This window comes from Balaenoptera borealis, assembly GCF_965194805.1.
Source record: "Balaenoptera borealis genome assembly, chromosome: 20".
NCBI classification, from domain to species: Eukaryota; Metazoa; Chordata; class Mammalia; order Artiodactyla; family Balaenopteridae; genus Balaenoptera; species Balaenoptera borealis.
In genome coordinates this window covers 53,088,550-53,193,486 of record NC_138879.1, presented here as the reverse complement: position 1 = coordinate 53,193,486, position 104,937 = coordinate 53,088,550, and the positions used below count along the sequence as shown (strand labels likewise).

Sequence of the window (104,937 nt, the reverse complement as noted above, 5' to 3'; positions counted from 1 at the left end):
ATTACACTCAGAAACAGTCCTACCCCAGGCCAGCTCATCCCGGTACAAACACCAGCATGAATCTCCTTTGTGGTGAGCTCCCAGACCCATGGCATTGCTAGGACATTTCAGTGGCCAGAATTCATTTCAGTGGCTGCAATGTTCCCTCCCTTTCACATCTATGAAATATGCATCCTTCCTTCATGTGGGCCTGTCGTTGCTGGTGTTCCTCAAACTCTAATGTGTGTACTCCTGGCCTGGGCATCTCATTAAAATGCGGACGCCACACTTCGGACAGGCTCCCAGGTGGTGCCCATGCTGCCAGCTCAAGGATAACACACTGAGTAAAGAATGAGTCTGTAAAAGATCTGGGTTGCTAGGTCCACTCTCCTCCCAGGATGCCCTTTGACCTTGAGGCTTTGGGCACATGGGAGAATGACGGGCAGACCCACTTGCCAGTGTATGTCCTGCTTGCTTGGTTCTGCCCCGGTGGGACATTCCACTGCCTTCTGTATACCAACTAAACAGAAGTAGGAAGAAAAAAATGGCTGCTTAAAACAAAGCAAGAAGTGACTGCAGGAACTTCCTTGGTGGTCCTGTGTCTAAGACTCCATGCTCCCAATGCAGGGGGCCTGGGTTTGATCCCTGGTCAGGGACCTAGATCCCGCATGCCACAACTAAAGATTCCATGTGCCACAATGAAGATCCCACATGCTGCAACTAAGACCCAGCGCAGCCAAATAAGTAAATAAATAAATTTTTTTTTTTTAAATGACTGCAAAATAAAGAATTTCTGCTCTTGGGAAAATGCAGTTAGAAGAATGAAAATATAAGCCACAGACTGGGAGAAAATATTTTCAAATCACAGATATGATAAAGGACTAATATCTAGAATACTTAAAGAACTCTTAAAACACAATAATAAGAAAATAAACCCACCCAGTTTTTAAAAGGCCAAGATATTTGAACAGACACTTCACCAAAGAAGATATGTGAATGGCCAATAAGCACATGAAAAGATACTCAGCATCATTAGTCATTAGGGAAACACAAATTAAAACCACAGTGAGATAGCACCACACACCTAATAGACCGGCACGCAAAACAAAAACAACAAAACTGACAATACCAAGTACTGGCCAAGACACAGAGCAGGATACCAACCAGAACTCTCATACATTGCTGGTGGGAATGTAAAATGGTGCAGACATTTTGGAAAACAAACGGTCAGTTTCTAATTTTTCTTTTTTTAATTAATTTATTATTTATTTATTTATTTTTGGCTACGTTGGGTCTTTGTTGCTGCATGCAGGTTTTCTGTAGTTGCGGTGAGCGGGGGCTACTCTTCGTTGTGGTGCGCGGGCTTCTTATTGCAGTGGCTTCTCTTGTTGCGGAGCACAGGCTCTAGGCGTGAGGGCTTCAGTAGTTGTGGCACACGGGCTCAGTAGTTGTGGCTCTCGGGCTCTAGAGCGCAGGCTCAGTAGTTGTGGCGCACGGGCTTAGTTGCTCCGCGGCATGTGGGATCTTCCCCCACCAGGGATCGAACCAGGGCTAAGGTTACAGACCTAATAAGTGGTAGAGCCAGCATTTGAATCTGGACAGTCTCACTCGAGAGTTTTGGGTATATTCAAAGCATCCTGGAAAAAAAATCAGCAATATTAGCTTCATGGAAAATCAGTCTCTGGTCCTGCTCCTGAATCCAAGGACTCTTTGCCTTTGCAGGCCAGAATCTGACCCCTGCATTACAAGCCCTCCCTCCTACGTTTCTTCTCTCTCCCTCTCTCTCTAACCCACTTTGTCTCCCTCTTTCTCCATTCCATCCTCCTTTTGATTTGGGCACTTAGCTGAGATTCAGGAAATGTTTATTGGTTTTAATTGACATTTCCCCAACACCTGTCAGCACTTCTCTCTGATTCTCACCTCTTCTCAGCCTACTTTGTTTCTTCTCACCCCAAATATGAATAGAAAACAAATTTTCAGAAATGAATCTGTTTCCTTCCCAAGAGAAGATGCTTCTGAGCTCTCTGGACCAGGGCTCAGGGTAGTTCTGTGGCCTGGGCAATAAACTGAAGGACACACACAGGCTGCCTCTATGCATTCTTGGTTTAGAGTCGGTTAAACTCAAGGTTGCCTCCCTTTGTGAATCTGGAAAAGCATCAAGGCAAGGCTGAGTTCCCAGTGACAGAGGTGCGTGCAGGGACCGATGGAAAATGCCAACCCGGCCTCCGAAGCTCGGGAGCTGAGCGCCTAGGTGACCAGTAGGGTCCGAAGTTGATAATCTGCTAAACGCCTGCCCTGGGAAGGCGGGGCGACAGCAAGAGTTCGGCGGGTCAGCGCGGGGAGGGGGCGGCGGCGTGCGGTTGACTGCAGACGAAGAGCTTGCGCCTCAACTTCGTGAGGATTCCTTCCGTGGGGGGGAGACGGAGCCTGGCCAGATGTTCTGCTACGGCCGGGTGCGGCCTGGAGGCGGGGCCAATCCCGGGGGCGGGGCCATGGAGGGTCTTGGCCACGCCCCGGGGTGAGGGGAGTCCGGGTTGGGTCCCAGTGAATCCTCGAGGAGTTCTGCCCCTCTGCTTCCCTTGTTCTGGCGTGGGGCGCTCTCGGGCCGCTGGAGGGTGGAGAGCGGGTAGTTTGGGGAGGACGTAATGGGGAGCCAGGACGGGGCGGCCTCCGGTAGTTTGCTGGAGACGCTGTCGGAGGAGAGGTACTCCTGCACCGGAATGCTATGCCTGCCTGGGCCACTGGCCAACACGGAGAACAGGAACCAGCAGATACCAGTGTAGCTGACGAGATGCGAGCCCTGCGTGTAAGGGGGGAGACAGAAAAGCTTTCAGGGATGGACAGAGAGCCAGGCTGAAGGGCTGTGGAATGGATCGCAGGAAGTGGGCTGGAGGGGTCGGTGGGGCTAAGAGGAGAGGAGAGAACGCTAATGAGCGGGCTGTGGGGAGAAGCGGGCTCCTCTCAAACACCTGTTGCTTGAGGTCATGATTGCAACCAGCCTCACCTGCAATAATGGCCACAAGGATGTTGACCCAGAGCCCATAGAAGGGCCAGTGCAAAGGGAGGTCGGAGCCCTATCCTATCAGCATTATCGTCGACTCCCCAAATATGGAGGCCACAAATATGAGGAGCAGGGCTGTGAGTGAAGAGAGCACATACTGATTAAGAGAAAGCCTCGCAACAAGAGACCAGCTTCCCCAGTCTGTCTCTCCAGTCACCTCCGCCAGGTCTAAGACACACGTGAGCCTTTCCTAAGCCTGTGAAAATGTTTGTTTCTTCCACCTCCCCAGAATGATAGAATATGAAGGAATGGGGCAATGGCAGCTCCAGGGTGCCCCAAGCCAGTCAGTGTACCTCTCTACCACCTGGGATGTTAGTAACACCACCATGCCTGGAATGCCAGACAGGGCAGCATTGAGAGACACTTCTCCTCCCATGGGTCCTCATGCTGGGTCCTCATGCCACACCTACAAGGAAATTGCAGAAGGCAGCCAGAGGGGCAAGAAAGGGGAGGAGCCACACAGGATGGAGAGGATGATGGACATCAGGAGGAGGCTGTACACAGAGAAGTTGATGCCTGGCAGAGGGTGTTCAGGAAAGGGAGGGAGAGAACTTAGGGGAACTAATACTAAGTGACTTACTGCCACCTGTACCCCCTCCCTTTTTTTTTTTTTTTTTTGGCCACGCTGCAAGGCATGCTGGATCTTAGTTCCCCAACCAGGGATCAAACCCACGCTCCCGGCAGTGGAAGCGTGGACTCTCAACCTCTGGACCGCCAGGGACGTCCCATACCTTCCCCCGCCCCCACCATCCATTATTCCATTTTCTCTTTCTTACCAGGGCCCCATTCCTTCTCCCATCCACTTTCTCCATGCTGCTGGTGGTCCTTGTTCCCTCACACCTGCCTCTTTCATGCCTCTCTACCCTCTCCGACAGGCCTGCAGAATGCAGACCCCTCCAGGACCACACACACACACTCAGGTCACCCCAAAATGGAAAGGGGCCTCTGAGATAACAGAAACATGACAGTCCCCTTCCCTCCCTGTCTTTCCGTCTCTTTGGAACATGCGGTTGTATTTTGTCTTTACTTCCCCCAAACAATTCTTCACTGGTCTCCATCTCCCCATCATCCCAATATTAGAACCTCTGACTTGGAGCCTGGAGGCTTCCTTTAGTGGCAGGACTCGGGGAGGGAGTGAGGAGTTGAGACGGAACATATATGGGGCACATGTGCAGCTTTGTGTCTGCCTCTGGATGTGTGTCTGTCTGTCTCTGACTATGTCAGAGGAAGAGGGGAGTTTGTGTGGAGGAACTCCCGCACCAGGAAAGGAAGGAGCCCGTAGGCCAGCTCCCTCCCCATGACCGCTGCCTTCTCTTTCTGGACTTCAATCCCCTTGCGACCACCCCTAGAGTGCTCTCTGCCCAGATCTTCCCAGATGCTCCCTTCTTGTCATTTGGGTCTCAGCTCAATGTTACCTCCTCCAGGGTCTTCCCCAAAGCCACATACACACACACACACACACACACACACACACACACACACACACGGCACTCTGTATCATAGCCTTTGCTATATTTTCTTCATAGCATTCACTGCTACCTGATCTTTTCTTACTAACTTGTTCACTTAGTAACTTCCCCCCACCTGCTCCCCCAGAATGTAGGCTCCTTGAGGTCAAGGCCTTTGTCTGTTTCATCTCTGTGTCCCCAGATCCTAGAAGAGTGCCTGGCACATGGAAGGCACTCAATAAATAGGTGTAGAATTGAAATGAATTAGACACAGAGATGCTTGGCTGGTCAGTAAAGGATCTTTATTGCTGACTGATTGCCCTTTGTGTCCTTCTTGCTGCATCTTCATCCCCTGCCAGAGCCCCATCCATATCTGGCTCTGCCTGTCCTCTTCCCCAACCTGCAGCAGCTCTCTGCTTCAGCATCTGCAACCCTCCTCTCATCACACCGCCATAGATCCCTCAGGAGCTATGAGTGCGCCAACACACCTTGCACCTGGTCTCCAAGCCCCAGTTCCCAGCAGAGCTGACCCCTGCTCTCAAAGGATCCCTTTTCAACCAGCCCCTCCCCCCTAATAAAGTCACATTTGGAAACCACTGCTCCTTTAAGCACATGCTCCCTGGAGAGCCTCAATGCAGCTCCACCATTTATTGAGTGTTTCTCATATGTCAGGCACTGTGCTAGGTCAATCTCCAAAGTCATAGACATGCCAAATGCCAGTGCCTTTCTCCCTCTCAGTCTCCCAGAGTCCTTGCACCTCCAGTGGTCGGTGTGGCGGTTTCTGTCCTGGGCAAGTTGCCACGCATGAGCTGAAGGGAAGGTGTGATGGCTCAGCTCAGGGATGACCTTGTGCCAGGCCCGGGACCCCAGTTGCCAGCAGCTGTCTGCTCCGCTCTGTCTCCATTCCTCACCTCCCTCTGGCATTGTGCGGGGGCAGTTTCTCATCTGGAAGCAGATGCTCTGGGTGGGATTAGGCAGTAATGCTGGTTCTCTGTTCTCTCCCCACTGCTTGGCCCAGTGTTTCTGTGAAAGGACCAGGATGAAGGCAAGAAAGCCCTAGAGGCTCAGCTGGCCCGAGATCCACAGTTCCTGTTTCTTCACTCAACCCTGGGACCCAGAGCCAGTCTGAAGCCCGAGGCTGAGGCTGAATGGCTGGTTATCATTCAGGTTGGAGGATCTGCAGGCAGGGATTATGGAGGCCAAGCTTTGGGCAAGGAGAAGGGCCTGCAGGCTTCAGGAGGCCTCGGACCCCAGTTACTGGCCATCTTCAGCCCCTTGGACTCCTCTGCCAGGCTGCTTGGCTGCTCCACAATATCATCCCCCAACTGTCGTGGGACCCTGGCCTCCAAGAGCCCCAGAACCCAGGCCTCTCATCCCCAGCTCTGGCCTCTGCCTGCCAACCACACCCAGCACATTCTCCACTGGAGCTCAGACCTAGTGTCTTTCTTGAGGAGACTAATAGGAAAAATGGGGAGTGAGGGGAGAAATAGAGGATTCAATCATCTGGGAAGGGGGCACCACCACACACACATCATGTTCAGCAGAATCACCTTCCTTGATACATACACAGACATAGGCACACACACACAGATTCTCTGAGACACACACTCCGGATTCTTCTAGAAGAGAGGAAGTGGCTTAAGAGGACACAGGAGGCACCCCAGGAATGGAATCTAATACTTCCCAGACTCAAACGGCAAGACGGTCGTTGCTATAGCACCAAGCAGGGTTCCTACTGGTCTCTTGGACCCAGATCACCATCTTCTTTGGCTGGATGTGTCCCTGCTGCTGGCTGTTTTATCCTAGGACTTTATCTCCAGTGCAGCCCTCTTTTAGCTGCACTGCCCTAGCTTCGCTTTCTTGGCTGTGAGCATAGCAGGGATACTCACTGGCCAGAGGCTCAGCCAGCTCAGCACCCACTGGCCACTCTGCACTGAGCCTCTGTCTCCACTGGCAATCCACTCAAGCCATCTTCATTCTCCCTCATGCGTGGGCTCAGACGGCCCTGTTTTCATTGGCTGCCCAGTCTTGAAGCTCGGTCCCTATTGGTTGCCACTGAGGTAGCGTTTCCACTGACAGCAAATCCAATGGATGGATGGGCTTTGTCTCCTCTGTGCCAGGCTGCCCGCTGTCCCAACTTGTGCCGCCCCCCCGCCCCCCCGGCCTGCATTAGGGTTGGGGGGCACTGGGGGAGCCTGAAGAGGGCCCAACAGCCTCCAGGAGCCTCTGGTGCTGACGAAGGTGCTTCCTCCTTTCGTGTTCCCCCGTGACTTCACACACCAACTGCGCAGGGAAGGCCCCAGGAAGCCCCTTCAGCCAGCCTGGGGAAAGAGAGACAAGGGCCTAAGTGGGACCGGGGCAGGGGGCAGGTCAGGACGGAGAGGAGGCCCAGTGGGGTCTAATGCCTGAAGGTCATGGCGGGTGCGGGGATTAGTGGAGAAGCCTTGGAGAATTGGTAAAAAGGCCATTAGAGGTGGAGGAAACATCATCATCAAAGAGGGTCGGGGTCCTTCTGCTCAGTGTTATGTGGCAGCCTGGACGGGAGGGGAGTTCGGGGGAGAAGGGATACAGGTATATGTATGGCAGAGTTGCTTTGCTGTGCACCTGAAACTATCACAACATTGTTAATCGGCTATACCCCAATATAAAATAAAAAGTTAAAGAAAAAAAAGAAAAGAGGATCGGGCTCCCTCCTCTGTCAAGCCCTACGATGACTGCTCATCTCACTCAGAGTGAGAGCCAGACTCCTTACAGGAACCTACGAGGACCCACGTGATCTGGTCCCCGTTTCCCCTATGATGTCATCTGCTTCTCCCCGTTTTCCTCACTCCCTCTAGCCACACTGGCTTCCTTACTGCTCCTCAAACACACCAGCCTGACTCCTGCCTCCCTCTGGGACACTCTTCCCCCAGACACCACGTGCCTAAATTCCTCACCTCCACCAAGTCACTGCTCGCATGGTGCCTCCTCAACAAGGTCCCCCTCGACCTCCCTACTTAAACATGTAAGCCTACCCAACCCCGGGACTCCTGACCCCCTTGACTCTGCTTCACTTTCATTTTCCCACAGCACTTACCACCTTCAGACAGTATAATTTACTTATTTATCTTTTTTTTTTTAACATCTTTATTGGAGTATAATTGCTTTACCATGTGGTGTTAGTTTCTGCTGTACAACAAAGTGAATCAGCTCTATGTATACATATATCCCCATATCCCCTCCCTCTTGTGTCTCCCTCCCACCCTCCCTATCCCACCCCTCTAGGTGGTCACAAAGCACAGAGCTGATCTTCCTACTAGCTATCTATTTTACATTTGGTAGTGTACATATGTCCATGCCACTCTCTCACTTCGTCCCAGCTTACCCTTCCCCCTCCCCGTGTCCTCAAGTCCATTCTCTGTCTGCGTCTTTATTCCTGTCCTGCCCCTAGGTTTGTCAGAACCATTTTTTTTTTTTTTTTAGATTCCATATATATGCGTTAGCATACGGTATTTGTTTTTCTCTTTCTGACTTACTTCACTCTGTAATGACAGACTCTAGGTCCATCCACCTCACTACAAATAACTCAATTTCGTTTCTTTTTATGGCTGAGTAATATTCCATTGTATATATGTTACTTATTTATCTCGTTTATTCTTTATTGTTTCTCCTCCACTAGAACGTATAGTCTAGCAGGGCAGGCATATCTACGTGTTTGGTTTACTGGTGCCGAGAACAGCGAGTGGCACCTCATAGGTGCTTAATAAATACTTATTGAATGAATAAGTAAAAGAATCTCTCACCTTCGGGGCTCTTGTGTAGGTGCTTGTGGGGAGCCCTGGACTCCAGATTCCGTCCCTCAGTCTTGGAAGGTGTGGAAGTCTCTGAACAGAGTTCCTGGGAACAGTCTGGTCGGGGCGGGTGACATTACAGTGGGATCCAGACTCTTTTTAGCTTCTCTCCATATTCCCCTGAAGACTCACTTTTCCTTCCCTCCTCCCCTCTAGGGAACACTCACCACAGTCCTCATAGATGGTGCCCGGGGAGCAGGGAAGGGGGCCTGGGGTAGGGAAGGCTCCCAGCCAGCGCTGCATGTCTGATCTGGTGGGAATATAGGGAAGGGTCACAGTTGGCCCGGGAGATCCTCCTGGGGGTTAGTTAGGCAGGGGCTTCGGAGGAGAGAGATTAGGGAGGAGGGTGGTGGACTCGGAGAGGTCAAGTGAGGGTCCCCAGGGTGTTTTCTGAAGGAGACACAACTCACAGGGATGAAGCTTGGAGTAGCCGGTGGGTGGGACGGCCCTGGTGGTTGCTGAGAAGGGAGAGGCGGAACGTAGGTGGTCCAGATGGGTCCGGGACCTGCTGGGCCTGGACCAGGGAGCGATGGGCATAGTCCAGAACCTGTAGCCGCTGCCCACTGCCCAGGGAAGAGGAAGTTCAGAGGGAGAGCAGAGGTCCAGCGGGAATCCTGCCTGGGCTCCCTCCCTCCCTGAGACCCACCTCTTGGGCTGAGTGATGAGCAGCAGGTCACTGAAGAGCAGCAGGCAGAGGGGGGTGAAGCGGGGGCGGGAGGCGAAGAGCACACCCCCCCTCCTGCATCCTAACTCAGTCAGCTCCCCCTGCAACTCCAGGCGCCTGGACCAGGAGACCAGGGGCAGGGCCTGTGAGGAAGCAGGGGGGAGGTTCTGACTTCCCTGCAGCACCAGCACCGCGGGGGAAGGGAAGCAGGGAGCCTGGGCAGGATCTAACCTTGACTTTGTGGAAGCGCAGCCTCTGCGTGAGCCGGATCAGCTCCTCTGTCTGCTTCATGCGCCCCACCTCGGCACTGCACCGCTCAATGATCTGGGTAAGGGGAGCCAAGTCACCCACTCCTACTCCCTTCCACCCCTTCCATCCCTCCCTACCGCCTCCTCACCTCCTCCAGCCCCAGCATCCCCCTCCAACCTTGCTGACAGCACCCAGAGCCTTCTGGGCATTCTCCTGGCGGCTGGACCCCTCCTCTGTCTGGCGCAGGATATTCTGGGGACGAGGAAGAAGGGTAATTGGGCCCCTGCTCTGTGGCTCTGGGATTCAGAGGGGCTGCAGCTCAGAGGACCCTGCCTGGCTTGGCATTTGGGGGTTCACAGGGCTGGGGGACCAGCCTCACCACTCGCTGTCTGCATAACCCTGAGCAAGTCAGGTTACCTCTCTGAGTCTCAGTTACCCCATCTGTAAAATGGGGATAACTCCCACCTTCCATACCATTAGCATTGTTGTGAGGATTCTGCAAGCAAATATACGTAAAGTACTTAGCATAGTCTTTGGGACATAGTAAATGCTGAAAAGAGGGTTGCTATTATTTTAATAATTATTAACCACAGCTATTAGTACAAACAATATAGCGTGGGGTTAAGAGTGCCTGGATTTAAAGTTTGCCTCCATCAATTATTATCTGTGTGACCTGTGGCAAGTTATTTAACCTCTTTGAGCCTCAGTTTCCTCATCTATAAAGTGGGGTCAATAATAGTTCCTACCCTCACATAGTCGTTGGTAAGGTTAAACAAGCGTATTGCACTTAGAACCATGTCTAGAACAGACACCCAAGAGTTGTTTAGCTATTATGATTAATATCATCATTATTATGTTGTTGTTGTTGTCTACACTGGGGATATATAAAGCTGAATAAGACAAGGGCACTGATGATCTAGCTGGGGACTCTTCACATTGAGATCCCCACATCAGGCAACCTAGTTTAGGGAGAAGTTTCTACTCTGTAACAGAAGAGTGTTTCTCACCCCTTTTTTCAGTATCAACCCACTAAGGAATCTTTTTAGACATTTTTTCCCTAATTGTTGCCCCCACCCCCATCAAATTTTAATACCACAAATATACTGTATATCTATTTATACACCCTGGCCCTTTGGAGTACCACAAACCATTGGAATATTGAAGATTTTTTTGCCCCCCAAAGAACGAGTTTTTGCCTCCTTGAGGGTGATACCACCCCACTGGGAAGGCATACGGTCAAAGACAGGACTGAGAGGACCTAAAAAACCACTCACCACATTCCCCCTGAGACCTGGAGAGAGAAAGGGACTTGCCCAAGGTCGCTCAGCCAGTTAGTGGCAGAGGTAAATCTAGAATTCAGGTGTCTAGCCAGAGGCTCTTTTCCTGCACCCAGACGGCTCCTTGAAACGTTTGGGTAGCTCCAGGTAGGGTTTGGTGGGTCCTGGATGGAGAGGCCCCGATTAGGAGTCCTGACTTAGGGGATTCTTGTGTTTGTGGTGGGGTGGGAAATGGTGATGGCGGGGCAGGCGGCCCCTGCGGAGAGTTCTCCAACGGGGTTGGTGGGGCCGAAAAGGCTGCTACCTGCAGCAGCATGCGGAGCCGCGTGATGCGCTGAAAGGGCAGCAGCAGGAAGGACGGCAGCGGGAGCCGCTGGCACTTGGGGAGGCTCTGCAGCCGCCGCAGCTCCGCGGAGAAGCGCACGTTCGTGTCCCTGTAGAAGCAGGCGCAGGCTGGCGTCTGCCTCGAAGCCCCGATCTCCCCGCCACCTGCCCCGGCCTGGACCCCGACCCTGCTCCCCATCTCCCGCCAGCACTGGTGACGTGGCCCCGCCCCTGGGACGCTCACATCAGGCGGCTGTACGTCTCCTCCTGATACTGCTGGTTCCGCACGTAATCCACGTACACGGAGAAAGGCCCCACGGCGTGGGCGTGCACCACGTCGCACAGGTCGCTGATGTGGGGGGAAGAGCGCACACGGGACAGTAACTTCCCTAGAAACCTGGGGGAGTGGGCGACAAGCAATGGAGCGGGGCAGAGAGCCAGGTGTCCCGGCTTCTCGAGGGACGAGCTGGGCACTAAGTGGGCCCTGCAGGGGAGGCCCGGGGACAGGAGAGGGCTGAGGAGTGCCTCCTCCCGAGGCCCGCTTTGCGGAGGGGTGGCGGCCCCACTGACCGCTCACTGACTCCCTGGACGCGCTGCACGTTGGAGAAGAGGGTGTGGTGATCCCGGGGGGTGAGCGTGTCCCGGAGCGCCTGGCTCAGCACAAAGGTGTCGGTCAGCAGCCGCAGGGAGCGCAGGTACGAGGCCTCGGATGTCACCACCTCGAACAGGCTCTGAGGAGGAAGAGCAGGGCGGGAGTGGAAAGCCCAGCTCCCACGCAGCCCAGGCGCCGGGTCCCAGGCTCCTACCCCCCCGCCCCGCGCCGCCCCGCCCCCCCGGACCCCAGGTGCGTCCACCTCCTGCATGCGCCTCTCCTGGGGGCTGAGGGTGTCCAGGAGGCCGCTGGCTCGCACAGCCGGAAGCTCCTGCCACAGCGTGTTGCGAGGCCCGGGGGGCCGGGCGAAGGGGGGAGCTTCCCCAGGATTTGCTGAAGAGGGTCCCCCATCCTCACTGACCCCCCACAGCTCCTCTGACAGCACGGCTGCGCGATAGGTCTGGTACAGGGGCTCTGGAGAGCAGATGTCGCACATCAGCGAAGTCCAGTGCCCCGGAACCCTCGCCCACTGCTGGATGGTCTCAGCAGGGACCCCCCGGGGCCGGAGGCCCTCACCGTCCTGCAGGGGCAGCTCCCAGTTCGGTTCCTTCAGCTCCTCCAGCTCCTCGTCCTCCCTGTGGAAAGAGAGAGGGATGGGGTTCCATCAGAACCACCGCCGGTGCACACCTCCAGGGGGTGCTCCTCACGTGACAGTGTAAGGGGGTGCACGACCTGCATGCAGGTTGTGTGCAGGGACTGTGAACAAACCCCGGGTCGTTTTATGTGCCTGTTGTATGTGACTCCCTGTACTAAGTGCGCCCCAGCCATTCCTGCAGTCTCAGCTACTGTGCACCGGAGACTTCCAAGCCTCCAACTCCAGGGCTCTCATGGAATGACCATTGTCTGGAATGTCCTGTGGGTGCCTCGGTACAACTCAACCTGGGCAAACCCAGCTCTTATACCTCCCCGCCCTGTTCCGGTCATCAGCACCACCATGCACCCTTTCACCCAAAGTAAAAGCCGGGAGAATAAACTCCAGTAAATGTTTGTTGAATAAATGGATGGCCTCAGATTAACTCTGATAATGGTGGTGAAACGATTAACAGGCCCAGATAACACAGGAGAGATGTTCCTGGTTGATACATGGATTCACAGACAATAATTTCGATAGAAGCTCAAAGTGGGGGAACTAAAATGGTTTATTATGGCCCTGGCTCATCACCAATATCCGACCCCAACAACTGTATGAAGTACTTGGTATGTTTACCCCCATTTCACAGGTGAGGAGGCTGAGACCCAGAAAGGTTAAGTGACTTGTATAAGGTCACACAGCTGATAAGGGACAGAGCTGGGCTTAGAAACCGGCACCGCTTGTCCCTAGAGGCCTAGGCCTTCTTCACTCCACACTTGTGGGGGTGGGATTCAGGTGGACCCGTAGGTTAGTCTGCTCTCAGGTAGGAATAAGGGTGGGAGTGTTCGGTACCTGCCCTCCATGGTGGCTGGAGGATTGTTCTGAGGGGCGCCATCGGGACTGTCCCCTAGAGAGAGAATCCAGAGAGAAGAGAGCAAGCCTCCAGGATCCCCAGCCCAGGACTCCTGACTCCCGCCCAGCAGAGACTGTTACTATAAAAACTACAACTCCAGTCAGTCCCAGAGCAGCAGCTGGCAGAGGAACAAGAAGCCCAGGGCCTGCTGGGGGTTGTAGTGAGTTGGTGTTCAGAATGCTTCACCTCCACCCCGTGGAGCCCAGAGGCCCCTTCCCAGCCCAGAGGTCCACTCCCCAGGGGCCCTGTACCTGTTTGGATTCCATCTTCAGAGGGCAGATCGAGATCTGGCTGTGGGGCGTCCCCAGAGCTGGTGACGTCCTGTCTGACCCGAGTTGGTTTGGGGGGCTTGAGGGGTGGCAGGAGTTTGCGCTCGGCAGTGGAGCGGTAGGACGTGAGGACGACTGGGGGCTGGCTTGGAGGGCTGGGGCGGGAGCGGGAGGTCCGCAGTGGGGAGGCCCGGCAGAGGGCCCTGGGGCCATCCTCATAGCCCCCCAGTGGCACCCATCGGAGCTCCAGGCCAGGCCGGGCCACGTGGCAGACACAAGGGCAGCAGGGAGGGCAGGCCAGCGCAGCATCTGTGGGAGACAGGGGCATCCTTAGGACACCCACTCTCCCCAGGCCTCCTCCCTCCCCTTAACCTGCCCAGCCTCAGGAACATGGAGGTCAGCCCTAGGCATCTATCACCTCTACCCTGACTCTCTTCAAACCCCCAGAAATCTGAAAACCAGATTTTCCAAACATGGAATCCAGTTTTTAAAAAGTAACCCCTTAGGGCTTCCCTGGTGGCGCAGTGGTTGAGAATCTGCCTGCCAATGCAGGGGACGCGGGTTCGAGCCCTGGTCTGGGAAAATCCCACATGCCACGGAGCAACTGGGCCCGTGAGCCACAATTACTGAGCCTGCGCGTCTGGAGCCTGTGCTCCGTAACAAGAGAGGCCGCGATAGTGAGAGGCCCGCGCACCGCGATGAAGAGTGGTCCCCACTTGCCACAACTAGAGAAAGCCCTCGCACAGAAACGAAGACCCAACACAGTCATAAATAAATAAATAAATAAATAAATAAAAGAACGTGAATTTCTTTAAAAAAAAAAAAAAAAAGTAACCCCTTAAAGTACCCAATCTTAAAGGCCTGAAAACAAAGAAGAGGAGCTGGATTGAGCCAGCCCGGGCTTACCTGGAGTGCCGTTCTCCTGGGACCCACTCCCAGCGAGGATGCCCTGGGCGGTCTCTCTCTCCCCATTCACATCCAGTCCCCCTGGAGGACCCGGCTCCAGGGCATCTGGAGCCTGGACCCTGCCTTCAGCCCCCCACTCGAACCTGCCAGCCAGTCTCCGCACGGTGCCTGTGGCCGAGGCAGAGCCATCCTGGCCAGGGGCCCGGGTCGAGTGGAGCGGGGGCAGAGCTGTTCGGGGTGACCCGGAGGGTTTGGGTGGGGGCACTGGAGACCGGAGAGCAGGTTCTGGGGAGATGGAGCGCCGGGACACTGGGCTGGGGGTGCCGGAAGGCGAGTCTGGGGAAGTCTGGGAGTCGAGGCTGGCTTTAGAAGCTGATGGGGGCAGAAGGGCTGGGGGCTTGAGGGACGGGGCTGGGGGCTCCCAGAAGATGGGGGTGCACATCAGGCTTGGCGCCTCGTTGGCAGTGAGGGGAGGCTCTTGTGGAGAGGAGCCGTTGTGGTGGGCCCCCGGGGACTGGGCAGCCCGGGGGCGAGAAGGGGGGCGCGGCCGGATGATCCGAGGGGGCTTCTGGGTAGGGGGTGTTGCTGCAGGAAGAGACTGAGCTGACATCTTCCTCTGAGCTCTTCCGAGGAGTGGGGTACACTGCTGGAGTCATCCCCTGAGAAAGAGGGGCAGAAAGAGAGACCCTTAGTGCCCACGAGTAGACCGAGGCCGTGAGCAGAAATGTTTGCAAGTAAATGAGCCAAGATTTCAGAGTCAGGAGGGAAGGCGGGTACACTTCCTCTCTTCCCATTTCCACTGTCTTCTCCCTCTACCTCTCACCGCTCCTTATTCCATTCCCTGAGGACTCTGAACCTTCCCTGGCACCCCCAGCCTCCATTGCGCTCTGTCTTTCAGCCTCTGCTGCCCCAATCAGGCCAGAGGAGACAGTGAGGCCAGAGTTGGGGCACCTGGGTAGAGACCCAGGCTGGGGGAGGGGTACAAGAGAACTGGATCAGTAATGGAAATGGGGTGTGCTGGTAGAGCCGCTATGTGTCTACCTGATTTATTGTGTTTTGTGTCTGTAGTGTGTGCTGTGGAGGTTTGTGTGTGTGGTTTAAGCGTGAGTGGACATGGTGTGTTTCTAGTGCTACATGAACGGGGTGTCGGATGCTGTGTTTCAGAGTGTATCTGTCATATGCGAGTGTGCAGTGGGAGAGTGGAGTACACAGTGTGTGTGGTGTGCTGTGTGAGATGGGGCTGCAAGGGTGTGTGTGTTCCGTGCTGTCGTGTGGGGCGTATGTGCGGTGTGCGTCTGCCTGCGCGCCCGCCTGTGCCTGGGCCGTGAGGGATGCATCACTATTTCCCTGCTCCAACGGGCCCTCCGCCCCCATTTCCCAGTTCCTCTCTCCGGACTCTCCCTTTCCGGATTATTTTTAGTCTCCTTTTCCTGCCATGAAGATTCCTGGAGCCTCTGACCCCAAGAGCCCAGGAGGCCCCGGCATGGTCTCTCCTGCCCCATCCTCATCCCTGTCTGTCTCCCAGCCCCCCACCTGGTCCCGGAGAGAGGCCCCGGTGGAAGCCTGGGTCCTGCCAGGATGCCTCGAGGGTGGTCAGGAGGCCAGAATAAAGGTGAGGACCAATGGGGCCAAGACACTGGGACCTGGGCTCACTTCCTCCCGCCGGGAAGGCGCTGTAATCCTGAGAAGGCAGCAAGGTCCGGGCTGGGAGACCTGGTGCCCCCAAACTCCCCTGTGGAGTCAGCAGGAGAGTCAGATCCCTCCAGGCCCCAGATTGGTTTTGGAGAAATGATGCAGGGTGGGGGCTGGGAGCTGTAGACTGGGAGTCTTGCAGCTCAATGGCCTCTGTGTTCTGGCAGGAAGCTCCTTAGGTGACCCCGGGCAGTAGCCTCGCCAGCTGGCCAGCTCCTCCCCAGCCTTGCCCCCCTCGGAGATCCCTGCCCCCCTCAAGTACCTGTCCTAATTTCCTCCCCCCGCCCCCCACTCAGGCCTCTCGCAGGGATCCAGGTACTCGGCCCAAGCACTCACCCTCGAGGCCTCTCCACTCTCGGTCACCTCCCGGGGCCGAGTGAGTAGGGGCAGGAAACAGGAATCGGATCCTCCTCCCAACCGGACACCCCCCCCCCAAACCACACCACATTCCACATGCGCACACTGGGGCTCTGGAAGATGTGAGGGACCCCGAATGCCGGGTTTCGGAGGATAACAGAGTCTGGGGAAAGGATGTAACTCTGCCGTGGAGAGTGGGCTGTTTGTGCACGTTGTATGTGCACCTTCTGTCCTGGGTCCGCATTGCTGTGTGGACAGCGGCCGGCGGTGGACAGGGGTGGGGGTGAGGGCAGGGTGGCAATGGCACCGGCTGGGCTGGCGGGAGAGCGTGGGCTCCAGACACCTCTGGATCGCTGAGGGATGCGACGTGCGTCCCTCGACGGCGTGTCTGACTATCTCTTCCACACCTCGCATGACAGCCTGTCCCTTTCGCATCCAACCTGCCCCCTGGGGGTGAGTCAGCCCATTATTTCACACCAAGGGACCCCACCGCCCATCCCGGTTTCCCCCTCCCTAAATTTACCTTTATCTTTTTGGAAGCGGTTTCTATTTTCAGCCCGTCCTGCCTGCCCCTTGGAGCAAGGAACGCGGGGCCAGGTCTCTGATGGTTTGTTCCTGTGTTTCTGGGGCGGGAACTGAGGGCCCAGATTGAGATCTCCGCAGAGGAAGCCAGTTCCTCAGCCCCACCCGCCCATTGTGTCAGGAGAGTGTGTGTGTGTAGTGGACCAAGGGGTCGGTGTGATATCTCGGTGCACCCCAGGTGGATATGCCCGTTGCTGGGCCCCCTGCCTGCTCCCCATTCTCAGTCCCTGTCTCTCAGGGTCCTAGCCCCTGACTCTCCCTGTCCCCCTGGGAGGCTGTGATGTTGATTGGCTGGGAGTCAGTACCCCTGGGGGCGGGGGCAGTGGGCAGGGGTCCCTCTCACCTCTAATTTGCTCTGTGATTGAAGAGCTGAGTTCCCAGGGCTCAGAGTGTGTCATAAAAACAACTGAGGGGGCGGAATGAGCCACACCCCAGCCTGGGAAGTAGGGTAATGAGAGGAAGATGCAAGGGCAGTTAGGAACTCAGGAGGCCTTTGCCCACGCCCAGGTGCCTGCTTTTGCCAGACTTTCTCACATACACACACACACACACACACTCCAAACAAGACGCTAAGACAAAAAGCCAGAAAACTGGGATAAAACATATGTTTTAACTCATTTTTCCTCAGAGTAAAAGACAAAGTCCAGAGTAAAAGACAAGGTCCAACAATGAATCTAAACCTCTCCTCTTAGGCACATTCCTGCTCCAGGGCCTTTGCACTGGCTGTGTCTTCTGCCTGGTGACCCCCTTCCCAAGACTTCCGCATGAAAGAGTCCCTCACCTCATTTCTCAAATATCACCTTCTCAGTGAGGCTGCCCTACCACTCTTTAAAATTGCGTCACACCAAATTCCTGACCTGCCTTTTTTCCCATAGCAATCATGCCTTATAACATAGCATATAGTGTATTACTATTAAATTGACATAGTATGTTTATAGCTACATACACATTAGAAAGTAAGCTTCCTGTCAATAAATAAATGATGACATTTTAAAAAGAAGAAAGTAAGCTTCCTGGAGGCGTGATCTTTATCTGTTTTGTTCACTGATATACCCTAAATTCTGGAACAAGTTCAGGCACATAATAAGAGGTGCTTAATATTTTGATGAATTGAACAAATTGAGTTGAATCTTCCCCACAGCCCACTCACTACTCCCCTGGCTCTCCTTTCCTACAGACCATTTCCATAATTCTGTTGATCCCACCAGTTTCCCATCTCTCTCTCTCTCTCTCTCTCACACACACGCACACACACACACACACACACACACACACACCCCAGGACCAGACATCCAATCTCCCAGCCCTCACCTCTAGATCCTTTTCGGCTTCCAGGGAGAGTAAATCTCTACAAGAGTGCCTCAGAGACCCTATCAAGAAAGCTAGATACATGTGTGTAGCCAAACAAATCCTGTTTTTTGTTTTTACTAAAATAGGAATGTCTGTATTAGTTTTACTACTTACAAAAATAACATTTAAAAAGATAACTGGGACTTCCCTGGCGGTCCAGTGGTTAGGACTCCACGCTTTCACTGCCTAGGGCACGGGTTCCATCCCTGGTTGGGGAAGGAAGATCCTGCAAGCTACACAGCACGGCCAAAAAGAAAAATAAATAAACAAAAAGATAACTAACCCCAAAGTGCTGGCTGTTGGCTGCAGACATGTTGGCACTTGGTACTACATGAACCACCCCAGCTCTGCACGGGGGTATGGGCACAAAAAGAGGAATTAGGTGGGCTGGGCCGCCCGTGCACCTTTACCTGTCCTTCCTGGCTCGTCTGAGCTTATTTCCTTGTCCTCTCTCTGTCCTTGTCAGAGACCCACCTGAAGGCTTTTCACCTGCCTGCCTGGTGGGGAGAGACTTCCCCTACTCCCAAAGGCAGGATAGCATGTTTTGGGGAACTAAAGTTCACTGGAGCTACACTGAGAATGTTCTAACACTCCTGACAAAGAGGTTCCATTGGGCTCCCTGCTCAAAGCAACCACAAAGATGAAAAGCATGACATTTCAGATCTATACAAATCACCGTCTATTTATGCCCCATCTCATTCCAAAAAGAAACTGAGCTCTGAAAATTGTATCATGTGATATGTGCCAGATTGTTTTTGCACAAACACCTTTTATTTATTGTACAAATACTTTTGCAAAGGTACTGAAGATTTTTATTTTATTTATTTATTGTTATAAATTTATTTATTTATTTATGGCTGCGTTGGGTCTTCGTTGCTGCGCACAGGCTTTCTCTAGTTGCAGCGAGCGGGGGCTGCTCTTCATTGCGGTGCGCGGGCTTCTCAGTGTGGTGGCTTCTCTTGTTACGGAGCATGGGCTCTAGATGCGCAGGTTTCAGTAGTTGCGGCACTCGGGCTCAGTAGTTGTGGTGCACGGGCTTAGTTTCTCCATGGCATGTGGGATCTTCCCGGACCAGAGCTCGAACCACCCGTATCCCCTGCATTGGCAGGTGGCTTCTTAACCACTGCACCACCAGGGAAGTCCCAGAAGATTTTTAATATAATGATACGTTCTTCCACCACCCCGACAAAGCAAAAGTTTGCCCTTTTTCTACCTTCCAAACGTGCCATCATAGTTTCAATTCTGTTTTCCGCTTCATAACTATTTGCCATGTTACTACACACATGGACTTTGTAATTATAATTTTTCCTGGAGTGTAATATTGCATCAACTAGATTTTGTCACCCTGGTAACAGCAGTAAAAGTCTTCTGGGAAACTCTCATCCACCACCCCACTCCATGTGGTTCCGGTGGGACGGTCAGTCACAGCAACCTCCTCCTGGCCACCAGACCCAGATTCAGCCAATCACAGGATCCCATTCCTCTGGCCACAGAGACTGGCCCAGCAATGAGCAAATCACCCATGCCAGGATGTCCTGCCCTGGGTCTCTGGGAAAAGGCATCTTTCTCTTTCTTCCAAGGTCACAAAGCAGGAATAATATAAGTCTGGAACAATCTGTGTCTCGGCCTCCCTTTCCCCACAATGGAGGAAACTAGTCAATAGTGAGAGAAAATGAGCCCCACACCAGAGGGAAGCAGAACCAAGAGATGGAGGGGGCCTGACATCATTTAAGCCCCTTGGACTGCTCAGTTTCCAGAGCCACTGAACTCCCTTTTGTGCTTAAGCTAGTTTGAGCTGAGCTTCTGTCACTTACTGTTGAAAGAATCTTAAACGCTATAATTTATTCTCGAGTGCAGGGCATTTGGGCAGCTTCCAGTTTTTGGCATTACAATTAATGCTGTAGTAAACATCTTTGTGAAAAACAAAACAAAATACTTTCAATTTAAAAATGATTAAGGGGAGTTCCCTGGTGGCCTAGTGGTTAGGATTCCGGGCTTACACTGCCATGGCCTGGGTTCAATCCCTGGTTGGGGAACTGAGATCCTGCAAGCTGTGAGGTGCAGCCAAAAGATAAATAAACATTTTAAAAAATAAAAATGATTAACAAAGTAGCCCCAGAAGCTTCAATGTGGTTGGTCTTGATTTTGCCCAAAGATTCTTTGCTGGAAGGTTGGAGGAGTCCTTAGGTCTTTCTATCTCACCCCTTTACCTCCACATCAGGTGGCTTCGACCCTCCTTCAGTCCTCCTTACATCACTCACCTGGTTGTTAGGAAAATCAGGTAAAGTTTGGCCAGGCCACGAGGCGAGGCATGGGTGACCATGTGGGGAGACCATGGAAGTGGAGAAACAGTGAAGAGGAGAGTAGGCCCATCTGGAGAACTGTGAGAGGGAAGCTTAGCTGATATGAAAAGAGGGGTATGAGGCTGGAGGAACATGTAGAGGCCACCCCACGGGCAACCGGACAGGGCAGAACAGGCACTGAGGTTTCTGAGCAGGTGGAGGAGTGGATGGCAAGAGTTGTAACCAGTTCCCCACCCATTCCCCCTCTTCGGGTACCAGCACCGAGTTTTCTTTTGGGGACCCGCCCTTCCATCATTCTAGGTCCACATGGCCCATTCTTGGGGGAATGTACGGCCCCGAAGCAGCCAGTCAGCACATTTCCTCTTCCCTAGCTACTGAGATTGGTTCAGGGGTGAGCGTGTGACACAAGCAGGGACAAAGCTTAATTCATGCAAAAAAATCCCTTCCAATGGGAGAGGCGCTCATGATGAAGGAAGTGCTGAGTCCCACTGGCCTCTGATGGGGCCAGGACCTTGAACTCCAATAGAATCCTTCATGGAGTACAAAACACCTAGGCCCTCTTTTCTGTCTAGAAAGCTATTAGGGGTAGGTAGCCTGCCTGTGGTGTGCGATAAATCAGGAAGGGGGCAGTGAGGAAACGCTGGCCCGCTCTGGGAATCCGTGCAGGTTCTAGTCTATGCAAGGACGGAGGATTCTGTCCAACTGCCACCAGGTGGCGTGTGAGCACTTCAGGTGTGGGGCCTGGCAGCCAATACGAAGCCATGGGTGTCTAGGCCACCCCAGGTGGAGGTGCCGAAGAGGCACAGCTCCGTGCCTTCCAGGCCTCTGCATCGTTCACTCTCCCCTCTCTGTGGTTTCACCCCTTCTCTCAGACCTGGGGCCATCTTTGTGCTTCCCCTCCACTCCTCTCACACGTGTCTCAGGACATTCATACCCAGGGGGAAAAAAAAAAATGATAATAGCCTATGATAATCAACACAGCATGGTATTGGTGAAAAAACAGACACATAGATCAATGGCAATGGGCCAACACAAATATAGTCAACTGATATTTTTTCAATTTTTAAAAAATTGAGGTATAGTTGATTTACCGTATTATATTAGTTTTGGGTGTACAACATAGTGATTCAGAATTTTTATAGATTATATTCCATTTATAGCTATGATAAAATATTGGCTCTATTCCCTGAGTCAACTGATTTTTGACAAAGGAGCAAAAGCAATTCAATGGAGAAAGGATAGTATTTTCAACAAAACTTCCTGGAACAACTGATATCCATATGTAAAAAAAGACACAGACCTTACATCATTCACACTCAAAAAAGATCATGGACCTAAATGTAAAATACAAAACTATGAAATTTCTAAAAGAAAGTATAGGAGATAATCTAGGTGACTTTGGGTTTGGCAATAAGTTTTTAGATACAACACCAAAAACATGATCCATGAAAGAAAAAAACTGATGTTAGACTTTATTATAATTAAAAACTTCTGCTCTGTAAAAGACACTATTAAGAGAATGAAAAGACAAGTCATAGACTGGGAGTAAATATTTGCATAACACTTATCTGATAAAGGACTGTTATCCAAAATACACAAATAACTCAAACTCAACAATAAACAACCCAGTTAAAAAAACAAAAACAAAAACAAAAAAAAAACAGGGAAAAGGGCTTCCCTGGTGGCGCAGTGGTTAAGAATCCGCCTGCCAACGCAGGGGACCGGGGTTCGACCCCTGGCCCGGGAAGATCCCACATGCCCTGGAGCAACTAGGCCTGTGAGCCACAACTACTGAGCCTGTGCTCTAGAGCCCACGAGCCATAACTACTGAGCCCGCGTGCCACAACTACTGGATCCCGCGCGCCTAGTGCCCGTGCTCCACAACAAGAGAAGCCACCGAAACAACAAAGAATAGCCCCCTGCTCTCCGCAACTAGAGAAAGCCCGTGCACAGCAACGAAGACCCAACGCAGCCAAAAATAAATAAATAAAATAAATTTTTTAAAAAATAAAAATTAAGCTTATTTAAAAAAAATAACACTTTAAAAGTTGTCTATCTGTAGGGCATTTGGATATTTAAAATGAAAGGCTTCAGCAGTGGTTCTAAAACTTTAGCACATATCAGAATAACCTAGAGGGTTTGTTAACCCCTGTCAGGCCCCCACCTTCAGTGAAGGAGGTCTAGGGGGAGCCTAGAGACTCTGCATTTCTATTGAGTACCCAGGTGCTGCTGCACTTTGAGAATCACTGGTATAAACTCAAAGATTAAAACAATGATGAACTCTCATCCTATAAGCAGATAGGGTAGGGAGCTTGAGACTTCAATCAACTAAAGCTTGGACTCTAGCAACCTTTGCCCCTATTCTATGCTGATTCCTCTTCTGCTCAAGCCCCTTCACGAATAAGCATACACTACCCAAACCCATTCACTAATATGCATGTATCCTTAGCTTAAAACGTCTCCAATTTTGCTGTTTGGGAGACACTGCTTTGGGAAAGATCCCCTGTGTTCTCCTAACTTACTTACAAATCCTTCCTTCTCTTGCTCTTTTGCTTGGTTGTGTCTTTTGGCTCGCCACTCACCAAGAGATGAATTCAGTTTTCTGGGTGTCAATCCCAGCCAGCAGGTGGAGGCATTTGGGGAGCATTCCTTGGAAATTTTCAGGGGACCCTTTCAGAACCTCTCCTGAGAAGCCCCGTTATCTGCTCCACCCCTCCTGCCTAACCCAAAGGCTCAATGATTTAGCAGTACACTGGGGAGATAAGACCCAGACTCAGCACCCCAGCCCCGGGGGCACCCAAGAACTTCCAGAGTACTAGAGGACTCAGAGTAAATGACTGCTAATCAAATGAGAAACAAAGGTAAATGCCTGAGGAGCAAAGCGGGATGGAAGTGGCTAAAAAGCTTCAAGGATCAGGAGATCAAGCTCAAGATGAAGAGTGATTTGGAGGTCACCAAAATAAGGGTGCAAGGACTTTCCCCGGCAGTGGGAACAGGATACACATGGGCACAGGGAGACTGATAATTGAGCATCTAGATAAAAATGCAACACTTTCACTCAGGTTTGTGCAATAAATAATTATCATTCCCATTTTACAAAGGAGGCTCTGGGATGTTAAGTAGCTTGCCCAAGGCTATCCAGCTGGTAAGCAGGAAGACCCAAACTGGAACTCCGAAGGCCTCTGAGTCTAAGTTTGGTGGCTGCCTCACACACAGGTGTGCCCCCTTGCCTCCTCCTCCCGCCCCAGAAGACATCTGCTATCCTCCTGCCATCTTTCTCCAAGCCTTCCCCCCTCAACCCCTTCCCAGCTAGCTTCCCGAGTCTCTTTTCTCAGAAGTTCTTGCGTAATTAACCATTACCAGGCTCATGAACTAGGGCAGGAAGGAGTCCAGAGTCTCAGGACCTCTCCCACCACTTGCTGGCCCTGTGTAACCTAAGCCCAGCGATCAAAACCCCGCCTTACTTAGCCTGTCTGGCCTTCTCCCTGGTGTGCTGTGAGGATCAAAAGAGCGTAGGGATGTGACTTTGTTCCCTCGCCATCCTTCGGGACCCCTTCCTCCGCGCCCGCAGCCACCACACCCCCGCGCTGGAACCTAACAAATATTTTATCAAGCCTAAGGAGATCTGTCCCGTCCAGCAGGTGTGTCCCATCTGCCTCGCGGGAGGAGTCGCAGTTTCCGGGCTGTCCTGGCGCCTGAACCGAGAGGGAGTGGACCTACAGTTTGGCAGCCCCACCCGGCGATGACCTGGGATACAAGGCGAAGGAGGGGAGCCCTCCGCCCGCAAGAGCAGCAGCCCCAAACAGGCGGATGAGGGACTGCTGCCTCCGTACTCGGTCTCTGCGTCCAATAACCCAGGGTCCAACCTCTCCTCCCCGCCAGTGATAAAACCTCTGCTCCCTGGGGACCCCTCCCAGTACTCCGAGTCCGCAGCCCAGGCACTGGTACCGGGGTGGGGAGAGTTAATTCCAAACGCCTCTCTGTGGATTCCGGAGGCCGGGTCGCCGAGAGCACCTCCCATTGGCCGCAGAGCCGGCTCGGCGCTGATTGGCTGAGGCTCTCGGCTAAGGCTCCCCATTGGGCGCCGCTCTCCAGTGATTGGAGTGTGGCGGCCCGGCCTCCGCAGGCTACCTGGGGTGAAGCTGCTGCGGGCTCCGGCAGCTGCCTGAGGGTGCTCATCCCCGGCCGGAGCCTCGACTTCCTTCCCCGATACAGACCTCGTTGCTGTCCGGGGACGCCACCGGATCTTCTCCTGGATCCTTTCCCTCCTTAACCTGCTGATTTTCTTTTTCCTTCCTCCCTGGCTCCGGTCTCTCAGCTCCGCGTTTCCCTCACCAACTCCCGGCCCCCACAGCCGGCCATCCTCAGCATCCCACCTGCCGCCCTCCTGGCTTCTGCCCCTCCTTGACCTCAAATCCCTTGATTAACAAGTCCCTGTCATAACCTTGTCGCCAGACTCTCCTAAACTCATATTTCTTCTCTCTTTGCCATCTCCTGACTCCCAAATTCCGGCTAACCCTTGACCTCTTGACATTTGACCCCGACACTCTTGACTCCAGACCTCTGCATTTCTACCTCCTGCAGCCTGGACTGCTGGAACTGAGGCTTTCCCCTGATTTTCTGACTCCGTTTCTGAAGCTCATTTTAACTTTCTTACCCCTGGGCCAGTTCCTGCTACTGCTGTCCCACCATGGACTTCTTGATGAGCGGCCTGGCAGCCTGCGGGGCCTGTCTGTTCACCAATCCCCTGGAGGTGGTGAAGACCAGGATGCAGCTGCAGGGAGAACTGCAGGCCCCCGGGACCTACCGACGACACTACCGAAACGTCTTCCATGCCTTCATCACCATCGGCAAGGTGGACGGCCTGGCAGCGCTGCAGAAGGGCCTGGCCCCTGCCCTCTTATACCAGTTCCTGATGAACGGCATCCGGCTGGGCACCTACGGGCTGGCTGAAGCTGGGGGCTGCCTGCACACGGCTGAAGGCACCCTCAGCCCTGTCCGCAGCGCAGCAGCTGGAGCCCTGGCTGGGGTCATGGGAGCCTACTTGGGGAGCCCCATCTACATGGTGAGAAGAAGGGTCTTGCTTGGGGCCTTCAGGGCAGACCTTTGGTGTAGGGTGGGTGCCTGGGCCTTCACAACCTGATACTGAGGTTGGAAGTGGATTTGTGTAGGGGAGGGTGAGGAATTTGATTAACATACATCAACGAGTGTGGGGATCAGGGGAAGTCCTGGGCATTACAGAATTACTATCCCACAGTCTGCCCCTTTGAGTTAATCTGGTATCGGTGAAGGGTCAGGAACCTGAGGCCCAGAAAGGGGAAGTGACTAGCTCAAGGTCACCACAGCTGCTTGTTGCTAGGACTTGGCCCTGCTTAGCACTCTTTCTGCAAAGACGTTGGGAGGCAATGAGTTCTGTAGAAGGAGAGGCAGTCTGGTCTCACTCCCAGGGTATGAGATTCAGGGACAGTGACTTCTCCAAAGTCAGCTGGACACATGCCCCCCACAGGGCTTGGGGGCCAGAGAGCAAGTTTTGCCGATGACCCCTCACAACCTGCCCCAGAGTCTGATGGGGAGTTGGTCATGATGGTGGCCGAAGATCCTGTCTGCTGGTCTGGGAGTAGGAGCTGGCATGAGAGGCTGGACACCAGGTCTTGCCTAACATGAACAGTCCTAGGAATTGTTGCCATTCTCCAACCTCTCCGTGCCCGCCCCTTCCCCCAAGGGAAGACGGATGCAGAGGGGGTGGGGTGTCTTGCAGCGCTAGGAGAGCCATCCCCCAGGACTGGAGCCAAGGGACACAGTCTCATGACCAGTTTATTAGGTGGGAACAACAATAATTATCAGATTAGAAGGATGTTCATTGCTGAACACCGCAGAGGAAGTATGAAGGGGTCAGGCATTTGGGTGTCTGAGGTGGGGGGCTGGCCGCTGGGCCATAGGCTGTGATACTCTCTCGTCTCCAGGTGAAGACACACCTACAGGCACAGGCAGCCACAGAAATTGCTGTGGGGCACCAGTATAACCATCAGGTGAGGGTTTTCCAAACTGCTGGCGTCCCTGCCCATTCTCTTCCATTTTCCCCCAGGTTTCTGCCTGCACCCAACAGCCGCAACCCAGCCACGGCTCTGCCCAGCCCATCAGTTCGGCCCTACTCTGCCCCTGGAGTCCACCCAGACCTTCTTATCCCCATGTTCCCTGTTCCTCTAGCTTCTGCACCTGTTTCTCTTGCCCCATTCTCCTGACCTGCTAATGTCCTCACTTGCATATACCCTGCCCTGTTCTGGGGTGGCGAGGGAGGGAAGGATGGGTTGGCGGACAAGTGAGGGCCACATTCATGCTCTAAGCCCACATGGCACTGGTTGCCTAGACATCGGGTGCCTTTTATGGACCCATCCTTGGCACTGTTAGGAGGTGGCAGCCCCTGATGCCTGGGTGACTGAACCCCGCCCCCATGGTCTTTTCTCTGCCCCCTCCCCTCCCCCAACCAGGGCATGTTTCAGGCGCTAATCAAGATTGGCCAGAAACATGGTCTGGTGGGGTTGTGGCGTGGGGCCCTGGGCGGCCTGCCCCGAGTTATCGTCGGTTCCTCCACCCAGCTGTGCACCTTCTCGTCCACCAAGGACCTCATGACCCAGCGGGAGGTACTGCCTGGGAAAGGGGCGGGGCCACCCTGGGAATGTGGGCAGGGGGAGGGCAAGCTGAAGTGGGCTCAGCTTGAAGAGGGACAGTGCCAACATTCAATGTGAGGGAGCGGCAGGAGGGCTTGGGGGGTCACTGTCTCTTTACAACCTTCCCACAGTTCTCTTGTCACTTCCTCCCAGGTGCACCTGAGTCCTCAGGGCCTTCCGCTCTTCCTCCTTCACAGTGTTATCACCGGTGGAGTGGAAGCTCCCTGAGTTACCAGCTCTCCACTGTATCCCCGGCGCAGGGCCTGGGCTTTCCGAGGGGTTGAATGATTGGCTGACTGACAGAGCTCTTCCTCCCTCCGCCTCTTAGATATTTCCACCCCAGAGCTGGAAGGTGGCTCTGGTGGCCGCCATGGTGAGCGGCATTGCGGTGGTCCTGGCCATGACACCCTTTGACGTGGTCAGCACAAGGCTCTACAACCAGCCCACAGATGCTCAGGGCAAGGTAAGGGAGTGCTCTGGGGTGCTGGCAGGCAGGAAAAGCCAGGCGGGTGAGGGAAGCAGATTGTGGGTGCAGGTAGGAAGCCTAAAATGCAGCCTGCTGAGGTGAGGCCCCTGGTGGCCTCTGACAAACTCTGCTCTTCCTCTTCAACCTTTCAGGGCCTCATGTACCGGGGCTTGCTGGATGCTCTGTTGCAGACGGCTCGGATAGAGGGCATTTGGGGCATGTACAAGGGTATAGGTGCCTCCTACTTCCGCCTCGGCCCCCACACCATCCTCTCCCTCTTCTTCTGGGACCAGCTGCGCACGCTCTACTACATGTACACCAAATAACAACAGCCACTCTTCCAACACTCCATCAAGTCGGCGCTCCTTGTACTCTTCTGACTCCATTGTTATGACCTGGTGACTTCTGACCAGATGATCTTTCATCCATCAGAGGGGGACCACCAACCCCACTCCCCATCTGTTTTCTCAGGGTTGAATCACTACAAGGGATCGTTTCCCTCCCTTCCTTGGGTGTCGCTTTAAACCTTCCCTACCCGTACCCCTGTGAATTTCACACCCCTCTCTCAGGGCTGAACCAATCACTCCAAAGTGTATTTCCTCCCTTCCTCCACTGCTGGCCTTGGGTCCCTTCTGATCCCATGCACAATTTGAAACCCCACCGTCCAAGACCAAAGGGAATTGGGGGGACCCAGGTGTTCTGTTAGATTCAAAGGCACAGAGATTATATTGGTTATAAAGCAAGTTTATTTCTGCAGAGAGTAGGTGTCTTATGTTTATGCACTGGGAAGGAATTAGGGGAATATATCCAACCCTTTGATCCCCTTGCAGAACAGAGGCCCCAAGTCTTCAGAAGCAGCATGCAGCATTTCAGCGTCCTTACTGGGGACCAAAGATGTTGGGATCGTGAAGGGTCAGACTGGTCACCAACTGTTCAAAGTCACCCAGGCTCCAGGGCGGAAGTGAAAGATTTTCAGGGCCAAGAGATGACCTATTCTCAGGGCTTGGGGTGGGGAACAGATAGAGAGAGAACATCATCTGGGACTTGGGCTTGTAAATTCCCATTTCCTGTTTCCCAGAGAACCTGGTTATCTGTGACCCCAAACCCCTGGCCCACTCCCACTTCCTTGGAGGACCCCACCAGCCAGTCTCCCTACTCTGCCCCTCCAAGCCAATTCTCCTGGGGACCCAGTCATGAGCCATGTACCCTTTCCGTTCTCCTTACGGGGGCTGATTGAAGGTGAGCAGGAGATCAGTCTGGTACTGGGGCAGCCGCAGCAAGGCCTGGTACAGTGTCACATACTTTGCTACCTAAAGTGATCAGAGTCAGGATGCTTACCTGATTCCCTAAAGCCACCCCCTTCATCCCTCCAAGACGTCTCACACTCCCCTGGCCCTCACCTGCTGGTTTTCTTTAGCTACCTGCTGCTTGCCAGAGAGGATATAGGCTTCTTGACAGCAGCCCCTCAGGGCCAGGTTCTCCAAAAGGAGGGGCTGCACAGCCTCCACTTGCACAACCCTAGCCTCCTGCGCCCCGCCAACGTCCTCAAAATGGTACCTGGAGTTGGGGGAGCAGGGTCAGCGAGGGGCATTTCTCACTGCCCCTTACAAGCATCTCTTATTCTAAACTTCGCTCATTTCTGGTGATGTGGTGTTACCCTTGGAGTTCCCATTGCCCAGATTAACCGTCCCGCCACAGGCCCCCGCCCACTCCTTCGGCTCTGGTCCTCCCATTGGCCAGCCGCGGGCCCGCCTCCCTCACCGCGCCACCTCTTCGCCCTGCACGTGGGCCTGCAGCTCCAGAAGTTCCACGATCAGGCTCTGGTCTGTCACGCGATGGCAGAAAACTTCTTGGTTGTCCGGGACCGGTCGGAGGTCGCTGGAGAGAGGCGAGGCACACCCTGGTTGACCCCGGCTACTTCCCGCAACCCACCTGGTCAGCCTCCTTTGGCGCCCGGGCCTTCTCACCTTACGTCGATGGCCCCCGGAGGGAGAGTGGCGGAGAAGGCGCCCCCGAACAGTGGGTAGTCTCGCGTGGGCTCCATGGGCCTGAGACTAGGGTATGGGCATTAAAGATTTAAAAGAAACCCACATGGGGCCACTTTGCATCACCTCCGTTTCGCAACAGCCCCGGCCCCCTTCAGGTCTTCCTCTGCTCCTGACCCTTTAGGATTTGGCCCCGCCCCGCGATCACGCTGGCCAATTGGCGCCCGCGCCTTGGAGGGCGGTGCCCCAGCGAAGCTCCTCCCGGAAGCCAAGCTCTTAGGAGGGCGCGGGGTGGGACCCTGGGGTCCGCTAGGAGCTGAGACTTCGGTTTAGGGCTTGTGACACTCTCGTGGTTACTGGCCCGCGCCCGCCGGTCTCCTCCTTCTAAAGGGGTCGCACTTTTTAAGAGTGTTGCCTGAGACTCTCCTTAGGGGCCGTTGCTCGTCCAAGGGACCGATGTCTTGTGGGGTCTCCTGAGTTGGTGGGGATAGTTTCAGGGTCTCCCATATCACTCTCCCGGGCCTCTTGACAGGGAATGAGCTGCCAGCCAGATCGCTAATTCCCGGATGCAGGGAATTAGGGGAACAATGGGGCCAGGTGTGCGGGGCCGGGTTAGGATTCAGGTCTCACCTCACGCCTTCCTGAAAGCAAGACCCAAACCGGGGATTATACATCTAATTCCCCTCAAATCTTCACCTTGGGAACTGAGGTGAGGCGAGGGGATGGAAGGGTGGGGAGGGAGGCGTTGCCCACCCCTCACACACACGCCTGGACGAAAGCACAGATAAACTGTTTTTCTTTTATAGATTTTCAGAGTGTTCTTAAAGTTTCAGCTCAAGTGTATCCTCCCAGCTAATTGCTCCATTCATCTTTGATCCCCAGCACCTGGCAGAGTGTTTAGAGCATAACAGGCCCATGATGTACTGTTGAGTGATTGAATGAACCCAACAGGGTGAGTTTTGGAACCCAGGGGACCACCCATACCCTCAGGGGTTCTAGATGTCATCTACTTCCAAGCCAAAAAGTGAGCAAGAGGATTGTCATCCTGAGGCCATCCTGTTACTGACCAGGGTTCTTGGCCTCCTTAATTAATAGAAATTGATCAGAGGCCAGACAAGAAATTCAGGCAAGGTTTTATTGGGGCCCCTGCTGCAGCAGGGGGAAGTGAGAGCAAACAACAGTTTCCCTTGCTTGCTGGCTCCCTGAGGTGGTGGTGAGCTTGTTCTTTATGTGGGGGAGGGTAGGGGTGTGTCCAGGGGTCAGGCCGGAGGGGGGGCTTAGGTGGTTTTCCCACCCCATAGGTGGTGTGTGCAGGAGGCATGCGCAGTACCCTGCTTTTGCTCCGGGCTCTTCAAAAGTGGCAGTTGGGTTTTTTTGGTCTCTTTGTATCTTTTAGCAAGGATTTGCCCCGACTGCGCATGCGTGCAGTTATTTTTAGTCCCATACAATTTCTTTGTATTTTGTTGCTGGAGGAGAGGTGTGTCCAGGTGCAAGCACTGCAGCAAAGGGTCCCATGTTGCAGCCTGTGTCACTAGAGCTGGCTATTTCTGAATGGGAAAAGAATATGGGACAAAGTATGGCCTCAGAAGGTTTGCGGAAGAGGAACAGTGTGAAAAGAATTTTGTATGTGATCAGGATTTTCTCAGGTTGGATTAAATTTAATTAGGTAAATAGACTTTATGAAGATCAGGCTGATGCAAGACTGGATTTGGTTTCTGTCTCTCATAAGAGAACAAAGTTGTCCTGGAATGCTGCTTTTGATAACAGATCGTGTGAATTCCTGTGCCTTTAAATGATCTATATTTACTTTTGATTTTTTTCCCTACCTTGGCTCAAGGAATCAATATTGTTTCACAGCAACCTATGAGCCTATCCAACCGGGTGTTTTAAAACTTTTTTAAATTTTTGACAGACTTCCCAAATACATCATGGCTATTCTGGCCCACTGTTGTACCCCGGATGAAAAGGAGCGTATACTGAGGAAGTCCAGGGAACACGCAGATGGCCTACTGGCCACCAATCCACACCACAAGATTTATCAGGTGGATGGGGATGCAATCCCAGAACATGACCCACACTGGGACTATGAATACCGTGTAGGCCAGGCTAGGATGAGACATTATATTACTCGTTTATCAGAAGGAATGAAAAGGTGTATGGTGAAGCCTGTAAATTATGATAAGATCTGAGCGGTTACACAGGAAAAAGATGAAAACCTGGCAGCCTTCCTGAGCCGGTTGACAGAGGCATTCAGGAAGGACACCAATACAGACCCTGAGTCTGCAGAAGGGAGGACACTGTCGGCCATGCATTTTATCACCCAGGCTACTCCTGATATCTGGAGAAAATTTCAAAAGCTTGAGGCTGGGCCCCAAATCCCATTGTCAACCCTGGTAGAGGAGGCCTTCAAGGTCTATAACAACTGAGACTTAACGGAGGAGGCCAATAAGGATAAGAGGCTAATGAAGAAAACGCAGCTTTTGGCTACTCTTGATTCACCCACCACCTCGAGGGGACCCTGGAGGGACGAGAAGGCGGGACAGACCACCAAGAAACCACCTGGGCCCAAACCAGTGTGCCTTTTGTCTGAAGGAGAGCACTGGAAGGGGGAATGCCCTGAGCGCCCTCCTGTGGGACCCCGAGGGGCAAACCCGACTGGCCCCAGTTCCTTGCGAATCTCTCAGATGAGAGATTCCCGCACACTGACTGACGGCCCTAGCGCCTGCCCAGCTCCAGATCCCACTCCATCCATCCTCATTTCTCCAGTGGAGCCTCGGGTCACCCTCCATGTGGCAGGTAGGAGAACTGAATTTCTGGTAGACACTGGAGCTGCCTGCTCTGTTCTGACTTGGCCAGCCGGCCCCTTCTCCAACCATGACTGTACTGTGACGGGAGTTGATGGACAGCTAAAGGTAAGGCAACTTACATCTCCCTTTGCCTGTGGAATCGGGTCCGTTATTATTACTCCTTTTTGTACGTGCCAGAATGCCCTGTCCCTCTCCTCAGGAGAGATTTGCTAACTAAGTTAGGAGCTAGTGTATTCTTAGGACAGGCTGAAGTCCAAGGAGGTAAAGAATTCGAACAGAGAGTGCATCTATTAGTAGCCCCAGATGACCCACCTGTTGGGCATCAAAATATTCCCCGAGACATCCCTCAAGAAATTAGAGAACAAGTAGATCCTGCAGTTTGGGATACCTCGGTGCCAGGAAGGGCAAAATGTGTTCCCCAAATAAAAATAAGGTTAAGGCCTGGGGAAAAATACCCCTGGAAGAGAAAATATCCTTTAAAGCCTGAGGCCCTGAGGGGAATCCAACCTAAAACACGAACTCATTAGGCCCTGCCAATCGCCTTGCACCACCCTGATCCTCCCCGTTCAGAAGCCTAACGGGGAGTGTCGGTTCGTGCAAGAGTCGTGAATGTGGGAGTCATCTCTATTCACCCTCTGGTGCCAAACCCATACACCCTCCTCACCCAGGTGTCAGGGAGCGCCCAGTATTTCTCTGTTTTGGACCTCAAAAGATGCATTTTTCTGTATTCCCCTACACCCAGACTCTCAATACCTTTTTGCCTTTGAATGGAGGGACCCTGACCCCCTGGAGGTTACCCAATATACATGGATGGTGCGCCCGCAGAGTTTTCGGGACAGCCCCCATCTTTTTGGAAATGCGTTGCAAGGGAACTGAAGGAACTGAGCCTTGAGAAGGGAACTCTGTTACAGTATGTTGATGAGTTACTGATAAGTAGTGAGACCAAACACGATTCAGGTCAAAATACTGTTAGGGTCCTAAATTTTCTGGCAAAAAGAAGATATAAAGTCTCTCCAACCAAGGCTCAGATCTCACAGCAAGGGGTTCAATATTTAGGATTTGTTTTGACCCCAGGGGCATGAGTCCTGGCCATAGATCGAAAAATAGCAACTAGTGCATTACCGTCTCCAACCACAAAGAGGCAACTCCGAGGCTTTCTCGGGATGGCTGGGTTCTGTCGTATCTGGATTCCAAATTATGGCCTTGTAGCAAAACCTCTGTATGACGCTCTAAAGGGAGGAGAAAGGGAATGCCTTCAATGGAATAAGGACCACCAGCGGGCCTTTGAGACTTCAAAGCCTGAGTTGATCAGAGTACCAGCACGGGGGCTTCCATGTTTGGACAAGCCCTTCACCCTATACGTTCACGAGAGGTCAGGGAGAGCACCAGCAGTCCTGACCCAAAAGCTGGGACCAGATCAGAGACCAGTGGCTTTCTTTTCAAAACAACTGGACTCAGTTGGCCTGGGATGGCCTAGCTGCCTGCGGGCAGTAGCAGCTACAGCCTTGTTGGCTAATGAGGCTTCCAAGCTCACCCTGGGACAACACTTAGATGTGTTGACCCCTCATCAGGTACAGTCTGTGCTGGAGGTCAGAGGACATCATTGGTTGACTAGAGGAAGGTTAACAAGATACCTGTCCCTCCTAATGGACACCCCCGACATTACCTTAAAGGTGTGCCAAACCCTGAACCCAGCAACTCTGCTTCCAGCAGTGGAGAGTGGAGACTTACTGCACCAGTGTATAGAGACCAGAGAACAAACTTACTCCAGCAGGCCTGATCTTCTAGATGAGCCTCTTGACAGCCCTAAAGTCAAATGGTTTACTGATGGGAGCAGTTTTCTAGAAATGGGAAACCGAAAGGCAGGGTATGCCACAGTTAGTCTAGATGAAGTCATAGAAGCCAAGGCCCTGCCACCCCCTGCTTTTGCTCCAGGCTCTTCAAAAGTGGCAGTTGGGTTTTTTGGTCTCTTTGTATCTTTTGTCCAGAATTTACCCCAACTGTGCATGCACACGTAGTTATTTTTAGTCCCATACCATTTCTTTGTATTTGGTTGCTGGAGGAGAGGTGTGTCCAGGTGCAAGCACTGCAGCACTGCAGCAAAGCGTCCCAGGTCCCAGCCTGTCTACCCACTGGGTTCCAAGTGCCGATCAGACCTCTGGACCGTAATAATTTTGTGACACTGGGGCCAAGGGGCACATGTTCTTTGGTCCCTCACCTTACCAGGCCTTAAGCAAAAGCCTGGAGATACAAAGGCTATTAGGACAGAGCCCCTGCCTCACCAGGAGTATACAAAGAACAGTAGAGGACACTCTGAGTCTTAAAGGTTGACTCAGAATTCACCAGGGCAACCTAGGGGTATGCTAGCCAAGGGGAACATCGGGAGCAAAGACTTGGAAATGAGAGGGCCGTGTTTTGGGGAATGTAAGTATATCGGTTTGGCAAGGGTGCCCTGGGGAATGGATGGCAGGGAGCTGTGAGGCTGGAGGGTTGGCCACGGTCAGGGTGTGCTGAGGAGCGTGAACTCCTCACTTCTGACAGCCAGCATCAGACTTCTCTCTGAGCCTCATTTCCTCAACTCTAAAACGTTGTTAGAAGTAAAGGAAGTACGGATGTAGTTGAATTGAATCTGTTTTGGGGCAAAGAGAGCGGACTAAGTTTGATCCATAAGCAATTAGAAAGAAGAGGGGTGTGTTATAGACCCCCAAGGGAGAGAAGGAGCCTGGACATGGGGAACCAAGGGAGCCAGGTCTCAGGGGTCAACCCCATGCTGCCTCCCTCACGTAGGGGATGATGTACCTCTCTATCCCTCCCCCCCATTTCTGCTGGCTTGCCATCTGCTCCCACCTGGCCCCTGCTGGCAGTACTGGCTCTGGCTGCTTGGTGAGCAGTCAAGCAGTTAGGGAACCCTTGGAAAGGGACCTGCAAGGACATAGAAATTAACAGGGCCCTGGCACCGGGCACAAGGGGTGGGGGCTTATTCATGGGCCAGGAGGAGGTCAGACTAGATTAGGGAGACTGAGGAGAATCCCCCAGCTTCCTCATTTTGGGTCTCTGGCACGTTAGGCGTCATGCTCTGCTGTGAGCCTCTTGTGCATCTCAGGATGCCTTGCCCTCCACAGTTCTGGAGCTCTTGGGGCACAGGTTAGGTGGGCTCTTCCAGATGATAGGAAGCAGACCTCCAGGAAGTGACAGAGGTGCAGGGCGGGGCCTCCTCTGGGGGAGTGGGGTGAAAGGAAACCCTAACTTGGCAACTTCCTGCTCTTGACTCCACTTCCCTCTCCCTCACCCTTCACCTTCTTCTCTGTGTCTGTCACTTCTTCCGGCCTTCCCAACCGCTGACTCCCCCTGCGTGTTCAAGTTCAAACTTCCCAAGAGACAGGATCAAATCGGGTCAGTTAGTCACCATCCAATCTGAAAGTACCTATTTGGCCAGCTCTCCTGCCTGGCCACTAGCCAGACACGGATGAGATCCCTTCCTTGTCCAGCTGGCTGTGGCTAGGCTGACCAGTATCATGGGAGAGATCTCAGAAGGCTGAGATGGCCCGAAGCTACTTTTCTCAAGAGGGTGTGAGGGTGTGTCCAGCTCTCAACTCACTGGTTTTAAGTAGGCCTGCAACTGATTGATTCTGTACCCCTGGGACATTCCCTCTTCCAATGCCCTGCATGCAGTTGATGCAGTTATTTATTTATTTATTTATTTATTTTTTATATTTATTTTTGGCTGTGTTGGGTCTTCGTTTCTGTGCGAGGGCTTTCTCTAGTTGCGGCGAGCGGAGGCCACTCTTCATCGCGGTGCGCGGGCCTTTCACTGTCGCGGCCTCTCTTGTTGCGGAGCACAGACTCCAGACGCACAGGCTCAGTAGTTGTGGCTCACGGGCCTAGTTGCTCCGCGGCATGTGGGATCCTCCCAGACCAGGGCTCAAACCCGTGTCCCCTGCATTGGCAGGCAGATTCTCAACCACTGCGCCACCAGGGAAGCCCCTGATGCAGTTTTTTTGCTTTGGGGACAGTTGTCTCAGAGCCCCCACCCCATCACCTTTGAGGGCACCAAGAGGTGGAAGTGATGGACTCGGACCAGAGAGGTAGCTCAGTGCACAAAGTCAAGCATCCCTTTGGGAAGAGTAAGGACAATATATATTTCTACCAAGCAGGGTTTTTAACTTTTTTGCTTCCATGCACCCCCTTGGCAGTATGGTGAAGCCCATGGACCACCCCCCTACTCAGAATAATGTTCTTAAATTCGTAAGATAAAATATATAGGGGACTTCCCTGGCGGTCCAGTAGTTAAGACTCCGTGCTTCCACGGCAGGGGGTGTGGGTTCAATCCCTGGTCTGGGAATTAAGATCCCACATGCTGTGTGGCCAAAAATAAATAATTAAATTAAATTAAATGGATAAGCAACAAGGATAATATGTACAGGGAAATATAACCATTATAAAAAAATAAAATATATAGGAATACAAAGAAAATTAAACTATTTAAATACAGTTATCAAAATTAAAAAAATTGTAAATGGAGTGTAAACTTTAAAAACTGTGTGTGTGTGTAAATTGGTGTATATATATGTATATATACACACACATATATATATATATACACACACATATAGTGGGCTAAACGTAGATGTCTTCAGTGTACTTTGTATGTTTTTAATATTTGAAGAGAATTTTTTGAATCTGTGCATTTTATTTTTTCAATCTTATTTTACAAATTCCTGTTCTATAAATAATAGGGTATTTCAGATAGAGAAACTTAAGGCACCTTGCCATTTGGTGATGAAATGAAGGGCAGAAGATTTAGAAAAGTCCATGTACCCAAACCCACAACAAACCAAAATTATAAACTCATGTCTAATGTGTCCAGTGGTCAGAGACTTTATACTGCTGCCAGAATTGCCAAATAATTTTAATAAAAGTGGATTTGAACATAAAATAATTGGTATATATATATATACATATATTGGTGTGTATATATATATGTATGTGTGTGTTGTGTGTGTATATATATATGTCTGTGTATATATATATATATATATACACGCACACAATTGGTAATTGTGTGTGTGTGTATATATGTATATATACCAGAATTATGTTATAGTACATCCAGTTGGTGTCAGACCAGTTGGGGGTGAAATAGAAGAGGTCATTGTAATATCCCAAGTTTGGGGTGATGAGGGTCTGCACTAAGCTGGTAGAGGTGGGAGAGGAGGAGATGAAGCCAGATAAGCAGAAAGCAAGGGCGGTAATAATATGGATGATCCACAAGGTATGGAGCAGAAAGAGCAGGTTCAAAGATGGAGACTTTGCCAAGAAGAGCGGAGACACCAATGACAGGAATAGGGCTTCTGATGCAGGGTTTGATTGTGGATAGGGCAAAGAGGAGAGAGGGCTCCTCTTCTTGCCCCCAAGTCACAATTTGGGCACTTTACCCTCTGTCCCCCACTCGCCAACAGTGGAATTCTGCGATGCATCGCTTTCCACTATGGGATTATCATTGGCCAGCAAAGCAGGGATGACCGCACCATATGTCAGTGCTCTGTACCATTTCTTCATAAGGCCCCTGTGTCGGGAGCTAGTGAGCTACACACGTCCCCACCACCCTCAGAATGAGTTACGTATTCTTCCAACTCAGTTCTGGCAACTCCCGGTGTTGACTCCTTAACCTGCCCTCCTGCATCTCACACCTGTTTCTCAACCTTTATTCCAGAAGTGGGAGGAGGAGGCAACTTGGACGTGGTCAGATGGGAGAGGTGGTGTGTGGTGGTGGACGTCCCCCTGGTGACCTGCTTAGCGTCTGAGGGAGGTGGGGGTGAGGGGCTTGGGGGTTGGTCCCATCACTGCGTTTCATCATCTGACGGGTCCTCATGGAGAGGGGGATGCCCATCACATCCTCAAGGGTAAGGAGAGGTTTCCTCGGGCTGTGACCCAGGCCAGGATCCTTGTGTCCTTAACCCAGTGAGGATGCCCCCTGTTCCTTCCCTTGGAACCTCCTATAAGGTGCCGTTGGGAGTCCACGGGGCCGCAGCCTCCAAAGTGCCACATAATTTAGCTCTTTTCACCTGCTTTGTTTAGCCAAGCCATTTCCTTGTAACCGTCTGCAGGTGAGGTGTTTGGGAGTGGGGAGGGCTGTCTGTACTACGTTGGGAAAGGATCTAGGGGAGAGAAGGGTTTGCCTCGCTGTGAAGGTGGGGTCAGCAGAGCTAGGACTCAGTGGTGAGGAGAACAGGCTGACTCCCTAGTTCCTTCTGTTGCCCTGGATACCTTCCCAGGGGCATCCCAGGATGCTCCAGTGACTTGGGCAGTGGGAAGCCACTCAGCTGGTTAGACTGTAAGGTTAGTGGTGCCATTCCTTCTCAGCCTCCTCTTTTGCTGCCCACCCCTTCAATGTTGGGTTACCAGGCTCTACTCACTCCTCCCAGATCACCTTCCCCACGCATAGACCAGTGCCTCCCAAACCTTCATCTCCATCCCATATCTCTTCTGACTACCTGGGGGACACCTCCATTTTTGTGTCCCACTGACACTTCAAACTCAACACGTCCTAAGCAGAGCACGTCATCTTCCTCCCATGCATGTGCCATCTCCCGTGTTCTATCACAGTTAATGAAATTATCACCTACCCAGTGGTCCCAGCAAAAAGTCTGGGCTTCATCTTCAGCTCCTCTCTCTCCTCCCTTCACATCCAGTGCCTGGTGATTCTACCTCCTGACGTCTCTTTTCTTTTAATGAATTTATTTATTTATTTATTTATGGCTGCCTTGGGTCTTCGTTGCTGCACGCGGGCTTTCTCTAGTTGCGGCGAGCGGGGGCTACTCTTCGTCGCGGTGCACGGGCTTCTCATTGCTGTGGCTTCTCTTGTTGCGGAGCACAGGCTCTAGGCGCATGGGCTTCAGTAGTTGTGGCGCACGGGCTCAGTTCCTCCGCGGCATGTGGGATCTTCCCGGACCACAGTTCAAACCCGTGTCCCCTGCATTGGCAGGCAGATTCTGAACCACTGCGCCACCAGTGAAGTCCCTCCTGACGTCTCTTGAATCCTTTCATCCCTCTCCATCTCCACTGCCGCCACCCTAGTCCTGGCCAGCACTATTTCTGTCTGGAGCGTGCAAAGCCCTCTTATGGGACTCTCCACATCCTCTCCTGTCTTCCTCCTCTGCAGCTGGAGTGATCATGTCTCTCCCTAATATAAACCCATTCGGGTGGTTTCCCATTGCTCTTAGGAGAAAATCCAGTTTCCTTGACATGCTCTGTTAGGCCTTTAACTGCCTGTTCTGTTTCCCATTGTACTTAATGTTCCAGACAGACTCATCTTTGTTCAGTTCCTTAACTCGCCTTATTGCTCCACTCGGAGGCTTTGCAACTATCTTCGGCTTTCCCTCCCTCCCCTCTCCTGTGACCAGCTGCTACGCATCCCTCAGGTGTCAGCTAATCCCGGGAATCCTTCCCTGATCCTGAGACTCTGGGCTGCATCCCCTGCTGTGAGCTCCCACCTGTACCCCGAGCTTCCTCTCAAAGATGTTTCATTGCAATTGTCTGCTTCACGGCCCTCTCCCTCTGTGTGTGCACCCGCCCAGGGAGGAGGCCCTTGACAGTTTTCTTACCTGAGTGACAGGTGGGGCAGGGCTCCCTGTTTCACACCCTTTGTCCCATTCTCTAGCCACGGGCTTCTCCTCCAGCCTGAGCAGACAGATGAAGCTGCACAAAGCCAGCCGTCCTGGGGGAAAACGGCCCACAGTCGCCGGCACTCCTAGTAGACTGCTCACATAGGAAGGTCTTTCCTGAAGCCCAAGACAGGTGTCTAACCCAGGCCCCACCACAGCAGCGCCTGAGGCTCCACCATCTGGCTGTTTGCTGCCCCCAAATGTCTAATGACAGGCTGAGGATTTCTTTGATTTCTGCCCCAGGGTCTGGAATGCAGCAGGTGCTGGGGAAATAAATACAGCTTGTGGGACCCCGGGGCCTCTGAAGGCTCAGCTGCTTTGGGGGACACCCTCCTCCCACAGGCTCACAACTGTCTGGCGTCCACCTCCTTTTTTCCTTTCTACCCCCGTTGTCCACACCTGGGTTTGGGCGGGGTGTCCCAGGTGCTATTTGGAGGGATGCCCAGGGGTGTGCTGGCCTGTTGGAGAGGCTGGGAGCCTCTCTGGAGAAAGTGGTCTTCTCCAGGGGTCCCATCCGGACCCCTGCACACACGCCCCCCTTTCTGTGCCCGGCCCTCCTGGAGCCCTCCTTCCAGCACATATCAGGCTGAAAGGGATGAACGCATGCTCAGTTCAGGGCCGTGTCTTTTTCTGTGAAATTGAAGGCCCTGTTGGCTGCCAGGCAGGTGTTAAGACAGAGACAAGACTTACTGGTTCTCCCTGTCTCTCCACACCCCGCCCCTGCCCCGCCCCAACACATGCATACACTGTCCTTCATTTGACATGAGGACAAGAGCTTGTAACTTTGAATGACTGGAGGAATGAAGTAAAAAAGGGAAATGCTTGAGGACTTGCAAAGCAAAGCCACCCATAAGCCCAATTGACTAAGTTCACTCTTCTATTAAGGAAAAAAAATGTGTATCAACCTTTACTAATTTTAACATTCACATTTATTCACTTGTTCAACATATATTTATTGAGCACCTTGCTAGGTGGTAGGGTGCAGTGGAGGGCAGAAATGGAGCTCCTGCTCTCATGGAGTTCACACTCTACTGTGGAGACGGCTCGTTGAGCAAAGAAACACATCGTTCAATGTAAGATTGCAATGGTAAACAACAAAACAAAACGACAACAACGAAAGATTGCAATGCTGAAAAAGAAATTGCAACAGTGACTTGGGCTAGAAAAGGAGGTGTGTGATGCTACCGTAGGAGCCTCCGGTGTCTAACAAAGAATTTGGTCAGAGAGCTGTTGACTGATGAGACCCAAAAAAAAGACAAGACTTAGGTTTGGACATTATCGTTAATGGTCTTGTTTCAGACCTCGGGTGTGTAGTGAGCTGAGGTCACCATACCCCTTCTGTTCATGGTACATTATTATCATTGCTCCACTTGGGTGCCCTCTCTTATTACCTTTGGTCTCTGTTTCTCATTCCGATTCCCCATTTCCCCCATAGGTGGGTAATGCCGAATTTCTAATGGGACAATCTGCCCTGTTGTCTGGCTTTCTCTGGGAAAGCTGATGGGTTGGGATTTTGTCAAATGGGAATGATGAAAAGATACTGGGTCAAGTTGAAGAGCACTGGAAAAGCTGTTACTGGAAGTTGGATAAGGAGGGAAAAAGAGAGAAGAAATGGATTGGGGGAAAGATGTGATTGAGCTGGAGGTCCTGATGACTTTGAGATCCGAGTACTGAAGAGGAAGATGCATGATGGAAGGAAGGGAGGTTATGGTCAGAGGTAGGGTGCTTGAGTGAGTGTGGAAATGAAGCACATCTGGGTGATGACAAAATTCCATGGCCGAGGTAGAATGGAGGAAGTCATTGGAAAAAAGTTCAGGTTGCACCCCTTCCTTTAAGAACACGTAGAAGTTGTATATATCATTTTCTCTCCTACCAATCAGAATTTAGTCACAGGGAATTCCCTGGTGGTCCAGTGGTTAAGACTCCATGCTTCTACTGAGGGGTCACAGGTTCAATCCCTGGTCAGGGAACTAAGATCTCACATGCCACGTGGCATGGCCAAAAACAAAACAAACAAAACAGAATTTAGTCACAGCTGTAAGGGACACTGGGAGATGTCATCTTTATTTTGAGCAGCCACAACCCCTGCTAAAATACTGGAAGGTCCTATTTCTAGAAAGGGGAATCAGATATCGGGGAACAACTGGCATCCCCTTCCACAGGGAGTGATGGGGAAGTCAACAGAACACAAAGTAGGGGGTGAAGGTGATAGAGAATGGCATGAACCTAAAATGGGCAAGATTATCTTCGAAGGGGGTGGAGAATAATCTGGGAGTGGTACAGAGAGGAACTCCCTGGCTGGAGGAAGGTGAGATGAGGTTTGAGAATAAACGCCACCACCTGGAGGGGCTGTGGAGTGGCTTTCAGAGCAGTTGGTTTCCTGGCAAGGCAAAGAGAGGCAGAAAAGAGCTAGCCGGTAGTTTGCTAGATGGCCTTTGGGAGAGGTGGGGAGATAGAAGCTGGGTCGGGACCAGCAAGGACAGGGTTGTGAGGCTTCTGGATAAAAACAAGCTCAGCTGACTTGGTTTTGGTAGTGTCCAAGGGTGGGTCTTGCTTGGCCAGGGTAATCTAAACCAGAAACTGCTCCAACTCCAAAATGCATGAATTTACCTATCACAGCCAATCAGCAGGTTACCTCACATACCGTCCTTCTACTTTTGCGTCAAGCGCTTATAAACTTGACATCCAAGACTTGGTATCAGCCCTCAAAATTGTGCGTTTGAGATTACCTATATTTTATACACACACACGCACACACACACGGCTTCCCAGCATCAGGGAGGAATATTGAAATGCCCAAAATGACCCCTACTCCCCCAAACTGCTCAGGGTAGGTCAGTTTGCAAATGAGAAAAAGACCTGAAACAGTTATTTTCTCCATAGCCGTGATTCAACACTGTTTCATCAGTCTCTCCTTAGGCTCCTCTACTAGGAGTACACCACTCAGACTGCCCATTCCCCCCCCACCCCCGCAGGTCCAATGCCCTCAGGGATCTGAAAGTCCAGTCTCCATTCTCAGGGAAATTTCTTTAACCAAGATGTTGAGCTATTCAGGGGGCAAACTGACTTGAGCTGTACGACAGGACAGTCACAGCGGTCACGAGGAAGTGGCCTTTACACACACTCCTGTGAGCAAAGGGAGCAAGGTCAGCTGTCAGCAAGAAGTCCTGACAATGCTGCCTCCCGGAAATGTGATTGCAGGGCAGTAGGAAGCAAATGCTGCCATTTATTTAACCTTAATTCTTCCTTTGTTTTAAAAAGGGAGGGGGGCTAGCAAGTACTTTGCTGAACTCTTATGAAAAATAATTTAGTTACATATAAAATGCCTAGTATATGCTTGGTTCATGGTAGGTGCCATATACAGATACTATTTTTTTTTCAGCTTTATTGAGATATAGTTGACATATAACATTATGTGAGTTTAAGGTGTACAAAGTGTTGATCTGATACACTAGCGAGTGATTAACACCATACCTTACACCTGCATCACATCTTACGCCTGCAGCACATCGCATAATTCCTACTTCTTTTTCCTGGTGAGAACATTTCAGACCTACTCTGGTAGCAGCTTTCAAGTATACGATACGGTATCATTAGCTGTAATCACCATGTTGTACCTTAGATCCCCAGAGCTTGTTCATCCAATATCTGGAAGTTTGTACCCTTTGACCAACATCCCCCTTTCCCCCATCTACCATTCTAGTCTCTGTTTCTGAGTTCAGCTTTTTTTAGATTCTACATATAAGTGAGATCATATAGTACTTGTCTTTCTCTGTCTGACTTATTTCACTGAGCATAATACCTTCAAGGTCCATCCATGTTGTCGCACACAGCAGGATTTCCTTCTTCCTTGTGGCTGAATACTATTCCGTTGTGTATATATATATATACATCGCATACAGATATTATTTTATTTTTTATTATTTATTTATTTATGGCTGCGTTGGGTCTTTGTTGTTGCACGCAGGCTTTCTCTAGCTGTGGAGAGCGGGGGTTACTCTTCGTTGCGGTGTGTGGGCTTCTCATTGTGGTGGCTTCTCTTGTTGTGGAGCACAGGCTCTAGGCACGTGGGCTTCAGTAGTTGTGGTGAGCGGGCTCAGTAGTTGTGGCTTGCGGGCTCTAGAGCGCAGGCTCAGTAGTTGTGGCACATGGGCTTAGCTGCTCCGCGGCATGTGGGAGCTTCCCGGACCAGGGCTCGAACCCGTGTCCCCTGCATTGGCAGGTGGATTCTTAACCACTGCGCCACCAGGAAGTCCCACAGATATTATTTTAAATATTATTAGACCATAAACTCCCTGGTGGCAGCGACAGTGCTTGGCACTGTAGCAAACCATCAAAAATTAATGGAATGAATGAATGAACGAATGAATGAATGCATACTAAAGGCTCAGTGCTAGGGATAAGGAAGGGAGCTGCTAAACTAGAAGCAAAGATTAGGAATATTGAGTTCAGAGGCCAGCACCAGGGCAGTCGTATGACTCAGCTGGAGACACTGTCACAGAAGCTGCCAACAACTGCTTACACTTAGCACAGCGCTGCATTTAAAAAGAATCGAGAGAGCAGGACGTTCGGTTTGTGAGCGGGAACCTCTTAGTCGTGCACGGAGAAAGAACGATTTAAAAATGGGTGATGTTGAGAAGGGCAAGAAGATTTTTGTTCAGAAGTGTGCCGAGCGCCATACTGTGGAAAAGGGAGGCAAGCACAAGACTGGGCCAAATCTCCACGGTCTGTTTGGGCGAAAGACAGGTCAGCCTGTCGGATTCTCTTACACAGATGCCAACAAGAACAGAGGCATCACCTGGGGAGAGGAGACACTGATGGTGTATTTGGAGAATGCTAAGAAGTACATCCCTGGAACAAAAATGATCTTCACTGGCATTAAGAAGGGAGAAAGGGCAGACTTGATAGCTTATCTCAAAAAAGCTACTAATGAGTAATAGTTGGCCACTGCCTTACTTATTATGAAACAAATGTCTCATGACTTTCTATGTGTACCATATTTAAATTGATCTCATATACTAGAATTCAGATCATGAATGGATGATGTAGTATTTCTGTCCTGATTTGAATAAGATTGGCTTGTGGCTAAATGAATATGGTCAGCTTTTTGAATTTTGATAGTAATTCTGGTTCAGCAAGTACTATCACTGTTTTCCCCTTCTAAAGAGATGATTAAACTTGAATAAGGAATGTTAAACTTTTCAGGGATATGGTGAGTGCCTTCTCAAACCCTATAGGAGATTGGTTTTATATTTAGATTTCTATAACTGGTTATATTAATGTATTTAAATATTGAGAAGCTCCCTTCACTGTCTCATAGACCAGCAGAATTCACCTGTGTTTCAAGTTGTGTTCATTTGCCTGTTAAAGCAAGGGCTGAAGATAACACTGACAATGTCCACTTTATCTTTCTGGTCTTAACGATGCCAATTTAATTAAAATTCTCTATCTAAAATTTAAAAAATAAAATAAAAATAAAAAGAAGAATCCAGAAAGCTTCTGCTGTTTTCCAGATGAGCACGCCGAGGTCCTGACTTGCTTGCTTTTGTCCGCCCCCACCCCCTTAAACCCCGACGAGGAAGGGGGGCATAGGACACCCCTCCGAGCTCAGATAAGTGACATGAGTGACGTGGTGCAGCGAAGCAGGGCAATGGAACCCCCTCCCCCCACGCATCCTGACTTCCCACCGCAGGCTCTATTCTCTGAACCGCATGTTGCTTCCCGGGCCCACAAAAGACAAAACGTGTTAGAACAGAACTGAAAACGGATCCAACAGCGTAAGGCATAGACAGATTCATAAAATTAGCCAAGGTTTTTTTGGGCATTTTGGTCCTTGTCTGTCCAAGACGCACAGAAATAATATGCGGTACTTCTAAAGACACCGTGGGTAAAAACCACGGGGCCCAGGGGAGTCTCCGCGGCCTGCTCAGCGGCCTCCTTCCCGGGTCCAGTTTCGGGCGTTGATGAAGAGCTGGAGCCAGGGGGAGGTGGTCAGAGTGTCAAATGGAGGGGGTCGCCACGCCCACTGCCAAGGCCTCACACACCGCTCAGGGTGAGGCATGAGAGCCAGGTGGCGGCCATCGGGGGAGCAGACGCCAGCCACGCCCCCTGGGGAGCCGTTGGGATTCAGGGGGTACTGTTCCGTGGGGTTGCCGTCATCGTCCGCCCAGTGCAGCGGAGCCAAGCCCCTGGCCTCAATCTGGGCTTGGAGTTCCGGGGAGGAAAATGCCATGTAACCTGGGGCAGAAGGAGGGACGAGGGACGTGAGAGCAGAGCTCCGTGGCGTCCTCCCCGACCCTTGCCCTCAGGCCCTCCCCGCCTCCCCGGAGCCTGACCTTCCCCGTGGGCGCTCCACACGGGCAGCACGGCACCCTCCATCCCGCGCAGCATCAGGGCCGGCCCGGGCCCCACGCGCACGCTGGCCCAGCGCGACTCGAAGCGCCCAGACCTGTTGTGGCGCAGCAGGAGGCCGGGCCGGGCCGGCCAGGGCTCGTGGCCCATCTCTGCCGCCTCCTCACCAGGACTGCCTCCCACCCAGCCCAGCAGGGCCAGCAGCTGGCAGCCGTTACACACGCCCAGGCTGAAGGTGTCTGGCCGCTGCCGGAAGCGCCTCAGCTCAGCCCCGGCCTGGGGGTTAAAGGTCACAGCAGCTGCCCACCCTAGGAGGGAACAGGAGGCTGGGGTGAGCGCCGGAATGAGGGGGGACCGTCGCCTTTCCATCCCAGCGTGCCCCATTACACTCGCCCAGGACCTCCCCCCTTTGCAGAGCTCAGGGCAAACGCCAGGGAAAAAAGCAGGTTTAACTGATTGAAACAGATGTTGCCAACTCCTGGGCCTGAGACGGCCCATGACGAGTTTTCTGCTTAGGCAGCAGAGCATTTTCAAAATTTTTTATTCAGTTGCCTAACATTTAATCAGGATTTGTGGCTTCTCTTGAAAAACAGAAAGATCTGGCTGTGCCGAGCCTGCTTTCTGACAGGACAACCTGCTGGAGCTGAGTAGCAGCTGCCGCTTCTGACAGGGCACATGCCCCCGGGGTTGGCACGGCGCCACCCAGCCCACCTGCCTCACAAGCTACCTGCAGGGGGCTTCCCTGGTGGCACAGTGGTTAAGAATCCGCCTGCCAACGCGGAGGACAAGGGTTCGAGCCCTGGTCCGGGAAGATCCCACATGCCGCGGAGCAACTAAGCCCGTGCGCCACAACTACTGACCCTGTGCTCTAGAGCCTGCGAGCCACAATTACTGAGCCCGTGTGCCACAACTACTGAAGCCCGCGTGCCTAGAGCCCATGCTCCGCAACAAGAGAAGCCACCACAACGAGAAGCCTGCGCACTGCAATGGAGAGTAGCCCCCGCTCGCTTCAACTAGAGAAAGCCTGCGCGCAGCAACAAAGACTCAACGCAGTCAATGAATGAATGAATGAATGAATGAAAAAAAGCTACCTGCAGGCCTGCTGGCGGCTGGCCCAGAATGAATGCGCTCATGCTCCCCGGGCCAGCCTCGTGGAGGCGAGAGGCCAGTTCTCAGTCAAGGGAGAAGGGGGCTAAGGCAGCTCTTCAGGAACATGCGGGGAGCGAGTGGGCAGGGCCGCACACCCACCTTTGGCAGAGCCCAGGACGTCCGCGTAGCTGAAGCCGCCCACGAAGGCCATGCCTTGGAACGTGTCCAGCCTGACTGCTCCAGAGCAGAGGTCCTGCATGGTCACGTCCCACACCTGGCAGGAGGGGGAGGGCAAGTGTCAGAGGGCCCACGGCCCCAAGCCCAGCCCCGGCCCTGCCAGGCAACCTGCTCACCTCAAACCCAGCCAAGTGGAAGGCATCGGCCATCTCCCGGTCTCCGTTACTGCCTTCTTCTCGAAAGATGGCAACTCGGGGGGCGGGACCGCCTGGGGGGAGAAGGAGTGTCCTCGTGCCAGAGGGTTACGTCTCCACCCCAGCCCCCCAGACACTTTCCCAGGGCAGGCCCCGCATCCAAGTGCCCGGGCAGCCAGCCACTACACACATTCCCTCACCAGGCTCATGAGGCACGGGAGCTTTGGGAAAGGTGGGGGGCAGGCAGTAGGTGGGCCCCGTCCGCTCCCTCAGCCCCTCTTCTTCCTGGGCCACACAGTGGGGCTCTGCCTGCAGCCGATCCAGCTGGAAACTGGTCTCCTCCCAGAGGGCTCGTAGCTGCCCAACGGGCTCCTCCAGAACGACAGCCCCGTTCACTGACACCCGGACCTAGAGAGGGGAGCAGATCTTTCAGGGGCTGAGAGCAAAGATGTCCACGTTGGGCCCCCTCCGAGGCTGGCAGAGGCAAACCACGACCTTCCCGCTGCAGGCCTGCCATTCCTCACTTCCTCACCATGGCGTGGGGCCCGGCGTTGCCCGTGCGGCCCAGCTCCAGGCAGTGGAGGCCAGCCTCCCGGTAACGTGTCAGCACTTGGCCCAGGTCTGGCTCTTGCACCTCCAGCACCAGGCCTGGCTCCTCAGCGAACAGTACAGGCAGCGCTGGGAGAGTAACAGAGGTCAAGGTGACTAGGGTATTGCCAGGGACTCAGAGGTGGAGTCAGGTGGCCATGGCTAAGGGAACGAAGGCAGGGGTCAGGGATGGGGTGAGGCCTGGGAAAGCAGGACCAAGGATGTGGCCTCAGGGTCTGCAGGAGGTTTCAGAGGTGCCACCTGGCTCAGTGGTCAGAAAAGACAGCAAGGGACTCAGGGGAAAAGGAGTTGGGGACACTCCACTCTTTAATAGGACATGGGGTCCGCAGGATGGGGCAGGCAGCCCAGGCTGGAATCTAGACCTCAGGCTCCTCACCATTGACCCCAGAGGCAGGGACGGCCACCTCTATCCCACAATTCCCAGCAAAGGCCATCTCTAGCAGGCAGGTGATGAGACCTCCGTCGCTGACATCGTGGCCTGAGCAGAGGAGGCGGTCTGGAGGAAGGAATAAGATGCTCAGCAGCCTCGGGACCCAAACCTGGAGGCCCCGCCCCCCTTCTGGACAGTCGGGAGAGGGCGGGGGCGAGAGTGGGGGCTCACTCAGAGAACCAGAGAGAAGGGCGTCGGATCCCTCTTGGCCCACCCTCACATGCTCAGCTGGTCAGTGCCCACCCCGTGCCAGCCACAGGCACCGTCTCCTCCAGGGCCTCGCTCACCTTTCAGCAGCCCCTGGGTGATGCCAAAGGCTCGCACCAAGTTCTCCGGAAGGTCCAGATCGGGAGGCTGCTCGCCGAGCTGGGAGAAGCACTGGGCCAGAGCCGTGCCCCCGAGCCGGTGCTGCCCGGGACTCAGAGGCACGTAGAGCAGGTGGCCTGGGGAGACAGGGAAGGGGTGAGGGGAGGTGGGCGGCTCAGGAGAACCCCTCCCGCCATGCTCACTGAAGTTCCCGGGACGTGGTGAGACACCCAGACCACCAGCCCCAGAAGGCACCACGGCCCCAGTGCTGAAGGAGGGGGCCCAGCACTCAGGAAGCAGACCCCAAACAAAGGACCCGGCTGTGAATCCACAGTGCACCGAGGAGAGGGAAGAACCCCTACCTCTCCCTCCGGGACGCTTGAGGTCTGGGGTCACAGTGGCTGTAATGTCTGGACAGACAGCATAGGCTGAGATGACCAGCGACCCTGCAGGGCAGGGAGTGGAGAGTGAGGCGCAGCCCGGCCCACAGACCTGCCCGTCGCCCTTGGGCGCCCAGAGCTCACCAGGAGCCCGCACGGTCTCAGCGCCAACCCGGGCGGCCATGCTGAGGGAGTCCTTGCCGCCGTCCACTGCCACTCCCAGGGCCGCCATCACGGCCGCCACAGCCCCACAGGCGTCGGCCAGAGCCGCGCCCTCCCCCTGGAGCTTGGCCGCCCACATCCAGTTCCCGCTGCATTTCACGTCCTGGGAAGCGGCAGAGACTCGCGTTAGGGAGGGAGGGCGGTGTGGAGGGGCTGGGGGCAGAGGGGTGAGCAGGCGGTGGTTGCGTCTGCGTCCCAGAGGCCTGGGGCTGCAGGGCAGAAGCTGCAGGGGGCTCACCCGGAGGTCGGTGACCAGAGCAAACACCAGGTTGGTGAGGGCTTCGGCCACGGCCAGCCGGGCAGCAACCTTGGGGTCCAGCAGGCTCTTGACTGGCTGCTCTCCCAGGGCTGTGGCAGCCCCTACGAGCCCCTGGTGACTCAGTGCCACCACCGCCATGTCTGCCAGAGGGGTCTGCAGGGGTCCCACACACTGCTGCTGCGCCACCAGGCCGCCCACGGAGCGGTCCACCTGCGGAACCAGGTGGAGTTGGCAAGAGGCCAAGGGACAGGGCCAAGGGCGTGGGAGGCCTGGCTCACCCTGCACACAACAAGACTCGGGGCGGACAGCAGGGGCTCAGGCCATCGGGGTAGCTGCCCTGCCCCTGCCACGTCCCCCTCGGGCCCGGGGGGCTCCCACAGCCATCCCCTGGGCCGGGCAAGCAGAGGGAAGGGCGCAGAGGGCTGAGGGGGCGGAGCAAGGTGCGGGGCGGACCTTGCTGGTGAGGTAGCGCTTGCTGGCCACCGCAGGCAGCCTGAGGACCCGTGCCAGGGCCTGGCGCACGCTCAGCCCTGGGGGCAAGGCCAGGGGCCGCAGCACGGGGAGACTCCTCTGGAGGAAGAACTCCTGCAACACACGTGGCAACAGTGGTGTGAGCGCCTGGGGAGGCGCTGGGCACACAGGTGACAAAGCACGTGTAGGGCAGACGATGGTCTGAAGGGCTGGGCCAGAGAGGGAGAAACCTCCCGCCCCCCACATACCTTCCGGGGCATCTTGCCCAGCACCCAGTCTAGATCCAGGTCCACAGGGGTCGGGGGAGGTGTTGGGGGGGCATCCCCCTGGCCATCTCTTCCCATAGGACACTCCCGATCATCCACCAGCACTATCTGTAGGCCACAGGGACACCGCCCAGAGAGAACGAGACTATGACCACCAGCAGGGAATAAACACTTCTGGAAAGCCGGCAGAGATGCTCTGTCCACCCCATCTAGCTTCTCCTGTTGAGACCCCCGGCCCCACGCTGGTCCCCACGGCTCCCATCCTCTCGTCTCTTTCCTGAGACAGCTCTCCCTCCTAGGCAGCACAAGCCCACTCACAGCATCTGTTACCGACTCCCTGAGCCAACTCACTCTCCTGTCTCCAGTGATGGTGCCCACAAAGCAAGCTGGGCAGCGTTCCCGGGCGCTGACACGACTCAGGAAGTCCCGGTCGGGGGGCCTCAGCAGAAGTGCATTTGACTCCTGGTACTCGGCCCCCCAGATTTCCAGGGCGTTCAGGGTCGGGTCCCCGAGCTGCACATCCATGGGGGAGGATGAAAGGGAAGGGTCAGCGGGCACTTCCAAGTCTCATGTTCTTGCTGGGAGTGAGGGACAGATGGGTGGGGCCGGCTGGGACTGGCAGGGGCAGGGAGACAATCAGACTTCAGGGAGGAGACCCACCTGGAAGCGGCTGGTATAAATGACGGCTCCGGCTGGGTCACTCAGCTCCTTCAGGACGTTGCCTGGTGAGAGGGTTTCCGGGAGAGGCTCTCACCTGGCCCTGGTCAGCACCGGGCAAACAAAAGGCCGTTCCCAGCCTCCAAAGGAGCCCCTAATTCTGTGCATCCCTGTTTGAACCGCTACTGCACCCTCTCCAGCAACTAACCCTGAGCCTGTCCAGAATGTGTAGTGGGTGGAGAGTGGGGTCCAGAGCTAGCTGGTTGGTTGCAGATCCGCGATACCTCTCCCCAGACTGAACCTGGCAGGAGATCAGGTAGGCCTGGTCCCCTGTCCCAACCCCTCCTCTCACCATTGCCACCGGCGCCCTGGTCATGAAGGCTGCAGATGGGGTTTCCCCCGGGGGCCTCCACGCAAGCCCGGATCACACGGTTCATCTTCTGTTCCATCTCGGGGTCTCCCCGCTGCACAGCCCCAAAGTCCAGGTCGCTGGCGTTGTCTCCCTGCACCTGGGAGGACAGATGGCACATCTCAGCTCAGGGGGGCTGGGAGCTCACACCCCACCCATGCATGGGGCCCAGAGATGTCATGGAGTTGGCACCTGAGCTATTTGCACTTGCCTGCACGGACGAAGCAGCTCCGCCCCCAACGCCAATCCTGTAGACAGGACCCCCAACCTTCACAACGTCCATGCCTGCGAGGAAGGAGGGCAGAATCAGAACACCCGGGAAGTGACGAGACGTGTGAGAAAGAAGCAGTGTGAGGATAAAGGGAAGCTGGTGTTAGAGCTGAGAGCAATCAAAATTCTTTGATTGGGTAAATACACTTTGAGGAATTTACCCTCCAGATTTATTCTCACAGGTACAAAGCACCTACGTACAAAATTAAACACTGCAGCATTATTTGTATTACCAAAGACGAGAAATAATCTAAATGCTAACAACAGAGAACTGGTTAAATAAATTATGGTATAAGCCATATAATGAAAAACTAAGCCACCGAAACAGAGAATTTTTTTTTTTTCGTTATGCTGCGCGGCTTGCAGGATCTTAGTTCTCCAGCCAGAGATTGAATCCAAGCCCTCAGCAGTGAAAGAATGGAGCCCTAACCACTGGACCGCCAGGGAATTTCCCCGAAAAAGAGAGTTACATATGAATATAATGAAATAATCTGATCTCATCAGTATGAAATGATCTCCAAGTATATTGCTAAGCTGAAAAAAAGCCAGGTGCAGAAGTATGCATACCCACTTAGAACAGCATCAACAAGAATAAAATACTTAAGACTTACACACTGAAAATTATGAAATATCTTAGGAGGCCTAAATAAATTGAAAGAGATTTCATGCTTATAGATTGGAAAACTTAATATTGTTACAATGGCAATACTCCCCAACGTGAACTGCAGAGTCAACACAATCAGCCACCTTTTTCAAAGAAACTGACCAGCTGATCCTAAAGTTTATATGGAAATTCGAGGGACCTAGAACAAAGCCAAAACAATCTTGAAAAAGAAGAACAAAATTGAAGGACTCATACTTTCCGCTTTTAAACTTACTGTAAAGCTACAGTAATCAAGACAGTGTGTTACTAGCAGAAGGAGACAGGTAGATAGATAGGTCATTGGAATAGAACTGTGAGTCCATAAATGAGCCCAAACATTTATAGCCAACTGATTTTTGGCAAGAGTGCCAAGACAATTCAATGGGGGTAAGAACAGTTTTTTTCAAAAAGGATTGTTAGAACAACTGGATATCCACATGTGAAAGAAGGAAGTTGGATCCCTACCTTCATACCATACACAAAAATTCAAAATGTATCAGAGACCTAAATGTAAAAGCTAAAAGCTATAAAAGTATTACAAGAGAATATATGAGTCAATCTTGGTGACCTTGGCTTAGGCAGTGGTTTCTTAGTCATGACACTATAAGCCAGAAGCCACAAAGAAAAAATATATAGATAAATTATACTTTACCAAAATTAAAAACATTTGTGCTTCAGAGGACACCATGAAGAAAGTAAAAAGACAACCCACAGAATGGAAGAAAATATTTGCAAATCATTTACCTATCAGATAAGGGGCTAGTATCCAGAATATGCAAAGAACTCTAACTTAAACTCCAAAAAAAAAAAAGACAACCCAATTTAAAAATGGGCAAAGGACATGAATAGATATTTCTCCAAGGAAGGTATACAGATAGCCAAGAGACATAGGAAAAGATGCTTAACATCCTGAGTCATTAGGGAAATGCAAATCCGAACCACCATAAGCTACTACTTCACATCCACTATGATGGCTATAATCAAAGAGACAGATAAGTGTTGGCAAGGATCTGGAGAAATCGGAACCTTCACACACTGCTGAGGGGAATGTAAAATGGTGCAGCTGCTTTGGAAAACAGTCAGGTAGTTTTTTCAAAGACTGAGTACAGTTACCATGTGACCTAGCAAGTCTACTCCTAGTTACCTACCCAAGAGAATTCAGAACATAAGTACATAGGAAAACTTGTACACAAATGTTTATAGCAGGACTTCCCTGGTGGCGCAGTGGTTAAGAATCTGCCTGCCAATGCAGGAGCCCTGGTCCGGGAAGATCCCACATGCCTCGGAGCAACTAAGCCCGTGCGCCACAACTACTGAGCCTGGGCTCTAGAGCCAGCGAGCCACAACTACTGAAGCTCACGCGCTTAGAGCCCGTGCTCCGCAACAAGAGAAGCCACTGCGATGAGAAGCCCGTGCACCACAACGAAGAGTAGCCCCCGCTCGCCACAACTAGAGAAAGCCCACGTGCAGCAACGAAGACCCAACGCAGGCAAAAATAAATAAATAAATAAAATGTTTATAGCAGCATTATTCATAATAGCCAAAAAGCAGAAACAGCCCAAATGTTTACCAACTGACGGAGAGACAAAATGATACAGCAACATGATGGAATATTATTCAGCCATAAAAAGGAATGAAGTACTGATACATACTATAATATGGATGAATCTTTAAGACATCATGCAAAGTGAAAGAAGCCAAACACAACATTTATAACAGGGAAATTCATCGAGACAGAAAGTAGATTATTGGTTTCCAGAGGCCGAGGAAGGGGGCATGGGGAGTGACTGCTCATGGGTGCAGGGTTTCTTTCTGGGATGATGAAAATGTTCTGGAATTAGTGGTGATTGACGCACAACTTTGTGAATATACTAAAACCACTGACTTGTACACTTTAAAAGGGTAAACTTTATGGTACATGAATTACATCTTAATAAAATGGTTATTAAAAAAATAGGTGGGGAATTCCCTGGTGGTCCAGTGGTTAGGGCTCGGCGCTCTCACTGCTGGGGCCCCAGGTTCGATCCCTGGTCGGGGAACTAAAATCCCATAAGCTGCGCAGCGAGGCCGAAAAGAAAAAAAAAGTGTGCACACATGCTATTTGTTTAAAAAAGGGGGGGTTTTACTTTAAAATGTGTATCTCAGAAATAACTTAAATAAATAAATAAATAAATAAATAAATAAATAAATAAATAAATAAAAAGGGGGGGCAAATATACACATGGGTCTGTTTATGTATGCAGGAAAAACCTCTGGTAGGGTACAAAAGTAACCAATTAACATTGGTTATCTTTAGGGAGGGAAACTGGGTGGCTGAAGGTCAGGGGAAGGAGAGTTTCCACCGTATAACCTTTCTTTGCTTTTTAAATTCTGAGCCATGTGACGGGTCACCCATTCAATAAATGGTACCTGGCCTTTATCTTGATTCCACCACAGGTCCTAGCATGGTGCCCAGCACCCGATGGGCGCTCAGTAAATGTCGACCGATTGAACTGAGCTTGCAGATAAAAACAGGCCCTGGGTAAACACTGGCTGCCTTGACTTAGCAGGGTGGGCCCCTGCCATGCAGAAGTCAACCCGGGAAGAAACAGAGGCCACACAGGCTGAGCCTGCCCCACTGGCATAAAGCCCTGCCCTGCCTTGAAAGCCTGTACTGGGGAGAGGAGACATGAGCTGGGAGATGAAAAACAAACCACTGAAGTTCCTCTAAATTCCACTCCTGCGGCTGCCACGTGCTGGGGAGAAAGCTGGCTGGACCTGGTAGACAGGTGGCGGGCTCTTACCTGGCTCTGGGGGCTCCTTGCTCACATGCTCAGCTTCCATGGACCCAATGCCTCCACTAAACATGATGGGCTTGATCCACTCGCGCCGCTGGCCGTCTGGGAGCTGGAGGCCGAAGGAACGGGCAAAGCCTGGAGCGTGGACGGCACAGGGAGAGGGACAGAGTCTAGTCAGCCAGGCTCCTCAGTGCTCACTGGGTCACACACCTCACCCCACCCCGCCTCTGGGACTGTTAGCCCCCATGCCCCCCCCAAGCCTCACCAGCCAGAACTGGTTCTCCAAACTTGTTGCCGTAGTCAGAAGCCCCATTACTGGCCTCGATGGCAATCTCCAGGGGTCGGGCAAAGTTCCCAGGATACTGGAAGCTTGGATCCTCCCAGGGCATACTGTAACCTGGGCAGGAAGGAGAAAGATGGATGGACTGTAAAGATGGAAGATGGAGGAGTCAGGGCCCTTCAGGAAGAGTCTGACTCTTGGGATCAGAGTTCTTAACACTTTCCAAGAAATTGGATTTTGGGACTTCCCTGGCTGTCCAGTGGTTAAGACTTCCCCTTCCAATTTGGGGCAGGGCGGGGGAGGGTGTGGGTTCGATCCCTGGTCGGGGAGCTAGGATCCCGCGTGCCTCGCAGTCAAAAAACCAAACCATAAAAGCAGAAGCAATAAACAAATTCAATAGACTTTAAAAATAGTCCACATCAAAAAAAAAAAAAAAAAAAAAAGGATTTTTGAGGCAGTTGATGGCCAGAAGTCCAACCCAGTACCACAATTCTTTTTGGCTGAGTAGATACTAGTTTATAAAGAAAATAGTGGTTCTGCAAAGCCAGATCTGGGTCTTCCTTGGCCTACTGTCCTCACAACCACGGTTGGCGAAAGGCCAGCTACTCTAGAGCCCTCCCTCCCAAGAAAAGGTACCCATGATGACCCTTTGACCTAAGAGATAAGTGTCCAGTGCCTGCCAGGACAAGGGATCTGGAAGGGGAGATGGGTAGAGAGGAAAGAGACGGGACCTGGGATGTGCAGGTTTCCAAAGCAATAGCCAGCAGTGCCAGCCACCACGTGGGCCCCGCGGCCTGTGCACTGGACATCTCGGATCCGGCCCCCTGTGCCAGTGGTCGCACCGCTGAAGGGGGCTACTCCTGTGAAGAGAGAGGGAGGGTATGGGTACTGAAAAGGCAAACTCCACCTCTGACCACCCCACTGAAAATAAGGACATGCAGCCAACCTGCTGGTCCCCAGGTGGGCCTGGGGCCTTTGCCCTACCCTATACTCTGACCCTGCCTATCCCTCCTGAGGACTCATCTCACCTGTGGGGAAGTTGTGGGTCTCTGCTGTGAAGACGACATGTCTCAGCCCCTGACGTTGCCTGAAGCAGCTTGGCCGTGAGGGGTCCTCGGGACGCAGGAATCGGACTTCCTTCCCCTGGATTGCACTGTGGACACATCCGTTCTGAGTCTCACTTCCTTCCTGGGATCTGCACTTACCCCACCAGAGCCTGGGGCCTCCCGTTCCCTGGGTCTGAGGTCACCCCAGCTGAGGGCACAGCCCACCTGCTGTTGTCACAGAACTTGAGGACGTTGTTGGGGTGCGAGGATGCCTGGGTGCTCATGATGGACTCAAACAGCGAGTGTGCCAGCTCCTGCCCATCCACGTGGAGTCGGCCCTTGAAGAACCAGTGTCGGCTGTGCTCACTGCAGGGGGTGACGTGGGGAGGGGAAGGCAGGGTGGAAACATGGGTCATTTCTCAGGCCTTGCCAAGTCTTCTCATCAGCATAAACGGCAGAGTTACGGCCACAGGTCAAAATAGATTCCAGAAGTCATAAGCTTCCAACAGTCTGTCATTGTGGATGGTCCAGATCCAGCGTGAAGACAAAACCAAGATGTGAATGCAGACTACTGGATGGATGGGGAACCCAGGTACTCAAACAGACTCAGGGAGGCCCCTAGGCCAAGAGAGAGCCATGGAGAGTCCCTGTGGTCTTCCCTTCCAACCTCCACGGGCTCAGACATCAGAATGTCCCCATTCCTCCCCACCTATTGGACTGAGCCAAGTCGAAGGCCTCCACAGTGCTGGGGTTCCGCTGCAGCTCCTGGAAGCGCTTGGTGTAGAAATCCAGGTCCCAGGAGTCTAGGGCCAGACCTAGGAGACAACCACCAGAAGAGCTGACTGTGGGACTCGGCACCCCGACTAGCCTGGCCTGGGCCTTCCTGCTCACCTAGCTCCTGGTTGGCTTTCTCCAGAGCAGACCGGCCCTCGGCCAGTATGTCAATTGGGCCGCCGAGGGGTGCTGGGATGCAGCCCAGGGAGAAGCTGTGGACGGGACAGGGGAAGTGCTGCTCCGTCATCCGGTCACGCAGCGTAGCCAGGGCGACGGCCTCCAGCTCAGCCGAAGGCGGGTGGGCAAACTAGGGGTGCAGACACACACAGAGGGCGAGGGGTGCAGGGTTGAAGAATGGACAAAATGGTCCACCCTCGTCCTCCAAGCCACACAGGACCAGCCCACTGCTAGCCTCTCCGGCACCTTTGTTCAGATTAGAAAAAGATGCTCCTTCCAGGCATGAGTCCCTGTCAGCATGCACAGATTAGTAAGGGGAGCACAGGCTGGGTTTCTGTCCTGTTCACTCCTCGACCAGGTGGCCTCAGGCAGTGAACAACCTGCGAACAGGGCAGGCGTCAAACCAGGAACTCCTCCCCCTGCTCCTCATCATTTCCTTAGAGCTTAGGACCCAATCTCTTCCACTTCCTCCTCCTGATCCCCCCCTGGCTGCCTACTACCTCACCGAGAGCAGGTAGCGCCGGGTCGGCTCCACGCGGTCCACAGCCCCCAGCCCCGCAGCCTGGCACACTGACACGATGTTGCTGGACGTTGGCGTGGAGAAGTTCAGCCTGTGGATTGGTTAGGACCAGATGGTTAGAGCCCCAGCTGAGAAGGTGGATCCTGCCCACTGCTGTCCAGGCAATCTCCCAGCTCTACTTACCACCCCCCACCCTGCACCTGCCCACACCACTGGCCTCCAGCCTCAGACCTGGGCACCGAGAAACCTGCTTTCAAAGGTCATTCAAATCAAACCGTAACTGTTCTTGTAGCAACAAAATGCTTCAATTTCAACTTCTCAGAATACAACGTGTTATATTCCAGAACATGCCTGGCAGCTGGCTCAGTCTTCAAAGGTATCTTCCCACATGGGGAAAGCATGTGCACAGCTTTCTAGGCGGGGAGTAGGATGAAGGGAAAACAAGTCTCCCAAGGACCACAAGAGGAGGAAGAGGAATGAAAGTGGAAGGGGTGGCAGTGTGTGTTTGGAAAGGCTGACGGGCTCTGGACCATGGAACGAGCTACCCGAGGCTGAGACACTTGCCTGGGCCCGACCTCCAGCAGCAGGTCAGTGGAGCCGGGAAGGAGCCAGGACTCCGGAGCGACATCGTCCAGTAACAAGGGGCAGCCAAACAGCCATGTCAGCTTCTTCATCTCCTCGGCGCTCGGGGAGGACTCAGCTGCAGGGAGACAGGGCAAGGACACCTTGAGACACTGCCCCTGGCACTTGGCACCTCTCCCAGAGGATCCAGTAAGTGGCCCAACCTGTCCAGTTCACGTTGTAGCACAGCTCGGTCTTGACACCCTGCAGCTCTGGCAGTTCCCCTCGCAGCTTCCTTTGAGTATATTCAGAGGCTGCCCTCTCGTGGCCAGAGGGACGGACATAGAAGTGAAGGACTGAGGACATCTCTGTAGGTGTCCTTTGCTGGCGAGACGAGTTAGAAAAAATAACATTCACTAGAGCCTATCTGTTGAACTGATTTCAAGCTTCAAGGACAGCTGAGGCTTCGGAAGCGTTAGGGATGTGGTGGGGGAAAGCAGTGGGGGCACTGGGGCATAAATGTATCCATACATTTCCCGTCCAGTGTGGTCAAGGCCACAGGACTGTGGGTACCAACCTAGCACTTTAGGAGTGGGAAAGACTTCCTAAGGGAAATGGCATCTAAGCGTAAACCTGAAGGATGAGCTGGACGGGGCTGGCCAGTGAAGTCAAATGATAGTTCCTCTACTTCACTGTTTCAAAACATTATCTCCCTGCTCAAGGTAAATCCAAAGCCTTTAGCCTGACAGTCAAAGGCTCTCCACATCTATTCCCCAGCGACTTCAACTTCTGGTCCCAGTGCTTCTCAGTAGGACCCTGGCTTTACTCACTAAACCCTGCCTAGCCTCCTCGCCATTCCTTTGCCCCATCCTAGAATGCCTATGCCTATCCCTAACCTGTCCAAAGCTTTCCCACTTGTCAAGGTGAGTACAGGTCTCACCAGCTCTGGGAGGCCTTCTTCACTGCTCCAGTGCTCAGGGACACTTCCCTCCTAGCAGAGCTGAGGGCTTCTGATCTGTACCACTCATTCAGCTCTGATCTCTCTCTCTCTCACTCTCTCTCTCTCTCTCCCCCTCCCTCTCTCTCTCTCTCTCTCTCTCACACACACACACACACACACACACACACACACACACACAGGTCTCCCAGCTGTACACGGCCTCTTCCCAAGGAAGTGGGAGGAAAGGAAGCTCATTGCTTCGCTTCTTCACTTGGACAACTCATAGGCATCTCAAATCTAACTTACTCAAGGCTGACTTTGACTATTCTGTCAAGGTCACCAGAGACTGCAACGTTGCCGATCTAGAGGTCACTTACCTTCTTACCGTATTCGGCCTCTCAGCAGCATCTGACTTATTCATTCTCTACTTCCTGCAACACCCTCCTCTCTTGGCCTCCTGACACCACTCTCCTGATGCTCCTCCACCTGCTGGTTGCTCCTCCTCAGTCACCTGTCTGGCTCCTACTCTGCTGCTCCACCTCTAAATGGTGGGTGCCCAAGACTGTGCCCTTTGTTCTCTTCCCTCTAAATGTTCTTCCTAAGAGACTTCATCCAGACCTGTGGCTTTAAATACAATCTATTAGACTGAACCAATGAAACCGCCAGCATTCAACCATTTTTGACTCAAAATGGCAATTTCACATGATTCGAGTTACTATCTGCCAACAGATTCCATAACTTTATCCAACTCTGACTCTCCCTGAAACTCCAAACTAGTACATTCAAATGCTTAGGTGACATTGCCATATAGATGTCTCCTAAACACAGATAGCCTGTTTTGGCCAAAACAGAAATTTTGATTTATCGTTTCTCCAGACCTGGGGTTCCCCCCATTTTCCCCATCTCGGTTAACACCACCATCATCCAATCTGTTGCTCAAGCCAAAAACACAGGAGTCGATCTTAATTTTTCTTTCCCTGAGCCCTCTCTATACCCAGTCTGCCAGCGAATCCATTTCCAAACATATCCCAAATCTGTCCACGTCCTTTCCTCTCTGCTACCATCACTCCAGTTCAAGTCAGTACCAGGACTCACTTGGACTAATGCATCAGTAGCCCTCCTGACCAGGACCCCTGATCCTACCGCTGCCCCAACCACAATCCACTCGCCACAAGTTAGCATAAATGAGATCATGGCTTCTCATCACACACAGTATAACATTCCAACTCAGTACCCTGCTTTATGTTGTCTGGCCATTGCCTACCTCTCCAACCCTATGTCACACCACTCTCCTTCTCACCTACAATGCACCAATCACACTGGCTTCTTTTCTATTACTGTTTTCTAACTTGACAAGCTCAGTTCCGAAAGGCATTTTTCTCACCCTGCTATTTGCATGGCTAGCTCTTTCTTGTTACTTAGATATCAGGTAAAATTCGCCTCCTTGAAAAGGCCTTCCTTGACCAACTGCTCTGAAGTAGCCATTATGAGATGGTCTTATATTAATCTCCTATATAGTATGTATCACTCTCTGACATTTTATTTTTAGCTCTGCCTTCCCCACTAGAACAAAATCTCGATGAGGGCATGAACTGTAGCTATTTTACCTCCATCGGATTACCAAGGCTTAGAACAATACTTGGGGCTTAAAAACCAAAAAATCTCAAACTTGTAGACTGACAAGTTCCAGGCCAGGTCTCATTTCAGCAACCAGTGTTCCTTCCTGCCAGATCTTGATTCCTCCCTTTCTCAGCGGCCCCCACCCAATGCTTATGACCCCCTTTATTTTTTTTTTAATTTATTTTTTCCTTTGGCCGCACTTCGTGGCTTGTGGGATCCTACTTCCCGGACCAGGGATTGAACCCGGCCCTCGGTAGTGAGAGCGCTGAGTCCTAACCACTAGACTGCCAGGGAATTCCCCTTATGACCCTTTTTAAAGTTAGGCGCCTCAGTTGTCCTCCATACCATAATTCCTTCACAGGAATTATCACAACCCGAAATCATTTTGTTTATTATACCAGTTGATTTTCGTTTATCATTCCCAGTGAAACAGAAGCTCCAAGAGCACAAAGACAGCATTGTCTACATCAGGGCTGTCTTCCCAAAGACCAGCATGGTACTTGACATAAAACAGGCTGTCAACGGATTTTTTCTTGGTTGAATGAATGAATTGTCAGAGAGGGGATGAGTTTACGTGGGGTCTCCCCTGCCGGGCGTCCAACAAACGCGAACGGACACCTGCACTAAGGCGGGCACGCAGGCACCCGCTGGGCGCAGCTCGGCCTGGTGGGGATCCTGCAGCGGCCTGGATCAGGCTTTGGGTGGGTGGCTACGGGGTGAAGCATGCAGGGGCATCCGGGTTTGCGCGCGGTAAGCATACGCACGTGGCAGCCGTTCTCGCAGTCCCTGAGCTCCCGGAATCCTGGCGCGCCCATGTACGTCATCCGCGTGCGCCGCAGGAAGAGGCGAAGCCTGAGAACGCCCCCGCCCACTCTCGCCTGCCGGGGTCAATTAACTTCTGTGAAAATACAGTCAGATCCGTGCAGCCAGCTTGAGCTCTGACGGAGACCTTGCATGCGGGAAACGGACTGAGAAGCACCTTACCTGTCCAGGACTCGGTTTCCCTCTCCCTACTCCCTTGGCTTTCTTTCTTTCACTTTGATCTTTTCTGAATGAATTCATTTATTTAATTCTTAGCAGGGTGGGAGGCATATATATATATATTTTTTGTGGGGGGCAGGGCGCACCCCGATCGCCATGCGGAACCTCCCGGACCAGGGATCGAACCCATGACCCTTGCATTGGAAGCACTAAGGCTTAACCACTGGACCACCAGGGAAGTCGGGGAGGCGTAGGTTTTTAACTTCTGTATTCTGGCTAGTTACGGTGACAATAATAATGATCGGAAGCATTTATTGAGCACCGATTACATGATCTCAGTCCATCCTCACAAAAACCCTGTTTTACAGAAGTGGAAGCTGAGGCTCATTGCCATGCTCTCGTTCCTTAGTTTTGTAGCTCAAACACTTAGCAGCTTTGTACTGTTTTTTGGCACATTTTTTAAACTCTCATACTATATACATATACGATTGTGATAGGGACAGAGTAAAAAGACAAATTAGGTAATTAAATAGTTAATCCCACTAGGGGATTGCAAGTAAAGAAACAAGTATGGGAGACACCTGTAAGTTAATGATCACTCAAGAAAACAGGTTTGCTTAACCACAAAACCAAGCAGGCCTGCTTAGCAACAAACCATGCAACAGAAGCATGAGACATGCCCCAAAACAATAAAACCCTGGTGGCATGAGACCCACATCCTGCCCAGTGAGCTCAGTAAGTTAATGACCCCTAGGACATGCTCTCTGCACACATAAAAAACAATAATTTATGGAAAGATGACATGTCAAAGTAAAAGACCCTCATTGTACTGAGACCTGAAATAATTTTTCCATAGTACCGTGACAGTCCTGGCTTGACCATGTAGGGACAAGAAAAGTGACTTCCAGATTCATCAGTTTGTCCCTGATCCTTCTCCTGACTTGGGTCCTATACCTCCCGCTGCCCCCTGAACAAGTGTAGCTTATTCAAAATCACTGGATCTGAGACAGCTCCCAATCCTCCATACTTACCCCACTCTTTGACAGACCCTGTGGCCCTCTCATTTGATCCTGCATGCTGCCACAAGATTAAACTGCTAACCTGACCTTTAAATCACACCAACGAGGGTGGTGGTGGATCCAGTTCAACTTACAGTCTGATCACTGTAGCCTAAACTCAACTCTCCCTCCTATGAACTAGCAGAGGTAAATCCCAGGATATAGGGCACACCTTCATGGACTTGGTAAACTAGAGCTAATCAATGAATTTGGTAAAGTAGCAGGATACAAAATAAATGCACAGAAATCTCTGCATTCATATACACTAATGATGAAAAATCTGAAAGAGAAATTAAGGACACACTCCCATTTACCACTGCAACAAAAAGAATAAAATACCTAGGAATAAACCTACCTAGGGAGATAAAAGACCTGTATGCAGAAAACTATAAGACACTGATGAAAGAAATAAAGATGATACAAACAGATGGAGAGATATACCATGTTCTTGGATTGGAAGAATCAATGTTGTGAAAATGACTATACTACTCAAAGCAATCTACAGATTCAATGCAATCCCTATCAAATTACCAATGGCATTTTTTACAGAACTAGAACAAAAAATCTTAAAATTTGTATGGAGACACAAAAGACCCCGAATAGCCAAAGCAGTCTTGAGGGAAAAAAACGGAGCTGGAGGAATCAGACTCCCTGACTTCAGACTATACTACAAAGCTACAGTAATCAAGAAAATATGGTACTGGCACAAAAACAGAAATATAGATCAATGGAACAGGATAGAAAGCCCAGAGATAAACCCATGCACCTATGGTCAACTAATCTATGACCAAGGAGGCAAGGATATACAATGGAGAAAAGACAGTCTCTTCAATAAGTGGTGCTGGGAAAACTGGACAGCTACATGTAAAAGAATGAAATTAGAACACTCCCTAACACCATACACAAAAATAAATTCAAAATGGATTCGAGACCTAAATGTAAGACCGGACACTATAAAACTCTTAGAGGAAAACATAGGAAGAACACTCTTTGACATAAATCACAGCAAGATCTTTTTTGATCCACCTCCTAGAGTAATGGAAATAAAAACAAAAGTAAACAAATGGGACCTAATGAAACTTAAAGCCCTTTTCAAAACAAAGGAAACTACAAACAAGACGAAAAGACAACCCTCAGAATGGGAGAAAATATTTGCAAACGAATCAATGGACAAAGGATTAATCTCCAAAATATATAAACAGCTCATGCAGCTCAATATTAAAAAAACAAACAACCCCATCCAAAAATGGGCAGAAGGGGCTTCCCTGGTGGCGCAGTGGTTGAGAATCCTCCTGCCAATGCAGGGGACACGGGTTCAAGCCCTGGTCTGGGAAGATCCCACATGCCGGAGCGACTAGGCCCGTGAGCCACAACTACTGAGCCTGCGCGTCTGGAGCCTGTGCTCCGCAACAAGAGAGGCCGCGATAGTGAGAGGCCCGTGCACTGCGATGAAGAGTGGCCCCCACTTGCTGCAACTAGAGAAAGCCCTCGCACAGAAACGAAGGCCCAACACAGCCAAAAATAAATACATAAATATTTCAAAAAAAAAACAAAACTAAAACTAGAATTACCATATGACCCAGCAATCCCACTACTGGGCATATACCCAGAGAAAACCATAATTCAAAAAGACACATGCACCCCAATGTTCATTGCAGCACTATTTACAATAGCCAGGACATGGAAGCAACCTAAATGCCCATCGACAGACGAATGGATAAAGAAGTTGTGGTACATATATACAACGGAATATTACTCAGCCATAAAAAGGAACGAAATTGAGTCATTTGTAGAGACGTGGATGGATCCAGAGACTGTCGTACAGAGTGAAGTAAGTCAGAAAGAGAAAAACAAATATTGTATATTAAAGCATATATATGGAACCTAGAAAAATGGTACAGATGAACTGGTTTGCAGGGCAGAAATTGAGACACAGATGTAGAGAACAAACGTATGGACACCAAGGGGGGAAAGTGGCGGGGGGTGGTGGTGGTGGTGGTGTGATGAATTGGGAGATTGGGATTGACATATATACACTAACATGTATAAAATGGATAACTAATAAGAACCTGCTGTTTAAAAAAATAAATAAAATTAAATTAAAAAAAAAAAAACGGTGAACGGGGGGTCTTCCAGAGTTGAGAAATATTGAATGCAAAAGGAATGATTAGGTTTGGGATTTTGACTAGGCTCTGACTGGTGTTCTAATTAGGGAGCCAGTGTGGCTGGAGTGGAGTAGGAGAGAGGTTTCAGCTTCTCTGGGGGAATCTCTCGTTGCTATTGTTTTGGTGAAAAGGGAAGGAACACATCTCTGATGTAATAATGGGAAATAACTGCAAACAAAGATTTGCCTTATAAATAACTTAGCACCACAGTGCATAACTAGTTCATGCAATAAGGAATAGAGAGCTTGCATTGAATGAAGTTGAATTAGGGGATACCATAACTTGTAGAATTAAAGTCTTTATTCTCCTGTTATGACTAGAGCATTCTTATTGTCTAAAGTGTTTGTACTTACTATATTATAGTCAATGTTTATTCTATCTTGCTCCAAAAACAATTTGAAGCTCCTATAAGTGTACAATGGCATTAAATGCCTCTCTTTTACTTTATGTCTTTAATTTCCCCTCCTCCCCTCCAGCCTCACTGACTTCTTGCATTTCTTTCCACCGCTGGGCCTTTGTGTTTGTTGTTTCACCTGCCCATTCTTTGTCTTTGATCCCCATCATATGAATCCTTCATCTCTTTCAATTCTTTAATATAAAGTCACCTTTTCAGTAAGGCCTTCTCTATATAAAAGGGACACACCACACCACCCCCTGCATTCCATAGCACCTATTACTAACATTCTACACATTTTACCTTTTTTTTTTTTTAACTGTCAGCCCCCATGTTCTAGAATGTAACCTCCATGGGAGCAGGGATTTTTGTCTGCTTTGTTCACTGCTGTATCCCCAAAGCCTAGAACAGTGCCTGACACATAGTTGCATGAATTCTGTGCACTCCACTGCCTATTAAGCCATGGATTGATTGGTTGGTTGACTAAATTAGGGAGAGCAGAGGCTTTTATTAGTAGATCCACAAAAATTTATCAAGTTCTTATTTAACAACAAGCACTGTTCTAGGCACCAAATACAAAGAAGAATAGAATAAAGGTTCTAGGTACTCACAGTCAAGTGGAGAAAACAGTTAAACAATTACAGCAATGAGTTAAGGCCACAAAGCAAGTATGAATGATGTGCTGCATTAAGGAGGAAACACTTCTCTCTGCTTGGCACAATCAGGGAGATGGAAAGATGCATAGGAATTACCAGCCAGAATGGCTGTGTTTGAGCTCCTGAGCTCCCCCACCCCACGGATGCCAGACAGGATATCACTGGGGAAGAGGTTGGGGGTGCCAGAGTCGGAGTGCCAGAGTCGGAGTGCCAGAGTCGGAGACAGAGGTGGCAGTGGAGCAGAGAGGTCCTGACGCTGAACGGGGAGAAGTCGGCGGCGGAGCCAAGGGGGCGCCCGCCGATGACGTCACGGACCAGCCCGCCTTCGAGTCTCGGCGCGCTTTCCAGGGGGTGGAGTCGCCGGAGCATCATGGCTGCCTGCCGGGCTGAGGCTCCTGGCTCCGTGAGTGCCGTTCTCTGTCCCTCGTCCCTTTTTTCTTGCCTGTCCCAAATTTTCTTTCTGCTCCTGTAAGCTCCACCTTGCATCTTTGCCTCCCTGACTTAGCTGGCCGCCCCCAGGCGAGGGGGGACGGTGAGGCGCTTCGTCCCGCCCCTCTCACTGGTTCTGCGATTACATTTATTCCATCATGGCTGTGGCGCCGGCTGTGAGCCATAAATACACGTCTATCCACTCTTTAGGCTTCAAGCCCAATGGGAAGCCAGGAGCAGACGAACGGCTAACTGTGGGGCTGTGGATTCCTGGGGGAGACCCCTGACGCAGCTGTATGGGAAAGGGGTAACCGATAATCTGGAAAAGCTTCTGAGACCCGAAGTGTGTGCAGGAGTTAGCAAGGAAAAAAAAAAAAAAAAAGCGCTAAAAGAAGTTTCAAGGCGGAGGCAAAAAACGTGTTCAAAGGCAAGAGATAGAGCAGGTGTCTTTGAAACACTCAAAAAGTTCAGCTGGGTGGTGGTGGAGGGGGTCAAAGGTGACGGTCTCGTAAGTCTTGGTAGGCAGTGATTTCAACCGGAGGATAATTGGGAGTTATTGAAGGGTTCTAAGCAAAAGAGTGGATGAGTTTTGTTTTCGTTTCCTGAGGTAGCAGAGTAGAGAGTGGACTGCGGTGGTCCCCAACCTTTTTGGCACCAGGGACCGGTTTCGTGGAAGACAGTTTCTTTTTCGGGGGGGGGGGGATGGTTTCGGGATGATTCAAGCACATTGATTTATTATGGTCTCTGTGCAGTCAGACCTCTCTGCTAATGATAATTTATTTGTTTTTGCAGCTACTCCCCAGCGCTAGCGTCACTGCCTCAGCTCCACCTCAGATCATCAGGCGTTAGATTCTCATAAGGAGCGCACAGTCTAGATCCCTCACATGCGCAGGTCACAGTAGGGTTCTCGCTTCTATGAGAATCTAATGCCATCGCTGCTCTGAAAGGAGGCGGAGCTCAGGCAACAATGCGAGCGATGGGGAGTGGCTGTAAATACAGATGAAGCTTCGCTTGCTCACCGCCCGCTGCTCACCTCCTCCTGTGCGGCCTGGTTCCTAACAGGCCACCGACCGGTACCGGTCCATGGCCCGGGGGTTGGGGACCCCTGGACTAGAGAGTATCAGTCAGAACGCTGTGGTTTAAATGTAGTAAGAGATGGTAGTGACACCGACCATGGCAGCAATGTTGAGGTTCCAGAGGTGAAAACAGTAAAAAGATATTGAGGAGATAGAATCTAAATTAAGTAAGCTCCCCAGATTAATACTGATATAGGCCGAAGTTTGAGAACACTGTACACTTTCTTCTCGACCTCATCCACTGACTGCATGGCTTTAATAGCCAGTGATAGATGCTGATTTTTCCTAAATCTCTACTTTGGCTGTGATCTCTCTCCTGAGCTCTAGTTATATCCATCTGCCTGCCAGATTCTCCATCTGGCCAGCCTACAGGCACCACATATGCCCAACAATGAGCTTTTCAGAAAATCCACCCCTCTTCCAATGTTCACTAACTTGGCAAATAGCACCCTCAACTGAATAGTTCTGCCGTGAAATGTGGATGTCCTCTTTCACTTCTTCCTTTCCCTACACAAGACCCAAGTTCAAAACACACTCTGGAGCTAACTCCCCCCACCCCACCCACTCCTGGATTCTGAGTCAATAGACTGGATCACCTAAAAATCAGTTGCATTTTAAACAGAACTTCGGTGATTCTGAGGCATCAGTACCACTTTGAGAAACAGTAGTATTCAGTGTGCCAATGGACAGGTCCTCAGGAATAGGAGCTAAAAGAGTAGATCAAGAGAGGAAGGCAAAAAGTGTAGGAGTCTGATGTTGGTGGGCAGTTCTAAGTGATAATCTGGTCCAATTTTGACAACACTGACCATGAACAAGAGTGTTTGACTGAGGTGGGGTGAAGGTGAAGGTCAATGATAGGGTGATAGGGCCATCCACAAGGACACTGAAGCCATCTAGAACTTGAACACTGGTTTTTCAAGCTGTTTTCAAGCTGCTAAAGGTTAACTGGATGTGGAGGAGTGACTGGAGGAGCATTGGAGGAACAGGGATAGAGCTATAATGGTTTTGAATTATCACTGGGGATAAGAAGGATAAAGGTCATTAAGTATTGTTGAACTCTGTCGGAATTTTAAAATAAATCTGCTTAGCACTAGGAGTAAGCTAAGCTGGCCCCCTCCCCTAGAGTTATCTGTATATAGAGGCAACTATGTCCCCAGAATCTGGTACAGACACGAAGATGGTTCCTGTCCTCCTTAGGAAGCCCACATCTTAGCTACAAAGACAGAACAGGAAACAATTCCAGTGGGATTGTATCTCATACATATTTAGCTTATAGGCACTCAAATGTATATACTTCATTAAAACAAGAGGGGGATGATTAAAAATTATACTCTGCTTATGTCCTTTTATGTAATGTCTACTAGGCACATTTCCATTTCCATATACATATTACTGTACAGTGTTATGTACTATTCCTTATGAGCAATTTAAAGGATTTTTTTTGAGGGTGACCTTAGACCAGTCTTGTTTTTAAACTTGCTGGCTTTAGAATCAGACCGCATAGAAGGTGGGCTGCCACTGTATCTGGTGGTCAGTGCTCCATGTGCAAGGTACTGTGGGAGCTCCAAGGAGGGAGCAGCGTTCTGTCGGGGATACTCAAAGAAGGGTTCACAAGGAATATTTATTCTACTTGAGCACTTTCAGGATTGGTACAGGTTTGTTAAAGAAAGAGGCAAGACCAAAGCTGGATGGCCAGTTTTCTAAGTTGATTGGCTGAACTAAGACTTCTAAGGTTTCTTCAAGCTCTAAACTCCTTTACTTTACATCTTCATTTTTTCCCGCTTGATTTTTTTTTTTTTTTGGCTGCGCTGGGTCTTCGTTGCTGCACACAGGCTTTCTCTAGTTGCGGCGAGCGGGGGGGTGGCTACTCTTCGTTGCAGTGCGGGAGCTTCTCTTATTGCAGAACATGGGCTCTAGGCACCCGGGCTTCAGTAGTTGCAGTGCGCGGGCTCAGTAGTTGTAGTTCACGGGCTCTAGAGCGCAGACTCAGTAGTTGTGGCGCACAGGCTTAGTTGCTCCATGACATGTGGGATCTTCCAGGACCAGGGATCGAACCCGTGTCACCTGCATCTGTAGGTGGATTCTTAACCACTGTGCCACCAGGGAAGTTCTCCCTCTTGATTTAAAAAAAAAAAAAAAAAAAAAAATCTATTCCTTTATTCTTCCCCAGTTTCCTTGGTGGGCAAGATGGTCAGGAAGGTGTATGAACTCGCTTCACTTTCCTCAGGAGCAAGCCTGGCTGGAGGCTGCCCAGGCCTTCATCGAAGAGACCCTGTGTCCACCTGGCAAGGAGCCTGATGTCCAGTTGGCTCAGTTGGTAATTGACTGTGTGAAGACTATCTGGTTGTCCCAGGGAAGGAACCAGGGTTTAACGCTGCCCCTCAGCTACAGGTAAGGAGAAGTGGGGAGTGGGGTAACCAGGAAAGTTAACTTTGGGATTGAAAAGGAAGGACTTATCATTTGAGTTGAGTGAGGGGAAACTTAAGGGGAGGAAAAAAAGGTGGTCTAAAGAAAACCCCTTCTGCCGGTCTTTCTCATTCTCCATCAAGCTGCTTTCCTTTTCCTGTAGTTCTCCTTAATTGGCTCAAGTCAAGTTTAGAGACAAGGAGAGGGGCGTGAGAAGATAGAAAGAAAATACGGAAAAAGAACCCTCAAAGTGGGGAGAGAGGCTGATACTATTTCATTTTGTGCATTAGGAAGCTAAGATACAGACCATGATCTTTCAGCAAGTGTAGATAGTTGTTTTTGGAAGACCTGAGTTTGAGGTCTTCTGAAGGTGTTTTTTTGTTTGTTTTGTTTTTGTCCTTTTTAACACTATACTACCATTCGTAAACCGTTCTAGGCAATGTTAATAAAGTACTACAGGAAAAGGGTTCCATGGCCAAATAAGTTTGAGAGACATTGGATAAGATAAACTTCTCTAGGAGAATCATGAGGCTCATTGACAGGTTAAAGGCTCCGAAAAGTTCTGCAAAAAGAAACCTGCTTACTCCTCATAGAAGTAACTACTATCTGAAGTATGAGGGTATATCATTCTTGTGAATATCTTTATATTTTTTTCTATCCATGCATCTATTCCTAAGCAATATACAGTAGTTTTACATACCTTTAGACTTTGTATAAATGGTACCATACCTTGTATATCCTCTGCAGTTTGCTTTTTTGTGCTTAACATTATGCTTCTGAGATTTATTCACATTGATAGCTCTAGGTCATTTATTTTAACTGCTGTATGGTATTCTGTTACGTGAATAAACGTATCACTGTTCTTTTTTTAAAAAAGGTAGAAATCTGTTTAGCTTTGTTTATTTTGTTATTTCCCAATAATAACTGAAAATCCAAAAAGAATAATTGAAAAGTGGTAAGTCAGCAATTTTTAGAAAACTTGCAACCTGTTTAAGTTTCTTGTTATTCTTCAAGATAAATGTGGACTAGATAGCACAATATGTAGAAGATGATGGATGAGGATAGAGTAAAAATTATTTGACAGGTATAAATATTCATTCATTTTTCCATTTCCCTTCACTGAGTGCCTGCTGTGTGCCAGGTACTGTGGTGGCCTTGAAAGTTAGAGGGCAGTGGCCCATGCAAAAGGTCTGCGGTTATCACCTTCAGTTTCCTGACCCAAACCCTGAAGAATCTGAGAAAAGTGACCCCTATCCTTACTGTTTTCTGTCCTGAAGGTGCCTAGGGTAAAGGCACAGTTCCCTCCAGTTGTTTTTTCCTAGGCTTTTGTAGAAGTAGGGAAAGACAAAAAGACTTTTGAGTGAGACATACCTGGCTTTGCCACCTACACCACTGTGTACCTGAACCTCTGTAAATTTCCTCATTGGTGTGTTTCCAGGGGTTTTTGGTGAAGATTCAATGCAGTATTGAGCGTGAATGGACCCAGTACAGTATGTGTATAGCAGGGGTGCAACGATGTTAGTTTCTGTCTTTGCCTTTTATCTGCTCTGAAGTCATTGGGGAAGAATGAGGCAGATGCGGAAGGGGAGTGGGCCATCTAGAACAGCATTTCTAATATTTAGCACTCACATGTGGCTTATGTTCATGAGTGCAACAAGGAGGATAAATTGTCATGTTTTGTAACCTTATCGTGTTTCTTTTCTGCTGAAAAAACCATGGGAATGGAAGTGAGTGAAAAAACCATGGGAATGTAATAATGGTATTACAAAAATGTGAATCTATCACAACTTTGATAATTTAACTTGTATCACATTCTCTGTGATATACCTCACAATTGGTAGTGACTCAGCAGTGTTGCGGCACTTTGCTTAAGAATGGTTGATCTCGGACTTCCCTGGTGGCGCAGTGGTTAAGAATCCGCCTGCCAACACAGGGGACATGGGTTCGAGCCCTGGTCCGGGAAGATCCCACATGCCGTGGAGCAACTAAGCCCGTGCACCACAACTACTGAGCCTGTGCTCTAGAGCCCGCGAGCCGCAACTACTGAGCCCGCGGGCCACAACTACTGAAGCCCGCGCACCTAGAGCCCATGCTCTGCAACAAGAGAAGCCACCACAATGAGAAGCCAACGCACCACAATGAAGAGTAGCCCCCGCTCGCCGCAACTAGAGAAAGCCTGTGCGCAGCAACAAAGACCCAATGCAGCCAAAACTAAATAAATAAATAAATACATTTATTAAAAAAAAAAAAAGAATGGTTGATCTCAAACATCTCTTGAGATTTGGGAACTTGTGATATCAACTCCCACCTCAGCCTCAGCTTCCCAGCCAGTCTCTAGTACTGTGATACTCCAGACTAGGAAGGAAACCTGGCTGGGGCTAATGAGGTTGAGCCATTAGGCAGATGCCTTAGTGCCCCCACTGAAGTTCTCTGTGGAGCTGAGAGCTGAGATGCTGTCAAGGGAGCAGTTTGTGTTGTCTCTAAAATGTTCTCCCCACGTGCTCATCTCCTCAGGCTGCTCTTACATTCCCACTCCACTTCTCTGGGTCCTCTCTGTGGCACTGTCTTGTTCAAGACATGATTCAGCACAGACTTTCTTCCTGCCTTCCCTAGGTACTACCCAGTGTTTGGACCCAGACCCCATCCTCATTTTCTTAGGCCCTCACTCCCAGTTTTTTCAATCAATCAAACTTTCTTAGTCCAGGTTCCCCACTGATCTTTCCTTGGGATCTTGGGGGATTGTTGGGGTTGAGGATAAAATTCCTAGGCTTGGACATAGCTTTACAAAACTTCTGTTCTCTTCACTCTGCAGCTTTGTCTCAGTAAAGGACCTCAGGACCCACCAACGTCTTCCGTGCTGCAGCCACTTGTCCTGGAGCAGTACTGCGTACCAGGCTTGGGCCAAAGAGGCTGGACCATGTGGGGTCCCCCTGCCCCGGGAACGGCTGTTACTTTTAGGGACACTAACAGACCTATCAGGGGACTTGGAACAAGAGTGCAGGAATGGAAGCCTCTATATAAGAGATAACACTGGTACCCTGGGCTGTGAGGTGAGTAGGAAGGGCGCAGTCAGATCCCTCAGATCCTAATAAGAATGGTGTCTAGGGAGCAAGACAATTAAGTCTCTGAGGGAACAGAGGTGGAGGGGGGGTTGGACTGGATGCTAGGGTCCTGATTAATCCTCGCCCTTGGTCTTTTCTAGCTCATAGATCTGGACCTTTCTTGGTTGGGCCATCTCTTTCTGTTCCCCAGCTGGAGTTACCTCCCTCCTGCGATGAAGTCCTCAGGAGAAGGGCACTTGGAGCTCTGGGGTGCCCCTGTGCCAGTGTTTCCCTTGACCATCAGTCCTGGCCCCCTCACCCCCATCTCTGTTCTCTACCCAGAGATGGCTTCCCGCCTGCTCAGGCACAGGTGATTCTTCCGTGTAGGGGAGGGGGCAGCACTGTAAAACTGGGACGATGATGGTGGGTCAGTGGAAGGAGGGAAAGAAAGGCATCGAGAGTAATATAGGTGGAATGTTCCAAATCAGGGGAACAATGGGGCCTCTCAGAAAGTTAAGAGCCAGATTCTTCAAGGGAAGTGTGCCTTATCTAAGGGCAGGTAGAGTTTGAAGGAGGTTTTTAGAACAATGGCTTTGAGGTATGGAAATTCTACATCACTACTAGATTATAGTGGAAAGGAAGGCATTTGTAGGGGAAAAAAAAAAGAGAAATAAAAATGACTTCTCTCTCTACTTTTTTTAGAAGCAAGCACAGAAATGTGCAGCCAAACCTTGCTGGGGAGCTGGTTCGATTGAGCGCTCTGGTGCAAAGTCGAAAGAAATCGTACTTCATCCTGTCTCTTGGTGGATCATCCCCATTTGGCAGCCATGTGTCTGTCATCGTGCAGGTGAGGATTACGGTCAATTCAGGGGTGTGGAGGTGTGGGAGGGGGGTACGAACTCCTAATAGGAAAGATAACATCATAGGAGGAACCAGGTAGGAAAGGAGGACAGCTGGGGAGAGTTGTTTCTGGAACAGTGCTGTTGAGGGAGCAGTGTGAGTGACGCCTTCCCTACATACAGGAGGTGGGGAGTAGACTTCCCTGCTGTGCAGCTCATTCGAGGAGACAACTTTTGTATCATGTGACCCGTTTTGAAAACCTGCCAGAATCACTTGTTTTTCCCCTGCATTAGAAGAATGACCAAGGAAAGTATTTATCTTAACACCATTAAAACATGAAATCCATGTACTTTTAGTAAAACTTGGTACGTATTGTTGAGTCTTTTTATATCAACTGGTATGATTTTATTTATTTTTTTATTTTTTTAAAAATATTTATTTATTCGGTTGTGCCGGGTCTTAGTTGCAGCAGGTGGGCTCTTTAGTTGCGGCTCCCAGGCTCCTTAGTTATGGCTTGCCAGCTCCTTAGTTGTGGCATGCAAACTCTTAGTTGTGGCATGCACGTGAGATCTAGTTCCCTGACCAGGGATCGAACCTGGGCTCCCTGCATTGGGAGTGCGGAGTCTTATCCACTGCGCCACCAGGGAAGTCCCTGGTATGATTTTAAAGTCATTTTTTTAAATTTTTAATAATTTTTATTTATTTATTTATTTATTTATGGCTGTGTTGGGTTTTCGTTTCTGTGCGAGGGCTCCGTGGCATGTGGGATCTTCCCAGACCAGGGCTCGAACCCATGTCCCCTGCATTGGCAGGCGGATTCTCAACCACTGCGCCACCAGGGAAGCCCTAAAGTCATTCATTTTTATACTGATTATTGTTATACGATTTATACAATTATCTGAATAACGTTTCAGAAGCATTCAAAACAATTAAAGGATGAACGGGCTCTTTAACATACATATCGAAAAAGGAAACTGAAATTTACTAGCACTATAAGAATTCTTACCTGTATCTGTGTGTGTCATGAGCTGGAGTAACAGTAATTAGAGTATAAAGAAACTAAAAAAGCTTACAAACCACCCAAATTTCTAATCTTGTTTTTTCCTCTTGGGTTAAAGAGGAGCTTATGTATATTGTTTACATTAGAATGTTTTAAGTCTCCTAGAGCATTCAAAAATTCTGGGCATGGTAGGATTGGCTCATTCGAGGGAGAAAGCTCTGAAATGCACTTGAATTTCTGCAGGGCAACTAAAGTAGGCCAAGCCCTTTGGGTAGTTTATAATCTTATTGTAGATTCTATATCATATTGATTTGTAAAACAAGCAGAGAGTAATACAGAACAGTGTGTAAATTCCAAGGTGTGTGGTATAGTTGTAACTGCTATAGCAGGTTAGCTAGAGTTTATTATGTGGAGAGAAGCCTAAGAAGGGAGAGTTTAGACTCGATCTGGTTCTTGAAGGTGGCTAGGATTTGAATCCCTAGAAGAGAGGGAGGGCTGTCTGGGACTAGAGTATCACCTGTACCAAGATTGGCCCTTTATTGAGCATGTGCTGTATGCTAGGGGCTTTGGTCATTTCAGAGGCACAAAATTGAGTAAGATGATGGCTCTTGTCCTCTGGAAGCTCTCAGCCGGATAAGTGAGTCAGTGATTACTGTTCAGGGTCATAAGTGCTGGGGTAGAGACATGCACATGCACAAGGCACTGTGAAGGTGCAGAGGTGGGCTTTGGAATAAGTCTGGGAGGTCAGGGGAGGAGTGACCTTGGTTTGTTTACAGGCTGCTGAAGAGACACGTTGGAGAAATACTGTCACTCTAGATGATCCCAGTGAATCTCCTCCATGATAGAGGAGTGAGGTCATGTCTAGAAAGACAACTCTGAAGAGAGGAGTAAAGGTTCAGGGTAAACTGCTGTGCCAGGCAGTTGAGGATAAGAGATCGCTAAGCAGTGACAGAGGCGCAGCTGGAGAGGGTTAGCGGCAGTGTTTTGCCCTGGGGTGGTATAGGTCTGTCTTTCTCAGTAGGGTTTTTGCCTTAGAAGAAGAGTTGAGGAAAGAGAGGGCTGTGATGCTGTAAACTCAAGGGTGAAGTGTGGGTAAAAAGGGCAGGATTCAGGGGATAGGTATTCAGATCCTGGCATTTGGACAGAGGAAGGGAAGGACCTCAACGTCTGAATAAAGGAGAAGTGGCTGCAGTATTGGGAGGTCCTAGTGAGAGGTTAGAGGAAGTCTAGTGAGCCCAGGGGGAGCAGGGGAGAGCAGAAGCACCAGTATTCAGTCATTCATTCGTGTGTTCAGTCAAACCATCATTAGCTACTTGTTTTGCATAAGCAGTAAGCTTAAGTGAAATCTTAGCAATACCTTATGATGAGTTGTGACGTCCAAGTTCTGACTGGTGGTACCCAGCTGGTTTTAGAGAGAAATGGGGGTCTGTGAAGCGGAGCATAGGGGACCGTGAAGTTCAAGTATCCAGAGTCATCAGTGTGTTGGTTTTTTTTTTAATTAATTAATTAATTAATTTTTGGCTGTGTTGGGTCTTCGTTTCTGTGCGAGGGCTTTCTCTAGTTGCGGCGAGCTGGGGCCACTCTTCATCGTGGTGCGCGGGCCTCTCACTGTCGCGGCCTCTCTTGTTGCGGAGCACAGGCTCCAGACACGCAGGCTCAGTAGTTGTGGCTCACGGGCCCAGTTGCTCCGCGGCATGTGGGATCCTCCCAGACCAGGGCTCGAACCCGTGTCCCTGCATTGGCAGGCAGATTCTCAACCACTGCGCCACCAGGGAAGCCCCATCAGTGTGTTTTGAAGCCCCTGAGAATGGCAGCCGTGCTCTGGGAGGGACGTGCCCTAGAAGATCGTTACATTTATTAACGGTCTCATCGGTGTAACTTTTTTACTTTTGCTTACATTTCTTCAACAACCACCTTTCTCCATTCCCTATGAGACCCTCTGCCGTTCATTTTTACTTTCCTACTTGGATGTTTCTCCCTTTCCAACAGATTGAAAGTCTTCAGCATGTTATTTCTGGGTTTTTTCTTCATCTCAGCCCTTCCATCTTGTCTCTGGCAACTGCCAAGAACGTTCCTCCTCCATCCTGGCCAGGGTTTTCACTGCCTTGCTCATTCTGAGTTCTGAACATTTCTGTGTTGTTGCCTTTTGCTTGAATCACCCTCCTCTCTCCTCACTACTTCAGCAAAGCAGAGATGGCCTTCAGGACCCTGGCAAGTTCAGCTTCTTTCAATTGGCCTTCCTGATCATTCCACCCCATCCTGACCTCTTTCTTTCTCTGAAACCTTACCAGATGTGTATTGTTTTTGCCACTTGATCATACATGGCTCCATGTTATTACTTGGGTTTGTGTCTGTGTTTCCCATTGGTTTGAAATATGTTGGAGATGAGAGAAGTCTATGATATTTCCCTTAACATCTGTCCCAATACTGGATACTTATGTACCATGTGCATACTGATTAAATAAGTGAATGTTGTTTGTATGGCTGGTTTGTATGTTGGAGTGGGATGGGGAAAGGGCAGAATTTTCTGAAAGGAATATTTATATATTTTGGAGAAAGTTGTAGGGGTGGTTTGTGCCTTGGGGGAGGGATTAGGAAGTATCTGCTGTCTCCTATGAGAGGGGAGAGATCCTGAGAGTTCTGTGGCTTAAGACTTAATTGGCGAACAGGGAAGATGAAGAGGCAAGGAAAGGCTCTCGAGGAGCAGGTCTTTGAGGTCACATTGTGATGGGAAGGGACCCTGGCAGAGGGGCAGCATCATGGGAAGCCCCTCACGTACCGTGTTGCCTGCTTCCGCACAAGCCAGGTCCCTGCCCAGCTGGTGTGGCACCGAGCCCTTTGGCCTCATAAGGCCTATGTGCTGACGGAGCTGCGAGTGTCCAAGCTCCCTGGTCACCGATGCCGGATTTGGATGACCAGTCCCTCCTCCCAGCTTCTGCCACTGAAACCAGAATGTGTGCGAGAGCTGGAACTGGAGCTGGAAGGAGCCCCCTTGGAGACCAGCCCCCAGCCACTCCCCATACCCGGCAGTCCCCAAGGCAAGAAGGGTCCAGGTCCAGACGGTCTCGTCCGGGACTCCAGGCTCTTATCATACACGGTGAGCATAAGGGAGAGATCCTTGAGCCCGAAGGGCAGGAAACGTGGGGGTCTCCCAAGAGGAAGGGAACAGGGATCACCTGGCCCTTTGGCTTCTTTGCAGGGAACGGTCACTGGCACGCTGAATCAGCCTGCGGGCCTCTACGAGCTGGACGGGCAGCTGGGGCTCTGCCTCGCCTACCAGCAGTTCCGTGGCCTCAGGCAGGTAGTGCGGCCAGGAGTCCGTCTGGAGGTATGTGAGGGGCCAGGGCTGGTGACAGAAGGAGACCCTTTCAGTAGCTTCTCTTACCTTTACGGGCTGGTCCTTCTCTGCAGCAGGTCGACACCTCTACAGCAAAATTATGAAAATAATAAATGTGTGTTGGGGCGCGGGGGTGCTTTTGTTAAGAATGATTTGGACGAGAGCTCAGATCGGAAGGGAGTAGAGAGTGGAGCTCTGGGAGGAGCGGTTAGGCCCAGAGCCTCTCCTTTCCAGAAGGGTCTTCCAACTGGAGCTGAAGTGCAGGTGAGCAGCCAGGGCCCCGCTGGCCAGGAGCCCCCTGGCCCACAGAAAGGCTGAGTGAGGCTCCTGGGAGATGAAGCCTTACCGCAGGGGAGCCGCTTGTGATGGAAGGCGAGGCCTAAGGGGCTGGAGGGAAACAACCTATAAAGGAGAAATTGTATTTCTCCTGGGACCCAGGCAGTGGAAAACTGCATTTAACTCTGCCTGGGGTCACTGAGTTGCTTTTTCCCTTCTGCCTCCCCAGCTCCAGGATGTTCACCTCCTGCAGTCAATGGGTGGGGGGACGAGAAGGCCCATGTTAGCCCCCTGCCTCCGTGGCGCCGTTCTACTTCAGGGCTTCTCTCGTCTGATGCCTGAGACTCAGTCTTCCCACCGAGCCCCCGGGGCCTCCCTGTATGAGCAGCTGGTGTGGGAACATCAGTTAGGACTTCCCCTCTACCTGTGGGCCACCAAGGCCCTGGAGGAGCTGGCCTGCAAGTGAGGAGGACGAGGGTCTGGGCTGGGGAGGCGGTGGGAGTGGGACACTTGCTCTGTCAGCAAAGCCGGATTCTGGGAGAGACAGGGTCTTTGGGGGAAGTGACTCCGCTTCTTTCCGTGGCCAAGGCTGTGTCCCCATGTGCTGAGACACCACCAGTTCCTGCAGCATTCCTCGCCCGGGAACCCCAGCCTGGGACTACAGATCCTGGCCCCTACCTTGGAGGTTCTCGTTCCGCCTGGCTGCCCCGGTCGGAACACACACAACGAGATCCTTGACGAGCCGCATCGCTGTCCACTGCAGAAGGTCTGAGGATGTGGGGGCACGGAGCTGGCGGAGCTCACGCCCCGGGGGTCGCCCCGGGCACAGGGGATGCGTGATCTCATGTCTCTTCTCTCTGACAGTACGCTCGACTGCAGACCCCCTGCTCTTTCCCTACACTGGCCGCCCTGAAAGAGGAAGGGAAGTGCAGGGCCTGGGCCTCCTTTGACCCTAAGACCCTTCTGCCTCTCCCAGAGGCTTCTCACCTGCCCAGTTGCCAACTCAATCAGCGCCTGGCCTGGTCCTGGCTCTGCCTGCTGCCCTCTGCCTTCCACCCGGCCCCGGTAAGTGCGGCTCCGGCGGGACTCAGGGACTTCCTCTTTTTGCCATTTCCACTACCACTACCGTAGTCCTTTCTTGTCATTTTGACTACACTAGCCTTCTAACTAGAATGCTCCATCTCGTCTTGGCCCCCTCTAATCCGTTCTCCTGCAGCAACTAGAAGGGGGTGGGGTACAATTGAACATCGATTATAAAACTCTCTTAATTTAAATGCTTCTCTTGTTTCTACCAGTGTGTATAAAATCAAACCCAAACTCCTTGTTATGTCTTGGGAGGTCCTCCATGGTCTCCTACCTGTAACCTCGATTTGTATACTTTCTCTCTGGCTACTAAATGTGTGAATGCAGGTGCGTTTTTTCCACATCTGTCTACCGCACTTCAATATAAATTCTTTGAGGTCACAGACCATGTTTTTGTGGATCACTTTGTAGCTCTAACAGTTAACACAGTGCCTGGCACATGGTAGATGCTCAGTATATTTGTTTAATAAAACTTGATGCCTCGGCCAGTATATCTGTTTAATAAAACTTGATGCCTCGGCCTTCATCTCCTTGTAGGTTCTACTTGGGGTTCTGGTGCCTTCATCTCGTAAAGGTTGTCTGCGACTTCAGGACCAAAGTGGTTCCCTCCGCTGCCTACTCCTGGCCAAGCCCTCGCAGCCCCTCACTGACCCTGGGCTCATAGGTTTGGAGTTCAGAGGTGGAGAGAGATGGTGGTGGGGTAGAGGTTCTCTGAACTGGGGGCTTGGCAGAAAGCACTGCTGGGATTTACTAGAGATGCTGGAGTGGCTTCTGTTGATCAACCAGTCTGGCGGAAGGTGTAGGAGGCTGCTATTGGCAGGTGGTGTAAAGGAGCAAGGGGTTCCCGGCCAGAACTACAATTCCCAACATTCACTTCTCCCTCCCTAGGCACACCAGGATGACAACTTCCATTTCTTACCTTCTTAGTGTGGAAGAGTAATGGGCTTATTTGGGCTTACTGAGGTTTGTAGGCAGGGAAACCCCGGAGAGGAAAGCTTTTCAGATCTCGGAACAGGCGTTTTAGGGATTTATGAGAAAGTAGAATCAAGGCCTCTCAGCCTAGGTGGCCAGGGGTGGGATTGGCCCTGCAGGTGGAATGGTTTCTCCCTTGGAGGTATGACTCCTCCAAGATGGGGCTCAGGCCTAGGCCTTCACGTTGTGTTAGGGGAGCAGCTCTGGCCTGAGTTAGGCAGTGAGACCTGCAGGGCGGTCAGCTTTACTGCCCATCCCACAATCCTCTCCTCCTGCCAAAATAGAAATACTTTCTTCCTCCAGGCTGCCTGGTGCGGGCAGAGAGGTTCCAGTTGGTCGTAGAAAGGAATGTCAGAAGCAGCTTCCCATCGTGGAAGGAGCTGAGCATGACAGGCTTCATCCAGAAGAAGCAGGCCAGGTTGGTCATTAGAGTGGTGGCTGTCCTCTGAGTCTCTGAGGGGAAGGGGAAGGGGAAGGGCCCGGTAGGACTCTGGGGCCCACAGCATCCGGTGCCTGCATTGCTAAGAAACCTATTCCTTGTCTCTCCCAACAGAGTCTATGTCCAGATTTTTCTGGCTGATGCCCTGATCCTGTCTGTGCCCAGACCTGTCCTTCACTCGGCCACCTCCTCAACACCTCCTCAGACAGAGCCCTCCCTCCCAGAGGGTCCCCACATAGGACAGAGCCGGCTGTTCTTGCTGTCCCACAAGGAGGCTCTGATGAAGAGGAACTTCTGTGTCCCCCCAGGAGCCAGTTCGGAGGTGCCCAAGCCCACCCTCAGTTTCCTTGTGTTAGGGAGCTGGCTTGGGGGCACCCAGAAGAAGGAGGGAACTGGATGGGGCCCACCCGAGCCCAGGGAAGATGAAAACTCAGATCAGAAGGTAAACTGGGAACTGGGGCCTGGGACCTGGGACCTGACCTCCTGTGCCCCAGCTCCTGTCTGAGGGACCCTGCTCTCCCCCTCAGGTTCTCCTCATCTTCCTCAGCTCCTCGGTCCGCTGGTTTGAGTTCTTGCACCCAGGGCAAGTGTACCGACTCGTGGTCCCTGGCCCTCCCGTGAGTGCCCTAGTTCACCATGCCCTTCCCCAGAAAGCTTTTTTTGGCTTGGGGTCTGGAGAGGAACTTCTAGGTCTAGAAGAAGGGTGGATTTAGATCACATAGAAGGCCTGTCTGTGTCTGGATCACTTCCTTCACTAGGCTCCAGAGAGGAAACAAAACTGGGTTGTAGTATGTTAGGAACCTCTCTCCGGACCAGGACACACTCAGAGACGATCATCTCCCCATTTCCTGGCAGACACCAATGTTGTTCAAGGAGGGTGGTTCATCCTGCGTATCACAGCGTCCTCCGGAGCTGGCTGGCTGTACGTCCTGCCTCACTGTCCAGGATGAGTGGACCCTGGAACTTGCGAGCTCCCAGGACATCCCAGAGGTGCTGGGTATCAGCAGGGCACTGCCTGAATCCTCGCTGACTGACCTGCTCAGTGACAAGTAAATGTCCCCCAGCTTCTCCAGCTAGTTTGGCTGCTCTCTCTTCCTCTGCCGTGGTTGCGTCGGATGAACAGCCCATTCTCTGCTACAGTGTGTGTTTCTTGCATGTGATTTAGCTCCTAGAGGAATGATGTCAGTGTAAGATGCAAGTTGTGTTTCACACTTGATTTTCCCCCAGTATGTTACTGTTCTGAAATGACTGTGAGCAGGCTTTCTCACAATTCAGGAAAAGCTTTAGCAATAAAAGGAAATATAAGAGACAAAAAAACAAGGACAAAAGCTGAAAAGCTTTAGGGAACAACCTTCCTTTAGTGCAAGAAGTGGCTGGCTTATGGCTTCAGGAACAGCTATACTTTCCTCGTGTAGGCTTTTTCGGGGTAGCTGCAGTGCAGTTGAAGAAGCTGCAGAGATACTTCCCCCCTGTGTAAGCAAACAAACACTCTACTGGATTACATGTGTAATTTTTACAAAATTGATCACTGTCAGAAGTGAAAGTTTTCAAGGACCTATGATTTGAAGGGAGGGGGCATGGGCCCCAGCATACAAAGCTGTGAACAATGGACTGACAGATTCTGGGTGTAAATGCAAGTGGAGATTCACCTCTGCTGGGGCGTTTCTTGGTGAGGCCTCTGGGTGCAAGGCTGTGTGGGTTTTGAGTGATCTGCACAACCCTGCTTTTCCCATGAACCCTGTTACTTTTAGCATGTGGTTTGAGACAGTGCAAGGCTTTCCAGGGCCTCATAGATAATGTTCTGGCAGATACTGTAACTCCTTTCTGTCCTTGGATCTGACTCCATTCTCTGCTTTCTTAAGCCTCCATTCTCACTGTATTTCTCTGACCTTCCAGTTTCACAGATTCCTTGGTGTCTTTCTCAGCTGAGATTTTGTCACATCTCTGGATAAAGCCTGGTAATGACACCTCTTTTGGGGAAAGGTATGAAATACAGTGGTGGGACCTTGTGATTCTGAGAGAGACCACTGACCCCTCGCCTCTCCTTCTGTAGGGAGCTCTGGGGCCACGAGACGGTGTGTGAAGCTCACCGTAGCTCTGGAGACGGCTGACTGCGAATTCCCCCCTCACTTGGACATATATATCGAAGACCCACACTTGCCTCCCCCACAGGGACTTCTTCCAGGAGCCCGAGTCTACTTTAACCAGCTAGAGAAAAAGGTTTCCAGGTGAAGATCTGTGTTGATGTCCTTGCCTCCCCTTCCTACTGATGTGGTTCTCTTGAACACTCGCCCCTACGTGTGTGGCAATGACAACTTCTCTTTGGTATTACGTTTACACGTTTACTGTGTTTCTCTGGCGTTTATGCCCTCTGCCCCTGCGAGATGTTCCAGACCAGTCCTTCCCTTATTCTTCCCTCTGCTCCAGTAGAGCCGGGGTTAGGGTATGTCCCTCGGGGGAGTGGCCTGGCCTGTAATGCAGTCCCAGCTCCTACCTCACATTGACTTCTTTCTCCTCATCACTCTTCCTCCTCTCCCTGCAGATCCCACAATGTTTATTGTTGTTTCCGGTCGTCTACCTGTGTGCAGGTCCTGAGTTTTCCCCCGGATACCACAATCAGGTCAGTGGCCCAGACCCCGATCCCTAAACTTCACAGCCTCACATCTGCATACCGTACTTGTTCCAGGGTCTGGAATTTTTGCCATAACTACAGTCTTCTCCACTCCTAGCAAAATATGTTGAGTTGCAAGGATTTCCTCTGCTTCAAATAAAAGATGTCCAGTACCTATCATTTTACCCAGAAAGATTTAGTGTTCTAGGATTTTCAAGGCTTTTCAGTCCAAAATACAAATCTTTCTTGGCTAACATCTTGGTTTTTCAAGACTGAGAAATAACTGATGACAATCAGAGATCAAGAATCAAAATGGGGGGACTTCCCTGGTGGTCCAGTGGGTAAGACCCTGCGCTCCCAATGCAGGGGGCTCAGGTTTGATCCCTGGTCCAATCCCTGGTCGGGGAACTAGATCCCGCATGCTTCAACTAAAGATCCCACGTGCCGCAACTATGAGCCCACATGCTGCAACTAAAGATCCCGTGTGCTGTAACGAAGACCCGGCGCAACAAAAACTAAAAAAAAAAAAAAAAAGAAGCAGCAAAATGGGGGCCAGGGGGCTTCCAGGAGAGCACGGAAGCCGCTACTGTCCCCATCTGTATGCGTGCTGAGTCCTTCCAGACACACCCTGCTTTTAGAACCCTGTTGGCTGTTTCTTGACCCCTTTCTCTTTAGTGCCCCCCTGCCCCACATCTACCTAGCTGAACTTCTGCAAGGTGACAAGGCCCCATTCCGGGCCACTGCTTCTTGCCATGTCGTTTCGGTCTTCAGCCTTCAGCTCCTCTGGGTGTGTGCTCATTGTACCAGCATCTGCCCGCAGGTATGAGAGGGAACAGGCCGAGCTGGGTGCAGGGTGCCAGAGGGATGTGATGGGATCCAGGGGATTTTCCCAACCACTTTCTTCATCCCAGGGAAGGTGTACTCGTCAGAGCCCTGCTTGCCCCACTCAGACGTCTATAAGCCAGGCCAGCATCAGGTGAGAGCAGAGCACAAGGTGGGTGCCCGTCCCACCACTTACATGACTTTGTGTCTGCTGTCCCAGTGTTTGCACAATTCCTGGCTTGTGGGAATTGCTTAATATTTTCAAATCAACGATGAGAATAAAGTGAGCTAACGGCTGGAAAAGATGGAGAGGGAGTCATGTTGGGTCCAGGTGACTGGCCACCTGGGTTCCCTGTGGGAGTTGCTATTTCCTACTCCCCATCCCCCACCCCCGCCCCCAGGCTCCTGGTGGAGGATGGGACTGCCGAAGCTGTGGTGACCTGCAGAAATCATCAAGTGGCAGCAGCACTAGGACTGTGTCCTAGTGAGTGGACCTCCCTCCTCGAGTTCGTTCGAGGGCCGGGGAGAGTGGCCTTGCAATTCACAGGGCCTGGAGCCCAACCTGAGGTGGGTGACATGTGGCTGGGAGGCAGGGGCTCAGATACCCAAATTCCTGGGGGCTTGGTAGAGAGCGTTTAGAAACTTGAGTTCTGTTGAAACCTGAGTTTCCCTTTCTAGTCCTCAGCCAAGACTGATGAGCCCTTGACCCTCTTCCTCTGGACACTGTGTACCAGTTTCTCTGTCCTCCGCCCTATTGTGCTTTCTTTTGAGCTTGAGAAGAAACCCTCCAAGATCATCCCGTTAGGTGAGAGTGGAAGGGGAGGGGTGTAGATAGATGGGTCCCAAGAGGAAGAGGGAGGAGGGATTGATAGGGGTTTCGGGAGTCGGGGAGGAGAATGGTGGGCGAGGACTAAAAACCACATTCATAGGACACGTGTTTTCCTCTCTTCCCATCTCAGAACCTCCTCGACCACAGCGGTTCCAGTGTGGGGAGTTGCCGTTCCTGACTCGTGTGAATCCCAGGATCCGACTGTCATGCCTCTTTATCCAGGAGCCTGAGCACCCCAGTGCCCTGGGGGCCTTAGCTTCCTCCTGCTAACCCGAACTGCAGTGGCCTGAAAGTTCTTCCTGCCCCGCTGGAGACCTTGAGGCCTGGGCTTCAGCTCTTCCCCCTTGTCGTGGCTCTTACCTTCTCTGTGATTGAACCAGGACCCCGGATCCCTGGATTCACAAAATGCTACCCTACTGTTATTTCTCCTATATTCTAATGCCAGCCTGCCTTGAGGAAATCGTGGAAACAGGCAAATTATGGTGCTGTTGCTATTTCCTCTCTAGTTGGTGTCAAGGCACCTGTGCTCACAGGTGGCCCTGAGCACCTGGGTTCTGTCTTTGTGTCAGGGACTTGCCCCTTGTGGGGGTGCTCCTGACAGGCCCCTTGGTCTACAATAAAGCTCTGGGGATGTTTCTCACTTGTGCTCACATGGGTCTCAGGCCTCATGACCTCCTGGCAGCTGGCCCATCGTTTACCATCATTTCAGCCCTTGTTTGCCACCAGTGCCAAAACTGGTTTGGAGAAGAGCTTCTGGTCCAGTCAAGTCAGGCCCTAAAGGGAGTAAATTGGGGTGTGGGGTGCAGGGTAGACAACATTGCCATGATGGCCTCAGTCAGCAAGGTTGGGCCCAGGAAGAAGTCAAGCCTGGAGTTGTTGCTAAGTATTGATATAAGGTGGTTATGGAGAGAGGGAAGCACCAAGCATTAGGAGGGGCGTGGGAGGAACTCGTAATGTGGAACCCCAGTCAAGGGGTCAGTGCTGTGGGTGTCCTGTGGGTCAGGCCTAAGGCAGATACTTGATCAACACCATGAGACTGGCAGGAGTTCCTAGTCAGAACCTACAGAATTAGGGGTTGCAGGAGCAGTTATTTGGAGATGCTCATGCATTTGGCTGGTGTTCTGTCGTTTCTTTCCTGGGAGCTGCTTGCTAGATAGAGGGGGTAAGGCCTAGCCACACCTCCAAGCGTTGTACAGAGCACGTTCCTTCCTTTGCATTAGGGATCTCTTTTAGTTCGTATTTGAGAGGTCTTTGGATCATGGCTGCTGCCACACACCAAGGTTTTTGAGGACTTGAAAATGGATTTGTCTCTACTTCAGCGATACATATGTGAAGATTCGAAGATCATAACTTTAGGACCTGGCCGGTTAGCTCAGTTGGTTAGAGCGTGGTGCTAATAACGCCAAGGTCGCGGGTTCGATCCCCGTACGGGCCAGTGGGGTTACTTTTATTCCCTCTCGTAGCCGGAAGTTTCCGACTGGAGCTAGTTTCTTTCCCAATCACAAACGACTGCGAACCCACTACTTTTCAAAACCTGAGTTGCTCGCTCACTCCAGCGCTCGGAAGGGCGCTCCCTGGGCTGGGAGCGGCCGCCATGTCTACTCTTCCCTGGGAGCGCACTGTTGGAGGCTGGCGAGAGAATGGGGAAGATGCCGGGACAAGGATCCCAGAAAGGTGGGGCGGGGCCGCGAGGGGAAGGTCGATTACAATTCTGTCCTCTGGTGTTCTCGCTGAACGGTCTCCTAACCCTGGAAGCGCGAAATTGTAGGAGGGATGGTGTTTGCGGAGCATGGAGACTAAGAAAGGCTTAGAGCGAGAAGCCAAGTTATAAACATGTAGTCGTGGCCGAGTGGTTAAGGCGATGGACTAGAAATCCATTGGGGTCTCCCCGCGCAGGTTCGAATCCTGCCGACTACGCATCCTTTTCCTTCTCCTTCTCCGACGCGCACTAACTGCATTCTTTCTGTCCTAGGTCTCACGGAGGATTTAATCCGATCGGTGCCGCAGACATCCTCCAACCACGCACATCTAGCTAGGGCTGAGATCTTTCATTTACATCTTTCAATATCCGGGGAAGCTCTTGAATGGACGTTTGACATCAAACATAATGATTTGTCAAAATTAATTTTAGAAAAATCTAAGTTGTGACCAACCTCCCGGCGATATAGTTGTGTATATCCCTTCAGAAGTCCTCCTAGTGGCTTCGGCGCCGTGGCTTAGTTGGTTAAAGCGCCTGTCTAGTAAACAGGAGATCCTGGGTTCGAATCCCAGCGGTGCCTTTAATCATCCGACTCTCGGGGGAAGACTGTATCTGTTTTTGTCTTTGAATCCTTACACTCTAATGAATTTATCAACTGCTTTTAGACTACAGTACGCAAGAGTTCCAGTTCCACACTCATTTCCTGCTGAGAGGAACAGCCAGTTCCGGTAGACTGCTCCAGAAGCTTGCGCCGTGACCAGGGCGGGAAGCCAGCGCAGGCCTACTCCTTCCTTTGCAAAGCGGATGACACCCCGCTGGTGCTGCTGGGCCAGCCCTAGCAGCTGTCCCACTGCCTTGGTCCTACCCCAAGAACATAAGTCGGTTTGTTTTGTTTGGTTCTTCATTATAGTTCTTTTGGTTTGGGGCCTCAGAATTATATATGTATATATATTTTTACAAATAATTCTTAATTTAAAAAATCGAGGGAGGGGTGCGTCTTCTATACGCAGTTCCTGTACCAGGCCCTTCACGTATAGCTGTCTTCACGAGCTGGTAGTCCGGGTTAGGAATTAGCAGGAGATACCGCCTGGCATTGCACCATCTGGTTTCCTGCAAGAGGGCTCGAAAGGGCTGGGACCCTGCAGACTGAGTGGGAGTAGAAGAGAGCATAGTCCCGGTGGGGCCTCCAGAGAGCCCGGTGTGGAAGGGCAGAACACATTTCTGGAGCACTGAAGCCGGGCGTGTGAGAGTAGAAGTAAATGCTGCGGAGAAGGAGGCAAGAATTAGGATCCGTGGGCTGCTGACAGGGCCTAAACCTCCTTGGAAGTTAGACAGAAAGGTCTAGACACCATCCTTTGCCCGGGAACCACTGCAAGATGTCTGAGCACAAGTTTGGCTTGAAGGAATTGGTATATCGAGGTGACAAGTCAAGTAAGTGACACAGCACCACCGGGACCAGCTTTGTGCCAAGCACTGGGCTGCATGCTGTGCATAACCAAATGAATAAGGCAAACCCCTTTTCTCATAGGAAGGCACAGTCAGCCACAGTGCACCAAGGGCCCCCTGCCCTTGGCCCCCACAGGGCAAGGACAGGGCTCTGTGAGAACACGGACAAGAGAAGTGGCATCTCATCGGACCTGAGAGTGGAGAGTGATCAGGGGAGGCTTTCTGGAGGAGGCGAGCTACGTCTTAAAGACCACATGGAAATTTGCCTGTGTTCCATTCAACAACTCCATACTCTGTAACAACCATTATTCTAGGCCCTGAGAATACAGCAGGGAACAATAAGCACAACAAAAAACGTTTTTAAAAGTAAATTATGTCATATGCTAGATAAATGCTACACAGAAGAATAACATAAGGGATCAGTATAGGAGGGGAGAGAACTTTGGGGGGTTGGTTATAGAAATGTCAAAGACTTGCACCTGTGCAGCTACAGAGAGGTGGAGAGGAGGGGAAGAATTCGAGACATGTTTAGTATAAAAAACACTACAGGATTCAGTAACTGATAGGATGTGGAGTCTGAAGAAAAGGGAGAAGCAATTCAGGATGTTGCCAGGGTTCCACTTTAGGGAAGTGCTGAGGGGAAGGGTTACTACCTTCTCAAATTCACTCTTTCTCACCCTATCTCTTTCAAACAACTGTGATTGCCCAAAGTTATACCTTAGAACTCAATGTTTCCGTGTAAAGCTTTGACTCCTGTTAAAATGTAAAATACTTGCACCAAGGTAGAAACAACATCAGTTGTTTACGTCTTAGTTCTTGGATTCTAAAAGTGGGGTCCATAGATATTGTATGGATTTTTCTAGAAAAGGTGGCCACAGCTTTCATCATGTTCTATAAGGAATTTAGGCTTCCACCTCTGTGCAGATTAAATGCGGGAGACCAGGTAAGACAGAGGTGACTAGAGACGTGGGGAAGGCTGGCGCCCAAGAGGAGGGAGACGGGAAATGGAAAAGGGTGGCAGGAGGGAGATGCCGGATCAGCCCTGAGCGCTCCTCACGCACCTGAAAGGCCTGGGACGCCGACAGGAAAGGATAGGCTGTTCTCTGCTGCCCTCCCCCGCCGTCTGGCCAGGGACACCTGGGAAAGAAAAGGCAAAGAGCTGAACCCTTCGCTGAACTCCCCTCCACCAAAGTATCTGTGGGTAGGGCCTTAAGAAGGGATGGGCCCACAAATCACACGACTGGGGTATGGAACAAGATGGTTCAGCCCAGAGATGCTACCGGGGGGTCGAGTTCAGGGGCCGATCAGAACCCTCCTGGGAAGACTCTCCAGAACAGGAACCGACCTGAGGGAACACGGTAGCTGGCAACTGACCCCACCAGACCCTGCCAGGACTCTTGGCGGCCCCCATGTGAGAGCACGGCGAGTGTATAAAAAAGCTTAGAAGCTCGCACAGTTTGGATAGCCCATCCCCCACCTGACCTCGCCAGCCACTCATCTCAATGACGCCTCCTGCGTGGGTCTTCTTGGCCCCAGGAATTATTCCCTCGCCTGGGCACTACCCTGCGGTCTAGGGAGACTGTGGGCTATCGAAGTGTCGGTCACTCCAGAAGGATGGACAGACGCAGGGACAGAAAGAGGGGCTGGTGTTCCCAGAGAGATCTCAGGACTCATTAATTTGTCCCCAACCAGGCACCTCTACCGCTAGTCTTCAAAGCTCTGCGCCGGGGGCTGGGTCCGAGGACGGCGGGCGGAGGCAGGAAGAGTCGAGACTCCGGACTACGGAGTGGCGCCAAGACAGTGACCGTACGGAGCGGGCACACGGGTGCTCGAGGCAGTCCTGGAGGGCTGCTCGGGGGCGAGGCCGAGACCACTCCCTCCCACTTCCCCGACGTTATTTCCTGGGAGGAGTCGGAGCTCGCGGCTCTGGAGCCGTGAGAGATTCCCAGACCCCAGCACCAGAGTACTGTGCGTCGGGGCGCGTGGTCCCTGACCGCGTGCCAGGATCAGGTCGCAGTGAATCACAGTCCTAGGACTGCAGAAAGCCTGGAACGACCTCTAAAGTCGTCCGCGGCCGCTACTTTGTGTCGGCTCGTTGGTCTAGGGGTATGATTCTCGCTTCGGGTGCGAGAGGTCCCGGGTTCAAATCCCGGACGAGCCCGGTCTTTGAGTTTTGCGGAAACCAGAGCCCCAAGGCGGTTGCTACTTGGAACGGCGCTGAGGAGGCTCGGCTGGAAAGTGATCAGCATGAACTGAGGGCTTGAAGGAGGTGTGCCGGGAGCTCTTTTGTTCTGAGTGGACACCCGGGTGGTAGAAAGAGGCTCGCAGCGCGCAGTCCTTCCCAGAGTGCCAGGAAGAGGGCAGGCACCTCCTGACATGGGCAAGACGCTCGCTTTCTGCTCCCCTCCTTCCCACTTGATGCTACTCCTCGGCCGCCAGAGCCTGGTTTCGGTTTGATTGATGTCCGTCAACTTACAGTAGTGGATGACAGTGAAACGGGTTGGGACCTATTTAGGGTTATGTCTGGGAGAGCCCCAGGACTGTCAGAATTCAGGTCTCTGCAGGCTTGGAGGCCGTCTTTCTCTCGGTCACTCCTGCTCGTTTTCGCCCTTCTGGGGCCTCGCGCTCAGTTATGGTCTAGAACATGTATAGGTTTGGGTCAGCATTTTTTAGTGGACGGAGGGACAGCATCCACAGGAGGCCTCGCCATTAGCTCGCCGCGTTCGGTGAAGATAGCAGATCAAGCATTTGGAGCGAACGGTGTTTGTCTCATTCCTCGTTAGTATAGTGGTGAGTATCCCCGCCTGTCACGCGGGAGACCGGGGTTCGATTCCCCGACGGGGAGAAGTGCTAGTTTCTTTTTCTTACAGCCACTAAATCTTAACTTACTTCGGAAGTACCCATCCCGGGCCCTAGGATGAAGATAAAAAGGAAAGTAGAAGGAGAGGGATCGTTTGTTCTGACTCTCAAGCTCACATTCTAAATTTCATGTTTGTTTTATTTCAAGTAGCTCTTATTTTAAATGTGTGGCTAAATTAATTATTCTCTCCATTCAATAGGTTTATTAGCCATTATTCTCGCCGTTCAATAAGCTTATTAGACGCGTTCATTGACGATAATTTAAAAAACACAAGAAGGCAAACAGCAAAACACTGTCACCCACGTAATTCGGGGGCAAAAAGAAGAGCTTGACATTACTATGCGTTGGCCGGGAATCGAACCCGGGTCAACTGCTTGGAAGGCAGCTATGCTCACCACTATACCACCAACGCCACGCTAGCGTCGTTTCTTATTGAAGTTCCTAAATACTGAGTTAGGTCTACAGGGTCGTGGCTTGAGTTATAATGAGTCAGGGCCTAGGCGAGCAACGGACGAAAGCGACGCCGACACGGAAGTAACGGGTGCAGTGTGCGAGGCACTCACGTGTGAGCGGCGCTTGGCTCCCGGCACCGCCAGTGAGCTCCAGTCACCACGCGAGGGACTGTTTGATTATACCCAGTCTACAGACGAGGAAACCAAAGTCAAGAGAAGCCAAGTAGGGGAAGAGCTGGAATCAAATCTAAGATTTATCCAGGGCGCCAGATCTGCACCGACACTTTATTAACCCCCAAAATAAATCTCAAACACATGAAGTAATTTCTCTGTTGAGTAGCTCAATGTGTACCGAGGTTAAAGAATTGGGCCTTAAACCAAGTGCGTCTAAACCCAATTTGTCCAGAGAAGGATGGTTAATCCCTTAGTGCGCGCGCGCATCTTGCCCACTGACGGCTCGGAGAACCGCTCTGACAAAGGGCCGGGCGGGGCCTGAGAATAAAACTCCGCCCCTTGATGCTGACGATACATCTGTTCACGAGGCCCGTCAAACGGCCGCTTCGGGAAGGCCTCGTGGCGCAACGGTAGCGCGTCTGACTCCAGATCAGAAGGTTGCGTGTTCAAATCACGTCGGGGTCAAGGGGTTATTTTCGGTAGCTGGATAGCTTTGCATGTGAGATTCTTTTTCGGGAAAGAAAGAAAAGAACCTTGTGTTATTATATGAAAAAAAAAAAAAAAAAAGGAACCTGATTGTTTCTGGGATTTTTTTTCCCTAAAGTATCTGAGTTTTCTACTAAAATACAAATTTTGGAACTTTTATTTTCATCTTACTGTTTCCATTAAATCAACCAATTAAAATAATAATACCTTTAATCTCATAGATATTTTAGATATCCTAACACAGAAATTGTTCATAAACAGTCACCAATTCTTGTTCCGAAAATGTATTTTGGAGCAATAAATGTTCTTTATTGAAAAGAATGTAGCAATAATGAATAACGTTAAAGTAATAATGATAATTCATAATCCTCCTAAACCAGTGATTTAATTTTTGGCAATTTAAGTTCCACTTGCCAGGGGTGTCCATAATCTTGTACTCCAGTATTTTCACTTATCATCGTAATAGGAATAGGATTCTATTACCTTTATAATTTTAATGAACATCTGACTTCAAGGACAATGCTGTAAGTTATTAAGCAATTCTTCTAAAGTTAGACATTCTGGTTGTCTGGTGTTATCTGCATTTTTTTCTCATTATTTAAAGTGTTACCATGTACATCCTTTTTTTTTTGGCCTCTGCTGAATTTGGTCTATGACATGAATTCCTGAAACTCCAGTTCCAGGGTTAAAAGTTCCCCTTAGCTGAACAGCTAACTGTACTGCTGTCCAAAAGATTGTTACTTTTTCAACTAAAAGCGATCTTTCTTTTTTTCTTTCGTTTCCTCTCTTTTGAAAAAACAATTATGTTTCCATTACCGTGTTCTTGTATTCAGTTCAATTTCTTTTTTTTTTTTTTTATGGCTTTAATCATCTCTGATGTTCCCTCCATGCGGTAGAACATAGGGGTATTAAATACAAATATTTTGTATTTAATTTGCGTTACATACAAATATTCTCCAGACTTCACTGCCGTCACTAGAAGCCCAGAGCTATGTGTATTTTTGCTGCTTCCGGTATATTGAAAAAAAAAACAACGAAGAAATTTAAGCCATCACTCCACAGGCCTTGTCTTTCCCAGTGGGGAATTTCTTCCTTGACATCTCTTTCCTTAACTAATAGCGCCCTTGTTAGTGTCACAGGCTTGGGCTGCAGGAAAGGAATTTGGGCTGTCTCACCACAGCGCACAAAGAATCTGTGCCTCGCCTTCCCCTCCTCTCCGTAGTCCCAGGACCGCCTTCTGCCAGAGTGGTCACTGTGTTACGTGTGTCAAGACTGAGGCTGACAGTCCGCCAGCCTTTGTTGCAGAAGCCAAGTGTGCTCGATTTGAGAACCGCTGATGACTTAGCAAGGGGACAGCTCAAGAGCGTTATTTTCGCTCATGGTTAGTACCATGACCTAACGGGGAAGGAGTGTGAAGCTGGCAGTCGGTAATCCTGCATCCCCTCCTCGGTGTCCACCCAGAACAGGGCCCCTTTAAGGAGATACAAAATAGTAATTTTCTCATTCTATCTTTCCTTCTACATTAAAAAAATTTTTTTATTCGAGTATAGTTGATTTACAATGTCGTGTTACTTTCTGCCGTACAGCAAAGTGAATCAGTTATACGTATACATATATTCACTCTTTTTTAGATTCTTTTTCCATATAGGCCATTACAGAGTATTGAGTAGAGGTCCCTGCGCTATACAGTAGGTCCTCGTTAGTTATCTGTTTTGTATATAGTATTGTGTATATGTCAATCCCCCTTCTGCCCCCAACCATAAGTTTGTTTTCTACGTCTGTGACTCTATTTCTGTTTTGTAAGTAAGTTCATTTGTATCATTTTTTGTTAGATTCCACATATAAGCAACATCATATGATATTTATCTATTGCTGCACTTTTTTTTTTTTGGCCACGCTGTCCTGCTTTCAGGATCTCATTTCCCTGACGAGGGATTGAACCCGGTCCAGGCAGTGAAAGTGCCGAATCCTAACCACTGGACCACCAGGGAACTGACAGACTTACTTTTAACTAGTCTGTGTAAATTTTATCATGTTCATGTATATTTAAAAACCAATACATCAACAGAATAGATAAATCTCACAAACCTAATGTTGAATGAGAAAAGTCAGGCGCCAGAGAATATATACTGTGTGATCTCATTTGCATAAAGGTCAAAACAGGCAAAACCAGTATGTGGGTTAGAAGTCAGGACAGTGGTTACTCTTGGGACAGGGGGGGAGTGACTTGAAAAGAAGGCTGGGGGTCCTTCTGGGGTGCTGGAAATATTCTGTTTCTTGATCTGGGTGCTGGTTACCCAGAGGTGTTCACTTTGTGAAAATTTGTCCAGCTGTACATTTTCCATTATGTACACTTCAATAAAACATTTTACGATGCATCAGAAGTGTCGTGTAGAGGCTTCTTGTCCCGCCACATGGGCAGGGGCACTGTCCCTGCTGATCCAGTCCCTGAGGATGCACACATGGACCTGGAGGGGGCCTCAGGCCTCAGTCTCAGTGGCAGGGATGTTTGGTCCAGGCCTGCAGTTTGTACCAAAGACGAACACTTGGGCTCTAATGGCCAAGAGCAAACCCCAGCGATGATGTTTGACCTGGGAATGCTCAGGAGGAGTCTGGATGGAGGAGAGCAGCCAGGTCTTGATGTACCTACTCAGCTCATCAGCGTTGCCTCAGGTTTACCTTGAGGAGGACAACTTAGTGGGGAGACATGGGGAGTATTGGCTAGGCTCCTCCAACAAGGCCCTTCCAGAACGTTCTGAGTCTACTACTCCTCGTCCCTGGAAGGGGCTTATTGGCTGACGATGAGAATTCATGTCTTGAAATTTCTTTGTGGGGGAGGGGGGAGAGGGGAGAGGGGAGAGAGGGGAGAGGGGGAGGGAGGACTTCCCTGGTGGTCCAGTGGTTAAGGCTCCACACTCCCAAGTCAGGAGTCCCGGGTTCGATCCCAGGTCAGGGAAATAGATCCCCTCATGCATGCTACAACTAAGACCCGGCATAGACAAGTAAATAAATTTCCTTGGGGGATATTCCATTATCAGAAATAAAAGGACTGACATGTGTGCCTAACAAACATTACGGTATCCCAGCCATCCAGCCTGACCTTTGGAACACGCTACATTCTGACCCTTCCCAGTCACTGGAAAATTCTACTCCCACAGCTCTGGGAGTAGAATAGTGACAATTTCCCCTCAAGGACACCTCTCAATGTTCCTTGGCCAGTAGCCAGAATCCCCAATCTAACAGGAACTGGGAGGCAAAAAGCAAAGCAAGAGGAAAGAAGAAAAGAGTTAGACCTGGGGGAATTTGCTGATTTACATCTTTATAAACCTGGGGAATCCCTGTGCGAGAGTGGTTGCTGAGCTTGCCTCACCAAAGAGAACAGACCACAGTTTTGGATGGGGCTGCACTGGAGGTAGATTGCTGGTACTCAGTGTGGCCCACAGACTGGTGTCACTTCATGAACTGTTACTTTTATGTCCGAGCTGAGTATAGAATTTGAGAGCTACGTATTTAAAAACTCTTACAGTATTTGTCAGAGTACTTTTATAAACGTTGGTTATAACCAAAAAAAAAAAAGTGAGCTTGTTATTTTTATATTTTTTAGATTTCATTTGTTAAGGAACTCATTTTTATTGTATTTTATAAAAGTATCAATCTGTGATAGATTGACAATAATTAAGGCTGGTTCTTCCCTACAGATCGTTTGACGAGCACTGGGGTAAATAACAGAGATTTTGTTCACTAACTTGAACAGGCAGCTGATAGTTGCCTAGCTGCTAGAACAGATAGGTTTTGTTTTGCTTTGTTTTTTGTGAATAATGCAAATCTCAATTTTATGCTGGCCCATCAACTATTCCTGAAAGGCCAAATGTCTTCCGACATAATGTGCAAGTGGGAATTTAAAGACTCCAGGGGACAGAGATACTGTATGGGATCTAACAGGCATATCCCACCCATGCACTGTGTCCTTGACAGGTTCTAGAAAAGTCTCCCTTCACTAGATTATGAGGCATAAAGTATGCTGCAAGTGACAGGATTTTTGTAAAGCTCTTCATTAGCTAGTCACTCTATGCCAAATATGTTGATAAAGGCACAGAAATTGAAATGGGCTCCTTGATCTTGGGAAGTGGGGTTGGGCTGACCCTGAGTGAAAACAGCACTGTACCTCCAGTGGCACATGCCTATTTCTACCACCACACCCCCGATCTGCTTTAACTGTAGGGGCTGGAATAGATACTCACGGTTACCAGCCTCCTTTGCAGTAGTCATGTGACACAGTTCTAGGCAAGGAGATATCTACTGTGAACTTTTTTTTTTTTGGCTGCTCCTTGGGACTTGTGGGGATCTTACTTCCCTGACCAGGGATCAGACAGGGTCCCATGACAGTGAAAGCACCGAGTCCTAACCACTGAGCAGCCAGGGAATTCCCATATTGGGAACTTTTAGAAAGGCTTCTGCTTTTCCTGATAAAAGAGACAGAGACTGTTGGAATCCATCTTGCAATCATAAGGGAAAATGTTAAGAGAATCACGGAGAGGCCAATTCAGACCTCTAACATTGTTCAGTTCCTGAGCCAACTATCTACTTTCTGATTTCTTGTTATGTAAGATAAAATAGATGTCTACTGTTTATGCCATTGTTAACTGAGTTTCCTGTTACTTGCAGTCAAAAGCATTGTGAACTGATCTAGAAACCCATTAGGACTTATTTCATTTACATTGGGTTGAATCATATGAAATTGGTATTTTCTGTAGGTCAGAATGATTGACTGTCAGTAGTTTTGCATCATTCAACCCAAATGACTACAAACACTCTAGGTCTGTAGATGTGTGTCAGTTAGTATGCTTTTAACAGCAAATAACAGAACTCTTAACTCAATGCATTAGAGAAGGAGACCTATTGGGTCATGGAAGGAAATGGCTGAAATAGGCATCCAGAGGTTCAACACTGTCATCAAGTTCTCGGGTTCTTCCCAGGCCTCTCTTCTGCCTTCTACAATGTCAGCTTCGTACTCAGCCTGCTGCCCGCAGAAGGACCACCACCAGCAATGCAGGCTATGTGCTTTCTTGTCCAGTTCCAGCAGGAGAAAAGGAGCTTCTGTACAGCATTCTGGACAAGAATCCTAAAATTCCCACTAACTGACTCACTAAGGTCACATGCTTATCCCTGAACCAGTGACCATGATCCCAGAATAAAGGGTGTTGACTGGTATAAATCAGACAGGGTCCACTCCTGGACCTGGGATGGGGTCAGCTTCCCTCTCAGACCCACAAAAACTCTAGTTGCTTTCAGGAAGTGGGAATCGCTGGGAGAATGGATGCTGGCTAGATAACCACAAAGTCCTCTACAACGTGTCTCCATCAAGTTAGCGATTTGGGGTTGGCAGCAACAGAAACCAACAACACAGAATGGGGAGACAGGTGGTTCCCTAAAGCAAAGTTAGAGTGTTATTATTAGATGAAAGATGAAGGGTGCTGGACAGGCAGTATTTACAAATATCCACTAGTTATTTCATAGAAAGTCCCAAAATCTATTTATTTAACCCAATAATGAAATTTGGCGTCGGAAAGAGCAGAGAAGGCAGTGCGGCAAGAAGGAGAAAAGTGAGAGTGGGTCCAAGCAATTTGGCCTTGGTCAGGGGACCTAGCAGAGAAAGGTCCTCTGGTAGAAAATTCTTATAAGGAATGTGAGTGAAAGACTCAAAGAACAAAATAATAATGACGTAAGAATAAACGCACACGAACTACCCTGGTGGTGCAGTGGTTAAGCATCCGCCTGCCAATGAAGAGTACACAGGTTCGAGCCTTGGCGGGGGAAGATCGCACGTGCCCCTGGAGCAACTAAGTCCGTGCGCCACAACTACTGAGCCTGCGCTCTGGAGCCCACGAGCCACAACTGCCGGTGCCTAGAGCCGTGGTCCGCAAAAAGAGAAGCCACCACAATGAAAAGGCTGCGCACCAGAAAGACCCGATGCAGCCAAAAATACAAAAAAACCCACAGCACTGTAAATCAACTATATTTCAGTAAAAGTTATTTAAAACTTAAAAAAAAAAGAATAAACACACATGCAAACGAACAAACAATAAAACTTGAATAGGGAATCTTAGTATATCAAGGCATTTAAATTCCCTTGGGAATGGTGCAGTTTGTTTAACAAATGATGCTGGCATAACTGGCTCTCTGGCAGAAAACAAAGTTAAACCCTAGTTCATACATACACACAAGGATAAATTCCAGATATATCGATGACTTAAATTTTAAAAACAAAACAAAACAAAACAAAAAAACCCATGAGACTATTTCGGGGGTCGAGGGAAACTTTCCTAAGCAGGAACCCGAGCTGCCCCGGCGCTCGCATTCCACCTTTTCCATTGGGCCCCTAGGGCTACGTAATGGGACACCCAGCCAATGAGGACTGGGCATGGGCGGCGTGCTCAGCCAATGGGGCCAGGGCGGGAGATTTGAAAGGACCTCTGCGTGGGGGCGGCCGGGCAGGTTCAGTTGTTTCCCAGCGGCGAGGGAGGTGGCTGTGCCGCCGGCTCCAGGTGAGCTGTCCTCCTTTCGGGGACCTTGCGCCGGGAGAGGCCAGGTGATCCGGCAGGTCGGGGGGTCCGTTGGGCGGGCCCGCGCGCACTCTGCCGGGCTGCTGGTTGCTCTAAAGTGGAGAGAGGGTCCTGGAAAGGGGTGAGGCCGGTAGCAGGGCTGGGGCAGCGAGGTGAGCTCCGGAATGCGCCCTGATGAGGCCAGCTTGTAAACCTGCTCCCTTTCACCAGCCCCAGACAAGCGCTTCCGGCTAGATCTGTCCGACCCCTCACTCTCTCTCTCCCTTTTTTCTGCTGCTCACGGCTCTGCTTCTCTTCTCTGCCCAGTTCCCTCCCCCTTCCCTTCTAAGGATGGCCCAGAAGGAGAACGCCTACCCCTGGCCCTACGGCAGGCAGACGGTAAGGGCTTTCCCACTTCCCCTCCCCCCACCCGCGTGGCGAGGTTCCACTTGCAGATTTGAGGTCCTGCAGAGGGCGATCCTCTTACCACTTCCTTCCCGGCTTTGCACCAGTTTATGGGCCCCAGTCTGGTCATTTGTAGCCACATCCTATCAGGTGCTGCCAACTTGAGTTTGACCAGCCTGTGAGGACCTCTGCAGAGCTGAGCCTATTTGTCACATCCAGATGACATCTGGGACTGAGCAGGCAGGGTCTGGCCTTTTGGCCATGATTCCCAACCCTTGTCCTGAAAAAATAGGCTAGGCAGGAAATAGAAATAGACTCTGGAAGGATTTAGATAAGTTTATAAGTTTAAAAGGTCCAGGACAAGTCTAAATTAAGAATTTAGAATTTATTTTAATGACTGGTGTGAAGTAAGCATTCATTGGCTTTATTTTCCAGTTGTCCCAACACCTTTCGCTGAAGAGTCTACCTTCTGATTTGAAATGCTACCTTTATTATATATATTAAATTCCCACATATATGTGGATCTATTTCTGCACTCCATTTTGTTCAACTTGCTTATTTGTAAATTCCATGCTAATATCACTGTTTGCAAACAGGTCTGTAGGGGCACTGAGGCTTTCTTCCTCACTTGGCTAAAGAAGAAAGAAGGGGCCCTGCATGGGCTTTGCTCTCTGTTTGTGGGGCTTGAGTATCCTGGGGGGTCCGTATGTCCACTTGTCCACTAGCTGCCTGCCTGGTGAAGCTCTGAATGAGGCTGTCAATAGTGGAGGCTGAATGAGAAAACATTGTCTTGCCTACACTGGTCACTCCTAAAAGAAAGGGGTGTATATTACTCAGAAGTTGAAAGTGAAAAGTGGTCCAGGGCCATTAGAGCAGCCCTCAGTGTCCCTAAAGCCTGTTGTTGCAAAGGGGTAAATACTGAGATTTGCTGAACACTCAAGGCCCCAAGGACCTTATCTGAGACTTAACAGACTGAGCTTAGGGGACCATGAGAATACCTCTGTGCTAAAACTCCTTTAATTGTGTGTGTTCATTACCCTGGCCTGTACTGCCCCCTGGGGTGGGGGGCTGGGTGAATGAGTGGTGTTATGGACAAGACTTTGAAGGTTGGACAACCTTGGGCCTGAGAATGTGGAGTGGGCCAGGGCCAAAGAGGTGAGAGGTTAGGTGTGAGGGTAAGTCCTTATCTTAGGCTGACTTAGGTTGTTTATTAATAACTCATTTTATATGGGGCTCTGAGCAGAGTCTTGGGTCTGAGTAGCAAAATTGTGGTCTCAGTGTTCCTCTTTGAACTGGGGATGGCGTAGGTGGGTGGGTGGCTTTATAGCAAGTCCTGAAATGCTGCTTGTAGCACATTCCAACCCGGTCACTGGGATAAAGACACCCTCAGAGCTCCCCCCTGGTCCTTCTCAGGCTCAGTCTGGCCTGAACACCCTGCCCCAGAGAGTCCTCCGGAAGGAGCCTGTCACCCCATCTGCGCTTGTCCTCATGAGCCGCTCCAATGCCCAGCCCACAGGTAACTAGGACAAGGGGAGGGCATCGACCTGAGGGGACTAGGGTCTGGGAAGGTGGACGGGGATGAAAATGTCAAAGGATGGCCTCAATCTCCCTGTTCTTTCCTTAGCTGCCCCTCTCCAGAAAGTGGTGGAGAACAACAGTGGGACCCCCAACTTCTCAATGTAAGCGCCCCAAGCCTTGGGGTGGCCAGAGATGGGGAGGGACAGTGAACAGGTAGGAAATGGGGGAGGTAGAAGGTAAGGGCAGGAGGAGTAGGGAGGCAAGAAAGCCTGATCCAACCTCAGCTCCCCCGGAAGAGAAACAGGGCTGCGGGCAGAATGGGCTGAGGTGCAGGGAGAAGGCAAACACCTCAGAGGACCAACTAACCGGTACTCAGCTGCCTACCACCCCCCCCACACCCCCCAACAGGCGTTCCTTCACAATCGACGACTTTGAGATTGGGCGTCCTCTGGGCAAAGGCAAGTTTGGAAATGTGTACTTGGCTCGGGAGAAGAAAAGCCGTTTCATCGTGGCGCTCAAAGTCCTCTTCAAGTCTCAGATAGAGAAGGAGGGTGTGGAGCACCAGCTGCGCAGGGAGATCGAGATCCAGGCCCATCTGCAGTACGGGTCAACACCCTTTGCGCCGGAGCGCCCCTGGCGCCTCAACCCCCGGCTCCTCTTCCAATCCCCCCCATAGCCGGACTGTCTTCTCTGCAGCTGTGGTCAGGCAGCCCCAAGGAGCTCTCAATCCTGGCCAGAGCCTTGAACCCAGAGAGCCGCGTCCAGTTCCCCCTTAGCACCGCCAGCCTGGTGTCCCCTGCCTGGCCCAAGCCTGACCCAGTTTGCCGCAATGGGACCTGTCATCTTTCCCATTTCCTTATGCCAGGATGCAGCCTGATGCTTCCTCTGTCTCCTCTCCCAGGCATCCCAACATCTTGCGTCTGTACAACTATTTCTATGACCGGCGAAGGATCTACTTGATTCTGGAGTATGCCCCCCGGGGGGAGCTCTACAAGGAGCTGCAGAAGAGCCGCACTTTTGACGAGCAGCGAACAGCCACGGTCGGGGCGGGTGGGCACCTGGGGCACCGGCCGGGGGCTGGAGGCTGGGGGGACGCTGCTCGCAGCCCGAAGTCCATCCTTGTCTGACTGCCTGTATCGGCCCCCCAGATTATGGAGGAGCTGGCAGATGCTCTGATATACTGCCACGGGAAGAAGGTGATTCACAGAGACATAAAGCCAGAGAATCTGCTCTTGGGGCTCCAGGGAGAGCTGAAGATTGCCGACTTCGGCTGGTCTGTACACGCCCCCTCCCTGAGGTATGGTGGGCCAGGAGGCCGGCCCTGGGTGTGAGGCTGGGACATTCAAACTAAAACCACTCCAGATCTTGTTACCCAGAGACATTTTGGATTGTTCTCATGTAAATATACAGACGCAGCAATATCTTTACAAAAATAGGAGACTCTCTGGGAATCCCCTGATGGTCCAGTGGTTAGGACTCAGCGCTTTTACTGTTTTGGCCCAGGGTTCAATCCCTGGTTGGGGAACTAAGATCCTGCCAGCCATGCAGTGCGGCCAAAAAAACAAAACCAAAAATAGGAGACTCAGTTTTGCCACCCAGGTTTCTCACTTTAAATATATTGGAACCTTCTTGCCATATCACTGAGAATACTCCCACATCATTTTTAATGGCTTCATAGTATTGCATAGTAGAGATGTAACCTGATTAATGTAAGCAGGATGTGCTTGATGGACATTTGAGACTTTTCCTTTAATTCTAAGGGGAACATTGCCCTCATATCTGATTATTTTAACATACAGCCCTCAGTGTGGAAACGCAGAGGCAGTGTGTAAGCCCACCTCTGGGGCTTTAGTGTATGTCTTCACCCCACTCCTACCCCAAAGGCTCCGTCAGAGTCTGGTTGGAACACTCCCCTGGCACATCCTGGGGTCTCTGGGCTCCCCGTCAAGCTTCAGGGAAAGGAGAGAAGGTCTGGATCTGGGATCCCTGCCCACTCACCCCCCCTCCAGGAGGAAGACAATGTGTGGCACCCTGGACTACCTGCCCCCAGAGATGATTGAGGGGCGCACGCACAACGAGAAGGTGGATCTGTGGTGCATTGGAGTGCTCTGCTACGAGCTGCTTGTGGGAAACCCCCCCTTCGAGAGTGCTTCCCACAACGAGACGTATCGGCGCATCGTCAAGGTGGGAGGCTAGCCCCAGGTGCCTGGCCGGGGTCTGTGCTGGCCCAGGGGCCAGGGGCAGGGAGTGGGCATATCGTAGTTGTGGGGCTTACGTCACTCACCAAATAGAATGGGCAGTGAAGGGAAAGCAGCCAGGATGAAAGCTGGGGTCCTCCTTCTCCTTTACCTCTGCAGGTGGACCTGAAGTTCCCCCCTTCCATGCCTGCGGGAGCCCAGGACCTTATCTCCAAGCTGCTCAAGCACAACCCCTCAGAACGCCTGCCGCTGGCTCAGGTCTCAGCCCACCCTTGGGTCCGGGCCCACTCCCGGAGGGTGCTGCCCCCCTCTGCCCTTCAGTCTGTCCCCTGAACTGTCCCTGTCATTTTCTCAGTTGTGTCTGTATGTCTGTATATGTGTAGTTAGGAGAAGGGGTCCCTGGCCTGTTCCCGCATCTGTCTTCTACCTCCTCTTTATTTAATAAAAGCTGAACCTTTTTGTACTGATGAGTGTAGATGTTTACAGGTGGAAATTGCTGTGAACAAAGCCGTCACCTGTGGGGAGGAGGTTGGGGAGTTGCCCATGCCAGGTGCCAGGATTGGCATTGCATCACCGCCCCTGGGAGCACCCTGCCCTCTCAACTCTAACCCCCACCTGGTCAGCTCCACCCCACCCCCAAGTCTTTTCTTTCCCCTGCTCTGACTCCGAAACCTGGAGATGCTGGGGACCTCAGCTCCACTCTGCTATACCTGCACACCAGCCATCTCTGCCCACCTTCTCTTACTACTTGCTCTTAGTTGACCTCTATTCTTTCCCTCTTCTGGTTCACTCCTGCCGACCCAGGAGCAATTGAACATTGTTGTACCCAGAAGTTGTTTGTTTTTCTGCTCTGATGAGGATCTAGCACAGGAGTGAATAGAAGCAGTAATCTTGTTCCTAACCTAAGGTTTAAGGTTTCGCTGCTAGATATATGATGCTTGCTGTAGATTTTTAATACATGTCCTTTATCAGGTTGAGGAAGGCCTGGTCACTTCCTAGTTTGCTAAGGGTTTGGGTGTTTGTTTTGGGGTCGCCACAACAGCATGTGGGATCTTACTTCCACGACCAGGGATCGAACCCGCGCCCCCTGCAGTGGAAGCGTGGAGTCTGTTGGGGGTTTTTTGAATCATAAATAGGTGTTGACTTTCACCTAATGCTTTTTCTGCATCTGTTGATTATTTGCTCTTTTAAGCCATGTGGTGAAGAACATCAATAAATGTTTTTATTTTCATCTCAGTTACTCATGCTATATTCAATTCCTAGGGTTGCTGTAACAAATTACCACAAACTCGGTGGT

The 104,937-nt window shown here is 50.9% G+C and overlaps 6 protein-coding genes, 1 long non-coding RNA gene and 1 pseudogene across 29 annotated transcripts; 4 read left to right on the top strand and 4 right to left on the bottom strand.

Moving 5' to 3' along the window:
• Window positions 1–912: 912 nt before the first annotated feature.
• On the bottom strand, window positions 913–18,890 carry ARHGEF15 (Rho guanine nucleotide exchange factor 15). 9 transcript variants are annotated; one of them, XR_014238710.1, is made up of 16 exons: window positions 16,716–17,059; window positions 14,144–14,802; window positions 13,220–13,546; window positions 12,908–12,962; window positions 11,687–12,059; window positions 11,403–11,563; window positions 11,077–11,229; window positions 10,813–10,942; window positions 9,409–9,483; window positions 9,214–9,306; window positions 8,965–9,125; window positions 8,729–8,881; window positions 8,486–8,568; window positions 8,271–8,375; window positions 1,900–6,809; window positions 913–1,616 (listed from the first exon to the last, which is right to left on the bottom strand). XR_014238710.1 is itself a non-coding variant. In XM_082373620.1 (16 exons), exons 3-16 carry the CDS (start codon window positions 14,751–14,753, stop codon window positions 6,658–6,660), a joined length of 2,631 nt encoding a protein of 876 aa, XP_082229746.1. In that variant the 5' UTR covers window positions 14,754–14,802; window positions 16,536–16,639; window positions 16,716–17,060; the 3' UTR covers window positions 913–6,657. The 9 variants fall into 9 exon arrangements, 6 of the variants coding, with proteins under 6 accessions (XP_082229746.1, XP_082229749.1, XP_082229748.1 ...); XR_014238711.1 differs by having other exon boundaries at window positions 2,198–6,809; XM_082373620.1 differs by adding an exon at window positions 16,536–16,639 and having other exon boundaries at window positions 913–6,809; window positions 16,716–17,060.
• SLC25A35 (solute carrier family 25 member 35) lies at window positions 14,779–28,317 on the top strand. Of its 3 annotated transcripts, XM_082373629.1 has the most exons (6): window positions 14,779–14,857; window positions 24,069–25,492; window positions 26,391–26,456; window positions 26,916–27,068; window positions 27,424–27,558; window positions 27,714–28,317. In XM_082373629.1, the coding sequence occupies exons 2-6, from the start codon at window positions 25,118–25,120 to the stop codon at window positions 27,885–27,887; spliced, it is 903 nt and encodes a 300-aa protein (XP_082229755.1). In that variant the 5' UTR covers window positions 14,779–14,857; window positions 24,069–25,117; the 3' UTR covers window positions 27,888–28,317. The 3 variants fall into 3 exon arrangements, with proteins under 3 accessions (XP_082229755.1, XP_082229757.1, XP_082229756.1); XM_082373631.1 differs by lacking the exon at window positions 26,916–27,068; XM_082373630.1 differs by lacking the exon at window positions 14,779–14,857 and having other exon boundaries at window positions 18,897–25,492.
• On the bottom strand, window positions 28,285–29,744 carry RANGRF (RAN guanine nucleotide release factor). Of its 3 annotated transcripts, none has more exons than XM_082373639.1 (5): window positions 29,529–29,744; window positions 29,323–29,439; window positions 28,962–29,118; window positions 28,768–28,871; window positions 28,285–28,563 (listed from the first exon to the last, which is right to left on the bottom strand). In XM_082373639.1, exons 1-4 carry the CDS (start codon window positions 29,603–29,605, stop codon window positions 28,782–28,784), a joined length of 441 nt encoding a protein of 146 aa, XP_082229765.1. In that variant the 5' UTR covers window positions 29,606–29,744; the 3' UTR covers window positions 28,285–28,563; window positions 28,768–28,781. The 3 variants fall into 3 exon arrangements, with proteins under 3 accessions (XP_082229765.1, XP_082229764.1, XP_082229763.1); XM_082373638.1 differs by having other exon boundaries at window positions 28,786–28,871; window positions 28,983–29,118; XM_082373637.1 differs by having other exon boundaries at window positions 28,786–28,871; window positions 29,529–29,743.
• Window positions 29,745–39,962: 10,218 nt separating this feature from the next.
• LOC309619012 (cytochrome c pseudogene) lies at window positions 39,963–45,214 on the top strand (annotated as a pseudogene). Its single transcript has one exon. The product of its transcript is annotated as a cytochrome c pseudogene (transcript).
• Window positions 45,215–45,419: 205 nt separating this feature from the next.
• Window positions 45,420–66,984, bottom strand: PFAS (phosphoribosylformylglycinamidine synthase). Of its 5 annotated transcripts, XM_082373610.1 has the most exons (29): window positions 66,655–66,984; window positions 62,210–62,323; window positions 59,110–59,269; window positions 58,889–59,024; window positions 58,310–58,415; window positions 57,745–57,934; window positions 57,563–57,668; window positions 57,079–57,219; window positions 56,836–56,960; window positions 56,539–56,667; window positions 55,793–55,924; window positions 55,534–55,662; window positions 52,049–52,122; window positions 51,781–51,937; window positions 51,432–51,493; window positions 51,123–51,284; window positions 50,754–50,879; window positions 50,488–50,619; window positions 50,014–50,244; window positions 49,698–49,878; window positions 49,536–49,619; window positions 49,155–49,310; window positions 48,814–48,933; window positions 48,361–48,506; window positions 48,029–48,236; window positions 47,811–47,902; window positions 47,617–47,731; window positions 46,353–46,676; window positions 45,420–46,254 (listed from the first exon to the last, which is right to left on the bottom strand). In XM_082373610.1, the coding sequence occupies exons 2-29, from the start codon at window positions 62,267–62,269 to the stop codon at window positions 45,944–45,946; spliced, it is 4,095 nt and encodes a 1,364-aa protein (XP_082229736.1). In that variant the 5' UTR covers window positions 62,270–62,323; window positions 66,655–66,984; the 3' UTR covers window positions 45,420–45,943. The 5 variants fall into 5 exon arrangements, with proteins under 5 accessions (XP_082229736.1, XP_082229740.1, XP_082229737.1 ...); XM_082373614.1 differs by lacking the exon at window positions 66,655–66,984 and having other exon boundaries at window positions 59,110–59,264; window positions 62,210–63,944; XM_082373611.1 differs by lacking the exon at window positions 66,655–66,984 and having other exon boundaries at window positions 62,210–63,943.
• Window positions 66,985–67,024: 40 nt separating this feature from the next.
• On the top strand, window positions 67,025–86,500 carry CTC1 (CST telomere replication complex component 1). 3 transcript variants are annotated; one of them, XM_082373615.1, is made up of 23 exons: window positions 67,025–67,102; window positions 70,432–70,595; window positions 73,423–73,660; window positions 73,813–74,021; window positions 74,354–74,498; window positions 78,298–78,588; window positions 78,691–78,819; window positions 79,334–79,566; window positions 79,693–79,870; window positions 79,969–80,169; window positions 80,725–80,851; window positions 81,463–81,577; window positions 81,713–82,040; window positions 82,126–82,215; window positions 82,454–82,647; window positions 83,495–83,556; window positions 83,652–83,826; window positions 84,141–84,218; window positions 84,885–85,029; window positions 85,121–85,185; window positions 85,433–85,598; window positions 85,710–85,836; window positions 85,991–86,500. In XM_082373615.1, the coding sequence occupies exons 1-23, from the start codon at window positions 67,070–67,072 to the stop codon at window positions 86,128–86,130; spliced, it is 3,633 nt and encodes a 1,210-aa protein (XP_082229741.1). In that variant the 5' UTR covers window positions 67,025–67,069; the 3' UTR covers window positions 86,131–86,500. The 3 variants fall into 3 exon arrangements, with proteins under 3 accessions (XP_082229741.1, XP_082229742.1, XP_082229743.1); XM_082373617.1 differs by having other exon boundaries at window positions 67,047–67,102; window positions 73,863–74,021; XM_082373616.1 differs by lacking the exon at window positions 84,885–85,029 and having other exon boundaries at window positions 85,030–85,185.
• A 775-nt stretch (window positions 86,501–87,275) lies between these two features.
• On the bottom strand, window positions 87,276–95,719 carry LOC309619014. The gene is made up of 3 exons (XR_014238712.1): window positions 90,702–95,719; window positions 90,067–90,142; window positions 87,276–88,821 (listed from the first exon to the last, which is right to left on the bottom strand). It is a non-coding gene; the product is annotated as an uncharacterized lncRNA (long non-coding RNA).
• A 3,664-nt stretch (window positions 95,720–99,383) lies between these two features.
• AURKB (aurora kinase B) lies at window positions 99,384–104,107 on the top strand. Of its 4 annotated transcripts, none has more exons than XR_014238392.1 (9): window positions 99,384–99,522; window positions 99,847–99,918; window positions 101,276–101,440; window positions 101,549–101,603; window positions 101,851–102,042; window positions 102,344–102,492; window positions 102,591–102,739; window positions 103,452–103,626; window positions 103,800–103,939. XR_014238392.1 is itself a non-coding variant. In XM_082371746.1 (9 exons), the coding sequence occupies exons 1-9, from the start codon at window positions 99,399–99,401 to the stop codon at window positions 103,971–103,973; spliced, it is 1,245 nt and encodes a 414-aa protein (XP_082227872.1). In that variant the 5' UTR covers window positions 99,384–99,398; the 3' UTR covers window positions 103,974–104,107. The 4 variants fall into 4 exon arrangements, 3 of the variants coding, with proteins under 3 accessions (XP_082227872.1, XP_082227873.1, XP_082227874.1); XM_082371746.1 differs by having other exon boundaries at window positions 102,344–102,482; window positions 103,800–104,107; XM_082371747.1 differs by having other exon boundaries at window positions 99,436–99,522; window positions 101,338–101,440; window positions 102,344–102,482; window positions 103,800–104,107.
• The last annotated feature ends 830 nt before the right edge of the window (window positions 104,108–104,937 follow it).

What these genes read in the sequence shown, in the direction of transcription:
- ARHGEF15 (XM_082373620.1), bottom strand. Translation starts at nt 14,753, where the DNA reads ATGTCAGCTCAGTCTCTTCCTGCAGCAACACCCCCTACCCAGAAGCCC. An exon ending in TGAAGATGGAATCCAAACAG is followed by an intron (nt 12,963 to 13,219) that starts GTACAGGGCCCC and finishes TTCTCTCTCTAG; the next exon opens with GGGACAGTCCCGATGGCGCC. An exon ending in GAGACGTACAGCCGCCTGAT is followed by an intron (nt 10,943 to 11,076) that starts GTGAGCGTCCCA and finishes CTGCTTCTACAG; the next exon opens with GGACACGAACGTGCGCTTCT.
- SLC25A35 (XM_082373629.1), top strand. Translation starts at nt 25,118, where the DNA reads ATGGACTTCTTGATGAGCGGCCTGGCAGCCTGCGGGGCCTGTCTGTTC. An exon ending in TGGGGAGCCCCATCTACATG is followed by an intron (nt 25,493 to 26,390) that starts GTGAGAAGAAGG and finishes TCTCGTCTCCAG; the next exon opens with GTGAAGACACACCTACAGGC. An exon ending in GGCACCAGTATAACCATCAG is followed by an intron (nt 26,457 to 26,915) that starts GTGAGGGTTTTC and finishes TCCCCCAACCAG; the next exon opens with GGCATGTTTCAGGCGCTAAT.
- RANGRF (XM_082373637.1), bottom strand. Translation starts at nt 29,605, where the DNA reads ATGGAGCCCACGCGAGACTACCCACTGTTCGGGGGCGCCTTCTCCGCC. An exon ending in CCGGGGGCCATCGACGTAAG is followed by an intron (nt 29,440 to 29,528) that starts GTGAGAAGGCCC and finishes GCCTCTCTCCAG; the next exon opens with CGACCTCCGACCGGTCCCGG. An exon ending in CAGGGCGAAGAGGTGGCGCG is followed by an intron (nt 29,119 to 29,322) that starts GTGAGGGAGGCG and finishes CCCCAACTCCAG; the next exon opens with GTACCATTTTGAGGACGTTG.
- PFAS (XM_082373610.1), bottom strand. Translation starts at nt 62,269, where the DNA reads ATGACGTACATGGGCGCGCCAGGATTCCGGGAGCTCAGGGACTGCGAG. An exon ending in ACTGCGAGAACGGCTGCCAC is followed by an intron (nt 59,270 to 62,209) that starts GTGCGTATGCTT and finishes TCGTCTCGCCAG; the next exon opens with CAAAGGACACCTACAGAGAT. An exon ending in TCCACTTGGCTGGGTTTGAG is followed by an intron (nt 47,732 to 47,810) that starts GTGAGCAGGTTG and finishes CCCTCCTGCCAG; the next exon opens with GTGTGGGACGTGACCATGCA.
- CTC1 (XM_082373615.1), top strand. Translation starts at nt 67,070, where the DNA reads ATGGCTGCCTGCCGGGCTGAGGCTCCTGGCTCC. An exon ending in CTGGTACCCTGGGCTGTGAG is followed by an intron (nt 73,661 to 73,812) that starts GTGAGTAGGAAG and finishes GGTCTTTTCTAG; the next exon opens with CTCATAGATCTGGACCTTTC. An exon ending in ATAAGCCAGGCCAGCATCAG is followed by an intron (nt 85,186 to 85,432) that starts GTGAGAGCAGAG and finishes CCCCGCCCCCAG; the next exon opens with GCTCCTGGTGGAGGATGGGA.
- AURKB (XM_082371746.1), top strand. Translation starts at nt 99,399, where the DNA reads ATGGGCGGCGTGCTCAGCCAATGGGGCCAGGGCGGGAGATTTGAAAGG. An exon ending in GGCTGTGCCGCCGGCTCCAG is followed by an intron (nt 99,523 to 99,846) that starts GTGAGCTGTCCT and finishes TTCTCTGCCCAG; the next exon opens with TTCCCTCCCCCTTCCCTTCT. An exon ending in GGCCCTACGGCAGGCAGACG is followed by an intron (nt 99,919 to 101,275) that starts GTAAGGGCTTTC and finishes TGCTGCTTGTAG; the next exon opens with CACATTCCAACCCGGTCACT.